Source organism: Amblyraja radiata, chromosome 24 (assembly GCF_010909765.2).
Source record: "Amblyraja radiata isolate CabotCenter1 chromosome 24, sAmbRad1.1.pri, whole genome shotgun sequence".
NCBI classification, from domain to species: domain Eukaryota; kingdom Metazoa; phylum Chordata; class Chondrichthyes; order Rajiformes; family Rajidae; genus Amblyraja; species Amblyraja radiata.
Window position 1 is genome coordinate 10,825,969 of NC_045979.1, and position 144,179 is coordinate 10,970,147.

The window sequence follows — 144,179 nt, forward strand, 5'->3', positions numbered from 1 at the left end:
TGGTGAGAAATTTTGTGATCAACGAAAATTTCAAAACTCGGATAAACTGCATGGTCCGCGGGTGTTGGAGAGCCGGGACTGCGGGAGGGATGGAAGCAGAACCAGCGGCGGGAACAGATGCGGGGAGCCAGGACTGGTGAGTTTGCGGCGCTGTCGAGTGTTTGCGCGGCCAGCGAGTCGCTCGCTGCAGCTCTGGCCATGGAGCGCTCCGGACAGTGCGAGTGTCCCGGGCCGCGGAGGCGTCGGAAGCTCTACTGCCGCGAGAGTCTCTGTGCCGAAGGGACAGACTCTCAAAGGGAGGTGGAGAGAAAGAGGGGAAGGAGACATGGAGACAGTGGGGAGAGAGAGAGGGGGGTGAGAGGAGAGAGACAGAGGGGGCGTGAATGGAGAGAGAGAAGAGGGAGAGGGGGGAGAGAGGTGGGAGAGGGGGGAAGAGAGAGAGGGAAGAGAGTGGGGTGGAGAGGGAGGAGAGGGTAGGAGAGAATAAGAGAGAGAGGAGAGAGGGGAAAAGATAGAGAGATGGGGGGGCAAAGGGAAAGAGATAGAGAGAGGAGAAAGAGAGAGGGGGGAGAGAGAGCCAGGGGGAGAGTGAGGTGGGAGGGAGAAATGGGGGAGAGAGAGATGAGAGAGAGAGAGAGGGGGGAAGAGAGAGAGGTGAGAGGAGAGACAGAGAGCGAGGGGAGAGTGTGTAGAGAGGGAGAGAGAGGGAGAGAGGGGGGAGAAGGAAAGAGAGGGAGGGAGAGAGAAGAGAGGGGGAGAGATAAGGAAGAGAGGGGGAGAGAGAGTTAGGGGAAAGAGAAGGGAGAGAGAGGGAGGGGGGGAGAGAGAAGAGAGAGGGGACGAGAGGGGGAGAGTGAGGTGGGAGGGAGAGGGGGAAGAGAGAAGGAGGCAGAGGGGAGAGAGGGGAAGAGATGAGAGAGAGAGGGGGGGGGAGCGAGGGGGGGGCAGAGAGAGTTAGGGGAGAGAGAGTTAGGGGAAATAGAAGAGAGAGGGGGGAGAGAGAGGAGAGAGGGGATGAGAGAGGGGGGGAGAGTGAGGTGGGAGGGAGAGAGGGGGAAGAGAGAGAGGGAGAGAGAGAGGGGAGAGGGGAAGGGAAGAGAGAAAGAGGGGGGAGAAAAAGGGGGGGAGAGAGAAGAGAGGGAAGGGGAGAGAGTGAGAAGGGTGAGACAGGGGAGAGAGGGAGGGGGAGAGAGGGGGGTTGAGAGGAGAGAGCGGGGGGTTGAGAGGAGAGAGAGGGATGAGAGTGAGATGGGAGGGAGAGAGAGAGAGAGAGGGAGAGAAAGAGAGGTGGAGAGAGAGAGGAGAGAGAGAGGAGGGAGAGGGGGATTGAGAGACAGGGCTGCCAACTCCCATGCATTGAGCGTGAGAATCACACATTTCACCAAATTCGCACGCTGATCACAAATTTCTCTCGCTTTGTTGTGAGAAATTCTGTGATCAACGAAAATTTCAAAACTCATATCAACTGCATGGGCCGCGGGTGTTGGAAGCCGAAGCAGCGGCGGGGACAGATGCGGACGGGGAGCGGGGCTGGCGAGTGTTTGCCGGGCTGGCGAGTCGCTCACTGCAGCTCCGGCCATGGAGCAGCCTCAGTGCAAGAGTCCCGGGCCGTTGGAGGCGTTGAAGCGTTGCGCCGCTGTCGTGAGAGTCTCTGTGCCGAATTCGCCCAGGTGACCGGCATGGATCAGACTGCGGCTTGGTGCATCCTGGAGGACAACCAGTGGCTGCTGGAAGTATGTATCAAGCACTGGGTAGATACGGTGGAAGATAGTGGACTTCAAATGGGGGTGGTTGGTGAAAGCATCCTGCTTGCCTGCTAGATTTTCGCTTACTGTAACTGCAGGAAAAATGTTCCCGATGTTGGGGGCGTTCAGAACCGTGGGTCACAGTTTAAGAATAAAGGGGGGGCCAGTTAGGACTGAGATGAGAACAAACTTTCTTCACGCAGAGAGTTGTGAATCTGTGGAATTCTCTGCCACAGAAGGCAGTGCAGGCCAATTCACTGGACGTTTTCAAGAGAGAGTTACATTTAGTTCTTGGGGCTAACGGCATCAAGGGATATGGGGAAAAAACAGGAAAGAGGTACTGATTTTAGATGAATAGCCATGATCATATTGAATGGCAGTACTGGCTCGAAGGGCCGATGGCCTATTCCTGCACCTATTTTCTATGTTTCTATGCTTGAGTATATGGCAATAAAACTCGATCACTTGACTTTGAAGCATTCATGCATGGTGGAGGTATAATGTAGTCATAGAGTGATACAGTGTGAAAACAGGCCCTTCGGTGCAACTTGCCCACACCCACCAACATGTCCCAGCTACGCCACCTGCTTTTGGTCCATACCTCCAAACCTGTCCTATCCATGTATCAGTCTAACTTTTTCTTAAATGTTGGGATGGTCCCTGCCTCAACTACTTCCTCTGGCAGCTTGTTCCGTACACCCATCACCCTTTGTGTGGATAAAGTTACCCCTTAAAAAGTTACCTCTTAAAAATACTTCATACAAAAAACATTGAAATCATACTTCTACAGTGCACTAAAATAGTAAGATTAAACGAGAACTTACCAGTTTGAAGTTTGATCTGTATTTTATGAGGAGGAACGTTGAGGGAATACGTGAAGAACCCCGCTTCCAACGCATGCATGTCATTCTTCAAAGCAGCGGTGTAAGGTCACAGAAAACTATAATGACCTAACATAGTAAGATTATCAAAGAGATACCAGTTTTTGATATGATCATAAGAGGGTGGGAGCGGAGGGCACGTATTCCCTCAACGTTCCTCCTCATAAAATACAGATCAAACTTCAAACTGGTACGTTCTCGTTTAATCTTACTATTTTACTTCGGAGTCACGTGAGTGACTACGTGAAGATTTCAAAGCTCTGTGACCTCATGCCGTGGAACGAGTCCATGCTTCACAACTGCCTTGGGTATTGGGAGAAAGTATCATTAGCAATTTTAAACACACTCATACAAAGACTTGTGTGATATAACGAAAAATAAATTTATTAAATTGAAATCATAGGCCTGTAACCTTTCGGGCAAATTATATTATTGAACGTAAAATGCTTTCAGAAAACGATGATGGCTCCAAAACTGGTTTGTTATAAAACCTTTGGAAAGTCCTTTCCGATGACCATCCTGCCATTCTGAGGATTTGGTCTGTTGGCACTTCCAGAATTTTTGCTGCGGATGTTGCTGCAGCCCTGGTGGAATGAGATTTAAAAACATTAGTGTCTATTCCTGCCATCTTTAGGACACATTTGAGCCACCTTGAGATAGTTTGGGTCGTGACCCTTTTGTGCGGTTTCTTGTAAGAAATTAACAGAGCCATTTCCTGACCTCGAATGCTCTTAGTATATTCCATGTATAATTGGATATGTCTAGCTATACACAGGCGTTCGTCATTTGGATATGCCATAAATTCAATCACTTGACCCGATGAACCTGGTCTGTTTTGTTTTATTAAATCATGTATGACAAACACCAGTTTCTCGGGTGAGATGATCAAGCAGTCCAGGCTCAGTTTGTTTAATGACTGGACTCGTTGTGCGGTAACTAACGCCATGAGCATAACCATCTTCATGATCAGTTTCCGAAGTGATAATGCTGTTATGGGCGACCAACTCCTCAGCATGTTCAAAACGACACCCACATCCCAGATTCTGGAGTACCTGGTTTTAGGGGGTTTTGCATTGAATATGCCCCTCATAAGTTTTGTTACCAGGGGGTGCGTTCCCACCGTGTGCCGCTCCGTTCCTTGCGATAGGTAATTGGAGAGTGCACTTCTGGCACTATTGATGGCACTGTAGCCTAATCGTTTATCACAATGGAGGCTTGTTAAAAATTCCAATACGGCCGGAATGTTCTTGGCCCTTTGGTCTAGGTTGTTGTCAAAGCAGTATTTGCCCCATTTCTTGATGTGTCCGAGGTACTGCTTCCGTGTTGACCGTCTTTGTGCGGATGTGATGAGATTCATAGTCCTGTCTGACAGCCCCATGCCGTGTAGTGGGTCTTTCAGATTCTACAAATCAACAAATCCATTGTCTTATGGCATGGGTGACTGCCCCCAGTCACTGGATGAATTAATAAATTTGGGCTATGTCCAATAAGGGAACATGGTTCTAACACCATCCCCTGTATGACCGGATACCACGGTTGAGTAGGCCAATCGGGTACTATGAGAATCCCAGATGCCGAATCTTGTTGAATTTTCCTTAGTACCCGATTGATGAGGCAGAACGGGGGAAATGCATAAAAAAGCCATTTCCCCCAATGCAGTGAGAAAGCATCTGTAGCTTCTGCCCCAGGGTCTGGTTCCCAGGACACATACATTGGTAATTGGTGATTCAACCTGGATGCAAAAAGATCAATATCTGGTCTACCATATTTTGCTGTAATTTCAGCAAATACATTTTTATTTAACATCCATTCCGTGTTTTCGTTAAATTTGCGTGATCTGGTGTCTGCCACTGAATTTAGCTTACCTGGTAGGTATGTTGCCGATATCCAAATGTTTCTTTGGATACACAATTGCCAAATTAAATTTGCCAATTGATCACAAGATGTCGATATATTTCCACCCATGTGATTTATATATGCCACCGCGGTGGTATTATCAATTTGTAATCGTACATGCTGGTGGTTAATTGCTGAGCAATATGACTTAAGGCCAAAAAATGCCCCTAACATCTCTAGGTAATTAATACCACGTGTGTTAAGTAATACTGCCTCCTCCGTCTTCCACCTCCCTCCACAACTAGAAACAGAATTAGTAGCTCCCCAACCAATGGCGCTGGCATCTGTTTGTAATACCATAGACGGGTTGTCAATAATGATTGGGTTGGAGCAATACCTAATGTTATGTTCCCACCGCTGTAGTTCAAGTATAGCTTCCGTAGGCAGCTCCATAGGCCTATCAAAATGACCCTTGTTAAATTTGAGTGCTCTAATTTTTGTTCTTTGCAAATTTTGATCATGTAATGGTCCAAATTGTGTGACCGGGAATGTAGCCACAATCTTCCCAATTATCCGGGCTACCCGTCTAATGGAGGGTCTGTTGGTGTTAAGAAGCTCGCTGCAATCCTCCTCTAGGGCTACGGCTTTATCTATTGGTAAAGTTACTAACATATTGACCGTGTTAATGGTGAATCCTAAATAATCCATATTAGTTGCTGGTATCAATTTAGACTTAACTGGATGGATGATAAACCCTAGTTGTTCAAACAATTGTTTTGTGGCAAGTACTGTTTGATGTGCCAATTCGTAAGTTGTGCCAACAATAAAAATGTCGTCTAAATATGCCATCGCCCTATGGCTTTGTTTACGCAACAATGCCAAAGCTGGTTTCAGAATTTTAGTAAATAATCTGGGGGCTGATGTTAGCCCATTTGGTAAGGCTCTATATTGCCAAAGTTCCCCCATCCAGTTAAATTTCAAATACCGTCTGTGTTCCCTTCTGATGGGTACTGTATAGTATGCATCTTTTAAGTCAATGCTTGCCATATGGAACCCAGCTGACACTAATTCTTTAGCAGTGATAAAGGTATCCATCTTAAAATGAACATATTGAATGAATGTGTTTAGGGTTGAAAGGTCAATGATAATCCGGCAACCCCCATCTTTTTTATTTTTAATAAATATGTTTGATACAAATTCTAATTGTTCATGAATAGTATGCTCAATTACACCTTTTGTATACAATCGTTGTAGCTCCATGTGGGCTTTAGATTGTTCGGTTTTTGTAAGGACGAAATGCCTTTCTGGTGTATGTTGTACTGGGGATTTATTGGAATGAGTAAATTCTATCAGATAACCCTGAATACTGCTTAGAACATACGAGTCTGTAGTGATTTTACACCATTCGTCACTGTAGTATTGCAACCTCCCCCCCACCGTCGTGGGTCCCTTTTTTACAAAAGAACCACACCCACCAGTGGCAGTGCCAGAACCCAATATAACCCGCAGCAGCCTTTTTTAGGGTATGGCCAGGGACACACATGGTTACTGGTGGTTGTATTATTTTCTTTGTTTTTTGAAAAAGGGGGGTTCTGTTTTTATTGATCGTGTTCGTGGTTGTACTGGAGGTTGAGGCTTCCGCATCTTCCAGGGTGGCCGTCCCTGGCCATACCCTAAAAAAGGCTGCTGCGGGTTATATTGGGTTCTGGCACTGCCACTGGTATAAGCCACAGTTTTCGGTCTTCCATGTGGCTGGTACAGTGATCCAAAATAAGCCTTTGCGCTGGCTTTGATGAGCCCCAGTGTCTTGGCTTCTTCGTCCAGTTTTTTGACCTGTTTGCACAAGTCTTGCCCAAACAAAAGGGTTGGGGTTTTAACGGCTCTTTGTTTGCAAATTGTTGCATATTTAGGATCCAGTGCTGGCTGAATAGCAGCCTTCCGCATGCTATTCAGCTCATATTGTACATTACAAAACAGGGCTAGTGCGTCTTGGTGGTCTTTAGTTAGCTCTGTTTTGTCCAGGGTGCGGGTGTAAGCTGTGATCCCTGCCGTAAGCCCCTTTAAGGCTTTCTGGATTTTGAGATCATGGTTCCTGATGTCCCTCCCCATATGCTTCCAAATGCATTGGTTGACACTGGGGACTTGTAATGCATCACAGTTACCAGGTGGCAGATGTCTGGCCAGTGTCACTGTGAATATTTGCTGTTGGAGTTGATGGCCAGACATATAATTAATACTGGCTGCCATCCTGGAATCCAAGTCTGCCCCTGTTTGACTTGGTTTGAAATAATCTGCCACCATGTGCAGCAGTGTATCTTTTTCTGCAGATTCAGGACCATGTGAAGCTGTATGATCAGGGTCTGGCCCATCAGGGTCCTGCCCACTCTCCTCCGAAGAGTTTGAGATATCAGGGGGTCCCTCACGGGGCTTGCCTGCCCACTGTGGCTAGTCTCCACATTCATGGGACTGCCACTGTGAAGGAGCTCCTCCAGCAGCTCCTTTAGACGGTCTTTATGTTGAGCTGCACTTGCCATTTTTGGCTGCTCCCATTCCTGCAGCCTTTCAGCAGTGTGCTGCTCTTTCCTGCATCCCCGCTGTTCCCGTCCCCGGTACTCACGGGTGCTGGTTTGCGGGCTTTCCTCGTCCCGCCGCTGGCCACACCGGTCCTGTCTGTAGGTCCACCGCTGTTCCCGGTCAGCTGTTGCTCCTGGCTGCTCCGTATGCAGCCACTCATAGCGGGTTTGTTCTGTCTCCCGCTACCGCTCAGCCCTGGTCCGATATTGATACGGACTGGTCGCCCGCTGCTGCTCCAAGTCGGGCTCTTCTAGATGGTGAGTTTTCTTTTGAACTTTGCCTCCCGGCCGGGAAGTAACTTTCGTCAGTGCCAGAACGATTTCTGGCACAGCTGATTCCTCTACCGAGGCATCTAGTGCCGATGGCTGCTGTCTCTGCCCTTCATCCGCGCTTTCAACGCGTTTCTCGGGCAGCTTTCTAGCAGCCCGCTTCCTTTTCACTCTGTCCATTTTGCTGTGAATAAAAATGCAGAGTGCCTTACCTGCCTTTTGCTGGCCCTTTTGTCTTCTCCCGCTACTGGGGGACGTCCTCCCCCCTCCTGTTGACTCGTGCAATGCGTGTAGCGATATGACACGCATGCGTTGGAAGCGGGGTTCTTCACGTAGTCACTCACGTGACTCCGAAGTAAAACATGACTTTAATACATCAAATTTCAAAAGGTTCCTACCCTGGGAGTGGGGCCACCCTTCTTCCACACCATCTCCCCACTCGGTTGCTCCACTCCCTCACCCCCAAGGCCAGTGATCGCACAGCCTCCCCCCTTTCAAAAACGCTCCAATCCAATTTAAAGCATATATATTGCATTCAAGTGTGTTAAAAGACTCGCTACAGTATGCACCATACTGCACAATTTCAAGCTGAAAAATGCAAATGTTCCGTACCAATGGGAGAGGGACACCCTCCTCCCTCCCCCCCTCCTCCTCCCCCCCCCCCCCCCCCCCCCCCCCCGGTCGCTATGCTCCCTCGGGCTTGGTCTTTTGCAATTTCTCACTCCCTTCTCACCCAATGTTGGCAGCCCTGCTGTTATGAATGATAACAATAACCAAGAGCTGTCCTACATTTTCCCCACTAACACTTCAGTAATGCTGGAAGTTACATTAGCCTGTATATAACAGCCATACGGTGTGCTAAGCAGCTATTCAAATCTCCTAAACAATATGTAAAATCAATTGAGTGATGATAGATTAACAACTCACACATCAGTTTCCTTACGTCCGCATTTGGTCACAGCAAGATCAATTTATTCTTGAGGCTGCCTAACAGCTGTTGTCAGTGTCTAGATTCCAGAATGCTAACCATTTCCACATGTATTTGCTGGATAGAAACCTTGTCTTACCAAACTTAAACTTTAGACCATCCCAGGGAACAGTATCACACTGCATTATCAAAAGCTAAACACATATTACTGAAATAATAAAATATTTGGCTTTACTTCTACCAATCATTTTGGTTTTACGAAGGTTAATTGGCTTACTGCATATTTCCTGCATATTTTGAATAAATGTTAATTCTGTGTCTTTATCTGCAGATGCTATCCAGCCTGCTGAGTATTTCCAATATTTTCTGCTTTGTGCAATGGATCTAAACCTGCTCATGATCCAAAGCTAAAAGAGAAAATAAGTTTTGAGGAGGTCACAAAGTATCTCTGAAGGCCAAGGACAAGTTAAGTAAGTGGGTACGATGGTGGCAGATGGTATACAATGTGAGAACATTTAAGGTTGTGCATGTACGAAGAATTTTGTCTCAGAATAATTATTAAATAATGAGAAATTAATAAATATTTGTGCAAAGTGGATGCTTGTGTTGTTGCAATATTAACAGAAAAAAATGGGAAATATGCAGGAGGTCAGGCAGCATATGTGGAGAGAGAAACAAAGTTAATGTATCAGATTGAGGGTCCCCTACCAAAATTGGAAACATTTAGAAGATGGGCAGATTTTAAATTGCAGAGAAGTGGGAAGAATGGGGAGAACAAATTGAATATATTGGTAGGATAGAGAACAGAAGAAAATGGATGCAATTTATATCATGCCAGAGATCTAAACTGGTGTGTTGGTTTAGGAGATTGAGATGCAAAATTGGCACGCTGCTTATGAGATGCAGAAGTTAAACATGCAGGTACATACAACAAGCGATTAGAAGAAAGAAAGGCTTATTGACTTTTATTACAAGGTTTTAGGAGTACAAAAGTAAGGAAGTCTTCCTTATGTTGTACCAGACTTAAGTCATCTTCCTGCCTAAGAAAGGTTCTGCTTTTCCTGGATTTACTGACTCCTGAGTGGACTGCCAAAGGTAAAGGATAGAGGAATCTTGGCCCATGCTCAATGGAGTTAGAAAATGAGAGGTGATATACAAGATTTAGGCAAGGATCAACAGAGTAGATACCAAATTGCTGCTTTACTTCAATGAGGTGTCCAGAAATGGGGAGCATAATCTGAGAGTAAGGCACTCAGGACTGGAAGGAAGAAAAATAGCTTTTTGCATAGAATTGGATGTCTTTGGAATTATTTACCTCAAAGGGCTCTGGAGGGTCCGTTGTTGAGGAAACGAAAATCAATATAAAAGGTAACAGATGGGAATGCTTTTTCTAATGTAAAACTGGCATTAGTGCAGAAATTTCTCTACTAAAATGGGACAAATAGACAAACTACAAACTTATAGCCGAAGTAGATGATGCAAAATGTAATTTATGTTGACGACTGATGGCAATTCACTAGTTATACAGATTGACACAGAAGTAGATTGTTCCATTATGGTGCAGGATTTATATGAAAAGGAGTTTAGTCACATATTGTTAGCAAAGAACATGGTCAGTCTCATAGCTTATTCAGGAGGTTATAGTTTTGAAGGTATTGGGATACCATAACAGATACCATCTCCCTGGCCCTACACATTGTTGGAACATTTAGATAATAAGGACACCTATTTCAGGCTCCTATTTATTGACTATAGCTCATGGTGTCAGCATCCCCCTCTGCCACGGGACTTTCTAACCAATAGAGCTCAAGCAGTGAGGATAGGCAACAAAACATCTTCACAATAATTCTCAACTCTGGTGCCCCACGAGAATGCTCCTTAATATACTCTCTACACACTCATGATTGTGCGGCCAAATTCTGCTCGAACTTTATAAATTTATAAATTTGCAGATGACACTACCGTGGAGGGATGGATCTGGAACAATGATGCGTCAGTATATAGGAGGGAGATTGGGAGCTTAGTGACATGGTGTCATGACAAAAGCTTTCCCTCAATGTCAGCAAGATGAAGGAGCTGGTTATTGACTTCAGGAAGTGAGGTGGAGTACATGTCCCACTTCAGGAAGTGAGGTGGAGTACATGCCCCACTTCAGGAAGTGAGGTGGAGTACATGCCCCACTTCAGGAAGTGAGGTGGAGTACATGCCCCACTTCAGGAAGTGAGGTGGAGTACATGTCCCACTTCAGGAAGTGAGGTGGAGTACATGTCCCACTTCAGGAAGTGAGGTGGAGTACATGTCCCACTTCAGGAAGTGAGGCGGAGTACATGTTCCAATCAGCATCAATGGTGTCGAAATGGCAATGGTCGAGAGCTTCAAGCTGAAAATATCACCAACAATTTGTCCTGGACCAACCACATTGAAGTTACAGCTGAAAAAGCACATCGATTCACCTAATTCTTCATGGAGAATAAAGAAATTTGACAAGATCCCAACGACTATTACCAACTTTTACAGACACATTGTAGACAGCAGTTTGGTTTGGAAACAGCTCTGCCCAAGACTGCCAAAAGTTGCAGAAAGCTGTGGCTGCAGCCCAGTCCATCTCACAGATCAGCCATCTTACCATCGACTCCCTCTACACCTCATGCTGCTTCAGGAAAGCAGCCAACATAATCAAAGACTTTTTTCAGCCCGTTCATCCCCGTTTCTCATCCAGCTTGAAAGCATGTACCACCATAATCAGCAACGGCTTCATCACAGTTGTTATCAGCCTACTGAACAATCCTCTCATAAGCTAGGGTGTAGTCCAGATATTCCAACCTACCTCATTGCAGACTTTGTACTTTTTTTCTGTAACTACAACACTACAATGCTGTAACACTCTATTCTGCTTTATAATATTTTTCTCTTTACACTATGTTGTATTTGTGTACGGCTTGATTGTACTTATGTGTTATATGGTTTCATTTGACTGGATAGCACACAAACAAAAAACTTTTCAGTGTATCTTGGTACACGTGACAATTACAAACAAATATTATAACCAACGTATGATATGCTACAATGGTATTGACTTATTTTGCTATTAGTTGTAGCAGAGCATATTGAGTGCCTTATTCTGTTCAAAAAGGATTGGCTCAGTAGTTTCAAATACTCTCTGTGTCCACATTGGATATTCAAGCATCATGAGCATTCATTATTGTGCAAATATCATTCCATTTTCAAAGATTATTGGATGCAAGGCACATAAATGGATTAAGTCCACTGCATCCAAGGCTAGTATCTTACTCCTTGTGTGACTGACGGCAAATGAAATTCCTCATATGTTGCAAAACATACTTGGCTAATCAAGTATTATTATTTTGAAGTGACAAGGGGATAAAGGAAAGGCAGCTTAAAATAAGTGGCAGGGCAACTCCAACATCAGTTATATGTAAGGCGCAAATTATGTTCTGTTTGTATATGGCTCACAAAATAACTCTAATGAGACAGTTGTTGATGAATGCTACATTTTGCAAACATCCCAAGTCCTAGTTGCACAGGCAGCAGAACCATGCTTGCCAGTAACCATAATGTGCTGCAGGGTATGTTTGGTTAATGTAGATAAGTACCTCACTATCAATTCAAATGTACTACATTAAGTTGCAATATGCAATTCAGTTCAAAGAGTTATTGCAATGTCAGAGATCAGAATGTAGCTGTAAAAGTCAAATTATTGAGGAAGCCAGACAGTAATGACAATGTACATATGTGGAGAGTGTTCACACGGTTGTTTTAAAGAGGGAATGCAACATGGTATAATAAATCATGTGGGTATGTAATGTCATTATATTATATATATAAAACATAAATATGTTGTGTTTGCTATGCCTTGTTGTTAGTGATTAAAGAAATGTAAACCTTAGTGTTCCACATTTATTATAATAGTTAGAATTTACCAGCAATTCCTGTCTCATTCACAGCCCAGTCTCAAACATGTAGCCTCAGTGACAACAAAGAGTTGGCAATATATGTCTAAATCATAACCCACCGTGTGCTAGAGGGGCTTTGTGAGGCAGTGGTATTTCCTTGTGAATCTTTGCAGCATTGCCCATTGTGGAACTGATTACATTCCTATAGTGCGGCTAACCATAACAGCTCTGTGCTGCAGAGTCTCTGGACTGGGATATCTAGAATCCATGTTGCAAGGGATTCTTCATATCTATTAGATAGATTATGAGGAAAGGAAACTGTGGCTTCTGGAAATTTGCAATGAAACGAAAAACGTGTAGGACGGAACTGCAGATGCTGGTTTACAACGAAGAGATACACAAAATGCTGGAGTTACTCAGCGAGACAGGCAACTTCTCAGGATGGAAGGAATGGGCGACATTTCGGGACGAGACCCTACTTCAGACTGAGAGTCCCCTCCTCCCTGTGTCTCAGTCTGAGGAAGGGTCTCGACCCGAAACATCACCCATTCCTTCCATTCAGAGATGCTGCCTGTATTTACCAAGTCAGTCAGGACCTGAGAGAGAAAAGTAAGTTTGGGGTGGTAATCTTTTTCCATAACAGATTCTGGGCATTTTATTCAGAAACATTAACTAAAACATAGCAACCATGCCCGAAAGGCCAGGTCAATTCTACGTGTGAAAATATAGCTTAATGGATTTGTGTAATAAAAACAGAAAATGCATAAAATTCAGAGTTCTGACAAAAGGTAATCAATCTAAAGCATTAATTTTGTTGCTCTTTCCACAGTTGATGCCTGACCTACTGTGTGTATTCAGCATTTTTTTATTTTAATTTCAGATTTCTAACATTTGTCAGGCAAACAGTTTTATGATGGTGTTGCTCAGATTAAACTCCATCTGCCATTTGTCCATCCATTCCTGTAGTTGATCTATATTTCACTTGGCTAAAGGGGCAAAAAGTAAGTTCATAGCCTATGTTTCCTCTTTCTAATTACTGATATTACAGCGATAATCATCTAGAAATTGTAATCCATATAGAAATGTTTTTTTTAAAATTACACTGTTCATGGAAACTGTTTCTTGTGGAGCCACAGGGAAGTAATTTTCTCAAGAGCAGGATATGCACATAACTGAATTCCAAGCCTTCAGCAGTTATACACAACAACTTTGCACATATTGAAACGTTACATGAGATGTGTCAGCCTACGGTTGAGTAGGATCGCCTGGAAGGGGGAGAGTTTGCAAAGAGATGTAGTGCTCAAACCAGGAGTAGTTTGAGATAAGAGCAGCCACGTTCTAAACTTCAGGTTGAGAAGGAAGATTGCCTTCTCTGGATCATTTATTCTCCATTAGAGAATGTTTCATGTTTGACTTTGATGACTGGCTCCCCAGTAGCAGCTCGGGTAACTAAAGTCCTTTTAAGCTATGATCAATTAAATTGTCTTCTTCTCAATGAGGCCTGGTTGTCTATCCAAGGCCCACATGGTCCCTTCAAAAAACATACACATTCTAGTCCCACAACAATGATGTCAAGTAATTGCCACTCAAAAACATCTGGATGTAAGCACGTCATGTCCAGACTTCACTTTCACATTGCCCACTCTGACTAACTCTAAACAGTCTCATACCACATTAAAAAAGCATCACACAACTGAATTTTTAGACCTGGATATTTTATTTTCCCCACTTGGCAGTAGGTTGTGATGTAGTCATGGTTCAAGAACCTTCAGGGCAGCAAAAGTAATAAAACATTGGGGCCATAAAATGCAGTGGTGCAGCTGGTAGAGCTGCAGCCTCACAGCGCCAGTAACCTGGGTTGGATACTGACCTTGGGTGCTGTCTGTGTGGAGTTTGCGCATTTTCTTTGAGACTTCTGGGTTTCCCCTGGATGCTCCGGTTTCCTCCTATATTGTAAAGACATGCGGGATTGTGGGTTAATTGGCCTCGGTAAATTGCCCCGAGAGTGTGAAGAGTGGATGAGAAAGTGGGATAACATAGAACTAGTGTGAACGGTTGTTTGATGGTCAGCGTGTACTCAGTGGACCGAAGGGTTTGTTTCCACGCTGTATTTCTAAACTAAACTAATACTAAACCAGTGTTCATCTTGGTAAGGTAAGTCTGGTATAAGACCACAGCTAAGAAATAGTTGGATTCTGTAGTAATTTTTTTGAGGTTGGAATTGCACTGAATCATTTCCTGTGTCACGTGCCTTTTCCACTGTCCCATCAGTGAGCAAGCCAAACAAATCTATTTTATGGCACTGCTTTTTTCCCCAGATGTTTTTGGAGCCAGTTATGGAACAGCCGAGTTCAAGCAACAGTGGAACATACAGGCAAATCGCGAAGTGCCAAAAGAAATCTGATTTACTACAAGGATCTGAGTTTAAGAAGGCCAGCAGTACAGGTGAGTTATGTTTACGTTAGTTACTGTTGCAAGCTGTTAATTGGATTGTGTGCATTGCTAACTTTAAACGAGTTTGTGGCTGAACGGGACGACTGCTGCTTTGGGACAAGTGAAGCAGATTGAAAAAGCAAACAAAAGCTTCTTATAGTCATGTCTTCAAGATGTTTCCTTCTGTCAGGGTAACACAGTGCAGATGTTTAAGTATCAATTGATAATATACTGCAAGATAAGGCCCTAATGTTAAATTTGTTTTTTAAAACTGTTTGTCCGAATGACTCAAATTTAATTCACTGTACTTCATTACCATGTTAGACTATGTGTGTGCAGCTCTGAGGTTTACCCCAGTCTCCAACCGGAATCCCAGCTGTGAAAGAACACCGTTTTAAAGTGAAAATTCTGAAGGTTTAAGACCAAAAAATAAACAGATACTTATGGGGCTTCACTGTGTGTTTGTTGAAATTTGAAATAATAATTGTGGTTACTCATGCTCCTAAAATAACACTCTTCTCAATGTGCACTGACACATCAGAATCCTCACCCATACTTCACTGTATGGCCTCATTGCACCCTCTTTCTGCAGTCTTCCTAGACATGCTAATTCAAAGGATTTTACACCATTCTTCCCTTTTCTGCCTTACAAAATGTTTTGTGCCTTTTTCTTATGTTTCTCTGTCGGCAGTCTTATTACTCAATCCGCAATACTGCAGCACTCATATACAATACACCTTCAGGCATCATATGCCTACAGACTGAAGACAGACTACATGTCTTCAGTCTGAAGAAGGGTCTTGACCTGAAACGTCACCCATTCCTTTGCTTCAGAGGTGCTGTCTGTCCCGCTGAGTTATTCCAGCATTTTGTGTCTATCTTTGGTTTGAACCAGCATCTGCAGTTCCTTCCTACACATCATATAGAAACATAGAAACATATGCCTGCATTCTGGAGTGGTCTCCCTTTTTATTCACACCTCCCTCTCTGCTTTCATCACAAACTTAAAAAAGAATCTTGAAATGATTGTTAAATCAATCTCTTCAACCATAGCAGCTCCAACAACCTTTTTTTCCCAACCAGGATTTGCCATCTGTCATCTCGTCAAATGTCTCCATATAGATGATGAAGGTTACAAAAATGTAAGTTGCAACTGTTAAATGAGGAGCTAGTAAATTGTCTTTGTTCAAAGACTCTCGTTCACGTGTTACGTTTTTAACATGGCTCATTTGTTTGGACAAAGATTACAGACGAGTAATGAGGTTAATGATCATTATTTATGTATAAATGGTACGGCAAACTCAGGTGAGGAATAGCAGTTTAGTTAAAGGCAAATTTCCAAAATTTATTACGTGAGTTGCTCTACTTTGCCATGAAGTTAAGAAAAGTAACATCTTTCTATCTGCAATGAAAAACGTTGAATGTCGTGCGTGCTACCGTGTTTGTGAATCAAAGCTGGAATAACTTTAGCCACATTTAGTAAACAAACGGTTGATACTAAGAAGTGGTAATTATTTCATGGATCAACTTTATGAGATGAGGAAGAATTTCTTCAGTCAGAGAGTGGTGAATCTATGGAATTAATTGCCACAGACAGCTGTGGAGGCTGCCAATGCATATTTTTAAGTCGAAGGTTGACAGATTCTTGATTACTACGGGTGTCAGGGGTTAGGGGGAAAAGGAAGCAGAATGGGGTTGAGAGGGAGAGATAGATCAGCCATGATTGAATAGCGGAGTAGACTTGATGGGCCGAATGGCCTAATTCTGCTTTAATTACTCATGAACCTATGAACTAATGAACTTCGACAGTATGATAATTGCAAGATACTGTCGATCAACCTTTCTTCCTTCAAAAATAACTAGCAAATGTTTCCCTTTTGAGTGAATTTAAATTAAAACATTTTAAAATGTAATTGTTTTGAAATTAATATGTGGACCAAAGGGCTCACCACAGGGTCATTTTCTGGAATGCCGGTGATTTGGTAACATTTTTGCTGCTACTCATTTGCCATTGCACTTTCCTTGCTGTGCCAAAGAGGTCATAATGGAGAATACAGCATCTGGTTCTGGGGCTGGAGGTTTGGGGATTAAAGAGAGTGCTGGTGACTAGTGGTAGATTCCTGCTCCATGGAGTGGGAAAAATAAGAGCATCAGTTGGAAAGTTTGGGACATTGGCATTTGGAGTGTATTTGCAGGGAATTTGCAGTCAGTGTAATTAGGAAGTAGGGTTTCAGGACTGATCTGAGTTGATCAGTTCAGTTTCATTTTTGTTTATTGTCATGTATATGAGGGAACTGCAGATACTGGTTTAAACAAGGTTAATTCCCGGGATGGTGGGACTGTCATATGCTGAGAGAATGGAGCAGCTGGGCTTGTACACTCTGGAGTTTAGAAGGATGAGAGAGAATCTCATTGAAACATATAAGATTGTTAAGGGGTTGGACACGCTAGAGGCAGGAAACATGTTCCCGATGTTGGGGGAGTCCAGAACCAGGGGCCACAGTTTAAGAATAAGGAGTAAGCCATTTAGAACGGAGACGAGGAAACATTTTTTCTCACAGAGAGTGGTGAGTCTGTGGAATTCTCTGCCTCAGAGGGCGGTGGAGGCAGGTTCTCTGAATGGTTTAAAGAGAGAGCTAGATAGGGCTCTTAAAAATAGCGGAGTCAGGGGATATGGGGAGAAGGCAGGAACGGGGTACTGATTGGGGATGATCAGCCATGATCACATTGAATGGCGGTGCTGGCTCGAAGGGCCGAATGGCCTACTCCTGCACCTATTGTCTATTGTCTATTGTCTAAACCGAAGATAGATGCAAAATGCTGAAGTAACTTAGCGGGACAGGCAGCATCACTGGAGAGAAGGAATGGCTGACGATTCGGGTCAAGACCCTTCTTCAGTTTAATAGTTTATCGTCACGTCTACCGAGGTACAGTGAAAAGCTTTTATTGCATGCTAACCAGTCAGCGGAAGGACAACACATGATTGCAATCGAGCCATTCGCAGTATACAGATATATGACAAGGGAATGACGTTTAGTCCAAAATAAAGCCAGTAAATTTTGATCAAAGATAGTCCGAACGTCACCAATGGTGATCAAAGTGCTAGAGAGCAGGAATATGGGATGCGAGTAGGGGGGATGGGTCAGAGTGTTGAGGAGTAGGGAATGGGTCAGATCTGAGCGAGAATGTGAGGAGGTCTGGGAATTGAGTTTGTTAGTTTGAGGCTTGTGAGAAGAGATCTAAAGAAGTGGAAACAAGCAATGAGACATACCTGAGTGACTCCCAAACTGGTAAAGTTATTAGATTTTGGTGGTCCTGAGAATGTCCAACAACGAGCTCGTCTGAACCACATGCACTAATTTGCTCAGTAGCATTCCAGAAATGGTGAATTTCTAGACGGATATGATTAAAGTCAGACATGAACAGAGAGGGTGAAGTAACCAGGTCAACTAACAGGAAATATCTGGCTATGGTAAATTCTGATCTTTCAGAGTTTCTCTTTTTTTTTGCAGATTAGCAGATTTGTTTTCTCTTTTGCCTTTTATTAACTAATGATGAATACTCTTTCAAGGCCATGAGATGTTATCAACCTATAGATTGTGTCCTGGCAGCAAGAGACAAGTAGGTTTAATTGCAATGTGAAGATCTATTAGTAAGACACCATTTCAAGCAACTGAATTGAAACAGCTCAGAAGTTAGATATTCTGCTGAATTCTGCTGAGAGCTTGCGTGTATTCCTTATCTACATGCTGTACCTCAGTAACCCTTTGGCCTTTTGGACTATTGTCTTTGGTATTGAAGTGCTGGAGTAACTCAGCAGGTCAGACAGCATCTCTAGAGAATAGGAATAAGTTTCAGATCAGAACCTTTCCTCAGAGGTTTGAATTCAGTGTCTGAAGAAAGGTTCCGACCTGAAAGGTCAGCTATTCATTTTCTCTAGAGATGCTGCCTGACCAGCTGAGTTACTTCAGCACTTCGCATCTATCTCAGTATGAACCAGCGTCTGCAGTTTCTTCCTATACGTCTTTGATATTGATATTGGTTTATGATTGTCATATGTATTAAGAAACTGTGAAAAATACCTTTGTTTTGTAAGCTATCCAAACAATCGTGCAATGTACGGCAGTGCAAAAGGGGAAATGAACAGGAATGCTGAATGTAGTGTTACATTTATAGAGAAATGCAGGTCAAAGAAATGCAAGAACCACAACAAAGTAATTTGGAAGATAGGGAATTCATCCCTATCATCTGAGAGGTTTGTTCAAGAGTCATAAAAATGGGGGGAAAGCTGTTCTCAAATCTGATGATATGTGCTTTCAAGTCTTTGTATCTTCTGCTCGATGGGAGAGGGGTGAAGAGAGAATGACCGAGGTGTGATTGGACCTTGGGTCTAATGGCTGGTTTCCCGTGGGAGTATAGTAAGGGGCTGAGAACGCAGTCTTACGGGACACCAGTGTTGAGAATTATCGTATTGGGTATTGGTTTATTATTGGTATTGGAGGATGTTTTGTCACCTATCCGTGTTGATTGCAGTCCATGTGTTGGGAAATCAAGAGTACATTTGCACAAGGCGATACCTAGTCCTGGGTCCAGATGTTTAGATAGATTTGGTTGAAATTATGATGCTGAAAGCCGAGTTATAGTCAATAAATAGGAGCCTGTGATCTCCACCTTTCCTTGGTTATCGGTGCCAGCTTTGATTTATTCTGAACCTTTTCATAACTCTAGTTTCCCTCCCCCTGACTCTGTCTGAAGAAGGGTTTTGACCTGAAACCCCACCTGATCCACTGAGTTACTCCAGTATTTTGTGTCTCTCTTAGGGGTCTGACATAGGTGTCCTTGTAATCCAAATGTTCCACAGATGAGAGAGAATGCCAGGGCGTTGCATCTGATGTGGACCCATGGGCGGCAGTAGGTGAATTGCAGTGTATGAAGGCTGTCTGGGAGGCTGATGTGTACCATGACCTTCCTCTCAAAGCATTTCATGATGGTGGATATCAGCACCATTGGGCAGTAGTCATTATGGCTATCTTGTTTTTCTTTGGCACTGGTATGATAGTGATCTTCTTAAAGCAGGTCAGAACCTCAATTTAGCATTGGAGACATAATTAAAGATGTCTACAAATATTCTTGCCAACTGATCTGCACAGGTATTGAGAACATGGCTGGAGCTCCATCTGGGTCAGTTGCTTTCTGCAGGTTCACACTCAGGAAGGCTGATCTGACGGTGGGTACCGGTGCTCCCAAGGATGTTGGGATCAGTTATGTATTTCACTGACAATAGGCAATAGATAATAGATGCAGGAGTGGGCCATTCGGCCCTTCGAGCCAGCACCGCCATTCAATGTGATCATGGCTGATCATCCACAATCAGTACCCCGTTCCTGCCTTCTCCCCATATCCCCTGACTCCGTTATTTTTAAAAGCCCTATCTAGCTCTCTCTTGAAAGCATCCAGAGAACCTGTCTCCACCGCTCTCTGAGGCAAAGAATTCCACAGACTCACCACTCTATGTTTCCTCGTCTCCGTTCTAAATGGCTTACTCCTTATTCTTAAACTGTGGCCCCTGGTTCTGGACTCCCCCAACATCGTGAACATGTTTCCTGCCTCTAGCGTGTCCAAGCCATTAACAATCTTATATGTTTCAATGAGATATCCTCTCATCCTTCTAAACTCCAGAGTGTTAAAAAGTGCCAAGAGTGCATTGAGATCATAAGGATTGAAGCATTATTGCTAGTGATTATGACTATGCTTTGTAGCCATTACAGCATGCCAGCCTTGCTATTGTTGGGTGTCCGTGTGGTTAGTCCGAGCATCTAGCTTGGCCTGGAATCGTCTCTTGGTATCCCTGATGGTTTTGCAAAGGTCATATCTAGATTTCTTGTGCAGGTCAGGATCATCCAATTTAAACATCTCAGACTTGGACTTCAACAGGGAATTCCACACACTTACTGATGAAGTCTATGACAGGACTGGTGTATTCATATAGATTGGCAGCTGAGTCTTGATTTATGACTCAAAGCAGTCATGTCGGAGTTTGTCTATTTCCTCAGACTTTCGAAACTGGATTCTCATGGTTACGTTTCTTCCTGTAAGCATGAAGTAGGAGCACAGCCTGATAGTCACATTTCCCAAAATGCAGGTGGGGAATGGAGTGGCTGGTGTATTTTTCTGTAGCAGTGGCCCAGCGGGTTTGGGCCTCTGATGGGACAGGAGAGGTGTTGACAGTATTTGGGTGACACAGTCATGAGGGAGAAGTCCCAGGCTATAATGAACAAGAACTTTGGAACATTGCCTCAGGCTGAGCTGGACAATTTACAACTCGATATGTAGTAACTGTGTGGTCTCATATCTGTTCCAAAATGATTGCATCCTCGCTATCCCTCATTGTTTCAACCTGTTTGTGAAACTCCCATTCTTACCTCGGCAACTCCTTACTTAAGAACTTTAGTGCTCTCTTCACTAACTTACAAACCATTCATAAACATAAAACATTAGTGTGTTTTCCGTTCAGCTGTTGCACCAGGTCCTTCTTGACCTTTGAAACTTGATAGTTTTAATTTAAAATCCTTGTTTTCTCGAGCGACACATGGCCTTGCTCATTTACTTTTGCAACAATGCCAGTTCATTTGTTTCCATTTTGGGCTTTGAACATAGCTTTCATTTCATCTCATTTTGTCACAGCCAGCAAGTTCCTAGACTTTAAAATTCCCTTCCTAAACAATGTTCTCTATCCACAACCCTCGCATTCTTTAAAACCATATTCAAAACATTTAAAAAACGTTCTCAAAATCCACTGCCTCAACCAAGCTTCAATCACTGGTCCTAACCCTTCACTTTCTGATTGTATTCAAGGTGTGGGTTACATCTTAAGAAGTTTATCACTTTAAATTTTAACTATTGCCATATTATTTTTTAATACAATTCTCCACTTTTAGATGTGCCTCTTTACCTTGTGATGTCAAACAAAGACCCTCTTTGTTCTCTCAAGAAAACAAAATCCTTGTTATTATTTTAAAGGAGCATTTTATTATTTGGGAGAATTATCCCCTATCTCCGGCCAAAATTTACCACTCAATTAACACTAAACAGATTACCTATCCATAGTTGCATTGATCTTTTTGTGGGACCTTGCCATGCACAAACTTCCTGCCACATTCCCCATAAATTACAATGGGTCACTGCAATAGTACATATAATAGAGTAATGTTGTTAAACTGGAAAGGGTGCAGAGAAGTTTTACGAGGATGTTGCCAGGATTCGAGATCCCGAGCTTATAGATGTTGAACAGGCTATGACTTGATTCCTTGGAGCACAGGAGGATGAGGGGTGGTCTTAGAGAGGTGTATAAGATCATGAGAGGAATAGATAGGGTAAATTTACCCAGAGTGTGGTAATCAAGAACCAGAGGCATAGTTTAAGGTAAGGGGGGAAAGATTTAATAGGAACCTGAGCGGCAACATTTTTACACAAAGGGTGATAGATATATGCAATGAGCTGCTGGAGGAGATAGTTAAGGCAGATACTATCATAATATTTAAAAAAAACATTTGGCCAGGTACATGGATAGGAAAGGTTTAGAAGTATATGGGCCAAACTCAGGCAGGTGAGACTAGTATAGATGGGGCAAATTGGTCAACATGGGCAAATTGGGCCGAATGTGCTTTTTCTACGCTGTATGACTCTATGGGTAAATTTGTTCATGCCAACCATAGTATCATCTATACTAATCCCATTTGCCAGCATTTGGTCTGAAGAAGGATCCCAACCAGAAACTTTGTCTGTCCATTCCCTCTGCAGAAGCTGCCTGATCTGCTTAGGTCCACCAGCACTTTGTTTTTTAACTATCATTAGGTCCTTAGCTCTCAAAGCCTGGGGAATTCAATACTCAATACAATAATTGCTTAGAAAGTGGTGGGTGAAGAGAAATATAAATAGAAATACTCAATAGGTTATTCACCACCAGAGGAGGGAAAAACAGAGTTTGTATTTCAGGCTAGAGATTCTTCATGGGCTCAGAAAAACGGAACACAGACACAAAAATCTAGAGTAACTCATCAGGTCAGGCAGCATCTCTGAAAAAAAAGAACAGGTGACGTTTCGGGTGGAGACCCTCCTTCACACTGTGAGTCAGAGGAAAGAGGAATGAGAGATATAAACAGTACTTAGGACAAATGATTGGAATTTATGCATAAATGCAACAATAATCAAGGAAATGCGGAGCCCACAATGGTCCATTGATGGCTGTGGGATAGGTGATAACGGCAATGAAACTCACCAGGATGACAGTAAAACTATTGTGTTTAAGAAGGAACTGCAGATGCTGGAAAATCGAAGGTAGACAAAAGTGCTGGAGAAATTCAGCGGGTGCAGCAGCATCTATGGAGCGAAGGAAATAGACAACGTTTCAGGCCAAAGAAGGGTCTGAAGAAGGGTTTCGGCCCGAAATGTTGCCTATTTTCTTCACTCCATAGATGCTGCTGCACCTGCTGAGTTTCTCCAGCACTTTTGTCAACCTGACAGTAAAACTAGTATGATGACAAAGGTGGGGGAGGAACGGAGTAAGAGGGGATGCAAGGGTTCCTTGAAGTTGGAGAAATCAATATTCTGCCCAAGTGAAATATGAGGTGTTGTTTCTCCAATTTACGTTTGGGCCTCATTCTGACAATGGAGGAGGTCCAGGACAGAAAGGTCAGTATGGAAATGGGGAGTTAAAGTGTTTGGCAACCGGGAGGTCATGTAGACCGAGGCGGAATGAGTGAATCTGTTCAGCGAAATGATTGCCGAGTCTGCGTTTGGTCTCGCTGGTATATAGGAGTCCACACCTGGAACAGTGCGTACAGTAGATGAGGCTGGAGGAGGTGCAAGTGAACCTCTGCCACACCTGAAAGGACTGTCGTGGTCCCTAGACAGAGTTGGAGGAGGTATTGGGACAGGTTTTGCATCTCCTGCGGTTGCAGGGGAAAGTACCTGGGGAGGGAAAGGATGAGTTAATCAGGGTCTCTGCGGAAAGCAGAAAGGGATGGAGATGGGAAGATGTGGCTAGTGGTAGGATCCCGTTGGAGGTGGCGAAAATGTCAGAGGATTATGTACTGTATGTGACGGCTGATGGAGTGAAAGGTGATGATTAGGGAGACTCTGTGCCTGTTGCGACTGGGGGTAGGGTGAGCTTGAGCAGAGCTGTGGGGTAATGAGGAGTCACGTGTGAGAGAAGCAAAAAACAAGATTGTTTTAAATTACAGCCAAGTCAAGTCAAGTCAAGTTTATTCGTCACATACACATACGAGATGCGCAGTGAAATGAAAAGTGGCAATGCTCGCGGAGTGAACAGTGGTCAAGGCAAAGGGAATATAGGATTACTATGACATTTAAAGGACCTGTCCCACTTGGACAACCTAATCCACGAGTTTAGAAGACCCTAGACAAGTTGAAAAAAATGTCAAGGTCGACTCGCCGAAGTAAAAGTCCTCCTACATCCTCCTACGACTATGTCTACGATCTCCTACAACCCCCCTCGACCTCAGTCTTCCACACCTAAGACCAACTACGACTAGCTACGAGTGGAAAATGATCACATGATAAAATAATGTCATGTTTGCATTTTTTTTCTCCGGCCAGTTACCGACCTACGACTACCTACGACTACCATCACAACCTACTACGACCTACCTACAACCTACCTATGAGTAAAAAGTGTCCATTTTTTCCATGCCGACCTTTTATTTACTCGGGGACATTTTTATCTGGCTGGAAAAAACGCCGCAACCTACTTGAGGCCACAAGTACGCGGAGACCACTCACGAGCATGAGGAAGAGTTAAGAAGACCTCCTACGATCTCGTTGGCGACCATGCTGCGAGTATAAGTCAAGGGCAAACTCGGCAGAGGTCGCCAAATAGGTTGTGAAAGTGTGACAGGGGCTTTATTGATGAAGCTGTTTGGTTGATAGATTAAGAGGATAGATAGAGGGAAGACTAGCAACAGAACATGTACAACAGAACAGAGATGTAAAATGCAGCTCAGGCAGGAAATACCTGAAGCCACCAGAATGAATAGAATCTTACAGTTATAGAGGGTGATAGCGTCTGCACACAGAAAAACAGGTTTTTCGACCCATTTTGTCCATGCCGACCATTCCATCTATCTATACTATTTCCATTAACCAGCACTAGTTCTGAAAAGGGTCCCGATGTGAAATGTCATCTCTGTCTATTCCCTTCACAAATACAGCCTGACTCATTAAATTCCTCCAGCGCTTTGTTTTGTTTTTTTACGAACATTAGGATCAAAACTTTCAACGTCTTGGCAATTCAAGTGCCTGACTAGATGCTTCCTTATTGTTGTGGAAAAGTTTGTGAAAGTTTTGGATGAATTAAAGTATTTCTTTTGTGACCTTAGTTTGGAACTTTATGACTACATGGAGGAAAAGGTTGATTACTCCTATACATGCAAATGTTGATTGTAGCAAAGCATTGCCAACTTATTTGGTGATTATTATCCCATCTGCTTAGTGTTTGGGATATATGGTGGCTTAAAAGCATGTGACATCAGTGATGTTAAAACTTTTACTGTGTTGTCAGCTGAAGTGCCAAGATCAGATTCCTTTGCGTGGACAACCACACCAAACGACCTTTACTGTAAGGAACAATTTAGCAAACTATGCAATTTAGTGCTGAAATGTGCATCTCCTGCCATATAATTTCAAAACTATTTCCTGCCCGGCTATTTTGTATGCATTTCTAAAACAGTTACAGATGTTAAAGTGGATGCCAGATCTTTCAACCTTCTGATGAAAAATGTATATGTTTGGAAACTCTTAGGGGAGAGAAAGGCATTCTCTGGGGTTGTGTTCATAATATTCATTGGCAAACATTCAAAGCACGCTCACATTGAAGATTATTTCTCTTAACCTGTCTGTTCCGACCTTTGAAAATATACATTTTTAACAGTGTAACAATTAGACAACTGAACACGTAATTAAGATTAGATTCTGTGATCAAAATAACTGCTGTTTATTTAAAGTAAATTATTCCTTCACCAGGAGTTTGGGTTTTAATTACAGGGTAGTGGATTTTGGCCTGCCTCTCATTTTCACACACATTTCAAGTGTTATGTGAAGCGAGAGGTGGGACCATAGGGAAGAAGAGACTGCCTCTGACCACCTTGTGTGGCAAGATTATAAATGTGTTCACAAAGATCATGTTTGTGAAGCGATTGGGAGGAATCACAGGAGTTTATCCCCATGGATTAATAGATTAGAATCATAGAATCATAGAGTGATACAGTGTAGAAGCCCAACGTCCACACCAGCCAACGTCCATCTACACTAGTCCCACCCGCCTGCGTTTGGTCCATATCCCTCCAAACCTGTCCTATCCATGTACCTGTCTAACTGTTTATTAAATGTTTGGATAGTCCCTGCCTCAAAAACCTCCTCTGGCAGCTTGTTCCATACACCCACCACCCTTTGTGTGAAAAGGTTACCTTTCAGATTCCTATTAAATCTTTTCCTCTTCCCCATAAATCGTCTCTGTACCCTTTGAAACTTGACAACATATTTTCTATAACATGGTGCCCAGAACTGAACACAATACTCTAAATCCGCCCTCACCAACGTCTTATAGAACTGCAACATGACCTCCCAACTTCTATACTCAATACTCTGACTGAAGGCCAATGTGCCAAACGTCTTTTTGACCACCCTGTCTACCTGTGACTCTACCTTCAAGTAACTATGCACCAGCACTCCTAGATCCCTCTGCTCTACAACACTCCCCAGAGCCCTACCTTTCATTGTGTAGGTGGGGTGTGAGATTGTAACCTTCACGTGGTACACCCTGTTTCGACGAATGCAATCAACCTGGTGTGCACAAACAGAAGTTCAAACAGAACAAGTTGTCTTACAACTTTAGGCTGTGCACGCCATACGCAAGAAGAAGATTCTGTAGGTCCTGCCCATGTTAGACTTCCCAAAATGCAACACCTCACATTTCTCTGTATTAAATTCCATCAACCATTCCTCAGCCCACCTGGCCTTAAATCTACTGTATGTTCTCTGGTCCTCGATTCACCTACTCTGAGTCTGGGCAAGAGACTCTGTGCATCTACCCGATCTATTCCTCTCATGATTTTATACACCTCAATAAGATCACCCCTCATCCTCCTCCGCTCCAAGGAATAGTCCCAGCCTACTCAATCTCTCCCTATAACTCGGACCCTCAGGCCCTGGTAACATCCTTGTAAATCTTCTCTGTACCCTTTCCAGCTTGATTGTTGAAGGTTTGATTTTGCAGCAAATTGTTGGCAAATATTTTGATGGAAAAGTAATTCCAAATTAGTAGGCAATAATACGCGAACTGATCCATTCTTAACTTCAATATATGACTGAGTAGACATTATATTCACTAGGGCATGTTTTCTAAGCACTACCTTGCCTTTAAACCATAAAAACCAACATTTATATGGAACATATGATGTGGTAAAAGATCACTGGAACTTTATCAAGCAAAATTGACCTAACATATAAGAATCATTGTCAGATAACCAAAAGGTTTGTCCTAGTTTTTATCTTTAAGCAGTGCCTTAGAGGAAGGGAAAATGTGGAGGAGGTAATGATTTTGGGGAGTTAACTACAAAGCCTAGGGTCTTGGTCGCTGGAAACATGGGCACAAATGATATTGTTGAGTCAAAGCTTTACATGAAGGTCATACAAATGATTGACCTGAGGAGTAGGACTCAGCACAGGCCACTGTACACAGATAATTGAGTGACCAGGATGTGGACTGAGTTGTAATTCAAACACCAAGAGTTTGGATGATCTCAGGATTATGTCGGATTTTGACTACCAGCATGGATAATGGTGAAACAGTTAATGTAATGTACACTTTCAGAAGACCTTTGATGAATTGCCACAGATAAGATTACTGAACAAAATTTGTCTCGAATGGTCTCGACCCGAAACATCACCTATTCCTTTTCTCCAGAGATGCTGTCTGACCCGCTGAGTTACTCCAGCTTTTTATGTCTATTTTAGAGCACACAGTATTGAGACTAACATATTGGCATGGATTGAGGCTTTGTTAATGGTCAAACAACAGAAATGAGAAATCATTAGGTAGTTTTCGGGTTTGGAGGCTTGTTTCTCACCATGGTTTAACCTATAATTTTAGATAGTGACCACAAGTGCTGGACATCCCATCAGGAATTTATAAGGTCCAATGAGGAACTTTCAAATTTTTCCAAATGTGAGTAAATATGAAAAATATAATTTCATCTCTTCATACATCACTCCTGCCATTTCAGGAAATAGGCTGGGGATGAAAGGATTACATGGTAGATGTCGGTGTATTGATGGCTAGTTTACTGGAGGCAGCGTGGGATGGTGCAAGGGGATACATTGAGGCTTCAGGGAGATACATACAGGCTAAGTGTATGAGTAAGATCATGGCAGATGTAACATAATGCAGAAAGATATGACGCAATCTCCTTTGTTAAAAGTAGAAGGGCAGTATATTTTTTAAATAGTGAGAGATTAAAAGATGATGGAGTTCAGAGGGAATTGGGTTCCTTTTGTTCTGGAATCATTGAAAGTTAATACAATAATAATGAAAGTACAGCAAACAATTAGGAAGACAAACACTATATTGCCGTCAATTCGCAAGATTGGAGATGTCTTGCTACAGTATATAGTATCCTGGTGAACCTGTCTGAATTATTGTGCACAAGCCTGCTTACCTATGGAAGGATATACTTGCAACTGAGAGAAATGAGAAGAAATGTATTAATCTGGAGGGTGGTAAATCTTTTGAATGCTCAGTTACTAAATATTATTTGTGAAATATTACGGGAGCAATAGAAGTGGAATTTATGTAGCAAAGTGGCAACATTAGTCATGGTCTGAATGATTGCTGGAACAAGCAGCCAAATTGCCTACTCCTGCTTCTATTTCCTGTGTTCCTATGTTCATTATCATGGAAGAGAAATCTGTAAGTAGCCTGAAAATATTCTGCCTATCATTTTTTTTAAGCAAATGCGATGACCACACATTTTTCTACATTATGTCCATCTGCCATAACTTTGCCAAGTCACGTAGTCTGTCTATTTCTCCTTGAAACCACTTTGTATCTTTCCTGCAGTGCAGACTGCCACCGGTAACCCAGCCATCAGCAGACTTGAATCCTTTCTTCCCAGTCTGACTCTTTGGATGGCAGGTCTGATGTAAGAAGAGAGATAGGGATATTTTCATAAATATAGTTATAGTGGAACTTTGAGGATTTATTGGCTCCTGTACAGCTGCCAGGTACCAAAATTTTTATGAAGTCACAAGAAACTGTGAGTGCTGGAATCTAGAGCAAAAAGCAAAGTACTGGAGGAACTTAACGGGTCAGGCAGCATCTCGGGAAGGAATGGGTAGTCAGCGTTTGGGTTCGGATCCTTCATCAGACTGATTGAGTGAGGTGGTGGAAAGAAAACTGGTAAAGAGTGGGTGGGGCAAAGCCTGACAATTGATAGTTGGTTACTGGTGATTGACAAATGGGTGCACTAAGTGTCAAAGGCTAGAGGTAAAAATTATGATGATGATACTTGATGATACTTTATTGTCACTTGTACCTAGCTAGGTGCAATGAAACTCTTTGTTTTAGCATACAAAATACACAAAAGAAGTTGCCACAAAGGAGCCGACAACATTACAAAAAGCACTCTTTGTCCCCCCCACACTGTGTCCCCCCCACACCGGGTCACCCTTTGTTCTTGGTGACATAATGGAGAGAAAACGGTGCCAGATAAGGAAAGGAGAAGTGAAATATGGAGGGAGAGATATGGGCGGAAGGGGACAGGTAGAGGGAAATAGAGGGGGAAATAAACATAAGTGTAGGATTCAAGGATTGGAGATGAGCGTATGGAGGAAGCTAAAGGACAAATTTAATTAGAAGTTTTATTTTTTAACATTATAAGAGCATTACAAATCTTCACTTGGTTTTGAGAACATATTTTGCCCATGCACCATTGGATATTGCTTGCTTAATACATAATTTACCAACTGTCCCTTCAAGTAGATACCTCTCAAGAAAAAAAAATATTGGATCACGAGTCCTGATGTCGATTTCCAACTTTTGCCTCCACAGATGCTGCTTAACCCATTGAGTCCTTCCCGTTATTCCAGTGCTCTGTTTTCTGTTCTACATTCCAGAATCTGCAGTCTTTTTTTGTGTCTGGTACTTGTCTCAAGCCGGTATCTTTTAATTGGTGTCGTTGGTTTAAAATGCCACTCAGGCATCTAAGCACCGTGGAGATCTTGGCTACCATGGTTTGTACTGGCCAATGGCCAGCAGATTTCATGTATAACCTGCACCAGGTTGAATCGGTACCGGATGCTGGTGGAGAGAAGCACAAGTGGTGGAGAATCCAGAGAAAATTCTCACTCCCGACTTTCGTATGGAAAGAAAGTCAGAGAAAAAGCAGCTGAAAATGGCTGGAACTAGGTGATTAGCAGCTGAATAGATATTGGTGAACTCAGCACATTTTTCTCATGTTATCCAGCTTAGTTCCCTAATCATTTCCTTAACATCTCTCAAACAATGACAGTTCCAGAACCTAATTGCCGACAGTCAGCAATCGTAAAACTTTTTCAGTTTCATTTTAAAGCTTTTCACTTATTAAATCCAGAACCCAACATCTTGGATAGAGAATGAGTAAGATGATCATTTTTGCGTCTGAGACATGTCAATTCGAGCCCACACAGAACGAACTCTCTACTGGCTGCAAGAATGCTACTTGAATTGACTTGGCTTTTTTTCAATTCATTTCCTAGTTTCCTTTAGTCCATGGCACAATTATATGATCTCACGTGGAAAGATACAAGAACATTAGCTGTGGAAATGGAGAACTTTGCACTGGTGTCATATAAACCATTGTATAATTGTTACTGAAAAAGGAGAATCATAAAGGCAGAAACAGAACATTTCCCCTCCATTTGGTCATGCTTTTTGTTTACATTGAGTTGAAGAGAAGTGGAACAATATTCTATTGTTCATGTAAAGCGGCTGTCCCACTGCGGCGACCTAATTGGCGAGTTTAGAAGAGTTTGCCCTTGATTCATACTCGAAGCATGGTCGTCGCGAGGTCCTAGGAGGTCTTTGTAACTCTCCTTCATGATCAAGAGTAGTCCCCGTGTACTCGAAGCCTCAGCTAGGTCGCGGCGTATTTTTCAACATGCTGAAAAATGCCCGCGAGTAAAACAAGGTCACCATGGAAAAAAATCAATATTTTTTTTACTCGTAGGTTTAATCGAAGTAGGTCGTAGTAGGTCGGCATGTTATTCATAGGTAATCAAGGGTAGTCGAAGGTAGTCGTAGAAAGTCTTCAACATAGTCGAAGGGAGGTCAAAGGAGATCGAAGGAAGTCGTCTTCACTCTCCACTATTCGGTATCCAATTTTCCTGAAGCTAGTCGAAGCTAGTCTTCTACACAGTCGAAGGAGGTTTTCAACATGACACTTTTTCAAACTCTCCTAAACTCTTCTAAACTCGCCAATTAGGTCGCCGCAGTGGGACAGCCCCTTAACGTTCTTTCCTTTGACAAATAAATGTTTCTACATTGAAAGTAACTAATTAGCAAATTGAACTTTTTTTCATTTAACATGTCTCCCTTGACAATGTGAAGTGTCATCAGTAATTTTAAAACAAGGAAAAATACTTGGATCATGGTTAATCAAGAAATCAGAATTTTAATAATCTCGATGGTAGTCTAAGCAATTACAGTAAAAATAGAAAAATGCTGGAACTATTCAACTATTTACCTGAACCATTTGGTGCAGGTAAAATTAATTTTGTGTCACATAACACTGAAAAGCAGCCTTCCACCATCAACCTCTGCTTCCTTCCATGAAACCAATTTTCTATCCATTCCTCTGTCTCTCCTTGAATCCCAAGGGGTCTAACCTTCCAGAGCAGCTTACCATGAGGAATCAAGTCGAATGCCGTACTAAAATCCATGTACACAACGTCTACAGCTCTGCCTTCATTGACCATTTTGGTCATGTGGAAGTTGTAGTATGACAAAGGTTAAGATAGTTGTACAGCACAAGGTTAATGGGTCTGTCCTACTTGGCGATTTTTTAGGCAACTGCCTGGAAACAGACCCATCGGCCCAACATTTCCATGCCAACCAAGTTGCTGACTGACTGAGTTTTGGGTTGGAGAGTGCCCTGACTCAAAAAGTCACTGATCCATGTTCTCCAGAGATGCTGCCTGAACTGCTGAGTTACTCCAGCACAATGTGTATTTTTTTCTTTATTTCTTAGTATTGCCAAGCAGAAATATTTATGCAGAAAGTGATTTAAAGAATCATGTCAGGACTCTTCTTTCTTCTTCAGACTGATTGCAGTGGGGACCGGGGGGGGGGGGGGGGGGGGGGGGGGGGGGGGGTGAAAGTTGGAAGAGAGGTGGGCTGGGACAAAGTCTGGCAAGTGGAATATGAGGTGCTGTTCCTCCATCTGCATGTGGCTTCACTCTGGCAATGGAGGAGGCTGACAGAAAGGTCAGTGTGCGAATGGGAAGGGGAGTTAAAATGGTTAACAACCAGGAGAACTTCCATTCATTTTCCAGACACACTTTATTTACTTGTGCACAATGAGAGCAATACAGTCCCAGTTATTGCACGACTCTGAAATTCCAATCAGAACGGTCAACTTTTTATACAGATTTTGACCCTTGCAATTGTGCGCACTTTCTAATTTCTTATTATCAATAACAATATGTTCTCAAAACATTAATATACAAATGCAATAACACTAATACAAGGCTGTATTCCAGGCTGTATTAAGGGCCTGCCCCACTTGGGTGACATTTGCACGTCACGCAGGTGGCACGCGACGATTTTGTGAATCCCACAATCCTGGGGCGCCGTGCACGACTGCGTGCCACTGCCTACACCACCACGCCTCACCACGCGCGTGTAATGCGCATCACGTGCGCGTCACGAGCGCGCGACGTGCGTCGTGACGCGTAAACGATGTCACGTAAATAACGCGCAAATGACGCCCAAGTGGGACAAGCCCCTTTACTCTGCATCTATGATTTTACCTGTGTCTTGGACTGGTCAAACAATAGTCTGCCATGTTTTTACACACATAACTACATCTTCAAGGCAATGTTCTAGGCTCTTCCATATCCTGTTGGAATATCATGTTGGCTCTGATTTGGCTGAATATCATCATTATGTAGAGCTATGGAGCATGGAAACAGACCTTCAGCCCAACTTGTCCATGCCGACCAAGTTGCCTAACCAAGTAAGTCCCACTTGCCTCTGCCTAGCCCATATCCCTCCAAACCTTTTGTTTGCATGTACCAGGGGGAACTTGCATGCTTAACCATGAGAGTGACTTGGTTGCACTACCACTGATGGAGCTGGCCATGTTCTGAAGCACCTGATCCTTAATTTTTAGCAGGTTGTGTGTGAATAAGCATTTTCTCATCCTCAGCAACATACATGTTGTTGATCCTTTGCTCCATGCAAGCACTAGTGGGAGTGACACAGCATAGTCCTTGTGGTGAAACAGTCTTGTCTTGTTGTATGGCACCTCTTTGTGGACGTAGGTGCTCAAAACTGAGCATCTACAGTGGGATGGGGTTTCCACAGCAGCAGTATTGTATTTTAACATGGCATGGTCTGGAACATCTAACAATCTACCATTACAGACAAGTCAAAGACATTACAGACAACTGCAGACAACTGTGGGTCAATGAACAATGTACAAGGGGTGTAGAAAAAGCAGGGGTATCTGAAAATGAGTGTCAAGCAACACATGATCTCATGCACATAGCAAGAGCAACATGGAGTAGATGGAGCTACAAGATCCTACAACCAATGGATCCGTTTAAAGCTCCTTATCCAGTGGTGAAAGATTATGGACTACTAAACAGTTTAAAGGGGGAAGGGGGCTGGAAGAACATCCCCATTGTCAACAATGGTTGAGCCTGGCATGACAGTGCTGAAACAAGGTTCAAACATTCTGAAGAAGGGGTTTGTCCCGAAACGTTGCCTATTTCCTTCGCTCCATAGATGCTGCCTCACCCGCTGAGTTTCTCCAGCACTTTTGTCTATCTTTAAACATTCAGAACCCACTTTACCCAGAAATGTGAGTTGTTGATCCAGTTTGCCTTACTGCTGAAGTCATTATCTGTAAGGGTGTCAAAGGTAACAGGGAGAAGGCAGGAGAATGGGGTTGAGATGGGGAAAATAGATCAGCCACAATTGACTGATGGGCTGAATGGACTAATTCTGTTTTATGGTCTTATCACAAAAAAAAATTAAACCAATATGAATCACTGTATATAATATAAAAAATAATTGAAATCAATGGATACAATGACTATGGGCAGGTAATATTCACGTTCACATTATAGGAGTAGAATTAGGCCATTCGGCCCATCGAATCTACTCCGCCATTCAATCATGGCTGATCACGGCCTCCTAATCCCATTTTCCTGCCTTCTTCCCATAACCCTTGGCACCCGTTCTAATCAAGAATTTGTCTATCTCTGCCTTAAAAATATCTACTGACTTGGCTTTCTGGCCATAGTGTTAAAGATACATTCCAGAAATAACCAGGGAAGAAAAATGTGCAAAATATAATAATCAAAATGAAGCAACATAAAGGAGAAATTCAATAGTGTAGGGTTTGAATACAAACTTCTGCTTGACAATGTGGAAAATGCCCATATCTGTCGTGTCCAAAATTCAGGGCAACTCAGCCAATGACCATTGTATCAGCCCACTATCAATTATCAGCACAAAATGGAAGATGTCATCCAGAGTGCCCTCAAGCAGCACTTACATCAGGGCAGCATTTGATAGATTATAGCCTGAAGGAACCCTGGTAACCTTGAAATGAATGTCTATCAAGAAAGATAATTATAGCTTTTGGTGGCCAATTATCCCAGTTGAGAATATTGCTGCAAGATGTCCTCAGGGCACTAACTCTCACACCGCCCGCTGCTGAAAGACTCATCCATGCCTTCATCTCCTCCCGACTGGACTATTGCAACTCACTTCTCCTTGGCATCAGCTCCACCTACATCAACCGACTCCAATTGGTCCAGAACGCAGCCGCCCGACTCATCACCTATACCAAATCCTGGCATCACATCACTCCAGTCCTCAAACAACTTCACTGGCTTCCCATCTCCCACCGGATCACCTACAAAATCCTGATCCTCACCTACAAAGCCCTCCACCATCTGGCCCCCCCATATCTCATTGACCTCCTCTCCCCCTACCAACCCTCACGGTCCCTCAGATCCACATCAGCCGGTCTCCTCTCCATCCACAAGTCCAACCTCCGCAGTTTTGGGGACAGAGCCTTCTCCAGGGCAGCTCCCAGGCTCTGGAACTCCCTCCCCCAACTGATCCGCAATTCCGTGTCCCTCACCATCTTCCAGTCCTGCCTCAAGACCCATCTCTTCACCTCTGCCTATCCTTAGCCCCACGTCCCCGTCCCTTTTCATCTGTGCATTAATTGCCTCATACTGTGTTTTGTATTGAATTATGTCTTTACTTTGTGTACTAGTCATGTCTCTACTATTTATTTCATTCCCCTTACATGTTTTTCCTCTACATGCTCAATTTATGTAATGTGTCCTTGAGACTCTTGAAAGGCGCCCATAAATAAAATTTATTATTATTATTAATCCCATTCCAGTCATCTTCAACTGCTTACTCAATGACCTTCCTTCCATAATTAGATCAGAAATTAAAATGTTCTCTGAACTCTTTACCCTTAATACTTCTCCATCAGCATCTGAGAAACAGGATCTTGCCCCCCTTTCATGGTTGGCTTTCACTCTCTCAAATGAATCAATTCAATTCAATGATACTTTATTGAAATACGTACCTAGGTAAATATAAAATTCTTTGTTTTTGCATACAATCTGGTAAAATCTACAGCAAACCTCACCTAATATGTACACAAAGAGTTGCCATGTTTCTAGTGCCAACAAAGTTACAAATGTTACCCGAACAGTCTTATCTTCTCGCTGTGGCGAACCGGACCTGCCCCCCCCCCCCCCCCCCCCCCACCCCCCCCACCCCACCCCCCCACCCCCCCCCCCCACCCCCACCCACCCCCCCCCCCCACCCCCCACCCCCACCCCCACCCCCACCCCCCCCCACCCAGCGGCTATGGACTGACTTCCAATTCTGCTTACAGACACAGAATCCCTCTGTTTTAAATTGGTTTGCATGTGTAAAATTATAGCCTAGTACAGGTGCTAGCTACTCCAGATTTGAGCAGCATATTTCAATGATTTAGCCAACAATAGCACAATTAGAACTGGTTGATTGCTCCAATTATACTGATCACATCTGAATATAAGTTTCCCATGCACCTCCACCAGGTCAAATGGGCACGGGCTAATTACAAATGAGAAACCCCATGCCATTTTCTAATGCGATTGAATGTCTCCCTTATGTTATTTCTTTTTGATTATTACAAGCAGTTAATATTTTGCACATTTTTACGTGAAAGAATTCAAGTTGCCTCAAATTTTCTCAAGTTGCCTTTCACAATTTAACAACAAACTATCCAACTGGAATGCACTAATCTAGACTACAGATCAACAAAGTTGAGGTGACACAGTCAAGATGACCCAGAATAGCTATCAGTTACCGCAATTATAATCAATCGCATAAATGAATCACTACAGAAGAAAAACAGTCATTTGATTGCTGAAGTGATCAGGCTACAAGTGCATCGAGTTGATGGCTTTGTAATTGCCTAAACGTTACACTGTAATGTTGACATTGAGTTTCGCTGCAGGAAGGAACAAGCGACAGAGGACTTAATGCAGCAGTTCTCTTCCAAAATGTGTTTTGAATCTTTGCTAGTGAATACTATAAAAACCCCTTGAGAATGTTTTACCTCCCTTTTTACATTTCAATCATGATTATAATAACAGTGCAAACCAGCCTAGGTTGTTGCCATAGTAACCGCATCACCTTAACATAAACAATTACAGCCACAGAATGCAATGCAGTGCACTTTTCACAACCAAGATTGGCTGAGGTGCAGTTTTCTCCCAACTTTAATGGCTCCAACCTCCTTCTCATTCGGATCCTGTTGGGGAATGGTTCCAACTTAATCTGGTTCCCATATCTTCCTCAAGTGGCTGCTATTTTGTTCTGAATTTGAATAGTGGGAGTTACCTGTCTGTTTGAGAATGAGGGTTGCAGTTATCACACGGGGAATGGAATTTTTGAGACAGTTGCGATTCCCTCTCACCATAACATCAATGGGAGATGGGCAGGAATATCAAAGAAACCACAGAAATGTCTCTTCACACTGATGGGCTGTGGAGCATTGAGCACTTCCTGGTTGTGTCCACTAGATGGCAATGATGAGCTGATAAATTGGCTCAATAGATGTGCGTCTTTTTGATCTTAATTGGTTAATTGCCATTTTTTTCTCATTTAGGAACGCTTTGACAATGGGATAATTCCTAGGTTAATCCCACCAGCTATTTGCCACTAAATTACTCTTCCCAATCCTCATCTTCATTGGGATTTTTAAAACCTCCTTTGTCAAACTCTTATCCCTTCTGAAAATTGCCACTTTAGATTCATCTGCCTCTTCTACTCACTCTCAAATTTCTTCAGTTTGAAGATTATTAAATTTCCCAACTGTGTTCAACCCTTCATTGTCTAGAGCATTCAATGTTGTTTCTATCTGTCCCAGAGCTTTAACCACCCAGCATGCCAATCACCAACAATATTCTCTCTAGCGACAGCTTCTTATTCACCTTTACCCTTTATACGTAGTCTTTAACATTTGATCCCGATTTATGATACTTCATTGTCCAAAATCAACATTGACAATTCCCAAGGCTAATCGGTTTGGTTTTGTACAATTCTCCATGCATTTAGAACCATGCAGGGATACAGCAAGATGAGCCTATACCAATCATCATAGGACATAGACCATCACAATGTACAGTGTAGGAAGGAACTGTAGATGCTGGTTTAAACTGAAGATAGACACAGAAAGCTGGAATAACTCAGCAGGTCAGACAGCATCTCTGGAGAAAAGAAAAATAATTTTTTCAGAAGAAGGGTCTCGACGCGAAACGTCACCTATTCCTTTTCTCCAGAGATACTGTCTGACCTGCTGAGTTATTCAAGATTTCTATGTCTATCAAAATGTACAGCACAGGAACAAGCCATTTGGCCCACATTGTCTGTGCCGAACATGATGGCAAGATAAACTAATCTCATCTGTCTGCATATGATCCATACCCCTCCATCCCCTGCATTTCCCGCATGCCTATCTAAAAGCCTCTTAAATGTCACTATCATATCTGTCTTCACCACTATTCCTAGCAACGCATTCCAGGAATTCACTACTCTCTATGTAAAAAAACATGCCCCATGCAATCCTTAAAACGTTGCCCCTGTCACCTTAAAGCTATGCCCTCTAGTCTTTGAGATTTCCACCGTGGGGAAAAAGGTTCTAACTATCTACCCTCTCTATGCCTCTCATAATTTTGTATACTTTATCAGAGAAAAAAATCCAAGTTTGAACAATCCAAGAAATCCAATCCAAGACCATCAGCCAGCCATTTTACACCAATCTTACATTAATCCCATTTTTCAAAATTCTTCCCACATCCCAATCATATTTTAGATGATTGTTTACAGGTTGTTATATGAAACTGTTACTTTGAGGTTGGTAAGCTCGCTATAACCATAATAACAAAGAACTGCAGATGCTGGTTTGTACCAAAGAGTCTGAAGAAAGGTCTGAAGAAAGGTCCTGACACAAAACATCACCTATCCTTTTCCTCCAGAGATGCTGCCTGACCTGCTGATTTACTCCAGCACATTGTGTCAATCTAACTGTAATAACTAGTCATGCAGTTAACATGGCATCATTATATCTACCCGAGCATTAACTTATTTAAAGAGTTAACTGCTCCAATAAAAATTTGCTGTCTTGGTGAATTTATGTCACACTCCACTATTAAAAAACAAGAGGAATCCAAACACAGCAATGCTGAGGCATCTGCCACAATCTGTATTTTTATAATGAGACGGATTGATCTAAAATGCAAAGAAAAACATGGAAAAAGGAAGGGTGAATTACTGGAAACTGAAGCATGAAGATGTAAAACGGGCTCAAGGTGAGATGGCAGAAATGGCACAAATGATGTCTGTGGGGATAGTCGTTGATGTGACTAAAAAAATGATTGATTATGTTCTTCAAAGCCAAAAACTGTTGAAGTTACAGATAAACATGTTGAAGAACAAAGTAAAGTGATCCACGAGTGAAAGGGAGAGATAACATTAACACGGTTGCATCATGAGGTGCTGTTAATGTCCAAATATGAACAGGTCAAAAAGTCAAACTTAGATTACAAACCAACATCATCTAAAATATTTCAATGTTATTAAGCAAAAATCAAACGGGGACACAAAAAAAGGCAGGCGGTGTGTAAGTCACTGTGTAACTTGTAGAAAGGGGGTTGACTTTCTTGAGGTAACAGGTTGTGAGGATGAGTCAGTTAATAAAGATACACATAAAAAGCCTAATGTCCATTTGGAATCTGTTAATTGCAAAAAGTTTCAAACATTTTTCGGGAACTAAGGAGTAAACTGAAAAAGGAAATCAGAAGGGCAAACAGGGGCCAGAAGATTGCCCTGGTGCGTAGCATTGAGGACAATCCCAAAAGATTTTATAAATACGCAAGGGGGAAAAGGGTAACTAGAGAGAGAGTGTGGGATCACTCGGGAATCAAAGTGGTCACCTCTGTGTGGAGCCAAAGGAGATGGGAAAAGGTCCTCAGAGTATTTCTGCTCTGTATTTACAAAGGAGACGGAGGATCTTGGGGCAGTCAGTGTATGAAGGTAGACAAATCTCCAGGGCCTGATCAGATATATCTGAGAATATTATGGGAAACTACAGAGGAAATTACGGGAGGCCCGGTTGAAATTTATGAGTCGTCCTTAAATACAGGAGAGGTGCCGGGAGACTGGAGGGTGACAAATGTTGTACCTCTATTCAAGTAGGGCTGCAGGGAATGCTGGGAACTATAGGCCGCCAGTGAGCTTAACATCTGTAGTTGGAAAATTACTAGAGAGTATTTTGAAGAATAGGATATACAGGCATTTAGACGAACAAGGTGTGATGTTTGGTGGACTGTGTGGGGCGGGAGGACACGTTGCTCCTCCCGTGCAGCAGGTGGCACTGCACAGGACAAAGGGAGATGTTTTGTATATAGTTTATCCTGTCTGTAGACAGTGAATGTGCTGTCAGATCCTGTGGCTGCTGCCATTTTTGACTTGTCTTGCTGCCAGCATTGAATAAAGCATTGAAGACTCTGTTGTAAATTAGAGGCTCTCAAGTTTTGTGCAGTCCTAGAAAACGAACACAAAACAAGGGCTGATTAGGGATAGTCAGGATGGGTTTGTACGTGGGAGGTCGTGTCTCACAAATCTGATTGAGTTTTTTGAAGACGTGACCAAAAAGGTAAATGAGGGCAGAGTTGTAGATGTATATATATTGATTTCAGTAAGGCTTTCGACAAGGTTTCGCATGGTAGGCTGCTCTGGAAGATTAGATCACATGGGATCCATGGAGAGATAGCTGAATGGATAGAAAATTGGCTTCATGGAAGGAAGCAGAGGGTGATGGTGGAAGGTTGCTTCTCGGACTGGAAGCCTGTGACTAGTGGTGTGCCCCAGGTTTCGGTGCTGGGCCCGTTACTGTTTGTCATCTATATCAATGATTTGGATGAGAACCTACAAGGCAAGATTAGCAAGTTTGCTGATGAAACAAAAGTGCAGATAGTGAAGATGGTTGTGAAAAATTGCAGCAGGATCTTGAGCAATCGGCCAGGTGGGCTGAGGAGTGGTTGATGGAATTTAATACAGAGAAGTGTGAGGTGTTGCATTTTGGGAAGTCTAACATGGGCAGGACATACACAATGAAAGGTAGGGCTCTGGGGAGTGTTGTAGAGCAGAGGGATCTAGGAGTACAGGTACATAGTTACTTGAAAGTGGAGTCACAGGTAGACGGGGTGGTCAAAAAGGCGTTTGGCACATTGGCCTTCAGTCAAAGTATTGAGTATAGAATGTTTAAGAAGGAACTGCAGATGCTGGAAAATCGCTTCGCTCCATAGATGCTGCTGCACACGCTGAGTTTCTCCAGCTTTTTTGTGTACCCATTGAGTATAGAAGTTGGGAGGTCATGTTGCAGTTCTATAAGACGTTGGTGAGGCCGGATTTAGAGTATTGTGTTCAGTTCTGGGCACCATTTTATAGAAAATATGTTGTCATACTTCAAAGGGTACAGAGAAGATTTATGGGGAAGGGGAAAATAATTAATAGGAATCTGAAGGGGAACTTTTTTAGACCATGAGTGGTGGGTGTATGGAACAAGCTGCCAGAGGAGGTAGTTGAGGCAGGGACTAACCCAACATTTTAAAAAACAGTTTGGCAGGTACATGATAGGACAGGTTTGGAGGGATATGGATCAAACACGGGCAGATGGGACTAGTGTAGGTGGGACATATTGGCTGGTGTGGGCAAGTTGGGCCGAAGGGCCTGTTCCACAATGTATCACTCTATGACTATGTGATTCCAATGCAGGACCACGAGGAAAGTGATGATCAGTGATCTGACAAACGGGACCATTTGTCCACAACTCTGTCATGGTACTTCTTAGAAAATTCCTCGTGAAAATTGGTGTTTAATCAATGCCATTAAGGCTGGTGCCGTTATGTTTAGTTAAGTTTAGTGATACAGGATGGAAATAGACCTGAAGCACGACTGCCTTAGAGATAGGTTTCCCTCTTATGACACCAGCCCCTAGATGGTAGCAATGCAGAAGATGCCAAGTTGACTTTGTTGTGTCTGAATCATTTGTTCTTTAATTCCCTGGCTGCAACTGAGCAATCTTTACACTTTTATTCCTTTGTTCCAACTGAGTGACGTGCTAGATGTTTGAACGGGTAAATGAATAAGGATAACGTATTTCTTTCCCTCAAGGATGCTAGTGAAACAGATGGTATTTTGACAAGGTGACAGCTTATTAATTTTCCCTGATTTAAAAAAAAAATCGCAGACTCTTCGGCGGGATTTGAACATGTCTTTAGATTATTAGCACAGAGCACTGACTGGAGAAGTACAACTATTACAATCATTTTCTTGTCCACTATATTACGATGGTTTGTGTTATTGCAGTCGTACAATTATGACAGATAAAGTCAAACACTGGTCATGTTTCCAGGGAGTGTTTCTGCGCTGTAAGACTGCTGACAATAGAAAGAAGTCTCAACCCACCGTAAATTATCCGTGATTGTTTTTACTGCACCAAGAAGGACAAATTAGTAAGATGTTTATTTTTAGAAAACAAATAAGGGTGAAATCAATTTAAAGCATTCAAAGGAGAAATATTTTTGCATACCTCTTACTGGAAATGGCAAGATCCATATAATCATAGTATGCCCCAGGAGGCTATTCAGGCAATGGAGCCTGTTCTAGCACATGCAAAGAACAATTTGTGTGTAAGTAGAACAAAGTGTGCCAAATTATTTCTGGGCATTTGGTCATGAGAAAATCATATTAAAGAACAGTTCTACTTGCTTGTCTGACAGGTCCAAATTGAAATATAGAAATTTGTTTTGCTTAAGGCACAGTAGAGAAAATTGCTACTTCCTTTTCACTGTAAGAAGCTGACAGCCAGTCGAACATCTCCTACAACGGCTGAGGAATTTACAGTGGCTGATGTTCTTGGGACTAATCCAATAGAGGCAGGCGATTTTAAAATATACCACGAAAAGGAGCTGGATTAGGATATATGGCCACACTGAATTTGCTCAGCCATTCATGATCATCTTGCCTTCTCTCCAGATCCTTTAGCCCCTTTGATGTCCAGGATTTAGAGTAACAGATTGTTCTTGGACTTATTCAATGTGTTTAAGTGAGGTTGGAAACTAAGAGCAAGAAACTTACAATGTAAAATTATATTCTTGTCCAGAGTTAAACACTCAACATAAAGGGGGGGGACAATAGAGCAGCTGGTAGAGCTGCTGCCTCACAGCACCAGAGACCCAGGCTTGATTCTGACCGTTGTGCTGCATGGGTGTGGAGTTTACACCTTCTCCCTGTCTCCCTGTGGGCTTTCCTCTGGGTGCCCCAGATTCCTCTCACATCCCAAGCATCCCGTGCTGTTTTGTAGGGTAATTGGCCTCTGTAAATTGCCCCAAGTGTGCGGGGAGTGGATGCAAAAGTGGGATAACATAGAACTAGTGTGAACGGGAGATCGACGGTCGGTATGGCCGACGGGTCTGTTTTCATGCTGTATTTCTAAACTTAAAAAAAGTCAAAGCAAATGAAGCTTCCAACTATTTTTGACACAGCAGACACATTTTAACCTTGCTGTGATTTGGATGGAATCCTGAAAACTGGTCAGCTGCAGCACCATAAATATAACTTTATAGGGATCTGCTTCAAAGATCATTCCTGTAGAACTTGACTATATTTTGCCAAAATAAACAGAGCAAACAGGAAAATATCATTAAACATGCTTCGAAGCTTGTGCCTAAAACCAACAAAGCGGGCCAAGATTTTCCATTGCATACAAAATACTCAGCACACAGGACCTGCAGCTGGTTTTCTAAAGGTTTTCTAAATGTTTGCGCGATATAACTCCTGCAATGATTGAATTATCAGGTCAGTGAATTCCACTAACTAATTACGGTTATGATTGTATTAGAGTAACTGTTCGATTTAGAGGAGTAGAAAGGAAGAACATTGTTGAAAGTTTAAGATAACTATTTTTGAGCGGGGCTAAGTCGGAATAAAATTCCTTAAGCACATTCCTTAACTTTTTGTGGGCCTGTTTTTGCAACATTTGCAAAATAATCATGCCTGTGTGACTCAACTCCTAATTATCAGCCTTTATCAATTAATGTTTTAATGCAGCCTACGCGCAAAGTGTGAATTATAGTCAGTAAAATGGTTTAAATAATTGTTGGGTTCAACATTCAATCGATAGTTATCAGCTGTAAGATGGAGAAACAAGGTCTGAGAAAGGGACCCAACCCAAAACATCACCTACCCATGTTCTCCTCGAGAAAGCCTGCCTGATTCACAGACTCGTAGGGGGATTTGAACATGTCTTTAGATCACAGAGCACTGACTGGAGAAGTACAACTATTGCAATCATTTACAAGCACTTGTGTCTTTTTTTTTTATCAGCTGTAAGATGTTTTGGGTCGTCCTGAAAGGCAACTTCATATAAATATGTCTTTTTTTAAAGAGCTTTTCATTTCATTTTGGTAACATCCTTCCTCTTGCTGACAGCATTGGCCAGTTAAAACCCCATAAGAATAACAGCATGGAGGGTCGTTAAATTCAGTCTATTATTGTAAATTCTTTGATTCTAGACTTTTAAGGGAGTTGGCTGTGTGGAGTTTATATGTTCTACCAAAGATAGGCACAAAATGCTGGAGTAACTCAGGCAGCATCCCTGGAGAGGAATGGGTGACGTTTTGGGTCGTGACCATTCTTCAGACCTACCCAAGTTTCCTCCAGATGCTCCAGTTTGCTCTCACATCCCAAAGACGAGTGGCTTTTTAGGTTAAATGGCTTCTGTGGATTGTCCCTAATGTACAGGGAATGGATGTGAAAGCGGGATAACATAGACCTAGTGTGTTTGAGTCATTGCTGGTTGGCATGGACTTGGTGGGCCGAATTTCTCTGATGTATCTTTTAATCATGAAAATGAAAGTTTGACAATCTGCCTAGAGTACTCATTTATAAACAAATGAAGGTCACACCATCACCATCACACCAATGTTACATTTCATAGTTTCAGGAGAGCTCAGTACGGTTATCAAATCTTTTGAAATTGGTGCAAAATTTCTCTGAATTGAACCAATAATTGAGAAAATTGGGGAGCGTGTTGTGTGAAATAATTCATTAGGACTAATTCATCAAGATGCTATTTGGTGTCATACATTTTTCTGGCATAATGTGTCAGGGAAATCTCGGATAGAGAATTTTGTGCAGTTATGCCAACGCTACAAATTCATGCCAATTAACTTTTAAATCAATTATTTTTATATGTAGATGGAGTCAGAGCCAACCAGAGCCAATAAGACCCATTATTTTAGATATTCATCGATTGTAAAAACTAAAAGCAATTGTACAAACCATCTCAAATGGATAAATACACAATCACCAATTATCCAATCCATTATAGATTGTGTTTACTTTGAGCAAGGTAATTGGAAATTATCCTTCTATTACCTTTCTGCTGAGTTATTTTCAAGTGGTGCTTATTGTCCTGAATAAGGACAAATAATGATTACGTTAAAAATTGATGACAGCCCAAGGTATAACTGAGGCAACGCCACAATGGACTCTTTCATTCTGTGGCCCAGACTGGGAACAAATTTTCAGAGAACACTTAATCAGTTCTCCTGAGGGAAAAGTTTCTGAACATAGAACTGTGTGAACTTTCTTTTTCACTCTCCTAGTGTAATCAACCAAAACTTCAAGTTGTCAGATTAACAGTAGAAGCAACATTATTCAACTCTGACGAGCTGAATTCACAGAGGAACTTTATATCATTGTGTTCTTGACAGTATCATTTCCATTTATATGCTTGCTCTATCCTTAATCAAATATTTTCTCAGTTTCCCATTTAAAGAAATTAAATAACACAGTATTAAACGCATGTAATGGCAATACATCCTAGATTTTTAAAACACTCATTTCATCCAAATTTCCGCTCTTTATTTTTTCAATAGAAATCAGTTCAGCTCCCACAAATCTATTTGAATTCTGGAGCAAACCTCCTTGCTTCTTTTTGAAAACTCTCCAATCAGAAAATGTTAGAATATTATGTTATACATTCTACTCCATGTACCACTGAGTAATAATGGCAACACAATGGTGAAGCTGGTAGAGTTACTATCTCACAGCTCCAGTGACCCGGGGTTTAATCTTGACCGGCTGCTGTCTCAGTGCAGTTTGCTTGTTCTTTCTGCAAACTGCCTGGGTTTTGTCTGGGTGTTCTGGCTTCCTCACACATCCCAATACGGGGGGGGGGGGGGGGGGGGGGGGGGGGGGGGGTCGGTAGGCTAAGTGGTTAGCACAGACTCAATGGGCCGTAGTACTGTGTGACTATGATGTAATAAAATGGGGCTTTGCTGAGACATCAGAAACCATTCCCACTTAAATAAATCGGAGGCTTTAAAGCATAGTTTCAATTGCCATGCATGTAAAATGCTGATGTAAACAGCACTTTGAAGGATAATAATTTATGCTTGAATTCCTGCTAAAATTAAACCATATCACCTTTCCTTTTTTATTTGCAAACTGTACCAGAATCAAATGACCATAACAGCTTTGAATAATATTTGTGTTACAAAAAGCTAGCGTTCCATTGTGCCTCAATATAAATATATCCTTTTTAAAGTATGAAAGCTAGTTTTAAAATTCATTAGGTTCACCAAACCATTAAAATAATTATTTTTTCCATTTTGCGGAAAAGCAATCTATTTGGTGATACATTTGTGAGGAGACATCTATTAATCTCCCTCCTTGCTGATGATTACCTCTATGTGCTGGTTAATTGCATCTGCTTTTCTTAGAAATATTTATTGTGATTGAACCTTGTTGAAAACGTGTGAATACTTGAGCATTCTTCTGGGGACCAAGATATTTGATATGTTGATCAAAAATCAAAGATAAACAAAGTGACGAACAACCAAAAGGAAAGTTGTTCTTCAAACACGTAATTGTAGGAGAAAAACTCTTTGATGCTGTTTTTTCTATTTTATCTTAGAGGCCCATTGGATTTGGTGGGGTTTCTGTTTCATTAATTTTTAGTAGTGTGGGAGTTGACTGTTGAACTCGTGAGCACTGCAGGACTATTGCATCAACTTAGGTAAATATATCACCTATGGAGGTTTATAAATTGATATTGAATGTTTTTACAGATTGTCAGATTGCTTGAGTAATTTCTGAAGAAAATGTGTTGTTGGTTTGAATCTCTGATGATTAATATTTTTACTGTCAGTTCGTATTAATTTAGAGTGGCACAGTGGCATAGCTGGTGGAGCTGCTGCCCCACAGTGCCAGAGACCCTGGTTCGATCCTAACCTCGGGTCCTGCTGTCTGTGTGAAGTTTGCATGTTCTCTCTATAAGCACGTGGGTTTCCTCCAGATGCTCTGCTTTCCTCCCACATTCAAAAGACATTGGTCTCTGTAAATTGCTCCTAGTGTAGGGAGTGGATGAGAGAGTAGGGTAACCGATCGATGGTCGGTTTGGACTCGGTGGGCTGAAGGGTCTGTTTCCATGCTGTCTCTTAACTCACAAAACTAAATTTATGGTTGTTTGGTCTTAATTGTGCTTCTTAAAAATACATTTTATAACTTAAATGTTGTAGTTTACACTGGCGATAGGATGCTGCTTTCCTTCCGTTGCAATAGATAAGATATAGTTAGCATTCGACTTACTTTTACAGTTTCACTAAGATTTTAATTCTTTGTGAAAGTGGCTGTTATTATGATTCCAGAAAATAATTGGGAAACAGCTTGAATGTCATGATCTCGTTCCTGATGCAATCTCACACAGATGGATAACAAGGAAAACTAAAGGGCTTATAAACGGACACCCCTACCTAGTCAGTCCTGTTCATTTATTATATGCACCCTGGGAACAGTAACTTACAACTTTGCTGATTTTCTCTGGCAACGTTATTTCACTCAGTCCCTCGGTTTCTTGGATTATCAGAATCCTCTGTTGAAAAAATCCTCCCTGAAGTTAGTGAAATAGTGAAATGCTTGGATAGAGTTGACGTGGAGTGGATGTTTCCTCAGAATTAAAGGACGTTCCTTTAAGAAGGCGTTGAGGAGGAATTTCATTAATCAGAAGGTGGTGAATCTGTGGAATTCTTTGCCATGGAAGGCTGTGGGTATTTTTAAGGCAGAGATAGATAGATTCTTAATTAGTAAGGGTGTCAAGGGTTATGGGGAGAAGGCAGGAGAATGTGATTAGGAGGTCAAGAGGGAGAGATAGATCAGCCATGAATGAATGGACGAGTAGACTTGATGGGCCGAATGGACCAATTCTCCCCCTATCACTTATGACCTTATGAAATTGTATATATCTAAAGTGGGGAAATGCTATTGATGACTATCGAGTTCTTGAAAATATGGCAATTCTTGTTACCTTTAATATGATGTATCCATTGATCAGTCTGGAAATTTGTGTAATTATTGCAACAGCATCTGTGGCTTTATAGGTTCATGCTAATTTGTATTGAAAATGTTCCTCGCTGTGTTTGAATGTGACAATGTTATTTTGTGAAAATGGCACGTTAATAATGAGGTGTGAAGTTGAAATGTGAGTGAAAAATCTAATTATAAAAGTGATAAACAGAAGTTGCTGCAAATGTGTTTTTAGACTTATAAAACTAAAAGAAGAAGCACTGAAATATATTGATGGTTAAAATCCTCTCCATTAACTGGGCATCTGGTAGCCAATTTGTCTCAGATCTTCTGCACGATGTTCTTGCACAATTTGCGATACAGTTTGTGCCATCCTCATTTTAGTGCATATTATAAGTTTGCAGAGTAGGCAGATTGTATTGTATTCAAATTTATTGTCATTGTCTCAATTAGAGTCAACAAAATGAATTTCCTTTTACCGTCAGTATCATAAAAATAAATAAATAATAAATAATAAAACATATTAAAAATAAAATAGAATTTAAAAAAAAAGCACAAACACAGAAAGTCCACGACACAACATAACACAATGGCACCAAGGTGAGGAAGGCACCATAGTCCAGCCAGCCTCCCCTCCGATCTTCCCAGATGTTCACCCGTGGTCGGGGCCTTCCGAGCACCCGCAGTCGCCACCCCGGGCGGCCCGATGCTCAGGCCCTCTCGCCGGGCTGATCGAACGCCGACGCCGAACCCCGACGGTGAAAATCCTCCTCAGCGGCCTGGGCCTCCCGATCAGCCGCCTCCCACCGGAGTCCGCAGCTCCCGAGTCCGCAGGCTGAGCCGGGCAGAGTCGCAGGACCCCACGATGTTTGTCAGCGCCGCCCGCGTTGGGAGCTCCGCGAACCACAGCTCCAGGATGTTGGTGCCGCAGGCCCAGCACTCCAGGCTCCAGACGGCGATCCCCGGTAAGGCATCGCCAGCCCCGCGATGTATCAGCGCTGTCCCGCCGCTGCTGGAGCTCTGGTCGGTCCAGGCAGGAAAGGCCGCGCCAATCCAGTAGGTAGGCCGCTGGGTCCTCTCCAGGAAGCGACTGAAGGACGGTATCCCCCTTACCGTATCCTCTTCCCCCACATTAAAAAAAAACACACTTCAACATAACAAAAAAAAACAAAAAAAAACAAAAAAGCAAAAAGATACCGGGCTGAAGGTGGAGGCAGCTGGCACCAGCGCCACCGGAAGTGCAATAGTACTTGTGATGTCAATGCTGATTTGAACAATGATACAACCATTGCTGCGTGTTCAACACACACACACGCACATACATGCACATGCATACACGCGCATACACACACATGCAAACACACCCACACACACATACATGCACGCACACACACACCCACACAAGCATGCACATGCACATACACCCACATACACATTCGCATACGCACACACACAAACACAGGCATGCACACACCTGCACGCATGCACACACACACATACACACACATGTAGGCATGCACACATACTCACACACACACAAACACAGGCCCGCTCACACACACACACAGAACACAACATTTAGCAGAAGTATAAGTTCCTATGTTGCTGTCACTAGCACAACTGAAAGACATCTCCAATGGCACTGAAGATTGCGCAAGTTACCGATTGCTATGCTTCTGAATATTTCCAGGCTGACACAAGACACATCTACCAAGGGTCTGCAGCACTCTTCTACAAGGAATAGAATTCATCTTCTCCTTTGACAATATTGTGTGCATTTTCAATGACTGTGTGCATCCTGATGGTGTAGACGCCATTATTATTGAGTTAAAGCCACCAGATTTGAATCCAGTGGTTTTATTTACTGAAATAGCAGCTGGTCTGTGACCATATCTTGTCATATCATGATGGTCACTTCCATGCCAACAGTCAGAATTCTATAATGTTGTTCATAGCGTTCCCCATCGTTCAGCCACAATGCAAAGCTACGTTTTGTAATCTGGTCCGTGACTCCAGGTTGAAACCCATGCAGAAGAACTTTAATAAGTGATAGGTGCAGAATTGGGCCATTTGGCCCACGTCTACTCTGCCATTTAATCATGGCTGATCTATCTCTCCCTCTCAACCCCATTCTCCTGCCTTCTTCCCATAACCCCTTCTGAGCAAACCATTTGCATGTGTAACAAATGCCTCCAGTACCTGAACTATTCTGCAGGCACCTTGTACTACATAGCGGAACAAATCTACACAGAGAAAACCCACGTGGTCACAGGGAGAATGTACAAACTCCGTACAGACAGTACTGGCGCTGTAAGGCAGCAACACTATCGCTGCGCCACTGAGCCACCCATACTTCTCGTCTCAGCTCCATCTCACCCTAACCCCAGTAAATGACATGCGAAAGGAGTAAGGCACATTGCTATTTTTATGGCAATAATGGGGCTGCCCCACTGTACGAGCTAATTCAAGAGTTCTCCCGAGTTTCCCCTGATTCGAACTCGGAGAATTACGGTAATAGCCGCTCATAGGTACTCGGGGCTCTCGTGGACATTTTTTAACATGTTGAAAAATCTTCACGAGTCTTCACGAGATTACCGTGTTTCCCGAGTACCTGCCATTAGCGTTACGAACCGCCAAGAGACATCCCGAGCTCCGACGTACCCGCTACGTACATTCTACGTGCTTACCACGAGTTTGATTTTTTTTTTAAACTCGGGAGAGCTCTTGAATTAGCTCGTACAGTGGGGCAGGCCTTTAAGTCTTACATTTGATTCATTAGACAGGTAATTCCTTCCTCCCATGGCTGGCATCTTGAAATACACTCTATGGTTGCAGAGGGATTTGAGAAAATAAGTAAACCCAACAGAATTTCTATTCTAAAATGCTTCGTCAAAGTGATTAACGTTGAAAGGAAAGTAGTTTGGGGTGATGATAACATATGATGTAAGTTTAATTATTTTTTAGACGTATAGATCCTCCCCGAGTTATGACAAGGTTCTGTTCCCGAGAACGTTTCTTAAAATATTTTACTGCAGACCTGCTTTTAAATGCTATTGGTGGTTTTATAAAGGACACTGCTGTTGGCTTGGACAGCATGTCTCCAGATAAGATTAGAAAAATGGACATCAACATGTTAACTAGAATGTATTCTTCTTGAGTATACATTCAATACTGTATATTGAACATTGTGTACTGTTAGCGTATAACAGTATACAGTATTGTTATATACTGTAACAGTATATTACAGTATACATTTATTGTAAATGTGAAAAAATTCCAGTTAGCGTCAACATTGGTTGCCTATAACCCACAGCAGCTGGCAAATCCATCCCATTGGTCTCCCAAACCCTTGCTCCTATGTACAAGCTGTACATAAGCCGGGCGTTCATAAGCTGGGGAGGACCTGTATGTAAGCAAGTATGTAAGATGTTGAATTTTTGAAAATGGAATGTACTGTAAATACAAAAAATAAATTCTACAGGGCGACAGTACAGTTACATTGGAAGAGGAAAGACTAAAGTAAATCTAATGGGTCACTGATCAACTCTCACTTTATCCTTGTTTATTGAGTAACGTGACATATGCAGCTGAAATTTGTTTGACATTTTATTTAAGTTATGCTTTTTTATTGGGACAGGGGTCTGAGATGACCTCCCGTGTCACCTGCTGCACTAATGTCATGGTAACAATGTTTTCTTCCATGACACCCACATTGGTTCCCTTGGAAAGGGTGGAGTAGCAATTGTAGGAAGGAACTGCAGATGCTGGTGTAAACGGAAGATAGACACAAAATGCTGGAGTATCTCAGCGGGACAGACAGCATCTCTAGATAGAAGGAATGGGTGACATTTCGGGTCGAATCCTTTCTTTGAGTATAAAGAAGGGTCTCGACTCGAATCATCACCTATTCCTTCTATCCAGAGATGCTGCCTGTCCCGCTGAGTCACTCCAGCATTTTTTGTCTATCATCGGAGTAGCAGTTATTGGTTGGGACTGTGGACCACGCAGTGCTTTGTTGTCAGCCTAGGATTGAGTTTGGTTGAGCAGACATTTCCTGCCACGACCAGAAGCTATAGTCCCAGCCACGGTTTCTGTTCCTCAGCCACCATCTCCATCACACTCCTGAGAAACTATATGGAATTGTGCCACAGCAATAAGAATTTCAATGACACTATGACATGGTTCCTGCAGCATATCCCCTCTGCTATCAGGACTATAATCTGGGGTTGCACAGTGACACAATGGTAGAGTTTCTGCCACACAGTGCCATAGACCTGGGTTCGATCCTGACTATGGGTGCTGTCTGTACGGAGTTTGTATGTTCTCGCTGCGACCATGGGGGTTTTCTCCGGGTGCTCCTCCCACACTCCAAAGATGTACAGGTTTGAAGGTTAATTGGCTTCTGTAAATTGTAAATTGTCCCTAGCGTGCAGGATAGTGCTAATGTATGGGATGATCGCTGGTCAGCTGGTCGGACCGAAGGGTCTGTTTCCACGCTGTATCTCTTAAGTAAAGTCTAAAGACCAGAGACTCTTTACTTTTCCCCCCATGACTTTAATCAATAGCATCCCTGCATCAGACAGCTGCTGAAATCCTCATTCATGCCTTAGTTAGTTCAACTGTCCCTAGTCAACCTTTCTGTATCTCATTTAAATCACTGCTGCACATTATCTACTTGCCACCAAGTTATATTCACCCATCACACTGTCCTCACTACATTGGTTCAATGCTTTGCAACATCTCAATTTTTAAACTTCCCATCCCTGTTTACCAATTCTCTTTTGACTCACCTCACTGAACCCTCTCCCTGCTGGACGATTTTAAGTGAATGCATTGCTGTTGATTCATACATCTGGATTCCAATTGGATTTCTGCTTTAGAGCAGAAAGCTAACATTACATATATTAAAGAGCTGTAACTGACCTTATTGACCTAAAGGTGAAGTTGAGAAGACGGTACCTATTCAGTTCGCTCTTGTGAAGAAACTAATATACTGTTGGTTTGAATTGTTTCAGATGGTGCATTTACTGTATGTCATGCTCTGATTCATAACTGTAGTATCAGAAACCTAACAATAGAATTCAGAAAGCATGTCTCTTTCCATAGTTCAGGATGAAGTATTTACAATAAGGACATAAATATTGGAGTAACTCAGTGGGTCAGGCAGCATCTCTGGAGAACATGGATAGGTGATGCTTCAGGTCAGGACCCTTCTTCAGACTCATTCACAGTAACATTAATTTAAGAAAGCCCCCAAACCTCTCATTCTGAAGCTCATTGTCAAGATTCAATTCAACTTAAGCATTCAAATAAATCCAAGTTGTTCAGCTGAGATTTGGAAATAACTGATTGCTTATCTTCAATATTAGTTGCATTTAAATCATTTATATCTGTATCACGATTCCTATCGCATCCACAAATATGCTTGAATAACCAGTGAAATGTTTTTCAAAGATACTTTCATGATAATAACATTAAAAGCATTTTCAAAATCTGAAACCTAGCGTTTATTTCCCTAAAGAAGAATCAAGTTCAGAGATAATTAAATTCAGAGTTAACATTTGACAGGGTAAAGTATTTGGCATTCCTGTGGAAGAACTTCATACCAAAATGCCACATTGAATTAACATTGGAAGTGAAACCTGAGGCAAATATTCAACAATCACAAATGTTTAGAGTTAACCTCATAGTGAATGAATCAATCATATGATGTTGAAAATATAAGCATGTTAATGTAACAGAAACCATCATGGTATTCAATATGTTGCATATATATTTTAATTGACAAACATTATATTTCTGTATTAATTATATCGTGTCTTTCGCATTGCGAACAATGTTTCTTGTTTTCTTTTGCTGAAAAAGTGGCAGGAGTTGACATTGTTAATCACCTGCATCACCTGGTCTGAAGAAGGGTCTCGATCCAAAACGTCACCTATTCCTTTTCTCCAGTCTGACCCGCCGAGTTACTCCAGCTTTTTGTGCCTATTTTCGGTTTAAACCTGTATCTGCAGTTCCTTCCTCCACGCTTATTAATACAGCCAGGATGTTTAGGCGCTAAAAGACTCTGAAATAGGCAGGCAAAAAGGCACAATAAAATTACAAAAAAGGCACGAAAAAGGCATTTATTGACAAAAAAAAGGCATACAAAGGCATTTATTTCCACCAGCAAAATATGGTTAAAAATGATAATATAAAGGTATACTGCATTAAATGACCAAAGCTGCCTGGTTGCACGTAATTACTGGCATTTCTTTCAAATTGTGTTAAACTATGCCTTCTGTCAGACAGAATATGCTTCAGTTGTGAAAAACCTCTTTCTTCCTCAGCTGAGGTCACTGGTGCATACCCAAAACAAGCTATAGTCTCTATATTCATGTTGATATCTTGTGCATTACAACTACCTTTGAGAACTTTAGCTATGTTTTCTATATCTTCAAGATATTTGTAAGCTAAAATCACTCTCACACATTTTCCTTGATTATCTTTACCTACATCGCCAGGAACTTTACGAATATCATCAGTTATTTTGTTGAAAACCTGCAAGTTATTCACTAATGTTTCGCCACGTTTCTCAAGGGAAATGATAGCCTGTGGGAAGTTTGCAAAATTGGAAGTAATAAACATAAGATCGCGGTGGAGGGACTTTTTCTCCATGATTTCACTGCAAATGCTGACTGCAGCAGATTCTTCTTCAAAACAGTTGACGATTTATTTTATCTTTTCAAAATTTGCAGCATAGTAGGGTACAGCAGAGATCCATGGACCCCACCTAGTCAAAACGGGCTGAGGAGGTAGCGGAATCTCGGGTGCCATTTCCTTGAACAACCGCACACGTGACGGTGCTTTGAGGAAGATTTTCTTGACATTGGAAACTAGGCGATCGACTAGAAACAAGCTACTTATGTGCTTGGCAATTCTATAAAGTCCTTGAGCTAAGCGTGTCAAATGCAACATTTTGGGGAATAAAACTTTAAGTCACAAACAGAAGAACATTCTCGTGTTTTATACCTTCTGGCCAAAGTACAGTAAGTGAAGATATAAACTGAGCAATAGTTGAGCTATTTGACTTCTCCAATACTTCTGATGTCAACAAATCCTCCTTTGATGGTTGACCTGCCTCCAGTGTACCGATGACCACATTGGCAACATATCTCCCCACATCATCGGTTGTCTCCTCTATTGAGATCCATATTTTGTTGCATGCAACTTCATCTCTAATTTTCTGCACAACAATGTTGAAGTTGCTGTCAACATAATTTTTCCGTAATGATGACTCGCTTAGTATATGTTCCTCTGTGTATTTCCCTAAAAAACCTCTGAGAGATTTGTTTTCCAATTTCCACAGTGGAATTCCAGCATCAATGAATGCCTTGCACAGATCACTCGAAAACTCAGATTTGCGACTGGAGCCAGCAGTAAATGTAGTGAGGAGACAAGCTTGGGTATTTTGCTTGGGTAATCTACACCCCAGCGGTGTCAACATTGACCTCTAATTTTAGATAGTCCTTGTCTTCTCCCTCCTCCCCCTCCCCCTCCCCCTTCCCAGCCTTTCTTCTAGTCCTACTGTCTCCGCCTCTTCCTTCCTTTTTCCTGCCTGCCCCCCCATCAGTCTGAAGAAGGTCTCGACCCAAAACGTCGCCTATTCCTTCTCTCCATAGATGCTACCTCACCCGCTGAGTTTCTCCAGCATTTTTTGTCTACCTTAGATTTTTCCAGCATCTGCAGTTCTTTCTTAAATAGATCTTGGAGAAGACTAAACCAGCGGGCAGCGGCACGAATGAATGAACGACCGACGGTGGGCGCTGCCGGTTTCGCCCCGGTGGTGGAAGTTTTCTTGTAAGTTATACTATGTTAACACGTTAATAATAACATTAATATTAACGTGTTAACATAGAAAACGTCATTGTAATCACGGTACAACTAGAGAATATAGCATGACCTTTTAGTAAAACGGCAACAAAAAGGCTGATTTAGGCACTCGATCGTGAAAAAGGCATTATCCTGGTGAAATCATGAAAAAAGGGCATGAAAAGGCACATGCATTTATGGCAAAATCCTGGCTCAAGATCACCTTTGTTCCTCTGGTCAACAGTGAATAAAACAGTGAACTCCTTTGCATTGGCGAGACCAAGTGTAGACGAGATGACCATTTTGCCAACATCTGCAGTTCCTTGTGTCTCTCTGTGGAAAAAAACCCAGTAAGGATACAGGCATCCATTGAATGCACATGGAATTTCTTCTCCATCAATAGTGCTAAATGCATTACATAGCAATCTGAGCACATTGTACTATGTCCCTGCAGATTATTCTACCGCCTTTCACTGACTCCGTCGGTTAAATACATAATAGTGGGAAAACACACATTAATGTTCTGGGATCATCTTTGAAGAAACCGAGAGTGGATCTTAATGAAATAAGTAAGGTTCTGAAGGAGGTTAACAAGGTGGTTTGCTAAGAAGGTTGTTTCACTGGTGAAGGTAGCTAGAAGGAGGGGACACCATTTCAGAATAAGAGGTCACCAATTTAAAATGGGGATATGTAGCAACTTCTCAACATTCATCTTCACAAGGTCCATCAATGTCTTACAAGTGAATCTTTGGATTTCTCTACCATTGAAAGCCATGAAGGCAGCATCATTGAATATATGTAGAGCAGAGAGTGACATACATTTAAAACACGATGAGTGAGGGGTGAATGGGGAAAGAATGGGAAAGAGATGGTGAGGCCAAGATTGGAGCAGCTGTAATCTTATTAAGCGATGAAGCAGTCTCGAGGGGCCGATTAACTTACTTGTGCATCTGATTCTTATTTCCAATCTAAACTAATCTGGATGCTAATTAAAACCAGTACAGTATGGGAGCTTTTTAAAGGATATGTGATTATTTAAAATGCTGTTCTTATTAACTAATTTTATCCAGTGTAACATGATATATAGGAAGTTCTTTAAAGTGTCACCACTTAATAATGTTGTCAAAGTACAAAATAAATTATCACATCATAAGAATAAACTATTCAGATAATAGCAGGACATTTAAAATATTAGGTAAGAAGTGACAGAAAACAGCAGTCATTAAAGTCACAGTGCTGTGAAGTATTGATTAAATTGTTTTGTAGGATGGTCATGTGCAAAATAGAATTGAATACACTACTAAAAAATAATTTAGAAAAAAAAGAAGCTTACTTAATTAAAAAATTAACCAATAAAAACAAAAGTGTAGAAACAAAGAACTGCAGATGCTGGTTATACCAAAGATAGACACAAAGTGTTGGAGTAACTCAACGGGTCAGGCAGCATCTCTGGAGAAAAAGGATGGATGACGTTTCTGGTCGGGACCCTTCTTCAGAAACAAAAGTGTACCTTGTGCACTCTGACTGTGATGGTAATTTCAGTGGGCTGAGATTGTAAAAAGAATGCTTGCATTTAAATGGCCTTTTGTATTCTCAACACATCCCAAACCCTGCACAGTCAATGAAATATGACTTAAACAGCAGCCACAGGAAAGCTGTAATATTAGACCTAGGACGAGGCCAAAACTTGTTTTGATCCAACTTCATAGTTAATGAAGCCCAACTACGGCAGTCCTGTAAGGTTCCTGAGTGATCCATTCAATTACATGGGAATTTTCAAGAACTGAACCATAAAATTTGTCTTGGCTGATGGCATAATAGAGGTAATTGTGAATTGCTTGCCTGTTTTAAAGAGCATCTGACTTTCTTTTCCGTGACTTTAATGGAAATAACTGTGCAGTGTAAAATAGATTGCCAGTTCATCATCAATGAAAACCAAAAGAAACTGCAGATGTTGAAAATCTGAAGTAAAAAACAAAAAACGCTGTAAACAATCAGCAGGTCAGGCGGCACCTGCAGAAGCATATGCAGAGTTAACCTTTCATTTTGAAGATAGATACTAAAAGCTGGAGTAATTCAGTGGGTCAGACAGCATCTCTGGTGACGTTTTGAGTCGAGACCCTTCAGACTCTGCCTCAACAGTGGAGAAGACAGAAAGCGGGGAAGAAGAGAAATAATTTTCTCTTCGTGCTATTCTTCCCTCTGCCATCTTCTCTGCAACTTTAAACTAATTGATTTTTCTTCTCAAGTCAAGTCAAGTCAAGTTTATTCATCACATAGACATACGAGATGTGCAGTGAAATGAAAAGTGGCAATGCTCGCGGACTTTGTGCAAAAAGCCAAACAACAAACAACCAAACAAACTACAAACAGAATGGAACAGAATCACATATTATTTTACGTATTAAATATTGTGGGCGGAAGGAAAAAGGGAAAAAAACAGCACTTTTTAAAAAAAGCAGTAGAGTGGTACAGTAAAAGTTAGTCCCTGGTGAGATAGGAGTTTACAGTCCTAATGGCCTCTGGGAAGAAAATGTTCAGAGATGTTCGATCTATTCTATTTCCACAGATGCTGCTGAGTGTTTCCAACATTTTCTGATCTTATTGTCAGTTCTCAGTCATCCATCTTGTGGTATTACGCAGGTGGAATTTTGCACTCTTATTATCATAGAATTATAGATTCAAGCTTATATTTCCTCTATTCTTTCAGTCCAGTTGAAGGGTCTCGACCCAAAACGTGGCCTATTGCCCTCAGTGATGCTGCTTGACCTGCTGAGTTACACCAGCTGCTTTTTTCTTTGCTTCCTGTCAGCTGATAGTTTCCAGCAGTAGGCTCTACTGTCCCTTGTCTAGTAGGAAGGAACTGCAGATGCTGGTTTAAATCGAAGGTGATACAAAATGCTGGAGTAACTCAGCTGGACAAGCAGCATCTCTGGAGTAAAGGAATGGGTGACGTTTCTGGTTGAGACCCTTCTCTCCAGAGATGCTGCCTGTCCCGATGTGTTACTCCAGCATTTTGTGTCTATCTTCAACTGTCCCTTCTCAGTGTTCTGCCTTTCTCTAGCCATTTTATTATCATATTACCTTTACTTTAAAAGTTAATATTGGGCGCTTTTCCCAATACTCTTTTATTCATTTTTTGCTTCAGAGGTATGAGTGACTATTGATTCTTTAAATTAGTTTATGCACCGGGCACTGTGGTAGAGTTGCTGCCTCACAGCACCAGAGACCCAGGTTCGATCCTGACCGCGGGTGCTGTCTGCATGGAGTTTGTACATTCATCCAGTGACCGCGTGGATTTCCTCCGGGTGCTCCGGTTTCCTCCCACATGCCAAAGACGTGCAGGTTTGTAGGTTAATTGACTTCTGTAAATTGCCCCTGGTGTGTAATTCTAAACTGGGATAACTAGTGTACGGGTGATCATTGGTCGGCACATACTCGGTGGGCTGAATGGCCTGTTTCCATGCTGTATAAACTAATCATAATTTTTTCAGCTTGGCAGTATTAAGAAATAAAGAAACAAGGAAGCAAAATACTGGAGTAGCTCAGCAGGTCAGGCAGCATCTCCGGAGAATATGGATCAACGACCTTTCGGGTCGGGACCCTTCTCCAATCTAAAACGTCACCTATACATGTGTTCCAGAAATGCTGCCTGACCCGCTGAGTTACTCCATCCCTTTTGTGTCGTTTTTGTGACGAGCAGTTCCTTGTATCTAAGAAATAAATAGGTTTCCTTACTCTAGACTCCTGTGTCTGCACAAAAGCCTGTCAGGCCTGACATTACGAGGTCAGCTTCCTCTCTGCAGTGTGAGCGTTTCAGCTGTGGCTCCCCTGACTATGGACCTGATACAAGTTATTTGTAAACTGGGGACAATCCCGAGCTGTGGACCCATAACCCACTGGAACAATTCAAACTCACATCTGATCATGTAATTAGCTGACAAGAAGATATTTCTGGAAGGAAGTAGGCCAGGTTGAAAAAACCTGGACACTCAATTTTGTGTCTCATAAAAATAGAGGCAAGGAGTATAAAAGTGAGGAAAGTGTAATGCACATTTATAACGCTCTGCTTTGGTCACACCTATAGTATTGGTTACAAAAGGGACTCCATTGATATTTGAAAGTACTATATTGCAGGGTTTAGGATAAAAGAGTGGGAGTTGTTCTATTTCCTGGTGGGCTGATTTGGATTAAAAGGGCTGAATGACTGCGTATTGTTTAGTTTAGTTTAGAGATACAGTGTGGAAACAGGCCCTTCGGCCCACCGAGTCTGGGCCGACCAACAACCCCCACACACTAACGCTATCCTACAACACATTAGGGAGAATTTACAATTATACCAAGCCAATTAATGTACAAACCCATACGTGTTTGGAGTGTGGGAGGAAGCCGGAGATCCCGGAGAAAACCCTTGCAGGTCATTGAGAGAATGTACAAACTCCGTACAGAAAAGCACCCGTAGTCAGGATCGAGCCCAAGTCACTGCCACTGTAAGGCAGCAACTCTACCGCTGCGCCACCGTGCGGCCCTGACATTCCCTGATTTCTTTTCTAACTAGATCACATGGCCCCTTGGTTGGTTTATCGTAACTGCTGTATAAATCTGATATGCATATCCGTTTTCATCCTTTCCCAAGCAGTGAGCAAACCAAAGGTGCTGCATGATCTGATTCTCAGAATCATCATAGCTCTTCAGTATTGTAGTCCAGTTCCATGACTTCATGTCAGTTCTTAATCTTACCTTGTTGTGGAAGTAATTTAGCTTTGCAGACATAGTGTAGTCAGGATGGCAGGTATGCTCTCACAGCGGGATATGGAAGATCAGACAAACCTCCAGTGGCAACGTCTGTGGGAAGTGCACTCAGCTCCTGACTGATCTCATGACTGAGCTGGAGTTGGAATAGAAACACTCAGGGTCATCTGGGATGCGGAGAGGAGGAGGTAGGAGCGAGATGGTGCAGGTAGATATGTGACCTCCAGGAAAAATAGTAGGGAGTTGGCAGAGCGCATGCTATGCTATTCCCAATTAAAACAAGTGTCCCTTTGGGATACTGTTGGGGAGGATGTCCATTCAGGACTAAGTCTCAGCAGCAGTCTGGTCTATTGCACTGGGTCCGGCTCTGGGTGAAGTCAGAAAGGGCTATAGTGATAGGAAACTCCATAGCTGGGGGGCAGTCAGGAGATTCTGTAGCCGTAAACCGGGCTCCGAGATGTTAGAAACATAGAAACATAGGCGCAGGAGTAGGCCATTCGGCCCTTCGAGCCTGCACCGCCTTTCGATATGATCATGGCTGATCATCCAACTCAGTATCCTGTACCTGCCTTCTCTCCATACCCCCTGATCCCTTTAGCCACAAGGGCCACATCTAACTCCCTCTTAAATATAGCCAATGAACTGGCCTCAACTACCATCTGTGGCAGAGAGTTCCAGAGATTCACCACTCTCTGTGTGAAAAATGTTTTTCTCATCTCAGTCCTAAAGGATTTCCCCTTTATCCTTCAGGGGGATAAGTTGTGTTGTTTCCCGGATACCAGGGTTGAGGATATCTCAGAGTAACTGCAGATCATTCTGCAGGATGAAGCGTACGGACAGGAGTTGTTGTGCGGACTGATACCAATGTTAAAGGTGAGAAAAGGGATAAGGTCCTGCGGTGTGAATATAGGCAGTTAGGAAACAGGTTAGAAGCAGGATCTTGAGGAGGGTGATCACTGAATTACTCAGTGTTACTAAGAGCAGGAATAAAAGAACAGGCCAGATGGTTATGTGGCTGCACAGCTGGTGCGAGGTTCAGGTCTTTGGTTCATTGCAATCTCTTCTGGGACAAAGGTTGCCTGTACAAGAAGGACGGGTTGCACCTGGACTGGAGGAGGACCAATATCCTGGGAGAGAGATTTGTTCGTGGAGGCTAAACTAGAGGAGGAGGGTCCCAGAGCAGAAAGAAGGCTGATGTGAAGTTGGCAGCAAACACTATAGTCAAAGACAACAGGATTAGCAGACAGGAGAGCCAAGACTAAGGCAAAGAGAGAGTGAAAGCTGATCTGAGAGTATAGGGTTCAGCTGGACGGTATGGTGAAGAGGGCGTTTGGCATGTTTGCCTTCATTAGAAAGGGTTCTGTTAAAGAAAGTTGGAACATCACGATGCAGGTATACAAGTAATTGGTGAGACTACTCTCGGAGTATTATGTGCAGTTCTGAGAGCCCAGCTATAGGAAGGATGCCATTAAGTTGGAAAAGGTGCGGAAGAGATTCACTGGGATTTAACCGGAATTTGTGGGCTTGAGTTACTGGGAGAGACTGGATAAGCTGGGACTTTTTAGTTGGAGCGCAGGAATCTGAGGCCTGATTTTATTGAAGTATGAAAAATGATGAGGGGCTTGTTATTTTTCTCCAGATCATGGATAAAATAATTGGACCTCACACAGGTGTGCAGTACTCGTTGATGGCTATTACCATTTCAGCTGCTGTCAAATAGTCATTAAAATTGTTTGCTTATTTCGGTTCTTCTCATTGCAGCTTCCTGTACTGCAGTTTGTTTGTTTGGTTTGCCATTTTCAAGCAGTTGGTCTGCCATCTGTTAATGTTGTTGTGCTTTTTGTAATTTATCACTTGGTTTTCAATTATTCACTAAACTTTCTTGACATTGTTTCATGTTTATGTTTTCTATCATTTTCTGTCAGAAAGTCTCCTACTGCCAATCCAGCAATAAGTTCTTCTCCATTTTTAATAACATCTTGCAGAGGATTAGTTTCATATGTGAGTCGTGCTCCCATTGGCGTGTGCCCCGTTATACAATTGGTATGTGGCATTGTGGAATACGTTTTCTGGCAGTGCTTTTTCCCATGTTTACAAACTGCTCCTAGTTTTCTGTGTGAGGTGTGATGTCCGTCCCTTCTTTGTTGAGGGATATTATGAAATCATTGCCAGTTTGCCTTCTTGAAATTGAACTTTGTGTCAACTGGGTGAAACCAGACTCAGATGGAGCAGTGCTGAGGATGTGAGATTGGACCCAAGAGCATCCTGTGGGTGAATACCTCAGAGCAGCTGCTAACAACGGTTCCATAGGGAGTGTAGCCTCATTTCTAATCTCCGTCATTGGAGAAACTTGGAAGCTTTGAAGTTACAATTCAGGCTTGGCTGGTTTGTCTTCACTCATGTTTCTACCAATTCTCCAGCTTCATTAATACTGTTATACCTCCAGTTACTTCTGGGACCTGCTGAAGTTAGCAATGACAATTGAGTTATATTTAGATGCGTCATTGGTCCCAAGAATTCACATTTCTCATTTGGTATACATAGGTTGATATTAATGACGGAACTCTGATTTCAGTTTAGTTTAGAGATACAGTGTGGAAACAGGCCCTACGGCCCACCGAGTCCATGCCGACCAGTGATCCCCACATACTGACACTATCCTACACACACTAGGGACAATTTACATTTATATCAAGCTAATGAACCTACAAACTTGTACGTCTTTGGAGTGTGGGAGGAAACCCGGGCACCCACGTGGTCACAGGGAGAACATAAAAACTCTGTACAGACAGCGCCCATAGTCAGGATCGAACGTGGAACTTTGGCGCTGTAAGGCAGCAACTCTACCGCTGCACCTCCGTGCTGCCCTTTTTATGCTTACTACACAGAACATCCACACCATGGTTGTTGGAGTCTTCTCAACTGCTTCAAGTTGAGAAGACTCCAAATAAGATCATCTTCCTTGACTTCTCTGGTTTCCAGTATCTATTTAATGGGATCGTTATCAGACAAACTGATGTCACACTCTACGTGGCTTATTTATTCAAGAACAAAAAATTCAAATTGTTTTGTGTTTAACAGTAATGCGTTTATAACAAGATTCAGTGATAATACTAAATGGAGTTTGATCTGCATGATCAAATGTCCTATCTGGGCATTGTCAGGTTTCGTTAATTCTAAGGCATTTAAAATAAGGTGAACTTAAACGCTGAGTTTTAAAAACAATTGTATCCCCTCAGGTTTAGAAAAGCCACAGGCTGCATCCCAATGATCAGAAGAGATTTTGAGATATTGAGTTCTGCATTAAAGATGTCGCCAAATTAATAGTGTGTGAGGGGAGGGAAGCATTAAAGGATTTTATTTAAATCTATGCTCAGATGGATTAAAATTAATTTACTCTTATTGCGGCGGGGTCCATTTGATTGAAATGAATCCCGACGTCTGCTAACAATACAACTTGTTTGCTGCCAATGCTAAGGAAGTTGGGAATACATCGTTGAATGAATACAGGGAGAGTGTGGAGGAGGAGAGGTTGCTGCTAGCCAGCTGGCTCTGGGAATGTAGACTGGCTGAATGAGGGGAAAATCATTCCTTCAGGCCCAGAGCCCGTGGTGACAAGAAGCTGACTGGGAAAATTAAGGGAGGCCCACATCAAGATTATGTGGCACATTTTCACTATTCCTCTTGTTCTCAAAGATGGTTTGGGTTAATTGAATTGAGGTAATTTTTTTAAACAACTGTCAGTTTGCTTGTTCACTTACTAACTTTAAGATAATTCATACTTGGTATTTCCACTATATTCAGTTCACATGTAGAAAATAAATATGTTTGAAAATGAATGTAATGAGAGCTAGTTGAAGCAAAAGCATAACATGTCCTTTCTTTCTGGAAGCTCTTTAATTTGAGCTGATACCAATGAGGCTGAAATTATCTGTCCCTTCCCATCTGCTGCTGGTCTGTACTGGGCAGAGGAGAGAAACAAATTGCAATCTGGTATCTGCAGTGCCTCTGCTATGGGACTCCCCTCTTGACTGATCCTGTCAGCAGTTTGTGAAATAATTTGAAAGCTTGCAATTGTGAATTTGGCACAACTAGTTTGTTTCCACCCAAGTGAAAAAAAAATGAACTGCAGATGCTGGTTAATACACGAAAGGACACAAAGTGCTGGAGTAACTCAGCAGATCAGACAGAATCTCTGGAGGAAATTTCTGAGTCTGAAGAAGGGTCTCGATCTGAAATGTTCTCCAGAGATGCTGCCTGACCTGCTGAGTTACTCCCACACATTGTGTCCTTTTTTGCTTCTGCTCATTTTCCTGCCATTTTTTCCCCCAAATATATATTTATATTATATGAAGGTTCTGTGGGCATCACAGGCTGAGCCAGCATTGAATTGTCCGTCCCTAATTGGCCTTGAGAAGGTGGTAGTGAGTTGGCTTCTTGAACCACGGCAGTATGTAAGGACTGGATATACCCACAATGCTGTGAGGGAGGGTTTTGATCCAATGATGGCGAAGGAACAATGACATATTTCCAAGTGGTGAATCGAAGGGCAACTTCAGCAGCATGGTGGCGCAACAGTAGAGTTGCTGCCTTACAGTGCCGGAGACCCGGGTTCAATCCTGACTACGGGTGCTGTCTGTGTGGAGTTTGTACTTTTTCCCCGTGACCCGCGTGGGTTTTCTCTGAGATCTTCGGTTTCTTCCCACGCTCCAAAGACGTTCAGGTTTGTAGGTTAATTGGCTTGGTATTAAAAAATGTTTTAATTGTCTCTGGTGTGTGTAGGATAGTGTTAATGAGCAGGGATTGCTGGTCGGTGTGGACTCGATGGGCCGAAGGGCCTGTTTCCGCACTGTATCTCTAAACTAAACTAAAACTTAACTGAACTTCCAAGTGGTGGTGTTTCTATGCTTTTCCTGCTCTTTTTCTTCAAATTGGTGGAGGTCGTGGGTTGGGAAGGTGCTGGTTAAGGAGTCTGGGTGAGTTACTGCAATGCATCCTATAGATGTACACATTGCTGCTCCATTGGTGGTGCAGTGAATGAATGGTTGTAGACGTGATGCCTCTCAAGCTTCCTGTCAGGTGTTGAGTTTCTTGCATGTTGTTGAAGCTATGCTCATCCAAGTAAGTGGAGAGTATTTTATTGCACTTCTGACTTGAGCCTTGTGGATGGTGGATGGGCTTTGGGGAGTTAGGAGATAAATTATTCGACGTAGACCTCCTGGCCCGTGACTTGCTCTTGTAGCCACATTGTGTATATGGATACTCCAATTCGGTTCCTGATCGTTGGTAACATGGAGGTAATGCCATTGAATCTCAGGGGCTGATGGATGATTTTCTCATGTTAGATACCATCATTCCCAGGCACTTGTAAGGTGTGAATGTTACTTGTCATTTATCATCCCAGGCCTGGATATTGACCAGGTCTTGCTGCATCTGCTTGTGGATTGCTTCAGAGTACGAAGAGTCGCAAATGGTGCTGAATATTGTGCTATCAATTTTATTGATAACATTTGAAAATATACACACAAGACATTCATTGAAAACAAAAGAGACTGCATATGCTGGAATCTGAAATAGCATACAGAAGGCATCGAGTTGAGTCCTGAAACCTGATGCAGGGTCTCGACTCAAAATGATGACTTACACCTCTTGCCTCCATGGATGCTGCATGACCTGCTTCATCTCTTCCAGCGTTCTGTTTATTTTCTACAGAACATTAATTTGTCTCCATTCACTGTTCCTAGTATGTCATTACATATACGTAGTTGCAAGATGTACATAATGTCCATATGGCATCAATATTTAGTTTAGTTTAGAGATACAGTGCGGAAACAGGCCCTTCGGCCCACCGAGTCTGCACCGACCTGCGATCCCCGCAAATTAACGCAAGCCTACACAAACTAGGAACAATTTACACTTATACCAAGTATACAAACCCAAGCCAATTAACATACAAGCCTGTACGTTTTTGGAGTGTGGGAGGAAACTGATTTCTGAGAAAACCCAAGCAGGTCATGAGGAGAACGTACAAACTCCTTACAGACAGCACCCATAGTCGGGATTGAACCCGGGTCTCTGACGCTGCGAGCACTGTAAGGCAGCAACTCTACCCCTGCGCCATGGTGCCGCCCGTTCTTTCCCAAACATTTTTTAGGTAATGAATTTGAGAGATTTTCATGTGTGTTCCAGCCTCTCGCCATCCGGTGTTGAGAGGTCCCTAAATAGTGGCCCTTTTCCCCGAGAGCGTTTGAATTTGCTGCTCTAAACTTCAGCATGAAATCCTGTCCCTTGGAATGTGTCAGAATGGAGCATTCAGTTCAGAGGACCTGCAAGTGCCAGACACTGTAAACTGTACATTCCATCAAGTCAGTGATTGTCCAGCAGCAATTAATGTTTGTCTCAGTTTGCATCCATGGAAACAGCACATGGAGCCATGGAGTCCTGTTTTGTCCAGCTGTCTGGGTTGAGCATTGACAAAGACAAATGCAATCTTTCCCAGACCTTTTTTACAAATGCGTAATCCAGAGGGAGATGGATCTCAAAGGCAGTGGTGTGGAGACTCCAGCTGTGCATGGCACTTATAATGTTGAAGAATCTCTCCGCACAGGTCAAGCAAGGTCATGGTGCTTGTTTGGAAACTTTGGTGATAGGGCTCTCTGCCAAATGATTTCGACTGCCAGGAGAAACATCTGACAGGATCTGCCATTTTCTGTTCCCTTTTCCTTCAGGACCTTAAGGTCATTTTGTTCATGCCACTGCCTGACTGACTTGTGGTCAGTGGCGTTCTTATGTATAAGCTTTTCCATAAGGGACAGGCAATATAGTACAGTCCAATAAAAATAAAAATTCCACAGTAACGTGGCCAGGCCCACCCACCCTTTAAAACACTGAGAACAGATAGAGTAGTGGTACTGAGTTTTTCCACACCCTGGGCCAACTCAATGTTTGAAGCAACCATTCACAAAGGTTGATCAGTTGATGGCCATATTAGGAATGCTTTTACCCCTTTCTCTGGAGATTTATAACGCACATCCCGCGGACATCATCCATTTTGAATCTCCAGAACAAATGGAAGATAACTCGGGTGACTGCTGCAGTTTGGAAGTGGGAAGTGGACCACACCTGCAGCATCAACAAGACCACCTTGCCCTTGATGACCAGCTTCACGAGGAAGCACCAATTTTACATTCCAGTTGCTGCTTTACCTTGGCTATATTCTTCATGTAACTCTATGTGCATCCCCCAGCTCCCATGGACCATATTCCCAATAAAGGATGTCAGCCCAATTGCCAAAGAACATATTTGGTACTCTATAATTTGAACTAATGTCTATCTAGAGCAGTTGTATTCAATATACCAAATCTCCATTTTCAATGGGAGTGTTATATGGGAGTATATTAAAGACTCTCAACCTACTGCTGTCTTTTGTCTGCCATCATTTCCTCAGGTTAGCTTACAGATAAGGTCACTTCTTCATCATATGGCCCAAACCGTGAACAGAATCATCATTCCAGTCCAAGCTGCGATGAAGTGGTGTACATTCACACGCATTTTGATTTGGATTAACCAGATTTTTCTCGTACTTTATGTGTGCATGGCCTCAGTCTTGATAAAGCAAACAAGAACTCGTCTATGAGGAGATTGTTTTTCTCTGATTATTTATTTAATTCCTCTGATGTTCCAAGAAATCCTGTATCATTGCCAAATTAGTTTTCTGAATGTACATTGTGTGCCTTAGATTAATCTCGACAAAGGTCACTGAGATAGTACTTGTGTGGTTTCTGAGCACATACCATATCCCACATTAAACTCTTAATATGCACATGGATTATAAAATTTTACTCTCCTATGCCAATTAAAAACAAAATAAATCTTTTTGTTTGTTAGACTGTCATTGCAATGAGAGCTTGTTGAAGCAAAGAGATAACATGTCCTTTCACTCTTAAAGCTGTTGAGTTACCGCTGAGACTAATTAGGCTGGAGTCCTCGGTTCCATTACCATGTGTAAATGGGAAATATCGTGAGTAGAAGAGAGAAACTGATTAGATCCCACATCTCCATTGCTCCATATGGTGTTTGTATTGTGATTATAAGCCCTGGCATCATCTGACTTCAGGGTGTGGTCAAGTCATATTTAATGCTGTAGTTTTGGTTCAAAATCATTATGACTTGGCCAGGATGCTTGGTCATTCTCCTTGCAGCGAGCAACTGCAGCAGCTTGTATAACGCAGATACCCTAATGCCACCATCTGTGACTCTTGCTCTTGCTCCCCAAAATGCATCTATCCTGACTCCAGAACCTGTGCATGGGCAAAGATCGGCCAGCTATCTAATCCTGATAAAGATTTGCCACCATTCATAAGCAGCAAGGAGAACCCTTTTTGTAGGTTATGGAATGGATGGAGTGGAATGCTATTTATTGTCATTCAAACAACTAGGTTTGAACAAAATTGCATTTACTACAGTTTTTTACATTACAAAAAAAAAAAGAAAAAGGGCTTCTGTAAATTATAAATTGCTCCTGGTGTGTAGGATAGCGCTAGTGCACGGTGATCGCTGGTCAGCGCGGACTTGGTGGGATGAAGGGCCTTGTTTCCATGCTATATCTCTAAACTAAACTAAACTAGTGTGTGAACGGGTGATTGATGGTCGGCGCAGACTCAGTGGGCTGAAAGGCCTGTTACCGTGCTGTATCTCTAAACTAAACTAAAGTAAACTAAACTAAACCCAACCCAAAACATCTTTTGTCCATTCCCTCCACAGATACTGCCTGACCTGCCGAGTTCCTCCAGCACTTTGTGTTTTGCAGTACTATTAACCTGGAATTTTCACGCAGCAAGTTCACAAGAAAAGGTCAGTGGAGAAAATGAGAGATGTCTATGTTTTACCACATTTTTCCAGGGTTCCTTACCTAAAATATCTTGTGGAGTACAGTCCTGAAAAACAATTCCACAAAGCAGTTCAAAGCAGTTCACACTGATTAGCGATGAAAACCTTCTTTTTCCCCCCGCAGTGGCAAATCTTCACTGATGAATTGGAAAGCCAAAACTGTACCCGAATCAGGATTATATTCATGATTGTTTCTGATTTGTGCTAATTTAGTTTGTATACGACCAAAGGCAGAAATCACAGGCATTTCCCTTTGCACTGAGCAAGCTGAGGGGCTTGAAAGTTAAGCCTATTTAAATCTCTTGATGCACACTAAATGTTATTGTTCTCCCTGCACTCATAACGAGTCTTATTCCCTCAGCGATCCATTTTGTTACAAACAGGAAACGTGTTCCCATTTTGGAGCATGGGCCATCTCAGTTTAGTGTTTCAAATGTTTTCATTTTCAGTCCATTCACTCAGTCCTAGCTTCCTACTCTTATTTCTGACACACCTCCTTCTGACTGTCATAGTTACTGTGCTTCCCTGGACTTGCCAGTGTTACTCATTCAGACAAGGTTAACATTACAAAAACAGTAAATATTAATTTCCCAGTTATTTCTTGCAATATTTCAGCTAAGAAAATAGATGCGTTTCATTCTGTCCAGAGTCTATTTTGAACCGTGTGTAGAATTACCATTTCCACCCTTTTTTGCATCAGTCTGGAAATTTAGCCAGGAAATTCCTGGCATGCGTCATGCTTGTTTGCTGGATTCCAGCACCAGACATGCATCGAATGAAGGAAAATGAAAGTCTTGGAAATTGAGTGCTTGCGTGAGGCATTGCTGGAGAAATTAGTCCAGGCTGTTCAAGATGCAACCATCTTTAGGCAGTATTTCACAGTACATAGCACCAGTCAGGAACCCACCAAGTCCCACTGTTACCATACATTGTTCAGGATCCCAATGATGCTACTGACCCTCCACTCAATGGTCCCTTTCTCCCATTTTCCCCAACCCCACCCAGGTGGTTGTCCATCCAAACCCCAGTCAGCCTGGTACCCTCGCCTCCTCCCGAATCCAGCAATCCCCTGGTTCTATGACCCATCCACTCTCCAACCCCTGATTAAGGTCTCATTTTCCACAATCCCTTCTCCGTTATCTTTGAGCCTGTTTCACTGGCATGTTTCATTTATCATTGTTACTTTTTTGCATATCTTTAATTCATGTGTTCTATAATTTTCTACATCATCGTCTATATCTCTCGTTTTCCTTTTACCGAGGCTTTCAGTCTGAAAAAGGGTCTCGACCTGAAACGCCACCCATTCCTTCTCTCCAGGAATGCTCCCGCTGAGTTACTCCAGCATTTTGTGTCTATCTGCCATTATCTTTGATCCTGGCCCTGGACCACAGCCACACCTGATTAATTCCACCCCCCTCACCAGCCCTTGACCCTTCATTGATTAACAACAAAAGGCACCCAAATCTCTGGACTCCAACCTGATCATTATTGCTGGTACTATGCCTATTATTTCTTGTTTCATCACCACTCCCATCCCCCCAAAACCTCATTCAATGAAACGATGATTCATTGATACTTTATTGTCATATGTACCGAGGCACAGTAAAAATCTTTGTTTTGCAGAGAATCCAGTAAAATCATACTATTGATAAGCACAATCATAGCTAAGTACAAAAGTTCAAGTTCAAGTGAGTTTATTGTCATGTGTCCCTGATAGGACAATGAAATTCTTGCTTTGCTTCAGTGCAAGGATTATAGTGAAATAGTACACAAGAGTCGCCATGTTTCTGGCAACAACAGAGTTTCAAAGTTCTTAATAGTACGGTCTTATCTTGGCCTCGAGGCACCGATCCTCTTCTCCATCCGCCACCATTTTGACATCTGCCCTTTGCCCAGCAACTGGCGCCATCGCCGACTCCCTCCACCCTCCTCACCGGGGTCGAGCAGGAGACAAGCCTAGGTTGACTCCAGGCGGATTCCCGTTCTGCGGCCGGCAATTCTGGCCTGCTGTTGTGGTGTGGCCGCGGCTTGCCGGAAGCTTCTACAGCCCTGTGTGGCTCGCCGGGAGCTTCTCCATCTTGCTACTGCCCTGGCTTTAATTCTAACCAACAGTCATCCAACCCAACCCTGGCTGACCTCTTCCAAAAGAGCCCTACTTGATCACTGACTGTATTTCTCACACCTATTCACTGATCAGCTAACCTTACCCTCCCACTCACCGGCTCCACAATAGAATATCACTCATCACTCCCATATTACACCCACCTGATCTCACACCTCAGCCCTCTCCCCATCATTGCAGCCACATCCCTTGACCTCACTCCTCCTACGGCCTTTCAGGTGGTGCTGAACATTGGAGCAGCAGGGCTATGACTGAGAGTGTCAATAGCCCAAAGTGTAATAACCACACTGCACACTTACACTGGTGCATTACAATCCTGGAATCTTCTCATTGTACTTAGGACTGTGAAGAGCTTCTTGCCACTTTCTCAGCTCTCGTTTCACTGCCATCCTCACGTATGGTGTTATCTAACCAGTCCTAGAATCATGCAGACATACAGTGTGGAAACAAGCACTTCGTCCCAACTAGACATAGAGTCACACAGCACAGATACAATCCTGTTGGCCCAACTCGTCCATGCCGACCAACTTGACCTGGTCCCATTTGCCTGCATGTGGCCATATCCCACAAAACCTTCTTTGATTTTTCTTTTCTTTTTCTCTGTTCAGCTACCATGGTTTCAAAGTGCTTGACAGAAATCAACACAGATATCTTGGCTCATGTTCCTCAGGGCTGATGGTGCAGGCTCTCTGATACAGAGGGCGCGCTGCAGCATTAGAAGGCGTGCTTTCAGTCAAAACGTTGAATCTTGGCCTTGTCTGCCCTCTCATCACATAAAGGATCATGTGACTCTATTTTCAAACAGAGGAGTTCTCATTTGTGGCCAACATTTATCCCGAAACCTAAATTATGAAAACATATTTCTTTGTTTGTAACATGTTGTTGTTCATTGACCACTTTAGTTTAGTTAACAGATACAGTGCAGAAACAGGCCCTTCAGCCCATCTGGTCTGTGCTGACCAGCAATCACCCCCTGTACTAGCATTATCCTGCACACTAGGGACAATTTCCAATTTTATCGAAGCCAATTAACTTACAAACCTGTATGTCTGGCGCTGTAAGGCAGTAACTCTATCGCTGTGTCACTGTACCCTCAATGGGCAAGAAAATCTTGTGTTCAGAAATAGGCTGTCACATTTCTTATAATAGAACAATGACCACAGTCCAGTGGGTCTGATGTGCTTTTGGGGATCCTGATATCATGTGAGGTGCTGTGTAAATCCATGTCTTTCAGCATGTTCTGCATTATCCCATTCGCTTAGCTTTTTCAATAATCACATATAGGAGCCTATAATTTTCAAAATCTAAGTTAACATCCATCCCCTTGTGGGAAATTCTTGGAATGCGACATAATTAAAGCAATTTAAAGTGGTCAATAAGTTACTGCTTAGTGGAGACTTAACAATTTAGCTCTTCTGCCTTACAGATTGAAATAAGCAGTTTCCCAAAAGTTTGAGAGACAGAAAAATCACTAACTACTGTAAGCAGAGCTTTGCCAAGGTGATAGTTTGGCAAGCCTTGTGGTTAAAGTTGCAAGAAACCAATTCCACATTTTTTCCCACAGCAAAGCATAGTTTTTCAATTCAATATTCAGCAGTTTAATTAAATTGTCAGGCCATTTTCAATTACCTTCTGGTTATAAAGGCTGTTCAGATAGATGTTTTCTATATTAAACCTAATGTGGATCAGTGCAGTAATGTAACAGATAAAACCAGTTAGCTCAACAGTAAAAACGAACGCGCAGTAATATAGCAGTTAAAAGCAATTGGATTGGAAACAAAATGAGTGCAGAACTGAGAGAATGATCATTTGATGTTGGCTAAATCAAAGCATCAATTTATTGAATCAGATTTTAAATTAGTTTTGAATCAGAATTTAAGGCTAAAGTTGATTGAAAATGCAATAGTTTATTACTGTCCATCTGCATCAAGATTATATTAAATAAAATGTAAATCACTGCATATGATCAGGTCATTTTGAGTTGGGCATGATGTGTCTGAATGAAGGTTAGTACTTTATTTTAGGAGCATAGTTGATTGAGGTGGGTGCCTTCATCCTGTAGATCCACAGCCACCAGGAATGTGCTACAGCTTTATCAAAGTTGCTTCACAGGGAGTACACAGAGTAGGTTTCTATCTACAGCTGTGGTGAACAAAGGGACATAGACTGCAGTGAGGGGTGGGGGTGTACTGGTGTTTGGTTTCTGCAATCTATCTGTGTGAGACACCAAGTTGGTACTATTCATGTGTAAATCATCGGGAAACAATCTTTCTGACGCAAATCTAAATGTCAATTGCCAATTTCAGCCAACAGAATATGGAATGGGGTTCACCCTGCTCTGTATGGAAACTGCCCTTGGTATTAAGTAACAAACCTCAATTATTTGCCAGCACAGGACACTTTGGGGACATTGAGCAATGTTTGGTAACTATTGTAGTGGCAGATCAGTAAGCCATTATGCCTATGTATGATAAAACATTGTACCAATATTGACAGCCTTCTTCTACACAAGATCTCAAAAACAAAATTTCTAATTTCAGTTAACTAACAACCCCCCCCCCCCCCTTCCCCTTCCCCTTGCTCCACTGGATTCACACCCATTTCTCCTCTTCCCCCTGTCTCCTTCCACCTATATTTCTTCCTCTGGCATAGAAATGTGCACCTCTTCTGTCCTTGTCTCACACATTTTGTCTCTTAACTTCTGGCCTTTGTCCAGCTTCTGCTAATCAAGGTCTAATCAAACCCTGAAGAAGGGTTCTGACCTGAAACGTCACCTATTTGTTTTCTCCAGATGTGCTGCTGACCCGCTGAATTACTCCGGCATTTTGTTTAATCAACTGACCCCCTACAATCGTATCCACCTATCACTTGCCAATGTTTGTCTTGGCCCCACCTCTCTTCCAACTTTCACTCCCACCCCTCACTGCAATCAGTCTGAAGAAGGGTCCCCACCCGAAACATCACAAATCCATAATCTCCAGAGATGCTACCTGTCCTTCTGAGGCACTCCCGCAGTGGAAGCAAATCTTCCCACTCTTAAGGGGCTGTCCCACTTGGGCAACCTAATTGGTGAGTTTAGAAGAGTTTAGGAGAGTTTGAAAAAAATGTCATGTTGAAGACCTCCTTCGACTATGTAGAAGACCTCCTTCGACCTCCTTCGACTATGTAGAAGACTAGCTACGACTAGCTTTGGGAAAATTGGACACTGGATAGTGGAGAGTGAAGACGATCTCCTTCGACCTCCCTACGACTATGTTGAAGACTATCTACAACTACCTTCGACTACCTTCGATTACCTTCGACTACTCTTGATTACCTACGACTAACATGCCGACCTACTACGACCTACCACGGCTAAATCTACCAGTAAAAAAAGTATCGATTTTTTCCATGGCGACCTTTTTATACTCGCGGGCATTTTTCAACATTTTGAAAAATACGCCGCGACCTAGCTGAGGCCTCGAGTACACGGATACCACTCTCGAGCATGAAGGAGAGTTACAAAGACCTCCTATGACCTTGTGTCGACCATGCTGCGAGTATGAGTCGAGAGCAAACTCGCCAGAACGCGCGGATTAGGTCGCCCAAGTGGGACAGGCCCTTTAGTAACTGACTAAGCCAAGAGAGATAAGCTCAGTTAACCACTGAAAGACTAGCTGGTGACCTCGGAGTGGACAGCAGTACGATTGCCCAGAGAATCCATCCTTTGTCCTGACTTCTGCTGACAAATGTATACACATGTGTCATTGTGTAAAGATACCTGTATGATCAGGTTTCAGCAACTTGACAGTCGCTGGCAGTCGCCTGAAAAATCACTTAAGTGGGACAGGCCCATTAGGTTGTAGTTGCCATCATGATCCTCCATAGATCTTTACAACAGTGCTATGCTATCCAGAACATCATTCTAGAAGCTTCCTTTGAGATGCTAATGGTTTGATCAATGGTTCCTCTGGTGATTATACAGTTTGCGATATATTTTTCTTGGGCTTAATTGAAAGTGTTTCTTAGGTTGTCATCAGCCAAGTTTGCAGAGAGCATTTTCCTAATATAATTATAGGCAATAGTAGTTGGGGAGAAGATAGAAGAATGAGATTGAGAGGGAAAAATAGATATCAGCCAAGATTGAATGGCGGAGCAGACAGGAAGGGCCAAATGGCCTAATTCTGCTCCTATGTCTTATGGTCATAAACTGCCAGAGTGAAAGCATTACACGCTCACTGAGAATCTGGTGCACTTCTGCATAAACCATATGTCGTGGTTAAATATCAACTGAATTTTAGTACATAGGTTATATGGCAGGGGTCTGCGGATGCGACAGATGCTGTTAAGGGTTTCGGCCCGGAACGTTGCCTATTTCCTTCGCTCCATAGATGCTGCTGCACCCGCTGAGTTTCTCCAGCATTTTTGTGTACCTTCGATTTTCCAGCATCTGCAGTTCCTTCTTAAACACATGCTGTTAATGTTGCTTACACCTGCAATGGGGGTTAAGACCATCTAGACAAATATGCTGAATTAAACTCAGAATTTGGCATGTTGAAGCTATGCAAATATATCCTAAGTCCTTTTAACTCTCCTCCCCATCCCTACGGCCATATATAAACTCATTTGATGCTTATAATTAAAAGAATCCATCGTGTCTTATTCCCCTAGCAGGAGATGTTCCACTGGGAAATGAGAAACTGGAAGTTTCCACAATTTAACTATCCATTGGTCTGCAAAAAATGCATTGCTTTGTACAAAAGAGTTCATATTGAAGAAAGGTCTCGACCTGAAACGTCACCTACCCTTTTTCTCCAGAGATGCTGCCCGACCCGCTGAGTTTCTCCAGCACTTTGTGTCTATCTTTGATATAAACCGGCATCTACAGTTCCTTCCTACACAGTTCAATTGAAAAGTATTTCAACTACAAAGTGTGCTCCTGGGTAATTGAAAGCTGCAGTCCACTTAAAAATGGCAGGATTCAAAACTTTAAAATCCACATGATAGAAATTGTTGTAATTTAGTCAGAACATACCCATCAGCTCAGACCAGTTTAAATATTGCACGCGTGGATTTAATGGCCCATCTGTCTACTAATCTAACTGTTAACATTTCTGATTAACACAATGGCTCATATTTTTAAGTTTGGAAAGATTTAAAAATCATTCAATCGGCGCTCTAGCTGTTGAATGAAACAATTCAAACCAACCGACAATTCAATAATCAATCAGCTCCACCTTTGACCTTATTTCCCAATGGATCAATGGCTTCTTTCTTTTTGTAAAGGATGCTGAAAGGAATATTATTAAATGGACTGTAAATGGATCATTAAAATCTGCATAAGTGGTCAACAGGAGTGTGCACAGCCATACATCACAGGAGAGCGGAGAGCTACAGATCTCACTCTGTCTGTGTCGTCGCCGACAATCACTCTTCAGCTGAATTCTGAACTTGCTGAAACTCAATATCTTCAGGGGTCAGGAATATATTAGCTTTTGTCTCTGTGCAGAGAAATAACCCATGTAAAAGGAAGCTTAGTTATGAAGTTAATGGTAGAAAGCTTAGACGGAAGAGAAAGAAAATCTTTGTCACCATTAGTGCTAAAGGCTCAAGAATCCACTGCCTGATAGGTTGATGGAAGCCGATAACTGTTTCCACATGATAACTAATGCGGCTGTGCACAATTTTGTTGACCAGTCATGCAGATTTTAATGATCCATTTATAATCCCTTTAATAATATTCCTTCCAGCATCTTTTACAGTGCAGATACAGATAAACCCATTTAGTTCAGCGGTAAGAATGAATGCACAGTTATATAGTAGTTAACAGCAATTGCATTGGGAAATAAAATGGATGCACCAGTGAAACAATAATCACTTTGATGAAGGGTTTCAACCCGAAAAGTTGCCAATTTCCTTTGCTCCATAGATGCTGCCTCACCCGCTGAGTTTCTCCAGCATTTTTGTCTACTTCGATTTTCTAGCATCTGCAGTTCCTTCTTAAACAATAATCACTTGCTGTTGTCTTAAATAAAGCATCAGTTTAGGTAAAATAATATTGAATCAGAATTTAAAACTGAAAGTTAATTGAAAACATCCGTTAGTTATTTTTCCCTTCTGTACAAAGACTTAATTAAGTAAAATGTAAATTACTGGATATAATCCATTTTGCTTCCAGTCATTATGGATTGAGTTAGGCATGAACCTACTGAATGAAGGTCAGAAGAGTTTACTTTAATACAGAGTTAATTGAGCAATGAGGGTGTGGAGAAAGGAACCACTGCATAATATGGAGAGAAAGTAAATAATCATTTGAGGTCGAGGGTGATTCAAGGTTTTGAAACAAAAAGAGACTTGTTTTTAATGAGTAAGATCAGACCCATGAGACTAAATGGTGCAAAATTCTAACACGCTTCATTCACTGATGTTAACTTTCAAGGTTCTTTGTAATTTCAATCACATTTTACAGTCCACAAATTAGATTTATTTTTCCCCAACTGATGGTGCTTTCATTCTATAGGCCTGCAGCTCCCAGGAATGTGTTTTAGTTTTTTAGTGTATTATTATTCTCTCATGTACTGAAGTACAGTGTAGGAAGGAACTGCAGATGCTGGTTTATACTGAAGATAGACACAAAGTGCTGGAGTAACTCAGCGGGTCAGGCAGCATCTCTGGAGAAAATGAATAGATGACATTTCGAGTCGGAAACCCTTCTTCAGATAGTGAAAAGCTTTTGTTGCGTGCTATCCAGGCAAAGAAAGAACCATACATGAATATAATCAAGCTGTCCACAATGTGCAGGTGAAGGATAAAGGCTACAACATGTAGCGCATGATAAAAGTCAGATGATAGATAGTTCAAACGTCTCCAGTGAGGTAGATGTGAAGTGAGGATCGCTCTCCAGCTGGTGACAGGACAGTTCACTTGCCTGATAATAGCTGGGAAGAAACTGCCCCTGGACCTGGAGGTGTGCGTTTTCAAACTTCTGTATGTCTTACCTGATGGGAGAGGGGAGAAGAAGGAGTGATGCGGTAATCGTCCTTGATGATGCTGGTGGCCTTACCGAGGCAGCGTGAAGTGTACATGGAGTTAATGGAAGGGAGGTTGGTTTGTGTGATGATCTTAATAATTTATCAACGTTTTCCCATGAGGAATACAGAGAGAGAAGGTTTCTATCACATCAGCCATGGTGAACAAAGGGAGGTGGGTTGTAATAACTTGATACCACTGTTTGGTCTCTGCAATAGGTTGCCTCAGCTTTTATCATTCACTTTGTCAATGTCTGTGTGCAGCTGAAGTCAATGAAATACTGAGGGACAAACCTGAATAATTTTCTTTATTATTGACTCATTGGTAGATACCATACTACCCGTGATAGACACTAAGATGGTACCATTCATGTGTTAATCATTGAGAAGCAATTGCATGGGAATATCTTTCAGAAATACTTAATTTTGTATATTATAAGTTTAAAGTTTCCTAATGCTTTTTCTTGACTATTTCTGTGGGCTCATATGGAAGCGTTTCAAACCATCTCATCCCCTTGCAGTTGAATTCTATAATTACCTTTTATTAATAACATTTTTTTTTGAGTGCCAGGTTTGTTGAGTGGTGCATTTAATTCATTTAGCTTCCTGCGGTGAATCAAATGACTATCTCATCTAAATGATGGCATAGGACAAAATGAGTAGCTGACTGCGGGTTTTGTGCTCAGGAGTTAGCCAACACCAACACAAGTAGAATCATTTGATGCAGGTTTCTGTTGAAGAGTCTCGACCCGAAAGATCGACAATTCCTTCCCTCAACAGATACTACTCAGCCCATCGAGTTTCTCTAGCAGTTTCATTGCTCCAAATTCCAGCATCTAATCTCTTCCATCTCTCGAATCTTGTGATGCTTCTACTTTTGCCAACATAAATGAATATGGGTGACACCTGTGATGGTCATACAGTAAGTTAAGGATCCTCTCTAAATATATCTTTGCCCCTGTCAATTCTACCTCTGGACCTCAGCATATACTGCTTGTTGATTTTCTATTACATCCTGAATTTTCATCCTGAATTGATAAAATCAAAAGATGGCAGCTCAGATACATAATCTTATTTCACGTTTTCCATATTTCCTTACTTCATAGAAGCATGTATTTTGGCCCTATGAGTCATTGCCAGTTGAGTAACCAATACCATCTACAACCTAATCTTTACTGTAAACAATTCGCTTCACATTGCCATTATCTTTCTCCAGATTCCACTATCACTGACACATTTTGACCTCAGGACCCATCTGTGTGGAGTTTGCAAGTTTGTCCTGTGAAGTATCATATTTCCTCTTACATCATAAAGAAGGGCAGGTTGGTGAGTTAAATGGCCACTGTAAATTGTCCCTGGTGTGTTAGTGAATGGCAGATTTGGGGGGAGCTGATGAGAATGTGGGGAGAATAAAACATGAAAATTATGTAGGATTGGAATAAATGGGTGGTTGATGGTCAGTGTGAACTTGGATTCAATGGGCTGGTACCCTTGGTAACCATGTCAATGACTATGAAACTCCCCTTTATATCTAACTTGCACCCCAGCTTGCTTTCCCCAATAATTTTGGTAAAACACTATTTTACAATTTGTACATAGTTTACAAGGCCCCTTGTATAGGTACTCCAGGGAGGTGAACTGACTAGGACGTACAAATTTATGCGCCAATCTCACAATTTCAAAAATATCGACATTTAGGAAGAGTAGAAAATTCAACATATGGAACCTGTTCTACCTGTCCTTGAATGTCTCTTAATCTAACATTCTACCTCAACAGTTCCTTATACAGTGGACGGTAATTCTCAACTTCTAGGGGCAGCACAATGGCGCAGCAGTGGGGTTGATGCCTTACAGTGCCAGAAACCCAGGTTCAATGCTGATTACTGGTGCTGTTTATACAGAGTTTGCACGTTCTCCCAGTGGCCACATGGGCTTTCTCAAGGTGCTCCAGTTTCCTCACACATTCCAAAGACGTGCATGTTTGTAGGTTAATTGGCTTCTGTAAAATTGTGCTTGAGTGACAATAAAGGAATCTAAGATCTAAGAGTGTTACTTAATTGTCTCACCCTTTCCTGGGCCACTGCAGTAGAGCCTGGAGAGTCCATCTCAGCACCTCATATATCCCTTGGGCAGCTTAAATACCTCCTCGTGTAGGAAGAAACTGCAGATGCTGGTTTAAACCGAAGACAGACACAAAAAGCTAGAGTAACTCAACGGGGCAGGCAGTATCTCCGGAGAGAAGGAATGGGTGACGTTTCGGGTCGAGACCCTTCTTCAGACCTCTAATGTTAGAGTGAGGCCACACGCAAATTGGGGGAACAGCACCTCATATTTTGCTTGGGCTTTTTACAATCTAGCAGTATGAATATTGATGACTCTAATTTCCCTGTAACCCCTGTATTCCCCCTCTCTCTGCCCCTCCCCCACCCTAGCCATCCTGCCAGTTCCATTGTTCACACCCATATATCCCTTTGCTATCAATTTCCTCATTGTTTTGAGATTGAGGAGGAAGAGTTGATTTATTTTGCAATGACTTGGGGCTCATGTGTATGGAGTGTTTGACTTCAATAAGCCAGTCCAAGTGATTTAGATATTCCTGCTCTGCGCAACTCTAAACCATTAGGGAAATGTGGGGAGTTTTTGAGTTGGAAAGGCATAATATCTGTGAGGGCTTTGTGTATTTGCTGTCCCTGAAGGAAGGTCCTGCATTAAATGTTAATGTAAAAGATACAGCTGTACAAACCAGGGAACAATTATTTAGAATATATTTCTTAAGTATTTTAAAAAAATGCAAATGGAAGAGAAAGGGCGTTGATTGGTTAAAGAGGTTGAAGGTGGGAGGTCTTGACTTGACACCTCTGACCAGAAATACATCGGCTGGAATGAAGGCTCCCACTATTAAACCCTGGCCAGTAATCAGTGCTGGAAATTCAGTACAAGTGGGTGTTGACTGAGTGTATGGCACTCATCCCGGTATCCCACCCAGCAACTTGTCTCTCTTTCTCTTCCTCTATCAGCACATATCCTCACTGTCAAGAGTCTCACATGAACAATAGTCACTTGGGTGGTCAGACAAGTAATTGTGCAACTGCGTCTAGTAAGAATTAACAACGTGAGGGAAGAAAGCAAAGATATTGTATAAAACATAAAACATTGGCCTTACTTATTTTTTCTGTTTTCTAATATTCACCTTCCTTTGTCTTTTAACTACACTCATTGAGCTTAAACTTTATATAAACTGTGCAGTTTGAATTCCAGGTTAGAGAATGGGCAGCTGGTAATAGGAGAGTGGCACTGATGTGGTAAATTACACCACCAGCAAAGAAGAACCGGTTAGGATTACTTATAGAAAACATTAGAGGATTTAAAATGTATCCTGTAGGGTCCTGTAGAAGAGAGAGTCCATTTACTGCAACTTTGACTAGTGACTAAACAAGGAGCTTGCCGATACAGGGAACTGCAGATGCTGGTCTACAGAAAAAATACACAAGATGCTGGAGTAACGCAGTAGGTCATGCAGTCAGGTAGCATAGCCCGGCAACATTGATGTGTAATGTTTTGGCTTGGGACCCTTCAGATGGATTGTGCGTGTGTGTGTGTGGGGGGGTTAAGAGGTGATACAAGTGAGGTTTTTTTTTCTGAAGAAGGTCTGAAGAAGGGTTTCGGCCCGAAACATTGCCTATTTCCCTCGCTCCATAGATGCTGCTGCACCCACTGAGCTTCTCCAGCATTTTTGTGTACCTAGGGTTTTTTTAAATAGGCAGATGGTTGGACAAAAGCTAGCAGTTAAAATACAGCAGCAGTGAGACAAAAGGAGTAAAGGGTTGCAAATTGTGAAGCTAGAGGATGGAATGTAGGTGGAAGTGGAGGAGGAGGGGATGAATATGTGTAAGGCCAGGTGGGGCACGGGGGAGAGAGGAGGGTCGGGTTGAAAAGAATGGGGGGAATTGTTGTGGGAAGAAGGGGAGGTGGAGGGGTGGTTGTAGTTAGCTAAAATTGGAGAATTAAATGTTCATATCGTTGGATTGTAAGCTACCCGAACGAAATATGAGGTGATGTTCCTCTAGTTTGCATATGGCCTCACTCTAAGCAGGTCTAGCCTAGGACCTCAGTTCAAGGAAGAACCAGAGGGTTTTGAGATCTTTTTGATGGGGGATGGCGATGTAAAAAGATTGGATGTCTCTTTGAAGATTAGGCAATGGGGGCCTAGAAATTAAAAGTGATTGAAGAGTTGCAGGATGTGTGAGGTGTCAAGGATGTAGGTTGGAAGGGGCTGGACAAGGGGGAATCGGGTGAAATCAAAGTATTTGGTGATGAGTGCAGTGAGGCAAGAGCAAGCAGAATCAATTGGTCTTCCAGGGCAGTTCTGTCTGGATTTTGGGGAGGAGGTACAAGCGGGCAGTGTGGGGCTGGGGACCAATAAAGTCAGAGCTCCGGAGGCGATCGCCAGAGGCTTGAAATTGCCAGATTGGAAAAAGGCTGAGAGATGATGGCTTGGTGTTTGACAGTGGGGTCATGGTCAAGGGGGAGGTAATAGGACATGTCCAAGAGCTGGTGCCTGGCATCAGCAAGGTTGAGGCCAGCCTGCCAGACTACATCGGCACCTCCCTTGTCAGCGGGTTTAATAACAATGTTGGGATTGTTGCTGAGGTAGCGTGGGGCTGTGCGTTCATTGGGGGTGAGATTGGAGTGGGTAAGGGGAGTGGAAAAGTCAAGACATAGAAACATAGAAAATAGGTGCAGGAGTAGGCCATTCGGCCTTTCGAGCCTGCACCGCCATTCAATATGATCATGGCTGATTATCCAACTCAGTATCCTGTACCTGCCTTCTCTCCATGATCCCTTTAGCCACAAGGGCCACATCTAACTCCCTCTTAAATATAGCCAATGAACTGGCCTCAACTACCTTCTGTGGCAGAGAGTTCCAGAGATGTACTACTCTTTGTGTGAAAATACAGTTGTTGTTGTTGTGCTGGCATTTGAAAATGAAAAGATCCAGTGAGGAGGAAGGCTGGCAGAGCGAGTCCATGAGAAACCTTGCAGTATTTCTTTATGGGAGGTGACTCAGCAGGAGGGAGATGGGAAAGAAAAGTAATCATTACCAAAAAGTGGCCGTAGAGATATAACGTAGGCATGTAACTTGAAAAATAACTTGATAGTTTATTTGCTTTTTTTTTTAAGAGCAGGATTACTCATACAAGTGAGTGGCTTGAATTCTGTGGAGAAAAATGTATTAAGTAAATCTCCTTTGGGAACTATAGAAAAGCTAACTACAGAAGGGGAAAAAAAACAATTCCTTCTCTCCAGGGATATCCATTACACACTTTAATCAACTAGGTCAGTCCCTACAATCCTTCTACATTAAGAAAAAAACAACTCGTAAATGCTGTTTCCATTATTATTCCAGTTAATGAAAGATTTTTTTTCTCACAGCAACTTGCACCTTTATCTCCTAGTATAATTCTCTCTTCAGTTCTTGGCCACAGAGTGCAGAAACGTTGAGGAACATTGCTTTCAAGAGGAACATTGCTGTCGGCTTGTCATCCTCGATGTTGCACCATGTTTTGTTCTATTATGATATGACAGATGGTTTAGCCATGTGCATGCAGTTACTGTAGTTCTTGCCCTCTCAGTGGTTGCAACTATAAGGCTCCCAGCACCAGGGACACACACTGTCAACAAGAGGTGAGTTGAACATGTAATTTAATTGAAATAATGTGCATCTTTGATGGTCTCATTTTCTTAAGTGAACTGTGGTTTACTTGACATACATAAAATGTTGAACACATGAGAGGCATTGCATAGCATAAGAGCCGAACTCCTAAATAAGAACATCTGGTATTAACTATTCTTTTATCATAATAATCCTATTCATCAAAGATTGTGGCTGTACAGGGACCTCTGGTGATGCAGATTTTGTTACAATTGTAATTAATGATGACTGATATTTTTCAGACCGCATTCTCCAGGGTTCTGGAGATTTGGCTCTGCAGTCAGTAGTTCTTTGCCTGGCAGTGATTCATATTCAGGTGGTATAGTACCAAGAAATGTTGGAGCATAACTGCAGGGACGTTTGTCCAGCTCACCAACTTAAAATGAAACAAGGGTCAAAAATAACCCATGCATTTTGGACCATCATTCTCAACATCTGAGCTGTTATCAGTGACTTACAGCGTGTGAAATCACTGCGTTATGGAGATTTGGTTTCTGATGTGATTACCAAGTGCTGCTTCCAGTACAGTGATGCCTGGGGTTCTGGCACTGTTGAGGGGATAGGCATTTATAACTGGAAATCGTATAGCTGTTTATTGCATGTAAACATAACAAAAGCTGCAAATAGTAGAAACAAGGAACTGCTTATGCTGGTTGACACAATAGGACACAAAGTGCTGGAGTAACTCAGCGGGTCAGGCAGCATCTCTGGAGAACAGGCATAGGTCAATTTAGACTTTAGAGATACAGCGGGGGGAAAGGCCCTTTGACCCTCTGAGTCCATGCAGACCAGTGAACACACTGTACACTAGCACTACCCTACACACTAGGGACAACTTACAGAAGCCAAATCAACTCGTATTTGGAGTGTGAGTGGAAACTGGAGCACCCAGAGAAAACCCAGGCGGTCACAGGGAGAACGGATAAATTCTGCACAGATCGCACCCGCAGTCAGGTTCGAAACCGGGTCTTTGGCGATGCAAGTCAGCAACCCTACCGCTGCGCACTGTGCCGTTTCAGGACGGGATCTGTCTTCAGCTACATTGAATCAGTTAAGGACACTGCTTAGTTCCTTGCTTTTTGGGTATAGGAATAGCTACTTCCCCTCAGCCATCAGGCTATTAAACCTGGCTCGGACAAAACTCTGATTATTAGCAACCACTTTCTGTTATTTACACTACCAGTTTATTTATTCATGTGTGTATATATTTATATCATGGTATATGGACACATTTATCTGTTTTGTAGTAAATGCCTACTATTTTCTGTGTGCTTAAGCAAAGCAAGAATTTCATTGTCCTATACAGGGACACATGAGAATAAACTCACTTGAACTTGAACTTGGGTGATATGTACTAAAACAGATGGATTTTAGTGAGATTAAAATAGGTCATCAACAATTGATGTCAGAAATCAAAGCTAGATCTGTGTATACTGTAAGTGAGTGAGGTTGGGGACAAACTGAGTGACCAGAAAATAAAAGATAACAGGATGTTCATTGATGTAGATTGAGCACATAAGCAAGAGCATGGCATATAATAACTAACATCATGGGTGATCTTCAAGCTTGTATATATTTTCATATCTTCACCATATTCCTGATTCCCTTTATTGTCCTAAGATTTATCGACCACAGCCTTGAAGACACTCATAGCTATTGTGGTTGAGAACTTCAAAGGCGCATTCCTCTGAGTAAAGAAATTATTTCAGTTCTAAATTACTGACTCCTGCTCTGGTGAATATGGCCCATAGTCCAGGGATATTCAGCCACATGATACAGCTCCCACCATCTATCTTGTTAATCTATCCAAGACTATTATCTATCTAAATGAAATCATCTCTCATTCTTTTAAACGTTATCCTTATTCAATTTCTCATTGCAAGGCTAGCCTAACTTCGTTAATCAACCTAATTAATCTCTGCTGCTGCAACTCAAAAGTAAGTGTAGAAGTTCCCCAGGCATGGAAGTTAAACCTGATACAGAGTATTTCAGATGTGGTTTCACTAAAGCCCCATATAATTGCAACCTCCCAAGACGTTGTCATGGAGGAGAAGTTTCCAAGTTGTTACGACCAAAAGAGCACTGGCCTTTGGTGCTCAAGGTCCATGTAGGGCCACTTTTGAGGATTAAGTTAAGGGAGAGGTTCTAGACAAAGAATGATTGAAATACTCCTCAATGGCTGAGAAAGATCCCCCCAGTGAAGATGGAAGAAGGCTGCAATGGTCTAAACGTGAGATCAATAGATTTCTATTCCTGACGCAATGCAGGAGTAACAATGAAGGCTGAATACTAAGAGATCCCAGCCAGAACTCCACACATGAACACTGGGTGGTCCTCAGGTACAACGTGTGGCAGCGGGGTCTTTTGGCAGCTTCACACATGATTGAGCAGCATCTTCAGAATCCCCTCAAACATGTTTGTCCAGAAATGGGTTCCAAAGTCATCTGAAGACCTGCCAAACATAATATATGTATGATCTAGCTTGGCCCTGATCGTCAGTGCTGTCTATGTAGAGTTTGCATGTAATCCCTGAGACTTATGTATGTCCCCCAGGTGTTCTGGTTTCCATCTCTATTCCAATAATATATAGAATTGCGTCTGAAGAAGGGTCCCGAACCAAAACGTCACCTATCCTTTTTCTCCAGAGGTGCTGCCTGATCCGCTGAGTTACTCCAGCACTTTGTGTCCATCCTTGGTATACACCAGCATCTGCAGTTCTTTACTGCTACATAATGAATGTCAACCTTAATTCCTAGGGATTACCAATAATACATTCACTAATGATTCTTTGGAATCAATCATGGGGTGACACTGTGGTGCAGCTTGCAGAGATGCTGCCTCACAGTTCCAGTGATCTGGGTTGCTAATGATCTCCAGTGCTGTCTGTGTGGAGTTTGCATGTTTATCCCTGAGACTTGTGTATGTCACCCAGGTGCTCTGGTTTCCATCTCAATCCCGAAAGTGTATAGATTGATAGGTGAACTGAATGCAGTAAATTGCCATGAGTGTATAGGTGCATGGTGGAAACTGGGGGAGTTGAGGGAAATATAGATTGATTGAAATGGGATCAATGTGGGATTTGAGTAAAATAGGTGCTTGATTGTCAGTATTGACACATTGGGCTAAAGGGTCTGTTTCCTTGCTGTATGACTCCAAGTACAACAGGACATTCTTCTTCTGTCCCAGACCGTAAATGTCAATTGTTTCTCTTTCCACAGGTACTTCCTGAGTGTTTCCAGCATTTCCTCCTTTTATTTATGATTTCCTTTAATTTTGTCTCCCTCCGTCCTTGCAATAATATCTTTCAAGCTGGTTGGTTTCCTAATCAGTTACTGTTCCTGTATACTTATTTTTGCATTTCCTCAACTACCTTACCCAGAGCATTCAGGACTCCAGCAAATGCTATTTTTATGGTTGAAAAGTTATCCTTTCTTCCTATTCCTCCTATCAAAATCAAAAATTGCATATCTTCTCACATTACACTTTGAGAGTCCTCTTCTGATAAAACCTGTCTATATCCCTTTGCAAGCTTAGAGCTCAATTCACCACATTGTTGGCCTGCTGGTTTCTAGACTCTGTGTAAAGAGTGATGCTGTTGGAATAACATCACTGGATTAATTGAGTGGTGGAATCTTTATCGGAAACTTGCTGGAAACCTGTCTGAAGAGCTCTGCTTTAAAACTCAAATTATCACTGCAATTGATAAGCTATTCATATTTCCATCCACATAAGAGCAAAGAAAATAAAAAGAAGAGGAACAGGCTATTCTATAGAAATGCTATATAAATATGAGTGTTCAATGAGGAATTTGTACAACACAGGGTTGCTATGTGAACTGGATTCCTTCTATGCTGAAATTGTTATGTTTTTTGTGTATGACACTGACTTGTTAAACACATTCATCAACTAATTTTATTTACTCTGATTGAATGGAAGGATGAATTGTAAACCCTAAATCATTGTGTCATTTAAGTTGAGGTTTATTATTGTCACGTGTACTGAGGTACAATGAAAAGCTTTGTTTTGCATGCTATACAATTAGGTCAGATAATACTATACATAAATACAATTAAATCAAACTAAAAAGCAAAGGGGTGGACAGAGTGCAGAATATAGTTCTCGGCATTGTGGCATATATTTTCCATAGACCAAAGTCCAATGTCTGCAATGGGGTTGAGTTGAACCAGATAGTACCCTAGCTTTATGGAAGAACTATTCAGAGGCCTGATGACAGAGGGGAAGAACATCTGAACATTGGCCGGAATAATGCACAGCTAGAAGAGCAGCTGTCTCATGACGCCAGTGACTCGGGTTCGATTCTGAACTCTGGTGCTGTCTATGTGGAGTATTCTATGTCTATGTGAGTATTCCCTGGGTGCTCCAGTTTTCTCTCACATCCCACAGACATCTAATTGGCCAGTTTAAATTGCCCCAGGTGTGCAGAAGTATGGCAGAAATGTTGGGAAAACTTTAGTTTAGAGGTGCAGTGCGGAAACTGGGCCTTTGGCCGACCGAGTCCGTGCCGACCAGCTGAGAGAGCTTTTAGGGTGAATATGGTGTAAAAGTGAATTGTAGCATAGAAAACAGAACAGTGCTGCACAGGAACAAGCATTTGGCCCATGATGTTTATCGCAACCATGAGGCGAATTTAAACTCAACATCTGCATAGCATGATCTGAAAGATCTGTCATTCCTTTTTTGATCTATGCTCTGGAACTGCGAGACGTCCTGCTATTTATGGTTTCTAATACACCGCTGTGTGTGTGTGTGTGGACATGAGGCAGGCAGGAGATCAAGTGCACTTGCAATACCTTCATAGTTAAATACCCTTGATGGAAGAATGCTGCCATGAGCAAGGTAAAGGTGTACAACCAGCAGTGGGGAAGCTGCACATATAAATAACATGAGGAAATAATTCAATAGTTCAATATTCCTTTATTGTCACATGTACCCTAAGGTACAGTGAAATTTGATATTACCATACAGTCACACCAAAAAAAAAGCAACAAGATACAAATTTACATAAAAATGAAACCACCGCAGTGGCGTGTGAGAATCCCAAGGCACACGGCATAAGCGGAGACCCACGATCATCAATCCAATGTCCGGGCCACACACATGCTCCACCGTGATGTGACCAGAGCTGCACCGACCGCTTGTCGCTCTCTCTGCAGTCCTTGTTCACCCGAACAGTCAGAATGCCGTCCACACTCGCTTTCGTGGGTCCAGTTGACGTTGATGTTATTAATTTGACGATCATTTGTTTGTAAACTGTCAGCATAGGCAGTCTTTGATTGTGTTAATACTCTATGTTTATGTTTATTTTTTGAATAAAAGTAGTTTCATAATAAAAAAATAAATAAATAAAATGGTGCAACATCTCCGCAACACCAAGACCACCGCACTCACGGCAATCCCTCCGAGTCCCCACCAACGCAGGCAGCATCCATCTTGCTTTCGGTGACCTCGCACTCCTCACTGTGATGGATGGCAAATAACTTTCACCTTCTTCCTCCTTTCTTCGCATGTAGTTGTCAAAATATACCCATATTAAGACTAGACTGTATTGTTAATAAAAAGCAAAATGCTCATTCTATTTCTAACTCATCATGCCAGGGGATTCGTGTTTTGGTGTCATGTCATCCAATCTCTATAAGTTTAAAATCTCCTGCTTATGATCCTTTACACAATGGTTACTGTGTTCTCTAAATTGTAGCATGAATTAGACCACAACTATTCTGTATAAACTGCGTGGTCTTGTGAAATTAGCAATGTCAGTGCGGTTTACGAAGATATTTGAAATGCTACGATTTTATGCACTATTCACAATATTGCAAAGAAAAGGCCTGTGTTCACTTGTTGGTGTAAGGAATGTTCCACCATAGGCATAGAAAATTCCAGGATGTGCTCAGAATTCAACATCCTCACTGATTCTGATCTCTAAGTGGACTTTAGTAAGACGTTCGACAAAGCCTTGCATGGTGGGCTAGTCTGGAAGATTAGAGCACATGGAATGGTGTCAAGGGTTATGGGGAGAAGGCAGGAGAATGGGGTTGAGAGGGAAAGATAGATGATATTGAATGGCGGAGTAGACTTGATGGGCCGAATGGCCGAATTCTGCTCCTAGACCTTATGAACTTATGAATTGGAGGTGAGCTAGTCAATTGGATTCAAAACTGGTGTGGAGGAAGGAGTCAAAGGGCAACTGTGTAGAGCTGTTTTTCTGATTGGAAGCCTTTGACCGGAGGAATGCTGCAGTAGCCAGGACTGGGTCCATGTTGTTCGTTATCTCTATTAACAATTTGAATGGCGATGTAGTTAATGTTGATAGTAAAGTTGCAGATAACACAAAATTGATGGTTTAATGAACAGTGAGAAAAGACGTATAAGTTTACAACAGGATCTAGATCAGTTGGGAAGGTGGGCTAAGGATTGGTAACAAGGAATTTAACTTTTGACAAGAGTGATATGCTGCACTTTGGCATGTCGAATCAGGGTAGAAATTATGCAGTGAATGGTAGAGCCCTGGAGAATGTTACAGAACGGAGAAATCGGGGACTACAGGTGCATGGTTCCCTGAAAATGACGAGTCATTTGGATAGAGTGGTGGTGAAGACTTTTGGTATGCTTGCCTTCATTGAGAAGGGCATTGAGTACAAAGGTTAGCACATTATGTTGCAGCTGTAGAAGTCATTGGTGAGTCCATGCTTTAATCAATTCTGGTTTGCCAGCTATAGGAAGGATGTCATGAAGATTAAAAGGTGCAGATAAGATTCACTAGGATGTTACCTGGGCTTGAGGGTTTGAGTTATAGGGAGAGGTTGGGTCGGCTGGGGTTTTCTTGTTTGGAGCATGAGAGTTTGAAGGGTGACTTTATTGAGGTTGTGAGGAGCATGGGTAAAGTGAACGCTCATAGTATATTTTTCCAGGGTAGATTATAAAACTAAAGTGCGTAGATTTAAGGTGAGAGGGGTGAGATTTAAGAGGGACCTCAGGAGCAACTTTTTCACTCGGAGCTTAGTCCACATCTGGAATGAGCTGCCAGAGGAAGCTATAGAAGCAGACCCAATTACAACTTTTAAAAGACATCTTGACAGATATATGGAAATGAAGGATTAAGAGGACTATAGGCCGAATGCTGCAAATAGTACTAGCCCAGTATGCCAACTTAGTCTGCATGGACAAGGGCTTGTTTGTGTGCCGTACAACTCTATGTCCGTATTATTCATGTGAACTATCCCATAAATGTTCAAAGTGGGGAACGAGAACTCTAAACGGTATTGGGAACCACTTTGTGAGCACACATGGTCGGTGAAAGGAAGGCGTCATCTCATGAACTATCCACCCACCCACCTCTTTGTCCATCTCCTGCCTCGCCTATGGCTGAATCTGTGGTATCCACACTTTACCTCGCTTGCCATCCCACAACCCAGAAAAGCAAAGTAGAAGCAAGTCATCCTCAGTCCAAATGTCTAATGGAGAAGAAGCAGTAGAACAGTAGCAGCAGTAGTAAACGGACCTGAGCTACAGGGAGAGGTTGAGCAGGCTAAGGCTCTATTCCTTGAAGCGCTGGAGGATGAGGGGTGATATTATAGAGGTGTACAAAATTGTGAGAGGAATAGATTGGGTAAATGTCCAGTCTCTTGCCCAGAATAGGGGAATCTAGAACCAGAGGACCTAGGTTTAAAGTGAGGAGGGTAGTGGGGGGGGAGATTTAATATGAACCTGAGGGGCAACTTTTTTAATACAAAGGGTGGTGGGTGTAAGGAACGAGCTGCTGGAGGGGATAGTTGAGGTGGTTACTATCACAGCGTTTAAAAAACATTTAGACAGGTACATGGGTAGGATAGGTTTAGAAGGATATGGGCCAAATGCAGCCTGGTGGGACTAGTATAGATGGGACAAGTTGGTCAGTGTGGACGTTGGGCCGAAGGGCCTGTTTCCATGCAGTATGACTATGACTCTATGACTCAAACATTGGAACCCAGGACTCTGAGCCAGACTGGTTCAGATCTGGCAATGTAGAGTTGATCCAATATGCTTCCTCAATTGGACTTTTCAGGTAGATTGCTTTTCTTTTGTTCTTTTTATAAAATGTCTCCCATATAACTGAGCTATAATGGATGAACAAAAATCGTTATTTGATATTTAAAATACCAAACTTTATCTGTTGCTAGACAAAGCGAGATTTGATATTAGAGCAAAAGGTATTGCTAAATAAAAAAATATTAAAATCGTCTTTGGTATTTCTTGATATGCTTGCTCAGGAATGGAAACATTTAAAGAGAATTGTTCTTGATATCTTGATCTGAGAATGCACATAGTTGAGGAATTAGGTTGCAGTCTCTCTGCCAAATAATAAGGATTTGATTATTTAATGCTTTTGAAATATAATACATTCAGTCTGAAAAGCAGTATACGAGTGGAATAAACTAAGATCCCCAAGCACAGTTACCAGCCTAAATAAATGGATACAACTGTCACGCATGCCAAATTCACAAAGACTTGAGCCAAAACAGTTATCCCATGCTTTTTCCCAGGCAACATGGGGGAACTTTGGGGAACAGTAAATGCAGGCAGCTGCCTTAGGCAGCAGAGCTTTGGAGAAAATGATTTCTAAACAAAGGATAATGAACCGAAATTAAAATTGGTGGGTGTGGAAACATTTTAAACAGAGACAAATAGAAACATAGAAATTACTGTAAATGCAGGAGTAGGTCATTCAGCCCTTCGAGCCAGCACCGCCATTCAATATGATCATGGCTGATCATCCAGAATCAGTACCCTGTTCCTGCTTTCTCCTATTGATTCCATTAGCCATAAGAGCTATATCTAACTCTCTCTTGAATACATCCCAGTGTGCCTGAAATGGTGTTGTATGTATTTACAATGACAATAAAGTGTTATTATTATCCAGTGAATTGGCCTCCACTGCCTTCTGTGGCAGAGAATTCCACAGATTCACAACTCTCTGGCTGAAATGTTTTTTCCTCATTTCAGTCCTAAATGGCCTACCCCTTATTCTTAAACTGTGACCCCTGGTTCTGTACTCCCCCAACATGGGGAACATTTTTTCCTGCATCTGCCTTAAGAATTTTATATGTTTCTATAAGATCTTCTCTCATCCTTCTAAATTCCAGTGAATATATGCCCAGTCGATCCATTCTTTCCAAATGAAAATATCGTAAATAAAATGGTGGGTACTGCAAGGGTATTGGTACAAGATGCATACAGGTGAAGTAGTGGAGAAGATGGGTACAAGTAATGTATTACAGAACAGCGAAACACAGAAAGGTTGGATTAACTCAACAGGTTGGGCAGTGTCTGTGAAGGAATTGGATAAACAACATTTTGGGTCAGGACCCTTCTTCAGACTGGTTGTAGTAATGGTAAGAAACCAGGAAAAGAGTGATGGGGTGCACCGAGCCTGGCAAGTGATAGGTGGATAGAGGTGGGGGGGGGGGGGTTAGTTTGCTAGATGGATGAAGTACGTGTCAAAGTCTAGAGATGGAAAGAGTGTCAGATAGGAGCGAAGAGGAATGAAATGGAAAGCAATAGAAAGGAATATAGGTGGAAGGGTACATGGAGCGGGGGCAGAGGTAAGGATGGTGGAGAAATGGATGGGAGGGAGGCTCAGGAAAGAGAGAAGAGGTACAGGTTAAAAGTGGAGAATTCAATGTTCCTACCATTGGGTTTTGTTATAGAATATTATATACCTGGGATGGTATTGCAGAGAATAATATTCCAGATAAAATGGATTCTAGATAAATGGCTGGAATAGTGACTACAAGAGTTAGTAGAGAATACCTGAGAATGGACTAGAGAGAATTGTGCATACAGGTAATGTGAAAGTGGATATCAGAAACACATCAGAGAACAGGGTGCATCTAGGAAGGTATCAGAGAATAGTAATGGGGCTTTCTCACGGGGCGACTTGACGCAAGAGGTAACCAGAGTTGAACATCGTGGGAACCTCGTACGATAACCGTACGGCATTCGTGGACCACCGTGGCGCTAATGGCAGGTACTCGTGTAACTTGTTGACTCGGGAGAAAATTCAAGCAAGCTTGAATTTCTCCAAGAGTGACTTGTACACTTGCGGTTGAACATTGAAACATTATATGGACGTAGTGGCCAGTGCGATATCCGTAATAACTCTTGCGTTTACCGTGGGAACTCCTGCGAACGGTGAACCCGGAAGCTGGACAGAGGGGACAGAAGGTGAGTAAAAAAGGTGGTCTCAATATCGCCAATGGAACATGTGTCCATCGAGGACGTCCCACCTCATTGTCATTGTTGGAGAATCTTTTTCACTGGAACACTTGCAGAGATGGCTCCCAGAAAAGCTCAAAGAAAGGGGGTAAAGCATGTCAGAAAGGTTTTTGCCATGCAGGAGAATGAGGAGGAGACGCAGCAAGAGAGACAGGTGGAGAGGCAACAGGAGATGCCACAGATAACACTGCCTGTGGGCTCCTTGGAGCAGGGAGAGGGTGAGCAAGGTGGATTTCAGATTGCCTCCCCAGTAGCTGTTGTAGGAATAGCCTCAACAGACGCGTATACAAAGGGAAGATGGCAGAAGGTATATAGATATAGGTATAAGGCCATATAACTTCACCAGGGAACAAGAGGGGGAACTTGTAGAATGGTACCAATTCAACAAAATTCTTTACGATAAATCCAGAGAGGATTACAGAAACAGGGAGAAAAAACGGAACCTGCTGGAGACGAAGCCTGCGGAGTATCCCGGGTGCTCATGTGAGTATATATAACGATATATTAGTACATAAACAGGAAAACCATTTAATGTTATCCATGATTTAAAAACATACATTGCTATTGATGTAAAAGTGCTGTTTTTGCAGTTAACTTAAACCTCTCTTATAAGTGTGTCTGTGCCCTGCAGCTGCAAACTAAAAAAGTCGCAGACAGCTTTTACACGCTCTGTGTTTGAAATTGGAATCATGTCTCCAAGAGCCATAAAATAAATTATGCATGAGGGCAGGCAATTTCCTCTTCGCACAGCACATTAAGCAGTTTATCATATTGTCCAAATAGAGGTCTCCGTTGAAAGATGGGCTTCACCCAGTGAGACTTCCTCTTAATTCTCTTTTTAATTAATCTCACCCTTCTGCCTTCACACAAGCGTCCTCGATTCACATAGAGGGCTGCTGCATACAGCGCGTCAATGAAAAACACCACCATCCAGTACTCGAAACTACTTAGTACAGGCATGTCTCCAAATGAGCCAATTCAACCAAGGGAGGATATTTATAGTGTGTGAAAAAAAAAGTGACATCATTTGTGCCACGTGATGATTTAACAACACTTCACAGTTCACAATGTTCATTCAAGATTTAACGGGAAAGCTCGGGAGACGGACAAGTCACTCGCACAAATAACAGAAATGCCGAGTACCCGTGGGAACTCTTTATCTACCCCCCGTTATATCGTGTGATATCATGCTAGACCACGACCACTTCACTCTGGTTACATCTTGCATCAAGTCGCCCCGTGAGAAAGCCCCATTAGTGCCTGGAAATGTTTAACACAAAGACAGGTTATTTTTCATTATGGGTTATACAGAAAGCCAGTCACATTTCTGAGGTCACTTGCTTGTGAATGAAAATGAAATAGGATTTAGATATCACATGGTGAATTTCCTTTCCCAATTTATAATTATTTATGTCTGGATGTCACTTTTTAATCTCTGGCACCCATTCTCCCTGTTGTCTCATTTTCTCCATCTCTCCATTGCTCTATATACAGTAGCTTTAAAATTTTCTCTATATACTTCTTGTATATTACAATAACAATTTCTCTATATACTTCTCTAATTAGGTCTAACACATTTTTTGCCCCTTTTTATAACACTTTGCCCTGACGTTTTCTTCTGTTGTACTGGGTCTTCACCTTCCACATGTGGTTTACTAACCAGTTATTGTACGTCGAGGGGCCGGCACAGCAGCACAGTGGTAGAGTTGCTGCCTTACAGCGCCCGAGATCCAGGTTTGACCCTGACATCACGTGCTATCTGTATGGAGTTTGTGCATTCTTCCTGTGACCGCATGGGTTTTCTCCGGTTTCCTCTCACACACCAAAGACGTACAGGTTTGTAGATTAATTGGCCGGCACAATTGGAAATAGTCCCTAATGTGTGGGATAGTATTACTTTGCGGGGTGATCGTCGGTCGGCGCAGTCTCGATGGGCCGAAGGGCCTGTTTCTGCACTGTATCTCTGAAGTCTGATAGACTGGACTTTGTGCCTTCCCCCACAGTGGGAATCACTGTGGGGGGATGTTTTGGTGTTGAATTCCTTTATGAATACTGTGTTGTATTTTTATTAGTGTGCTGCATGGACATCAGAATTTCCCCTGAATAAGGGGATTAATAAAGTATTTATCTATCTATCTATCTATCTATCTAAAGTCTACAGAATGAAGTACCTCAATGGGAGGGAGAACTCAACAAATCCAAACAAGGAACTGTAGATATTGGTTTACATAAAAAAGACACAAAGTGTTGGAGTAACTCAGCAGGTCAGGTGGCATCACTGGAGAGCATGGATAAGTGGGTGGCATTTCAGGCCAGGACCCATTCTTCAGATCCATCTTCAAATCCAAACACTTATGAGAGTTTAGTCTAGCAAGATGGTTTGTCCATTTAAGATTTACACGTGCATGGCTATCAACAGTTTGTCTGCTTGCCAGTCATTGAATTAGCACTTGCATGTAAGAAGCAATATAAGTAACCAATAAAAATACAATAGGGAAGAAAGATGTCTTGGAGGCAGTTGACCAGGTCGCTCTGAGAGCTGTCTTCTTTTAACACAATACCTTTGTGGAATTAATGTTCGCAGTAAAAGGAAGTTTCTATGTTCATGCATGAAAATATATTTTTTAACGAGAGGGGAAACTCAATATTGGCCAGAAGTGTCTGAAAGTTATAATAAGAGACAGTTATTCTATGGATAGACACAAAATGCTGGATTGACTTAGTGGGATACTCTATGGGCTTGACAGAGGGTAATAATAGGGGACTCGATTTTAACTAATGGTGATGAAAATGGAAAGGTGCTCAAGATCTTTGGCTAACATCAACAACACGGGTTGAATAGTTGATAGGTTTGACTGAGAATGTAATATAAGATGAAGGATGATTAATAGGTTTGAAAGATGTCGATAGTGAATGTCGTTGGTTGAGGGGCTTGACGGATGGAGAAAGTAAGGAAGGGAAGATTGTTGGTTTTATTGGACAGTGATAATGGGGAAAGGGATGGGCAATGATCTTGTCTGACGCTGGTAATGGGGAAGGAATAGTTGACTGGTGGCATTAATAGGGGAGGGATGATTGATAAGCTTGTCTGACATAAGGATAACCGATCGGTAATGTTAAATGTCCGCCGAGCTTCACAGCCATGTATCTGGCTTATTAAAAGTTGTCTCCACTCCTTCTCCCCCCTTCTCCCCTCCTCTTTTAAAGGACTTACCGTACACTGTGCTAGCTGTCTTAATTACAACGCCAACCTTCCTGTTCATCAAGGTGTGTGTCTGTATCACCTTGGCTTTGCACCGTGTGAATTTTTTAGATAGCGCTCCCCCCGCTTGTCCTGTCCCTCGCCTGCATAATGGGCTGGTGAAGGAAGTGATGTGTGTGTGTGTTCCACTCTGACAGTCGCTGTTCCAGTTGCCGGTTTTTCAGGCGACGGCTGGCAACTTTGCTGAAAAACTTCGCCGGCAGTCCGCTGAAAAATCGCCTAAGCGGGACAGGCCCAATAAACATACGCAGACACGCACACACACACACAGACGAACACGCGCACATACACACAGACACACACACAAACACACACATGCACATACAAACGCACACAGAAACACAGCCAAGGGCACACAAACACACCCAGACAGACACAAACACTATCACACACACAGAAACCTGCACAGAAACACAGACAAAGACACACATGCACACACACACACGCATGCACACACACACTTACACTTATGTGGCCTCAGGCACAGGAATCTTTGCCCAAGTTCTGACTTCTCACAGGGTTAGAGTTACCAGATAAAGTCTGAGTGCTCACCTCTGGCTGCCTCATGCTCCTGAAACCCTGCCTTGGCCACATATCAGGCCTACATTTCCACATTCCCAATCCCTGTCTCTGGCTGCCACCCTGGCTCCTGCTGTGCACTGGGCCAGGTGTTAAACCCTCAGCTCTGGTTGCACATTGGCCTCTTTGAACATCTTGATGCTGTGTATGAGTGCTTATGTATGGTGATAGTCTGGCTGATCTGTATGCAAAAAAAAGTATCATGTTGCCCATGATAATAAAACAAACAATGAACCATTAACACCACATAAATGGAAGCTGTGTTACAAACCCGATGTGGAATAGTGAAGCAATATTGGCTCTTGATAATACTCTGGCACTAGGTATGAGTGAAGGAGCTGGAAGCCTTGTAAAGTTGTGGGAGGAAGTGATTAGATGTGAGCCTGATTATTTCCTAAACAATATTTTACTCTATTTGGATAAGTGATTTATAACTATAGGGTAAGGTTTATATGGTTTAAAAATTCATGTTTTTTTATTTTGTGGAATGTCTGGAACCTCTGCAGCCAGCTTTGCAGCTGTATAGGAGAGAGGCACAGCAAGGGGCAGACATCCAAAGTGTCCCTCCACCTTTAAAAGAAACAATGTTTTTGGAAACCATGCTGAAAACCATAAAGGATAAAGGCTGCGAAGATTAGTCAAGCAATTCTCTCTGTCCCGTGTCACTATAGAACTTGCACTTAGGCGACTTTTTAGGCGAGTGCAGGAGACTGCGCTCGCCTCATGATCGCCACATGGTTGTCACATGTTCGCTGGTGGTCTCTGGTGAGTCTCCCTCATGGTCGCGAGGAGTTCCCACATTCTAGGAACTAGTCGCGGCCTCAGTATGGTCGCCGCAAATTTTTCAACATGTTGAAATATTTTCTGCGACCAAAAATTAGTCACCATGGAGAAAATCGATAATCCTGCAGTCGTAGGTGAAGTTGTAGTGGGGTCACCATGTAGTTATGGGTAGTCGTAGGTAGTTTTAGTTAATCGCCTTTGTTGACCGGGCATTTTCATTGGCTCATTGGGGAAAATTAACGTAAGCACGAGTTTTCAGAACCAAGGATAATTGACCGGTAATGTTAAATGCCCGCCAAATTTTAAAAGTTGTCTGGCTTCTTAAAAGTGTCTCCACTCCTTTTCCCTCCTTCTTCCCCCTTCTCCCCCCCTTCTCCCCTCCCCCTCTCCCCCCTCTTTTAAAGGACTGTGCTAGCCGTCTTAACCTTTCTGTTCATTGCGGTGTGTGTCTGTATCACCTGAGCTTTGCACCGTGTGAATTTCAGACAGCGCTCCCCTGCTTTCCATGGCCCCCGCCTTTGCGATGTGTTTGTGGCGAGTGCCGCAAACTTGACAGTCGCCGGCAGTCCACTGAAAAATCGCCCAAGTGGGACAGGCCCTTAAGGATCTATGCAGTCAAAAAACCTTTGCATTTCATTTCCAAAATTTATTGAGCTCGTTCAACGCATCTCAGTCAGCGATGAGAAAATGCAGTAAACTTCTGTCACTGTTTTAACCTCCTCCTGCCTGCCCAAAACCTAGACCGGTTGGGCAGTGATGCTAGTTGAACCTACACCAGGCCCTTAGTTCAGTTTAGTTTATTGTCACGTGTACTGAGGTACAGTGAAAAGCTTTTGTTACGTGCTTACCAGTCAGCAGAAAGACAATACATGATTACAATCGAGCCATTTACAGTGTGTAGATACATGATAAGGGAATAACGATTAGTGCAAGATAAAGCCTAATTATCTTTATTACCTATTACCAGATCATCATGGATCAGTACCGCTGTGTACTGATGTAACATGATCCCTCTCACAACTGATCTTTTATCTGTTGGCAGCCATTTTTGAATAGTGAACCCCCCCCCCCCCCTGCAATTCTTGCCCACAACATGACCTAACTCCACCAGGAAGACCTGGTTCTCCATTACAACCAAAACTGAAGAAGTGACAGTGTGACCCATCTACAACTTGTGAATGCAACAAATAACAAAGGATTCTACAATGCATTTCTTAAACCCAGACCACAGAGAGGCCACTACCTGCCTGTATTCTCCAAGTCACCTACTGCTCTGACTTGGAACTGTATTGCTGCAAGCTTCTTTATTGCTGGCTTAAGGTCATGCAAATTGATATCTGACAGCTCACTGCCTTGCAGCTGCTTAAGAAGGCAGCTGACTCCAACCGTATCAAGACCATTAAAGGGTTGTCGATTAATATTTGCCTGGTAGTGATGCTCACATTTTGTGAATGAATACAGGAACAAAAATCCAACGGCTTTGACCGTGTGTGCAAGTCCAAGATTGATATAGACTCTAGTTTCCCATCTCTGTTCGATGGACATGGCATTTGCTTGTTGATAGATTTCAATGATGAGCCTGTATCTCACTGCAATGTGGTTCTCTGCTGCACAGGGTCAAAGCAACAAGTTACCACTGTGGCCAAGTAGTAGGATGTGGTTGGCTTTTATCATCCATTTAGATGCAGAAAATGAAGGTCTAAGCTTGGAGATTAGAGCTCCAACCTTGACTCGTAACTCATATCTAACTTATATTTGTGTGACATACATGTGCAATGGGAGTGGATGGGTTGTGTTAGCTTTGGAAACCTCTTGCCATCCATGACTAACAACCACTGGGCCTCAGAAGGACGTCATCCTGTGGTTTGTTGGAATATTAATCTGTTTCAAGTGAAGTCGGGTTTATGCTCATGTGCACACGGACATTGAGGGGAATGTATAATGAGAATCATTCTTGCAGCAGCATCACAGGCATATAGATCCAGACTGCACACATGTGACAAACTAAACTAAACTAAATACAAAAATTAAACACATTTTAGAAGATGGTGTAAAAAAACAGCAAAACACAACACATTGGTGCAAAATACAATTAGAAAAAAGTATATGATAGTGCAAGTGGTATTTTGTAGTAACTATAGACACAAAGTGCTGGCGTAACTCAGCGGCTCAGGCAGCATCTCTGGAGAAAATGGGTTTGTGTTATGTTTAGGGTCGGGACTCTTCTACCGACTGAAGTCTGTAGTGTTCGGCTCTTCTTCTTATCGAGTCCACACACAAGATTAGAAGTTGTTCAGCCAGAGCTGAACACACTTCTCAGCATCTGCATACAATGGCGTCTGTCTTGTAGCTTCCTGTGCTTCTTGTGTGTGGTGCTGGAAAGATTGGTGGAAGCAGGGCCGCGATGTGAACGCTCTTTCCTTAACCCCAGTGTTCGGTTGCCAAGGTAGGATTAGTTTAGTGCAGGTTGGTTCAAGAACCTTACAGTCGTAGGAAAGTAGCTGTTCTTGAACCTGGTGGTGTGGGACTTCAGGTTTCTGCACCTCCTGCCCAACGGTAGCAGCATCCGTGAATCCTTCCAGTACATACATTTTCAAAAGGAAATGAGTAAAGATATGAAAGCATAATTTTCACTGACTAAATGAAAAGAGCTTACTTAATTACGGTTCAATAACGGGAAAAAAACTCAAACTTAAATTCTGGAAAAACGCCCCAACACCAACGATAAATATGTGGATTTCAAATATGTCCGAAATGTTACACCTGGAAGATATGAGATTCCTCCTAGTAGGTAAATCAGACCATTTCCAAAAGATCTGGTCTCCATTTATCGACTTATTTCAAGTACAGGGTGCAACATAACTTTGAAAATAAATGGTTTCAGGACCTGGTGAGGGGGAAGTAAAAATGAGAAGTAGGTACATCCCTTTTATCTCTCTTTTTTAAAACTTTTATATATCTTCAGTTTTCTTTTTCTCCCTTTCTTTTTCTTTGGCTTTCTCCTTACCTCTTTTTTGAGTTTTACGTTTCTAAGGGTCTCTCTTGATCACTCTTTCACGCACTCACTGTCCTATATAATTCTCTTTCCTTTTCTTCTTTTTTAAAGTTTAAAATATGCAGTGGTACAGGAAATGTATTATGTTATTTTTGGCTTAAATCACTGTAATGTACACTACTTCTAATAAATAAAAAAATAAAAAAATAATAAATGAATACCTTGGTTTGTTTATAAAATGGTTCCAAGAAAAGGCTCAGCAAAGCCATAAAGATTCAAATTTCAAGGGACATAAATTTAAATGTTAGGATGTTTGTATGGAAATATTAATCCAGTAGGGATGTTTCATCCAAGACCTGCCTGACCCGCTGAGCTTTCCCAGCACTTTGTGTTTTGCTCTAAAGTTTACACCTCAATATCCTTAATGCACAGAAGGAAAGATGAATGGGCAATTTTTGGCACCATTTCTGAGGAAGGATATGCTAGCTCTGGAGAGTGTCCAGAGGAGGTTTAATAGAATGACCCTAGGAGTGAGTAGGTTAGCCTATGATGATTGTTTGTCACTACTGGGCCTGTACTTGTTGGAATTTAGAAGAATGAGGGGGGACCTCATTGAAACATACAGAACAGTGAAAGGCTTGGATAGAGTGCATGTGGAGAGGATGTTTCCACAGTGGGGGAGTAGATTTGATGGGCCGAATGGCGTAATTCTACCCCTATTCCTTCTGACATGATCTGAATGTTTTGCGAGCACATATTTTATAAATTCAATATAAATCTAAACAGAAGCTTTTACAAAAGCCAAATGATCCGCAGTTTATTTATTCAGTTTCCTATTATAGGTTTTATGTTATTTTTATTTATTAAGCAAAATCTTTTATGCTGAGGAAAAACAGTCAATGAAACCATTGTTTGTTGGATGTGCTGTTGATCTGCCAGCTGCATAACTTTAGACTGGAGCCACTCTAATTTGCTGTGTGTACAGGGGAATCAGGCCTAAAATATGCGTTGTGGAGAGACAGCTCCCCATCAATAACATTACTGAGTAGGGCGGCATAACGGCGCTGCGGTAGAGTTGCTGCCTTACAGCGCCAGAGTCGCGGGTTCGATCCTGACTATGGGTGCTGTCTGTATGGAGTTTGGATGTTCTCCCTGTGACCACGTGGACTTTCTCCGGGAGTTCTGGTTTTATCCCACACTCCAAAGACGTACAGGTTTGTCGGGTAATTGGCTTTGGTAAAATTGTGAGTTGTCCATAGGATTGTACTGGGGATCGCTGGTCGATGTGGATTCAGTGAGCCAAAGGACTTATTTCCACGCTGTATCTCTAAAGTCTTTTGTCTAAAGAGTACTGCAGCTTGGGAGTGATAGGTTTTATCTACTGCCCGTAGGATTTTGTTTTGATTGATTGAATTGATTGAAAGACAATAGACGATATAGGTATGTTGCAAAACTTACCTTCAGCGGCGCTGCAGTTCTGCCACTGCCCGTGTGCGTGACTTTGGCGCCTTTGAGAGGGGGGCGGGTTTAAAACACGATTTTCTCTAGGCTGTTGAAATCGAGGTTGTTCAGCTACTTAGTTGCTGACGAGAAATCGCTGCGAAATTCGTTCGCTGCGGCTATTTTTAAACTAAATTGGGTTATTTAATTGTTATAGTAGATTAAAAATCATCCTCTAAAGCCGCGAACCCCGACAACGGGACGGATCTCATGTAGGGGACAAGGCAAGGTAGGTTGTTTATTTTTACATTAAAAAGGGCTTCTTCAGATCCCTTTATACAAAATTTTATGTTGCGAGTAGCTGACTTGGGGGCCCATTCAATCCCGCAGTATCTTTCATGCCGACATGGGGTACAAATTCACCGCAATGGCAGCGTTTTAAACCAGCGCGTTCCACAGAATCCTACTGGCAAGCTGATTTAAATGGCCATTAATTTACAGCAATTGAACACTAAATCCCTTCCATTTGGCCTATAAATTAATGTCAATGAGATTTAAAAATCATGTTTTATTGTGAATTCTTGTGTGAATGTTCTTTGGACACTTAGGCTATTTAAAAATGTTAATCTTTCCTTAAGAAATGGATAGATGTTTAGATCTAGTAATTGAATTTTGGAATTAGCTACAATTGGGTAACTAACTAATTATATGCTTTAATTTCAGGTCATCCAAGTAAGATTGTTTAATATTTGTTTCATAATGCTTCAATCTATAATAACTGAAAATTTCTTTCAGTTCTCTTAATTTTTAATAAAGTTATGGGCTTTTGTCCTCGATCACAGCTTTTGTGTTAAGTCAATGGAAAAGCAATAGGGAACAAGATGCTAATTTCCGAGTATGAAAATGGCTATAACTTTTTTAATACTGAAGATATGAAAGTGAGTTAGGTGTCAAATTAAACTTCTTTTTATGCTTTATTTGATGGGATAAATTGCAGACTTGATTTTTTAAATCTCAAAATTTTGTAACATTGGTAGACAATAGACAATAGGTGCAGGTGTAGGCCATTTGGCCCCGAGCCAGCACCGCCATTCAATGTGATCATGGCTGATCATCCCCAGTCAGTACCCCGTTCCTGCCTTCTCCCCATATCCCCTGACTCCGCTATTTTAAAGAGCCTTATCTAGCTCTCTCTTGAAAGCATCCAGAGAACCCGCCTGCACCGCCCTCTGAGGCAGAGAATTCCACAGACTCACCACTCTCTGTGAGAAAAAGTGTTTCCTCGTCTCCGTTCTAATACAGCAGATATAGCATGGAAGATATAGCAGACCTCTGTAAATTGCCCCTGGTGTTTTGAGAGTGGATGCTAAAGTGGGATACCATAGAACTATTGTGAAGGGGTGATCGACGGTCAGCATGGAAACAGGCTCTTCTGCCCACTGAGTCCATGATGACCTGGGTTTCTGGTGCAGTGAGGCATCAGCTCTACACCACTATGCTGCCCTGCATGCATGTAAATTACAATAATGTTTTGCATGTTTTCTTTGTGACCGCGTGGGTGCTCCAGTTTCCTCCCACACTCCAAAGACGAGCAGGTTTGTAGGTTAATTGACTTCTGCAAATTGTCCCCAGTGTGTAAGGAGTGTATACGAAAGAGGGATACCATAGAATGCGTATACGGGTGATTGATAGTCGACGTGGACTTGGTCGGCCGAAGGGCCTGTCTCCACGCTGTATCTCTAAAACTAAAAAAAACTAAAAGTAAAACAAAAAAGCAAAGTAGGGGAATCAAGAACCAGAGGACGAAGGTTTAAGATGAGAGAGGAAAGATTTAATGGGAACCTGAGGGGCAATGTTTCACCCAGACCGTGGTGGGTACATGGAATGAGTTGCTAAAGGTGGAAGTTGAGGCTGGTACAATAACAACATTTAAATGACATTTGGTAAGGTACATTGAAAGGTTTTGAAGGATATGAGCCAAATGCAGGCAGATGGCACGAGCGTAGATGGTGCTTCTTGGTCGACATGGGCAAGTTGGACCAAAGGTGGCCTGTTTTCATGCTGTATGTCTCTATGACTCTGTGACTCTAAGTTGTGTTGTTTGTTCAACTGGCAATCAACGTGTGGGGTTCTCTGCTCCAACTATAGCAATCTTATCTAATCTAATCACAAACACATTGTTAATTCAAAGCTTTAGAAATAAACACAACAACATTTAATCTATTATTATTATGTCTCTGAACGATTAAGGCAAACAGAGGCTGACATTTTCTAGCTTCAGGTTGTTTCAGGAAGTACTTTAAAATTGAAGGAAATTGTAGGATAAGAAGTTTTAAATTCGTTCACCATTCCTTTGAGATGTTTTCTATGGAACTGTGCCACCAGATAGAACTGAAGCAATCCATTTCACATTATGTTCCTGACTGCAACCTTTCCTGACTGACTTCATGGATGAAAGGCACTAACTGAACTATTATGACCAGTTTAGCCTGCTTACTATTGTGATAATCCGTACATTAGGAAGCTTCTTGTAAAGGAATTAACCCAAACTAAATTGGTAATTAAATGATAGCAAATGGTAAACTGTAATGTTCTTTTGCTTGCCTTCACAGATCAAACATTCTTTAAAACGAACACAAGTATTGGAGTCCAAATGGAAAAATCTTGGACCTGCCTCAAGTACCTAATGTTTCTGTCCAATAGTTTAATTATTGTAAGTAACTGAATGGTGACATTTTTTGAACAGCTGTGAGAGATGGGATTTTGGTAGAAAACCCGCAGAATATTAATGTGATCAGTAAATATAAGAAAGCATGTTAAATCCTGTGTCCATGGCAACGGCAATTTTAATTCAATAATTTGAATCAAATGCATACTGTGTCATTTTATTAAAGTCTAGATTGCAGCTTAATTGTATTATGAGATAACTGATACTTTATCAGAAACATTTATGAAATTTTATCCAGGGGTCATGGAGATAGTTTGCAGAATTCTCAGTGAATTGTAATGCAGGAGGTCGGACCTCAGTGTAATAACATTGCTCTGTTTGTTACAGGCAGGAGGTATTTGTTTGCTTGGAGTTGGCATTTGGGTGACAACCAACCCCAATGGCTTCAAGAACATTGTGGCTGCAAACCCATTAATATATACAGGGGCCTACATCATCCTGTCGGTCGGGGTCATTCTCTTCTTCCTAGGCTTCCTAGGCTGCTGGGGAGCAATCCGAGAGAGCAAACAACTGCTTATGACAGTATGTACAGCAACTCAACATGCTTTACATTATTTTTTTAAATTATTCAGAGGTATTTGAATGATTGCTAACCATTCAATTTGTATTTTACTCAAGCAATAGTCCAATGCCCTGGTTCATAATCAATGTTGCAAGCGTACAAATGTTATCGGGGTACATCGCAGCATGGTTTGGGAACAGCTCCATCCAAGACCGCAATAAATTGTGGACGCAGCACAGACCATCGAACAAGCCATCCTCCCTTCCATTGACTCCATTTATACCTCACGCTGCCTCGGCAAGGCCACCAGCATAATCAAGGATGAGTCGCACCCCGGTCACTCCCTCTTCTCCCCTCTCCCATCAGGCAAGAGGTATGGAAGTGTGAAAACGCACATGTCCAGATTCAGGGACAGTTTCTTCCCAGCTGTTATCAGGCAACTGAACCATCCTACCAACAATTAGAAAGAGACCTGACCTACTATCTACCTCATTGGAGACCTTCAGACTACCTTTGATCAGACTTTACAGGACTTTATCTTGCATTAAACATTATTCATGTTATTCCCTTTATCATGTGTTTGTACACTACGGATGACTCAGTTGTAATCACGTATTGTCTTTCTGCTGACTGGCTCGCACTCAACAAAAGCTTTTCACTGTACCTTGGTCCACGTGACAATAAACTAAACTCAAACACACAAACTCCTGCAAAAACAGGAGTTTCTCCTAAACTCCCCCATCTTTTTTTATTTTAATTCAAATGGTGTATGACTGGAAATTCCAAGATTTATTGGCCATTGCTTCACAGCTCTTGAGAATGTTCAGCAAATTGAGTGCTACGGAATCGTTTGTTTTGCCATTTCTGAGGGAATTTAAGCATCAACCACCATGCCACAGTCCTGTAGTCTCACGTCAAGTGTCAATTTATCTACCCCAGGTAGAATTTGTGAACCAGGTTCACTGTATGATAAACCAATACTTTCATGGTCATCATTACTAGTGTTTACCTTTGGAATGGCACAGAGCCCATTGCACCTGAATCCTGGGTTCGATCCTCACTTCGGGTGCTGTCTACGTGAATTTGTGCATTCTTCCTGTCACTGTTTGTGTTTCCTCCAGGTGCTCTGGTTTCCTCTCACATCCCGTTGACATATAGGTTCAAAGGTTGTGTCGGAAAGAACTGCAGATGCTGGTTTAAATCGAAGGTAGACACAAAATGCTGGAGTAACTCAGCAGGTCAGGCAGTATCTCAGGAGAGAAGGAATGGGCGACGTTTCGGGTCGAAACGTTTCGGGTCTGAAGAAGGGACTCGAACCTAAATATCACCCATTCCTTCTCTCCAGAGATGTCGCCTGACCCGCTGAGTTACTCCAGCATTTTGTGTCTACCTTAGGTTCATAGGTTAATTGGCCAGTGTAAAGTGTCCCTTGTGTATATGTGAGGGGTAATCTCTAGGGGGTTGTTGAAGGGAATGTTGGGAGAATAAAATGGGTCCGTGTAGAAATGGGTGGTTGATGGTTGACAAGGTCTTGGCGGCCAAAGGGCTTGTTTCTATGCTGTATAACTTTATGACATAAGTTTAACTTCCTAGCTCATTAGTTTTGGACTTTGGATTAGTAGTCCAATAACATAACTAAAGTGCCATCATTCCCATTGTGACAACCTCTAATGCTATTTATAGGCTCTGATGGTCTCCTTGTTGGTATTAACTTACCTTTAGTGGGTCCTGTAAAATATTGCCACACACCCAAGGACTTCAAAATATAGGCTCTTCCTTGGGTATTCCTGCTGAGTGGACAGATTTGATGCATTTGTTTACACTGTTGCCAGGAGGCCATAAAATTGTAAGTTCCAATCCCAGTCAAGAAATATCAAAACAAAATAAGCTGAAAATTCAGGGTGGAATTCATGGTACTACTTTGTCAGACATATATTCTTTCGGATTAGATGTTAAACTGCACTCTTTTGCTCTTTCTAGTGGGAAAAAAAACTATGATGATCTTCAACAAGCAGTTGTATCTAATAAAGGTTGTGGCTATATCATTAATATTTTCAACATCATCACAGTTGAAATGAAAAACTGCTGCAACCTTTCCGTTTTTACATTTTTGTTTCACTACCTCACAAAAAAAAAATCACTTTTATCTTTCCCTTCTACCTTCCTTGGCTCCAACAAACAAGAAGCTTTGGAATAAAGTTTCAATATCCCCAACCACCATTCCCACGTTATTTAAAAAAAATATTATTGCCACATGTACAAAGACACATTGGAATGCTTGTTTTGCAGGCTATCCTGTCAGAGCATATTATACATGAGTACAATAGATCCTCTTCTGGAACAGCATGCTGACAGGTAACATGTTCCAATGCCATCTTGCAACCTCCAAGTCTCTGAAAAGTCCGATCTTGACCCAAGGAGATTTGCAATTTCTTATTTCCTCACTTTAAAGCCCAGTGTCCTGGTGGCACTGGATCCATGAAGTAGAGATCGGCCTGTTGCAGTGTGAAGCCATCGGCACCCGTCCCAAACCCTGAGCCCTATATTGAATGGGAAGGTCAGCAGCTTTGTGGGAAGACCAACATGTGCAGGTTCCCCTGCAAGATAGCGCAGCGGTAGAGTTGGTGCATTACAGCGGCAGAGACCTGGGTTTGATCCAGACTATGGGTGCTGTCTGTACGGAGTTTGTACGTTCTCCCTGTGACCGTATGGATTTTCTCTGCGAGCTCCAGTTTCCTCCAACACTCCAAAGACGTGCAGGTTTGTAGACTAATCCCTAGTGTGTGTAGGATAGTGTTAGTGCGCGGGGATCGCTGGTCAGCTAAAAATGTAAATACACTGATTACCACATTATCTCTGGGTCTAAATTTTGGAACTCCTTTCCCAGCACCATTTGGACTGGAGAGGTTCAGGAAGGCGAATCAGCAATAAAAGCTGGCTTAGCCAGTGATTCCCATAGCCAATAAACATGAATATAAAGATAAGCTCTTTGTCTTCCTTTTTTTATTGCCGGTGTTCTTTACATTACCCCTCACCCCTTCATCGAATGTCCACCATTATTATAAACGTAACTAAGAAAGACCAAATCTGAGTTCTTTGAAAATAAGGATTTAATGCAGATGTGTCTCTCTGAAAAGCATATTCCTAGAGTCTATTTGGGGAATCTATTCTCCAGGTTATGAGCAGCCCCTACTGGTGATTCCAGTTCATCTGTATTACATCTTGCATCGTTTATACAGCATTACATCATGTACCGTGCCAAATTATTTTTGCTTCATTTTCCTAGACTCAAGTCAAAATTTTATATGTTGCATTAATAATGTCCACATGTGTTTTAAACCTTCTCTCATATAAAGTGATAGAGATTGATAACTTTGTAACTGATTGTATACGAGACAAGGTGACTAGCTTCTGAAATCACAATTGCTCAGCAGTAGAGTTGCTGACTTACAGGGCCCAGAGACCGGCTTTGATCCTGACTATGGGTGCTGACTGTCTGCTGTCTGTACGGAGTTTGCATGTTCTCCCTGTGACCGCATGGGTTTTCTCCGGGTGCTCCAGTTTCCTCACACACTCCAAAGACATACAGGTTTGGAGATTAATTCGCTTTGGTAACATTCTAAAAATTGTCCCGAGTGTGTGTAGGATAGTGTTAGTGTGCGGGGATCGCTGGTCGGCGTGGACTCAGTGGGCTGATGGGCCTGTTTCCCTACTGTATCTGTAAAGCTTAAAGTCCAACTGCAGTGGCTGAAAGTATTGAAAGCCCCAGGAAGGCAGGATAAAGAACACCCTGAAATAGGATGCTGTTCACCAGATCAATATCTCTGGTTTGAAATGCTTGATGTTACATTTCTTAAATGGGAATTGCACTTTCATGTGGACTGTTGTGACTTTGCTCTTCCTCACAACATGACTCTAATGGTAATTAAAAAATTAATTCGCTGTCTCCTGTCATTTGCAGTTTTTGCTGCTTATTTTGATCATTTTTATCCTGGAATTGGTCGCTGCCGTCCTTGCATTAGTCTTCAGAAAGCAGGTAGGTGCAATCACCAGCAACAAAAATGCTTACTTTTCTGCCATTTACTCAAGGTTGTGGAGTACCAAATACCAACACTCTCATTTATATTTAGATACAAAAGGATTACTTTTTAAAAGAATTGCAGATGAAATATAAAGGTGACAATTCTACCGATGCTTTTTCGAAGACCTGGAACGTAATTATGATGGATGTAAGTTTATTTTAATGAAGGAAATCCCTGCTTCCCATCCCCCAAAGACACTGTTCAATGCTCAATAGATGTACAATAGGTATCAGCTGCCAACTTGTGCCTCAACCATGTGTGTCTCAACAGCCAGCTTGGCCTTGTAATGCATTTCAACTGGCAACGTTCCATCTATTGGGTGAAGGTTCAAAGGACAGTTCTCTTGACCAAAGGACATTTCTTCTGCTCTAGCCTGGGAGCAATGGTGTTGGTTGTGATTCATGGACAACATTCTTAGGCAACAGCGCCTTACTCAGTCTTGACCTATGGGCTCACTAAAGCTGATAGCCACCAGGTCACAGCCAAGGCTGAAGTTAGATTAGTTTTTACGCTGTTTATGCTTTAAAACCTGTTCCACTGGGTTTGTGGAACATTATTATTATAATGTTACCACATTCTCCCCCCCCCCCCCTCCCCACCCCACCCTGCTGAAGTACACATTTGTAAATGCTGTGTGACAAGATGTTTAAGAACTCGCTGTGTTGCACTGCCTGACCTTACTGAGAGAAACAGGCCATTCTGCCCATTGAATGTGGTCATGACACTATTGGTCTAATCCCACTTGCTTCTCTGGCCCTCATACCCTTTAATATTTTTCTTTGTTAAGGTGAATTTATATCAAAGGTATAGCGTTTTGACTTGTCATTGCAGTTCTCCTGTTGTGGTGTAAATGGCCCTCGAGACTTTGGACAGAATTCCACTTTCCACTGGCTTTTCCCAAACAGACTGCTCCCCGAATCGTGCTGCAAGAGGAATAGGGCATCTCCACTGGAGCACATCCTGGATAAGAGCAAATGTGTACAAGGAGACGCTGGCTACATAAATAACAAGGTAAATGAGACTGGTATTCACTAGCTCCTCATGTACCAGATCTGTCATCCCTGGATCCGGTCTGGCTGCACTCCTTCTATAACAAGTCTATGCTTCCTCAGGAAACAACATCAAGATTGTACACAACACTCTGAGTGAAGGGTCTTGCCCAAAACATCACCTATTCCTCTTCTCTTCTCTCCAGATATGCTGCACGACCCGCTGAGTTATTCCAGCACTTTATGTCTATCTTCTGCGGTCTCACCAAGAACTTTTATAAATGTAATATGACATCTTCATTTTTCTACTCAAACCATTTTACAATGAAAATAATTTACTTTTCTATTTGCCTTCTATTCTTGCATATTAATTTGGTTTAGTTTAGAGATACAGCATGGAAACAGGCCCTTCAGCGTACCAAGTCCAAGCTAACCATTGATCATCCATTCACACCAGTTCTATGTTATTCCACTATTGCTCCCACTCCCTACGCACTAGGGGGAATTTACAGTCCAATTAACCTACAAACCCGCATGTCTTTGGGATGTGGGAGGAAACCGGAGCACCCAGAGGAAGCACATGCTGCCACAGGGAGAAGGTGCAAACTCCGCACAGACTGCACCCGGGGTCAGGATCGAACCTGGGTTTCTGGCGTTTGTCATTTAGCAACACTACCAGCTGTGCCACTGTGCCACCCAGTGAATTGTGCACAAAGACTCAGGTCCCTTGGAAAATTAATAACTCCAATCTCTCACCATTTTACAACTACAGAGTGTTTCTGCTTTGTTTCTACCAGTTAGGTTAACCTGACATGTTACTTCATTTGTTAAGTTAGAACCCAATTACTCAGCTTATCGACATCAGCTTAAACCCTTTTTGCATTCTCATCACTACTCACCTCCACATGACCATGAGTAGTTGCATCTGATGCCAAGGAGAAGGTCATAAAGTTTGCTGCCACATGCTTCCACCATAGAGAAAAGTGAATTTGGTCTAGAGATACAACGCGGAAGCAGGCCCTTTGGCCCATTGAGTCTGCACCGTTTAATGATCACCCAGTCACTAGTTCTATACTACACATCAGGGACAATTTACAGAAGCCAATTAACCTACAAACCTGCTCATCTTTGGAGTGTGGGAGGAAACCGGAGCACATGGAGAAAACCCACATGGTCAAGGAATAATGTACAAACTCCACACAGACAGCACCCCTGGTCACGTTCGAACCCAGGTCCCTGGCGCCATTAATGCCCCTGTCCCACTTAGGAAACCTGAACGGAAACCTCTGGAGACTTTGCGCCCCACCCAAGGTTTCCGTGCGGTTCCCGGAGGTTGCAGGTGGTTGCCGGAGGTTGCAGGTAGTGGAAGCAGGTAGGGAGACGGACAAAAACCTCCGGGGACCGCACGGAAACCTTGGGTGGGGCGCAAAGTCTCCAGAGGTTTCCACTCAGGTTTCCTAAGTGGGACAGGGGCATAAGGCTGAACTCCACTGCTATGCCACTGTGCCGCTAAAAATGCCACCACCTAAACCTAGCATTGATCAGTCATGTGGTTCAAATTGTTTTTTCTTTAAAAGTCTGAAACTTTGGGATGCAACAACACCATCCCACATGCTAATAACAAGCAGTCTTTCACAAAATCTCCATCTGTGTATATCTGACAAGTCTTGGATTTTAATTAAGCTACTTCCTAGTTTCCCCTTTTGATGGTTTCTGATTCTTTCTCCATTTAATGATAGAAATCTTTTCTCTGAAACATGCAACAAAAATAGAGGAATCGCTGGAGAAGCTCAGCATGTCAGGTAGCATCTGTTGGCAGGCATGCAATGTATCTAATCTGTGACATTTAGTTTTTAGTTGTAAACATACAGCAGTATCCCATGGCCACACCGACCATTGATCACCAGTTAATACTAGTTCTATGTTGTCCCGCTTTTTTATCCACTTCCTACACGTTAAGGGCAATTTGCAAAGGCTGATGAATCTACAAGCCAGCACGATTTTGGGACGTGGGGGGAATCCAGAGCACCCGGAGGAAAGACACGGGGTCACAGGGAGAACGTGCAAACTCAACACAAACAGTATCTGAAGTCAGGATCAAACCAAGTTACCTTGCTTCTCATGGTCTCTGCTATTCCTTCAGTGCTCCTTTAATGACTTTGCTGTTCCCTCGCCCCCACAGTTTCTTCTCGTACCACGGAGCTACCTCACTTCTTGCTGTATCCATCGCGCCTTTACTTATCTGTGTCTCCTTTTCTCTGCCTTAATGTCCTCCAGGGATTTTGTTTAAGATCCAAGCCCCATTCTGATTGAACAGGGTCAGTACTTGATCTGCAATGGGAAGACAAGCATGACACTCTGACACAGGCTAAAACATTGTGGCACTGGATGCAGGCCCCTGGATGTCAGGACCACAATCCTACACAGTCACGGTTATGTGGAGCAGACAAATGCACCTCGAACAGTCTTTGTTGAGAGGTTTGAGAGTCAGAGTCAAACAGCATGGACACAGGCCCTTCTAGCCCACGCCGGCCAACATGCCCCAACTACACTAATCACACATGCCCATGCTTGACACGGACTGTAACCCTCTAAACCTATCCTATCCATGTACCTGTCCAAATGTCTCTTAAACGTAATAATAGTATCTGCCTCAACTACATCCTCTGATAGGCTCGTTCCATATACCCACCTCCCTATGTGTAAAAAAGCTTCCCCTCAGACTTATTTTAAATCATTCCCCCTTCACCTTAAATTGTTCTCCCCCCCCCCACCCCCCAACCCCTTACCTGAGATTTCATCATAAATATTAGAGTCACCGGAACAGAAGTGGCGTGCAGCTCTGCCCCGCAAGGGCTGTTCTTGCTCCATCTTCCTGAACCCAATAATAACCAGATGATTAACCACATGTAGATCTCACCCCTGTAACCTGTCATAACTCTACACGATTCTTGATTAGTACATGTGTCAATGGTTATGGGGAGAAGGTAGGGGAATGGGGTTGGGCGGGAGAGATAGATCTGCCATGATTGAATGGCAGAGTGGAATTGATGGGCCGAATGGCCTAATTCTTCCCCTATAACCTATGAACGTATGAACTGTTGAACTTTTGAGGTGCGAGGGTCTGAGCTGTTGGATCTGTGTGTCAAAGTCCTTCTCTTCTTTTCTGGTAACCCAGGCCAGGTAGTGTTAGTACTTCCTGGCTATCTGAAATGAAAAGCCAAGCAAGTTATGGCGAGGCTCAGGAGAGAAACCAGTCAAATGGAGCAAGTGGACGCCATCTGAATCTTGTGTAGGAAGAAGCTGTAGATGCTGGTTTAAACTGAAGATAGACACAAAACTCAACGGGTCAGACAGCATCTCTGGAGAAAAGGAATAGGTGATGTTTGGGGTCGAGATCCTTCTTCAGACTACTTCTGAATCTTGTCAGTATAGAAGTGAATGTGAAATGAGGGAGAAGTGGGGTGTGAGAAGAATGATGAGACACGAGTGTACTTTCATCTCCAATGGTCTCCAGTTGTCTTGTGGCCGTGGCCATCATGCCATTGTCTCAGCTGCCACAGAGGGAATGACCAGCAGAGCTGGGTCATCATTGACAGCACTCAAGATGTTCATGATTTATTGCACGGGGTTGAATCCCTGTACACTATGTGAAACCTACATTTATCTTTACTTTTTTCAGGGATGTTTCTCAATGATTGCAGAGAATTTTCGGAGCTACGTTCATTTAATTGGTGCATTCAGTATAATAGTACTCTTAATAGAGGTAAGCAGGTGGACTCTTGAAGACCATGCACTGTTATAATGGGTCAAATGATCTCCCTTCGTGGCCGAATCCATTTTATTTATGATCTAAGAGCAAACGTTGTGTCACCGCATTGAGTAAAATCTGGTTCCATCTTCTTTGCAGCTTTGTGCAATGGGTTTTGCAATCTTCATATACCGGACCTATAACTAATATTGGTTATCATCAGGCCAAAGGAATGAAGCTATAGTTCCAGTCACTTTAAACAGAATACAGGCAGCATGAGAAATCCTACACTATCTGATCAACAACTGAATGGATGAGCATAGCTGGCAATGATCTACTAAAGCTACAATCAAAACATGGCTGAAATTGGCTTTGAGGAGCAACAAAGAACCACCAGGAAGATAAAAGACAACCATCTTAATACTTTTGTCCAAGTCTATATAATTTTGTTACTTCTTTTGACAATACTCTACGTAACTTTACATTCAGAATTACTGCCCTTTATTCAATGGGTTTATGGCCAGGTGTCAAAGTAAAATGAAATTAATTATTTTACAATGTAATAGATAATATTGTAAACTTAATTCTCATATTTTTTCTGTAAAAATATTGGCAATAGTGACTGTGCTTTTGAGTCTAAATCTGAATGCATGCAATGTAAATGACCCTTTTAATTTATTATCCCCATTGCACTTTGTAGTTTGCACCTCACCGCTCTTTCAATCCCCCAACAAATAGCAGTGCGCAAGTTTTGTGTTTTTGTGGTCATTTGTGAGAAGACTAAAGTAATACGTAGCACCCTTCTCAATTAAAACCTTCTATCCCACACTACATTCCCTTCTCCGCATCCAGTTGGGAATTCAACTTGGTCGCATCGCCAAGCAAGCTAGCCTGCAGAGAATGGAAATCTACCCGTCCCAAAATCCCATCAAACAACGTGCTCTCTGTCATTCTGCTGGACAGTGCATTAACATGTCAGAAACGAGTTAGTTTATGTTTCGAGCTGCCACTGTAGGAACACAGTGTTTTCCAATGGGTTTTTCTCTGAGAATGAAAGGAGATAGGTGTCTTTTTTGTAGTCATGCACTGGTTTTATCACCTTGTTCTGGTGGTACACACATGCACACACACACAGAAATTCACTTCAATGCAGAGTATGGAGAAACAGCAACAGAAGACATCACATATTTTTCACGCTAACATTTATTTATTATGCTATGCCATTAGGTCTTTGTTCACAATGCTTGTCAGTCCTCTGTGTATTGAAAACCTTTAAAATGATTCAGATCGAGACTTAATGAAGCATTCATTCCACTGGGCAATGCCTTCAGAAATGAGTCTGCATCAGCTCCCTTAAAATGATTATTTCTAATGCAAACATAAATTTACTTTTAAATTCCCACATTGATAGTTCCTTATGATGTATGAGACGGGCTGGGATCTGATACCAGAACCATAAACTGAACTTCTTATAAACTCTCAGAATAGACCGGATGATTAGATTGTGCTGCTTCTCATGGTACATTGCCTTAGACGCAGGCTAAACTACAGGGCCCAGATCTGGCTTATTACTCATGAAAGATATCACAAAAAGTCCATCTCTAGTTCTGTGGAACTATTCTAGGCTTCATTAAGTTGTTAAACGTATGAGCCAATGATGTAGAATAAACTCCCCTTATTAACGGGTATGTGGGGTATGTTGACACCAATAGCTTGGTTTGCTTCATGAATCTTAATTCCGATCTCAACATCCATTAGAGGTGTATCAGCTTTGACTTAGCATTCCTTTCACTTATGAGACCTAAAGAGAGGAACACTGCCATATCTTGATGGAGCACAAGGAACAGCCGTGTTGAATCTTGAGCAAATACAAAAGGTGCTGGAGGAACTCAGACATTCAGGCATCTCAGAGTGGCAGGGCATGGACAAGATGGCGTTTCGTGTCGGGACCTTTCTTTAGACTGGAGAAAGGTCTGAAAAAGGGTCGGGACCTGAAGCGTCGCCTATCCAGTTCCTCCACAGATGTGGTCGGACCCACTGAGTTCCTCCAGCAGTGTGTTCATATCTTAGTGATGTACTCAGGTTTAAGCTGCCCTGCCCAGTTCAAGAAGGTTATTTGAACACAGAGTTAAAATCTCACCCTTCTTTGGTATAATGAAATAAGCATTCAGCCAAAGCATACCTCCCTCCTGGAAATTGGTCCCATTTACTTTAGGGCAGAGGCCTTGAGTACACCAAGTGAGTGCAGTTTCAGAGACGAAAGATGAATTTGTACCCTCCCGAACTTAAATAGACAGAGCCTTGCAATCAACACCAAACTTATCTGCAATCCATTCTCTTTGATGTTTTAACTGAGGATAGCAGCTTTATTTGGATTTAACTGAATTATGACTCCACACTAGTTTATTTGAAAGTTGTTTTCCTTGCATCATAAAATATTATTTAGTTTTGGAAATCAACATTTAACCGTTTTCCCTTTCCCTTATATTTGATCTGCACAATAACCACTTATACAGAGTTCTCTATTCAATGTTACTAAAGATCAACATTAAAATATTACTTCTAACAAAATTGTGGCAATAGGTAATGAGGATATAAGTTGGAACTAATGAGTGTATTTTGTATGAAGTGTAAGTAATTTCTATGGTGTGGAGAGCAATACAAATTAACAATTTCTAGCTGATATTTCTTCCATCTGAGGCAGTCTCAGGATCGAGGATGTTTTGCATTGTTTTTTTGGGGGGGTCTGAGGAGCCTGATGAGGCCAAGATAGGAACCATTGGCTCGTCCACAGATGGGGTAGGACGTGCCGGATGGGATGAGTGGGCAGTAGGTAATGTGGAAGTGTGCTTCTTCAGCCATTAATGCAGAGCGACTATGAACTCCTGATGCACAGAATAACATAGCATGAGCATGTGAGTGCTGTTGCCTGCAGAATGGCGCCTACTGCTAATTAATGCCTTAATGTGACTCCTACAAGAGAAAAGATCTTCTAGCACTCCATCCCTGCTCCACAACACATCTCCTTGATGTTTCCTAATGAGTTCCTGGAAATTGTGGGGTGCTTTCTATCTCAAGGAAGCCACCTTACTGCAAAGGTAGACATCATCAGTGAAATTCACCATCACTTTCAATGCACCGACACAGTGTTTGAAGATCAGAGCTCAGAGCAGGCACAAAACATAGTTTGCTGGGCAGCATTGATCCCTGCCCTGTTTGCTTCTGAATCTGGTCTAAGTTCAGGAGGCATCTCAAGAACTGGAGACGTACGACCGATATTGTATGTATGAAATCCTCCAAATTCGTTGGAAGGATGCGAACCTTAGACTTTAGAGATACAGTGCGGAAACAGGTCCTTCGGCCCACCGGGTCTGTGCCGAACAGCGATCACCCGTGCACTAGCACCATCCTACACACTGCACAATTTTTACAATTTAATACCGAAGGCAATGTCTTTGGAGTGTGGGAGGAAACCGGAGCACCCGGAGAAAACCCACGCGGTCACAGGGAGAACGTACAAACTCTGTACAGACAGCACCTGTAGGCAGGATCGAACCCGGGTCCCTGGTGCTGTAAGGCAGCAATTCTACCACTGTGCCACCCTCAACCAACATCAATATCTGTAAAAATATATGTTTATATATATTATATCACTGGTACAAATTTACTTGTTATATTATTGTTGAATAAATCCATTAATAAGACAATAAATCAATGTATGGTGTATTATTCTAGAATCTTTCAAGCAAGTGTTGCAAACATTGGACAAATTGGGAGCTGTAATCCAACATAAGATATGGAGAATACATATGTGTTGATAAGATTATTTCTCATTCACCCCAATGAATATAGGCCCAACCTACTCAACCATTCCTCATTAGAGACCTAGTGAACCTACTGCGAACTATCTCTAATGCAAGTAAAGTAATAGCCCTGTCCCACTTTACGAGTTCATTCAAGAGTTCTCCCGAGTTTTGCCCTGATTCGAACTCGGAGATTTACGGTAATGGCCGCTCGTAAGTACTCGGGGCTCTCGTGGACATTTTTCAACATGTTGAAAAATCTTCACAAGTCTTCCCGAGCTTACCGCGTTTCCCGAGTACCTGCCGTTAGCGTTACGAGCCGCTAAGAGATGTCCCCGAGCTCCGACATACCCGCTACATTCATTCTACGTGCTTACTACAAGTTTGATTTTATTTTTTAAACTCGGGAGAGCTCTTGAATGAACTCGTACAGTGGGACAGGGCTTTAAACCAAAAATGTCAGATGTCAACAAGATTTCTCCTGCAGAGTTTATGCTGCAGGAGTCCAGCAGAGGGCAGGCTGCAACCAGCCAGCAATGTAAATCTGGACTCCCATCAATGGTTTAACCCATTTGTTATCAAGGGAGTGTGTAGGAAGGAACTGCAGATGCTGGTTTAAACCAAAGATAGACACAAAAAGCTGGAGTAATTCAGCGGGACAGGCATAATCTCTGGAGAGAATGAATGGGTGACATTTCGGGTTGAGATCCTTCTTCAGGGAGTCTTGAGTCAAGAGTGTTTAATTGTGATATGTCATAGAGTCGTAGAGTGATACAGTGTGGAAACAGGCCATCGGCCCAACTTGCCCACACCGACCAACATGTCCCAGCTACACCAGTCCCACCTGCCTACGCTTGGTCCATATCCCTCCAAACCTGTCCTATCCATGTAACTGGTTCTTAAACGTTGGCATAGTCCCAGCCTCAGCTACTTCCTCTGACAGCTTGTTCCATACACAGGCCACCCTTTGTGTGAAAAAGTTACCCCTCAGATTCCTATTACGTTTTTTCCCCTTCACCTTGAACCTATGTCCTCCTGTCCTCAATTACCCTACTCAGGGCAAGAGATTCTGTGCATCTACCCAATTTATTCCTCTCATGATTTTATCCTCTTCTATAAGATCACCGCTCATCTGCGCTCCATGGAATAGAGACCCAGCCTACTCAACCTAATGTAGCGAAATGGAACAACAAAATTCTTACTTAACCCATTTGTTTCCGCTTGACTTCCAATGACTTCCGCTATCCGCACCCCGCCTCTCTCATCTTTACCATGGACCTTCAGTTACTCTACACCTCCATCCCCCACCAGGAAGGCCTTAACTCCCTCAGTTTCTTTCTTGACCGCAGAACCATCCAATTTCCCTCTACTAATACTCTACTCCACCTAGTGGAGCTGGTCCTCACCCTCAACAACTTCTCCTTTGACTCCTCCCACTTCCTCCAAGTCCAAGGTGTAGCTATGGGCAACCGCATGGGCCCAGCTCTGCCTGCCTCCTTGTTGGGTAAGTTGAACATTCCCTGTTCCAGGGTACACTGGCCCTATCCATGAACTCTATCTCCGTTATTCTCTCTGGGTGGTGCCATCAGCTGTCTTTTTATCTTTTTTGTTATTTTTAGTGTGTTTTTAAAAATGTGTTAATAATGTTCTCTGGTTTGTTTTATGTGGGGGTGGGGGTGGGGGTCGGGGGAAACTTTTTTCTCAATCTCTTACCTTGCCGGAGATGCAATTGTTTTCCGGATCATATCTCCGGTCACTCTGCGGCCTAACATCATGGACCTGGCGGCCTTGCGCGAGATTGACTTTGAACCCCACCGCGGGGCCATGGACATACCATCGGAGATTCCTGGGATCGATGCTCCAACTGCGGCCCGCGGATTTCAACCAAGGAGCTCACAGTCTTGGGTAGAGGCCGATGTTGGGAAGCTCCAAGCTTCAATCAGTCCCGACACGGGGTCCGATCGCCCGGTGCAGGGAGCTGAGATCCCTCCGATGCGGGAGCTTGATCACCGCGACACAAGGTTTACAAGGTTAATTCCCGGGATGGTGGGACTGTCATATGCTGAGAGAATGGAGCAGCTGGGCTTGTAGACACTGGAGTTTAGAAGGATGAGAGGGATCTTATTGAAACATATAAGGTTGTTAAGGGTTTGGACACGCTGGAGGAAGGACACTTAATGTTGAGGCACCGTTACTGTAATCCGACCCTTAAAATGCCTGCGTTTTAAAATCTAAATATTTATTTGCTGTAAAATAAATAGTTACACATGGTCATAGCTGGTTACCCTATATTCTGCTAATGGTTTCATATATATTGTTTAAAAACCGCGTAAATGATAAATTGCAGGAACAGCGTGTTTTTAAAAGAGTTTACTTCAGTTGTGATTAGTTAACGGTGTAAACCATTTGAAATAGAAACCAATTATATTTTCCCAAAACAAAAATCGAGGAAAAATGTCCTGAGTGCATAAATTCCTAATTGTTAATTTTACATCTTTAATAGCCAGACGTCGCCTACTCCTACAGTGGAAATCTCCTAACCCACCCTCTGTGTCACAGTGGCTCAAAGATGTAGTGTTTTTTCTTAAACTTGAGAAAATTAAATATACATTGAAGGGATGTACTGATAAATGTTTTCACAAATGGCAACCTTTTTTAATCATAATTTACAGACTTGCATGTTCTGCCAGACTAAGGGCTGGTTTGTTAAATGTTGTTATGTGTAGGTGAACTCTTCACTTTCAATTAGCCGGGTGGGGTGGGTGGGGTGTGTGACTGATGGTATGGTTGCATTATATATATAATTTTTTTTATTAAAATTTTTTTTTTTTTAAATATGTTTCTGTATAGTTTTGTATTTTTGTTTTGTGGATGACTTGAGTGTTTCTTATTAACATGTCCTTTTTCTTTTTTGTGTTGATTTATTTAAAATGAAAAAAAAATAAAAAAATTCCTAATTCACAAACAAGAAACTGCATCAAGAAACATCGGATTATAATTTGAGTTTAGACTCCCAATAGGATCCATTATGAACCGCGACAGTTCTGTGTGCGGCACGCACTTGGGCAAATGAAATGCATCGGTCTTTAGCGATTCAGAACTGTGTTCTGCATTGCAACAATTTCATACATATTGAGCTAGGAGCTGAAGCTAGCGTCAGCAGTTTTAGAGCACGGCACAATTATAGGTAATCAAACGAAAAATGATTAACTTTATCTTACACCTGGGTGAAAAGGGTCCAGAAGAGACGCCAAGACCAAAGATCACAGATTGGAGCAGAGATGGAAGCCGGTTACAGAAATGGCGCTGAGGAGTACCCATGACCTACTATAGCTTTTTCGACGAGTGGACTATCTTGCTCCGCTCTATGATCTTTGGTGATGAGACACTGAATTCCTCCTGTAAGTTAAATTATTTATTTCTATTCATACCATTAGTCAGATCAAAATTGTCAGACGACTTATCTTTAACTAATTATTGAACAACGGAGCATTATTCCTCCTGCATAGTTTATATTGGAAGGATACCAGTTGAAATCAGAGTGAAGGATATTTTTAACAGTTTATGTGAACCAGTGTGTCTATTGTGAGTATCTATGCAAGCTACAAACCTGCTGCAATCTGCATTGTTCATTGGTCCTTGTACCTAAGAATGCCTGAAGCCAATGGTAATGGCATCAGTGATGGTGGCTGTGAGGTAAACATGTTGATCTTAGAAACAGACAGTTGGTGAACAGTGAATGTGTAGAGGGGAGAAGGAAAGGTTTGTGGGTGTTGAGGGAGGCCTTATGCATCCTTCTGAAGCTTTGAGGGAACTTTTGTTTGCCCGCTTGAGGAAATGCTGACATTAATAATAATAATAATAATAATAATAATAATAATAATAATAATAATAATAATAATAATAATAATAATAATAATAATAATAATAATAATAATAATAATAATAATAATAATAAAAATAATAATAATAAATACTTTATTGATCCCCTCAGGGAAATTCAGATGTCCAGAAGCTCCCAACCGACAAACCCACAGATTCAAAACGAACGCAGACAGAAAATACATAGAATACAATGTGGACACTACCTGAGAGCAATAAATACTTAAAAAGACCAATAATTAACAGTTAAAAATTAATAATTGCAAAATGCATCCCCCTACAGCCTAGCGGTCCGAATTATAAAATCTAATGGCTGCAGGAGTGAAGGATCTCCTGAACCGCTCCGTTCTACAGGGCAGGGAGAGGAGCCGGTTGTTGTTCCGATTGTTGTTCCGGTTGTTGTTCCGACATTAGAATTGCCTTGTCTTGCTCCGAAGTAATCTAGCAGGTTTAGTACTGGAACAATAGCAGGGCTGCCAACATTGGGTGAGAGTTGGGAGTGAGAAATTGCGAGAGACCAAGGGAGTGGCCTACTCCCCAGGAACCGCCACAACGTGGCATTAACATTGACAAGCAATTGCTTCGATTGACACTTAACTCTATTAAGCAATGTAACAAACAGCCTTAGTATTTTTAGCTTGCAGTAACAAAAATACATTTTTAGTTGTTGAAAAGAACTTTGTACACTCAGACGGTTAACGTCTTTGGAAGGGGAAACATAGATAAGGTTTAAGGTCGATGTCCTCTCACCCTGAACTACAGGCAAGCAGTTGGTTGTGGGAATCTCACTTAAAGAGGGACAGGGTTTCCTTGCCCCACTGCCCGAAAAACCCCCTGCCTCCCATTTTGTTCTCAATCTCTGATGGGGGAATCAGCTGCAGGGGCTGAGGTAATTGCCGTCCCCCAGCTGCGCTGGTCAAGGTGGTGCCGGGCGGTCATCTTGTGCCACAGCGCTCCATGTGGTGAGGAAGATCCCACTGATCCGGTGCCCGGGCACTGAGGTCAATGGGGGGGGGGAAATATCCTTAGATACACACAAAATGATGGAGTAACTCAGCGAGATAGGCAGCATCTCTGGGGAGAAGGAATGGGTAACATTTCGAGTCAAGACCCTTCTTCAGATGCAAGAAATGCAACACCTGTCCCTTCACCTCCCCCCTCGACTCCATTCAAGGTCCCAAGCAGTCGTTCCAGGTGCGACAAAGGTTCACCTGTATCTCCTCCAACCTCATCTACTGCATCCGCTGCTCTAGATGTCAGCTGATTTACATCGGTGAGACCAAGCGTAGGTTGGGCGACCGTTTCGCTGAACACCTCCGCTCAGTCCGCAATAACCTACCTGACCTCCCGGTGGCTCAGCACTTCAACTCCCCCTCCCATTCCCAGTCCGACCTCTCTGTCCTGGGTCTCCTCCATTGCCAGAGTGAGCAACAGCGGAAATTGGAGGAACAGCACCTCATATTCCGTCTGGGGTCCTTGCGTCCCCTTGGCATCAACATTGAACTCTCCCAATTTGGCTAGCCCGTGCTGTCCCCTCCCCCCCTCCCCTTCCTTCACCCTCTAGCTGTCTCCTCCCATCCGCCCGCCCTCGGGCTCCTCCTCCTCCTCCCTTTGTCCTTCTTTCTTTCCCCACCCCCTATCAGTCTGAAGAAGGGTTTCGGCCCGAAACGTCGCCTATTTCCTTCGCTCCATAGATGCTGCTGCACCCGCTGAGTTCCTCCAGCAATTTTGTGTACCTTCGATATTCCAGCATCTGCAGTTCCCTTTTGAACCCTTCTTCAGATATATTGGGGGGGGGGAGGGGGATGGAGATATATGGACAAGGAAGTGTGAAGGTGTGAAAACAGGGTAAAGGGAATGGAAATCAAGGAAAATGTAGAATAGGAAAATGAAATAATTCTTACTCAGTTATAGCGGATAATCGACAATAATGGAAATTTAGCACCCGCCCCCCCCCCCCCTCCCCCACACCATGGTCAGTTATAACAAAGATTCACTGTACAATGAAAAACATTGTTTTGCGAACTATCCAGGCAGATTATGTAATACATGAGAACAACAGTGAGTGCAAACTAGAAAATAAACAGAGTGCCGCACATTGTGTGCTTAGACACTAATAGCAATGGACAACATGAAAGAAAGCAATGGAACAACTGTCCTTATCACATCTAAAAATGTCTTGCTGGGCCCTGTAATTACCCAAAGAATGCCATCTAAATGCACAAGAAGAAATACTCTATAAATTGTTCAAATGGAATCTAGCCTGACAGACCTTCTCTCGGCGTTTGAACTTAATGGTGAGAAATGGCTAAACAAGCAGTGTTGCGGAGCATTTAAACAATCACACAAGTTCCCAGCGGAGAAAGCTCCCAGATAATTTGCCACAAAATGATAGAAGAAAGAAAACAAATGCAACAAAAGTCACCAACAAATGATCCAAGAAAATAAAATGTATATACTGTATAAAGCATTCCTTACTGCAATAAACTTTTGATACTAGTAATCAGATCCAATGTCCAACACAAACATTTTTTAGGATGAAAATACATCCAGAGGGAAATGGCCCAGAACAATTCTGTGTGTAATTTAGATTTGCAAACCAAATGTTTCTCCAGCATCAGATTCAGATTTAAACACATTGATAGTCTGTGATCGCCAATTTGCTCTCTTTTTGCATAAATTGGAGTGTTCGTGTACAACATATAAACTTTGCAATTTTCATTTCTTGCAACAAAACCAAATGAAATGGAACATTAAAGAAATTCATAACACACTTCAATGGACTAAAACGTGTTTGTTCTTTTCCTCTTCAAGCTGTGGCACAGAAATCCTTGATGAGTAAAGACACAGAGTGCCGGAGTAACCCAACGGGTCAGGCAACATTTCTGGAGAACGTGGATAGTTGTTGTTCATGCCGGGACCCTTCCTCAGACTGATTGTGGGGGAGGGGGGAGAAAGCTGGAAGCGAGGAGGAATAGGACACAAAGTCTAGCAAGTGATAGGTGGATAGATGTGAAGGGGGAGGAAGGCAGCGATCGGCAGATTGTTGGACAAAGGCCAGAGATGAAAAGATAAAAGGTGTGAGATAAGGATAGAAGAGGTGTGAAGTGAGATTTGTGGATTGTGAAGCCAGAGGAATGAATATAGGTGAAAAGGGAAGGGGTAAGGGGAGAAATGGGTGCAAGTCCAGGTGGGGCACTGGGAAATGTGGGGGCAAGGTGATGGTAAATATAGGTTATTTGTACGTCAGTTACCTAAAATTGGAGAATTCAATGTTCAGACCTTTAGGCTGTCCAAGTTCTCTCTTCCAGTCCCCCCCCCCCCACACCCACACCACACACCCCCACACCCCCCACCACACACACCCCCACCCCACACCCCACACCCACACCACACACACCCACCACACCTCATCCCCACACCCCACACCCCACACCCACACCCCACCACCCCACACCCCTCACCCCAGACCCCCCCCCCCCCCCCACCCCACACCCCACCCCACACCCCTCACCCCAGACCCCCCCCCACCCCACCACACCCCACACCTCACACCTCACACCCCCCCACCCCACACCCCACACCCCACACCACAATCAGTGTGAAGAAGGATCTTAACCCGAAACATTGCATATGCATGTTCTCCAGAGAGGCTGCCTGACCCGTTTAATTACTCTGGCACTTTGTGTCTTTTGTTGTGCACCAGCATCTGCTGTTCCTTGTATCTCCTTAATATGAATGAGTAATTAGACATATGCTATATCACTAGGTAGAATAAATGCCTGCTTTCTTTATTACCACCTCAAGATACCAGACATGCTCCGAACTACACAGTCATAACAGAAATCATGATAATAGAAACATAGAAACATAGAAATTAGGTGCAGGAGTAGGCCATTCGGCCCTTCGAGCCTGCACCGCCATTCAACATGATCATGGCTGATCATCCAACTCAGTATCCTGTACCTGCCTTCTCTCCTTACCCTCTGATCCCCTTAGCCACAAGGGCCACATCTAACTCCCTCTTAAATATAGCCAATGAACTGGCCTCAACTACCCTCTGTGGCAGAGAGTTCCAGAGCTCCACCACTCTCTGTGTGAAAAAAGTTTTTCTCATCTCGGTTTTAAAGGATTTCCCCCTTATCCTTAAGCTGTGACCCCTTGTCCTGGACTTCCCCAACATCGGGAACAATCTTCCTGCATCTAACCTGTCCAACCCCTTAAGAATTTTGTAAGTTTCTATAAGATCCCCTCTCAATCTCCTAAATTCTAGAGAGTATAAACCAAGTCTATCCAGTCTTTCTTCATAAGACAGTCCTGACATCCCAGTAATCAGTCTGGTGAACCTTCTCTGCACTCCCTCTATGGATATGAATAGGAGCAGGATTTAGCCACTTGGCATCTCAGGTTGCTCTGCCATTCCTAACAAGGGATTCCTAACCTGTCTGTGTTGTATGTTGCTTACATAGCAACAAATAACACCTTGTCACTGCCCATTTTAGCTGTACAAATGATTCTAATCCCCCCTCACAAAGACTCTCAATGGTTACTACTTTATGGTGGCTAATCCCTGTAATTTCTTGAATTAAGAATTAAGTTGCATAAAAGGAAGGTTGCTTCCTGATGCAGATCTTGACCTGAAACATCAATCATCCCTTTTCCACCACGGGTGCTGCCTGACCCCCTGAGTTCCTTCAACAGTTTGTTTTATTTTACTCTAGATTCCAGGCTCCACAGTTTCACGTCTCCTCTTGCTTACTTCTATATTTAACCTTAACATTATCCATTCCAGTATAATCGAAAGTGGATGATATTTTCACTGCTTTGAAGAATGGTGTAGTTTGCATGATGAGTTGAGAACCACAGTGATGCTTCAATTAAGGAATGTTTCTCTATACCAGCTTTCAGTGTTCATTTTGGCTTTGACACGATCGTCTGGCAATTGATTGCCTATCTCATGAGGTGCCTCTGGAGACATGTATCTAAAGGCTGTGCAAAACCAACTGGTGGTATTCTTGTCTTAATGTGGTGAGGTCACATTTAGAGTATTGTGTTCAGTTTTGGTCACCGTGTTATAGGAAAGATATTGTCAAGCTGGAAAGGGTTCAGAGAAGATTTACAACGATGTTGCCAGGACATGAGGGACTGAGCTATAGGGAGAGACTCGAGTAGGCTAGGACTTTATTCCTTGGAGCGCAGGAGGCTGACAGTTGATCTTATAGAGGTGCACAAAATCGCAAGAGAAATGCATCAGGTAAATGCAATGTCTTTTGCCCAGAATAGGGTGATAAGAACGAAAGGACATAAATTTAAGATGAGGGGGGGGAAGATTTGATGGGATCCCAAGGGGTAACACATTTACACAAAGTGTGGTGGGTGTGTGGAACAAGCTGCCGAAGGATGTAGTTGAGGCTGGTGTTATCGCAATGATTAAGAAACATTTAGACAGGTACATGGATGGGATAGGTTTGGGATATGGGTCAAAGGCAGGCAGGTGGGACTAGTGTAGATGCGGCATGTTGGTCGACGTGGGCAAGTTGGGCGGAAGGGCCTGTTTCCACACTGTATAATTCTATGACTATGACACAAAATGTGGAGTTGCTCTGTATTCTACACCAAAAGACTATAACGTTCTTGCTTTCATGCTTTCACTTCAGCATGAACAGTACACATTTTTCTTCAGCATTCACAAAAGTCTCTTTACCACACTGTTGGCCTCAAGGGCAGTGAGGTGTTATCTTGTGTGCAACGTAAATGGTTTGCTTAACCATTTGCTTGAACACAAAAGGTCTTGAAGTCATCATTGTTGAATGATGAGACTACCGGCGAGACTAAGCGGAGGTTGGGCGATCGTTTCGCCGAACACCTCCGCTCAGTCCGCAATAACCAACCTGACCTCCCGGTGGCTCAGCACTTCAACTCCCCCTCCCATTCCCAATCCGACCTCTCTGTCCTGGGTCTCCTCCATTGCCAGAATGAGCAACAGCGGAAATTGGAGGAACAGCACCTCATATTCCGTCTGGGGTCCTTGCGTCCAGATGGCATTAACATTGAATTCTCCCAATTTTGCTAGTCCTTGCTGTCTCCTCCCCTTCCTCAACCCTCTAGCTGTCTCCTCCCACCCTCCCATCCGCCCGCGGGCTCCTCCTCCTCCCCTTTTCCTTCCTCTCCCCCACCACCCCCCATCAGTCTGAAGAAGGGTTTCGGCCCGAAACGTCGCCTATTTCCTTCGCTCCATAGATGCTGCTGCACCCGCTGAGTTTCTCCAGCAATTTTGTGTACCTTATTGTTGAATGACTGTCCATTGCCTGTGCTCACTAAAGCAAACGGCACAAAGATTGAATCAAACTTTGCAATGGTGGTAAAACTGACAATTTCTACAAACAATCCGCTACACACAAAAATCATCACCAGAATAAAGATCTTCAAAATCAACACTAGTGTTAACCATGGCCCCTTGGATAACTTTGTATTGGTTCATAGAGGTTTGACATGCTGGACACACCAGATATTAATTGATTTTGTGGTCAATCAAACAATCCGTTCTTTTTCCCTTCACAACTGTTTTGCTTTAATAATTCCTTGGATGGCCATCACCAGCAATGTCCAAAATATGTCCCATTAGAGACAGCGGGATGACAATGTGATTAGCTTTTAATATAAGATCTGAAGTTGGTGCAATCCTAAATTCACCGCAAACATTATGCAGAACTTGCAATGTATATTGAACATTGCTGGAGGCTGCATCTTTTATGAGCTGTTTTCATTTAAGTGGCAATTGCTATTAAACCCGCGGATAGACCATCAACTTGCTTTGATGTAATTTCACATGCATTTAGTGTCGTTGCTTTAGGCACTGCATATGTGGTCTCCACAAGATGAAGAGCTAATCAAAACTTGCGAAGAGCATTACCCTCACCTGAGATTACATACAACATTGTGCAAACATTTGGATTTGAATATTACGTGAGATTAAAATGCTCCTAGAACTGGCAAAGATGTAATGTGACTGTAGGTGACACTTCCTTGTTGTGTTAATGTAGGACAGCAGTGAAGGTTGCTGGAGGTTTGTTCAGTCATCACATTAACAGATGTACCTGACGTTTTGATTTGTGAGTACAAACGGTTACATACTCATGGTTATCTCCAGAAAACATGAAAAGATTGTGGAAAATGAGGTGTTGGTATTCCTGTCTTAAACATGGTGCAGGCTTGTGTTCCATAACTCAAGACTATAAAGTTCTTACTTCCATTATTTCACTTCAACGAACATTGCACTAACACCTAAGTGCAGCGATAAAAGCAGTGAATAACATACATAAAATCATCACAATTGTTGCTGAGCAGAAACAATGAACTGCAGATGATGGTTTTGCAGAAGGACACAAAGTAACTCAATGGGTCAGGCAGCATCTCTGCAGAACATGGATGGGTGAAGTTTTGGGCTGGGACATTTCAATTGTTACTGACCTTTGCATTGGGTTCATTACGGCCATTTGGATTGCTGATCCCTAACATACTTGTATCCTGAACAATTAATTCTCACGATGGCTACAATCTCCACGTAACTTATAATTTTTTTACTCAGCAAAACATTCTGCTTTGTGAGGAGAATTGGCAATGAATCCCCCCTCTCTCTCCCACCATCCCTGCTGCTCCTCCCGCTCTGGTGTTCCATTCTTCTCCCTAATATAGAGGGAAGTGAAAACACGTGGCCTATCCCAATACCCTGCCAGGACAAATCTTAACACCCTTACAGTAACGGAGCAGCCCATGTGGCAACAAGGATATCTCAGGGCTGCCAACATTGGGTGAGAGTTTGGAGTGAGAAACTACGAGAGACCAAGCCAGAGGGAGTTTCGCAAGTCTTTTAACTTACACTTGAATGCAATGTATATGCTTTAAATTGGATTGGAGCATTTTTGAAAGGGGGGAGGCTGTGCGATCACTGATCACTGGCCTTGGGGGTACCGGGTGAGGGAGTGGAGCAACCGAGTGGGGAGAGAGTGTGGAAGAAGGGGGTCCCCCCTCCAAGGGTAGGAATTTTTTGAAATTTGATGTATTAAAATCATGTTTTAGTGCACTGTAGAAGTATGATTTCAATGTATTTTGTATGAAGTATTTTTAAGAGGTAACTTTTTAAGGGGTAACTTTATCCACACAAAGGGTGATGGGTGTATGGAACAAGCTGCCAGAGGAGGTAGTTGAGGCAGGGACCATCCCAACATTTAAGAAAAGGTTAGACTGATACATGGATAGGACAGGTTTGGAGGTATGGACCATAAGCAGGTGGCGTAGCTGGGACATGTTGGCAGGTGTGGGCAAGTTGCACCGAAGGGCCTGTTTTCACACTGTATCACTCTATGACTACATTATACCTCCACCATGCATGAATGCTTCAAAATCAAGAGATCGAGTTTTATTGCCATATACTCAAGCATAGAAACATAGAAAATAGGTGCAGGAATAGGTCATCGGCCCTTCGAGCCAGCACTGCCATTCAATATGATCATGGTTATTCATCTAAAATCAGTACCTCTTTCTTGTTTTTTCCCCATATCCCTTGATGTTGTTAGCCCCAAGAACTAAATGTAACTCTCTCTTGAAAACATCCAGTGAATTGGCCTGCACTGCATTCTGTGGCAGAGAATTCCACAGATTCACAACTCTCTGCGTGAAGAAAGTTTGTCCTCCATCTCAGTCCTAACTGGCCCCCCCTTTATTCTTAAACTGTGACCCATGGTTCTGAACGCCCCCAACATCGGGAACATGCAGGATGCTTTCACCAACCACCCCCATTTGAAGTCCACTATCTTCCACCGTTTCTACCCAGTGCTTGGTACTTACTTCCAGCAGCCACTGGTTGTCCTCCAGGATGCACTCTTCTCCTCTCAACCCCCTTCTCTCTCTCCCCCTCTATCTCTCCCCTCCATCTCTCTTTCCCCTCTCTCTCTCTCCTCTCACCCCTCTCCCCTGTCTCTCCCCTCTCACTCTCTCCCCTTCCCTCTCTCTTCTCTCTCCCCCTCTCTCTCTCCCCCCTCTCTCCCCCTCTCTCTCTTCCCCTCTCTCTCCCCCTCCTCTCTCTCTCCCCTCTTTCCCCTAACTCTCTCTCCCCCCTCTTTCCCCCTTTTATTCTCTCTCTCCCCTCTTCTCTCCCTCCCCCTCTCTCTCTCTTCTCTCTCCCCCTCACTTCCCCCTCTCTCCCTCCCTCTCTCTCTTTCTCCCTCCCTCTCTATCTCCCCCTCTCTCTCTCTCCCTCGCCACACACTCTCCCCTCTCTCTCTGTCTCAGCAAAACTAAAGAGATGATCGTGGACTACAGGGGACAGCAGGGGAGTGGTCACCTCCCCATCCACATCGGTGATGCTGAGGTTGAAAGGGTCAGCAGCTTCAGGTTCCTCGGTGTGCACATCACTGAGGACCTCTCTTGGACACTGCACATGGACACAATAACTAAGAAAGCCCGCCAGCGGCTCTTTTTCCTGAGAAGACTGAGGAAGTTTGGCATGAACGCCAGCATCCTCACAAACGTCTACAGTTGCACCATCGAGAGTCTGCTGACGGGCTGCATCACAGTCTGGTACGGGAACTGTTCTGCCCACAGCCGCAAATCACTATAGAGAGTGGTGAAGGCGGCACAGCACATCACTGGCAACTGTCTCCTGGCCATTCAGGACATTTTCCACTGGCGGTGTCTGCAGAAGGCACACAGCATCATCAAGGACCACAGCCACCCAGCACACAGACTGTTCTCCTCGTTACCGTCAGGCAGGCGATACAGGAGCATGGCTGCACGTACCACCAGACTTAAGAACAGTTTTTACCATCATGCCATCAGGTGTCTGAAGTCATAAACACATCGTCTGAAGAAGGGTTTCGGCCCGAAACATCGCCTATTTCCTTCGCTCCATAGATGCTGCTGCACCCGCTGAGTTTCTCCAGCATTTTTGTGTACCAACACATCATATATGTTGATTATTTTATTTATTATTGTCTTTTACTTACCAATGTCACTTTTATCTTTTTTAATCTTAATTTTATCCTTGTAATATCATTGCTGAGGTGACCCGTTGTCTTGTCAAACACATTTCATTGTATCGTTGACCCTGTGTTAACCTACATATGACAAATAAAACAGAACTGAACTGAACATAAGATCACCCCTCATCCTCCTGCACTAAGAAATATTGTAGCTTTCCCAAACTCCCTATAGTTCAGGCTCTTGCATCTTGGCAACATCCTCATGACTTTTCTCCACACTCTTAATGTTGGAGCCTTCCTATAACTGGGTGACCAAAATTGAACACAATGTTCCAAATACGGCCTCACCAACGTCTTGTACATCTGTAATATAACGTCCCAACTTCTATCCTCAAAACTCAGACTGATGAAGGCCAATGTACTAAAAGTTCTTTATAATAATAATAATAATAATAATAATACTAATACACTTTATTGTCATTGTAAATACATACACCAAAATTTCAGGCCCATTGCCTGATCAGAGCTCCAACGTATCAGATAAATAAATAACCACAATGAAAATAGCAAAAATGGCAAGAAAATGCCGTCAAGTCAGGATGTGCAATATTCCACAGTACAGTGTTATAGCAGTACACAATATTATCTATGGGGGCTGTCTATTCAGTGCAGAGTTCAGAGTGGTGATGGCCTTGGGGTAGAAACTGTTTGTTAATCTTGTGTTGTGTGATTTGATGGACCTGTAACGCTTTCCTACCCGGCAGAAGGGCAAACAAGTGATGTGCGGGATGAGATGAGTCCTTTAGGATGCGTGATGCCTTCCGCAGGCAACAAGAGCTATAGATCTCTTCCAGGGCAGGCAGATTTACTACCCTATCTACCCGTGACAACACTTTGTATTCCTAGATCCCTCTGCTCCCCGGGAACCCAACTTTTATTGTGAAGGTCTGACCTGGTTTGACTTCCCGAAATGCAACACCTCACACTTATCCGTATTAGACTCCATGAGTTATCCACCTGCCCAGCTGATTATGATCCTGCTATCATTCTTGATAACCATCTTCACTCTCTACTGTGCCACCTAATTTAAAGTCATCTGTAAACTTAGTAACCATGTCATACATTCTCATCCAAATCATTGATCTAAGCTACAAACAGCACTGTGCCCAGCATACTGAGGCAAGCCACTTGGCATAGGCCTCCAATCAAAAAAGCAATCTTCCACCACCATCCTCTTTGTTCCATAAAGTCAATTCTGTATCCAGTCAATTGCTTTTCTGGCTCCCATGAGATCTAACATCCCACAGCAGCCTACCATGCGAAATCTTATCAAAGTCCTTGCTGAGGTCCATATAATGTCTATGGCCTTGCCCTCATCAACCTTTTTGGTTATTTCCTTAAAAATCTCACTAAAATTTATAAGACACGATCTGCCATGTACAAAGCCATGCTGAGTATCTCTCAACAGCTTCTGTCTATCCAAATGCATATATATCTAATAACCTTCGGAAACTTGCCTACCACTGGTCTATAGTTCCCAGCTTATCCTTGCAACTCTTCTTAAATAGAGGCACAACATTAATCACCCTCCCTTCTATTGACTCATTTTATACCTCACCCTTCCTCGGCAGGGCCAGAAGCATAATCAAGGAAGAGTCACACCCTGGCCACTCTCTCTTCTTCCCTCTCCCTTCAGGCAAAAGGTATAGAAGTGTGAAAACGCACACCTCCAGATTCAGCTGTTAACAGGCAACTGATTCATCCTACCACAACCAGAGAGCAGTGCTGAACTATGTACCTCTTTGGTGACCCTCGGTCTATCCTTGATCGGACTTTGCTGGCTTTCCCTTGAACTAAATGGTTTTCCCATATCATGTATCTGTACTCTGCAAATGGATCGATTGTAACTATGTATTGTCTTTCCGCTGACTGGATAGCATGCAACAAAATGTTTTCACTGTACCTGCACGTGACAATTAACTAAACTGAATGTCACACCACACCTGTGTGGAACAATGTTTCATGAATCCCAGCTAGGGCCCCTGCCATTTCTCCTCTGGCTTCCCACGTTGTCCTCGGATATATCTGATCAGGCAAGGACAGGTTGGCATTGGCACAATGTCCATATGTACATTTCCCACAATGGATTTCTGCTCACACTGCTCATACTTGGGATGAGTGTAAAAGAAATGATGGGGTAGGGAAAGTCATGTTTAAAATTCATGAGCTTCCTTAACTGAATTCTAATAGTCTTCTAATTATCAGATTTGCATACAGACTAAAAAGAAGCTGAGGATTTAGGTACTTGCTGAATCTGTAATTACATAAAACAATCTTTCCACTCACATACATGAATTAACAATGAGTTCCTGGAACAATCCATTTGAACTTCAGAGGATTTGACCTCATATCACCTTGTGGGTTGAGAACTGTGGAAGATGTTTGGGGAATTTCTGAGTAAAGGGCCTGTCCCACTTTCCAGAGTTACTCACGAATTCTCCCGAGTTTTCCCCTTGATTCAAACTCGGAGAATGTCCGTAGCCAGTCCGTAGGAGGCCATAGGAGTCCGTAGATATACCGTAGCGACTCGTAATGCCAGCTGTAGGTACTCGGGGCGTCAGGTAAGTCGGGATGTTTTTTCCAGCATGACAAAAAAGTCCACGAGTAAAAAGATAGTCGGGAGGAGGAGTTCGTAGATCACAAAAATCTTGATTTTTTTTTAAGGTCCATTCAACTCGGCAGAGGACTCGGGAAAGTGGGACAGGCCCTTAACTATGCTTGGAAAATTGGAAACATTTCCCTTCACTTTTTTTGGTTTGAACTTCCTTGAATTAGTAACAGTTATAGTCAGAAAATCCACATGCAAATCAGTTTAGAGCTTTTAAGATGAGAAAACAATTCTGCTTGGTCTAATGGTTTTTGTATCTATCTGATACCCAGTTAGTTCCACCTTGCCGAGTATTATTAGCGTTACACTGCTATTGTCCATCTCATAGGAAGCTTCACTAGAGGACAGGGAGCCCAACAAGGCGAGGGACACTGGCGAGATACCCTTTTTTAGTTTAGTTTAGTTTAGAGACACAGCGTGAAAACAGGCCCTTTGGCCCAACAGAACCGCACCGATCCCAGTACATTAACACTATTCTACACACAAGGGACAATTTATAATTTTTACCAAAGCCAAATAACCTACCAACCTGTACGTCTTTGGAGTGTGGGAGGAAACCGGAGCACTTGGAGAAAACCTATGTGGTACAAACATACAAACTCCATACAGTCAGGATCAAAGCCGGGATTTTAAGGCAGCAACTGTGTCACCGTGCCGCCCCCTGTAGATACAGTGATTCAAGCACATTGATGCAACACATGGAAAGCTCATCAATGCCTCTACTTTCTTAGAAGATTGAGGAGATTCAGTATGTTCACCAATACTCTCTTGAACTTTTACACTGACTGGTTGCAACACAGCCTGGTTCAGCAACTTGAACACCGACTAATGCGGAAATTACAGAGAGCGGCTCACTGTCCAGTCCTTCACTGGTAATGACTTCCACAGCATCGAAGGGGTCTATAGGAGGCACTGTCTGAAAATGGCCGCTAATATTATTAAAAACTTACAACACAGCCCAAGCTCTGTTTGCTCTACCATTGGGAGGAAGATATAGGAACCTGTGAACTGTGACCACCATAACTTCCCAGCAACACTAACCTTAGCAACTATGAAGCTCTGCACACTGTGTATTACTCTGTGTCTACAAATGTCTGGGTTTGCACTTTTATCCTTACCTAGTATTACGGCTATTAATTCATTGAATTTTTGTGATAATTATCATTGTTTATTTTGTTTAAGGGCCTGTTCCTCTGCAGCAAATAGGAATTTCATTGTCGATTGTTGGTATATATGACAATTAAACACTCTTGATTCAGTTAAATCTGCTAGAGGAAGGAACTGGGGTGGAAGATTGCAACCTTCACGTGGCCCGCCCTGTTTCGACTAATGCAATCAACTCAACGTGCACAAACGGAAGATGAAATAGAACAAGTTGTCCAACAAACTTTAGGCTGTGCTCACCACACGAAAGAAGAAGAGGAAGGAACTGCATGAAGGAAGCCCTTGAACTTTTGCAAAGGGAGATCTACTCAATCTGGGGGCAGGAATCTGATATAACTCCCCCCCCCCCCCCCTGCTGTTGTGCGGGAACTTGGTGCAAATCCCTGTCCTTTGCTGGGACACCTGCAGCAAAGAATTACCCACAGCCCAGAACAGAGTGGCTAGCAGTGAATATAGAGAGAAAATGCTGGAGTAACAGCAGGACAGGCAGCATCTCTGGAGAGAAGGAATGGGTGATGTTTCGGGTTGAGACCCTGCTTCAAACTGGCAGTGAAGACTGGTATTGGGCAGGCTTTATTGTTAACATACGTCTAATTTATTAACTTAGAACGATAAAGTAACTGAAATTCACGTCTTGACAACAAATCTACTCTATCATGCAACAAATTGTGGAAATTTTTCATCACAAGTTACAGCTTAATAAGACTTTCTTTACAGATTTTACCCATTACATCAATGATGTTTTCTTATAAATAGGCTGAGATTACCTATATATTGTATAGAAATGTCTATGTGCCGATGTTCTCCGTGTAAGTTCCAGGAAAAATATACATGATGCATACAGATTTGTAATACTGCATTTGTATCAATGAAACTACTTCATAAAACTTCAGTGGATATTATAGTTTTGAAATCAATAATGGTGTCAAACCATATTTCTGCCTAAACATCACCGTAATGCAAAGTGTTTATTTAGTCCCAAAATTACCATATTCTCCTTTGCAAAGGCAGTTGCTGCAACTACATGATGGTAAGATAATGGGGAAGGAATGCAGTACTTTGCTGATGCAGGGTAAGTGTTGTGCAGGCTGGGGTGAGTTGTGCAGCCACAATGTGGGGTTTTGCAGTGCAGTGAGGAAGTGGCTACTGCTGAGGACAGACAGCACCTGCTCCATGTGTCAGCAGCCTGCCCACATCTTCATCACATAGAAAGGATATGAGATAGTCTCTCTCATCACATCACCTCCAGCGGATGTGGTGGAGGCTGTTGTCTCTCCCCTCTGTTTAGCTGCCCAGCTCTCTAGAGACTTGTTTCCGTGTGCTGTTCTTGTATATGTGGGAAGTTGAAGATGTTTTATGTGTGTAGAAACGCTTCCTGTTGTTACAACTGATGCTCAGAGTGCATGAAATTGTTAGGAGGCTGGAGCAGGTCACGAGAGAGGCATAAACACCTTTGATCACCTGCTTACCTGCAACAGCACAGTGTTCCGGAGTTTGTATGTGACTGGTATCGTGTAGGATATGAAACAGGGAGCAGAAAAAGAATTGCCTGGCTGTGTTGTAGTTCAATATGTTGCGGATTATGGTGTTACTCTGAGAAAGTGCAATGTAATGATGACTGTAAGCTGTTATGTTGACTGCTCATGGACAGGGAGCAGAACTAGATGAGGAACAGAGAGGTCACAAAGATTCAGCTAAATCTGGAAGAGGAAAGAATTGCAGAGAGGTGAGGTTCATTCTTCCATAATGTTGGTGCGGGCATGATGGGCTGAATGGCCTTCTTTAAATCGCTTCATAAATCTAAGATTAAATATGAGAACTGCAAAGCGTTTCAATCTAGTTGCAAATTGCAAAGGGGCTTCTTTCTAAGTGCTTCCAGTGTGATGGGATTTTAATTAATTACAAAAATCTGGAATCATTAGTGGTAATAAGTTTGGAAGCCTTTAGCACAGGGTGATGATTGGCAAATAGTGATTAATTCAGATAAATGGTAAGTAATGTTGGATGTAAAATACATTAATTGTGAGTGCAAGATTAATGATCTTCCTTTAATGGATCTATTACAGCAGCAGATTAGCAGGGTGGGTTTAAAAATATGTTGAAATTAGTTTTCCCATTTGCAAGGGGAATAAAGCAGAGTATTAGCTACACAGGGTTTAATACAGTAAAATTCCAAGGTGTACTCCAAAATGTAAGTGCTGGAAAACCCTAAGCATGGTAACATCTGCAGAGCACCAGGAACCTCATCGGTGTGGACTTTATTCTGATCTAACAAAAAGATTTTTGGTGCTGACATTGATATATATCTTGATATTTGCATTTCATACGACTTATTTACACATCATGAAAAAATACACAAGGATTTCCCTCTTTGAAAACAAGCGTATGAATAATCTTCATATGTTAACTCAATCATTACAAGTTTAGCCTGTTTCTCAATCGGTTCGATCTCTTCAGTACTTGTATTAGGTTCTTGAACTGAAGAACTTTCACCTCTTGATTTAATTCAGTTTAGAAATGTAGCCCACCAAATCCATGCCGACCATCGCTCACGCTAGTCCCAGTTATCCCACTTCCTCATCCACTCCTCAGCGCTGTAGGTGGCTGCTATTTGCAGCAAAGAATTTCACTGTGCCTAGTCACGAGACAATAAAGAATTCCATTCCACACTAGGGACAATTTTACAGAGGCCAATTGACCTACAAACCGGCACAGCTGTGGGATGTGTGAGGAAACGGGAGCACCCGGAGGAAACCCATGCGGTCACATTGAGAACGTGTAAACTCCACTCAAATGGTACCCAAGGTCAGAATTCAACCTGGATCTATGGTACTGTGAGGCAGTGGCACTACCAGCTGTGGCAACTGACTGCTTTTGTAAATTTCAATCGTACATTTCTTTATGAACATCACAATCAAGTTTTCACATCACTTCAGCATCTTCAAGCGTATCTCATGCTTTGATTATTTGGTCAATCATGGACACTTTGGCACATGCCACATGGTGGTGGCACAGTGGCGCAGCAGTAGAGTTGTTGCCTTAGAGCTCCAGAGACCTGTGTTCGATCCTGTACCATTGTAAATTGTCCCCAGTGTGTGTAGGATAGTGCTAGTGGGCCGAAGGGCCTCTTTCCGCACTGTATCTCTAAACTAAACTTTTTACTATCAGCAGTATTAAATTTATTTTTCGACCACAGATTTAGGCAACTTCACTGAAGTCTCCTTGCTTTGCCTTATACCTGCTTACTGGATGGGTACCTGTAACTCTATCATGCACATAATTGTTTTTCTTCACCTTGAAATATTGTCTTTTGATTCAGTCGAAATTCTTTAAGTGCACCAACTTCAATCCCATGTTGGCAGCTCTGATGGAGTAAAACCTGTAGTGGAATATGGCAGCTTACTGAACTTAAACCAGTAGCTAGCCAATCATCCTGATGCCAGACAAACCTTCAAATATTTGCTCTGCATCGGTTCTTTTAACAAACATATAAATCTCTCAACGACCCTTTTGGAACCAGGATAATATGGTGGTAGCATTAACTACTGGAAGCCACTAAATTGCATGAAGATCTCAAGTAAATGCAAAGTCCAGTGCTGGATGTTGAATCTGTTGTTAGACCATGCATAACAAAAATCCACATCAACTCTTCAGTGCTCTGACCAGCTGAGTATTTCCAGATTTTCTGCCTTAATTTCAAATTTCCGGCATTTGTTCCCAAGCCGCAACATAAAAGGATGAGAGAAAGGGAGAAAATAATGTCAGTGCACCACTGGACTCGTTATTGGTAGTCTGAGGAGCAAGTTTAGGATATTTCACATCCAGCCCTTAATTCTGCACCAGAAAGGGTTAGCGACCATTTTGTTGAACACTTGGCCTGAGTTCTACCAGGGCCTACTGGATCTCCCAGTCATTCACCATTTTAACTCCCCTTCCCATACTAACCTTTCCATCCTGGGCCTCCTCCATTGTTCGGATGAGGCCATATTTAAACTGGATGAACAGCACCTCATATCCCACTTGAGCAGCTTACAACCCAACGCTATGGACATTGAATTCTGAAATTATAGGTAACTACAACCCCCCCCCCCCCACCTTCTTTCCCCACCGCTTTCTTCCCCTCCCCCTCCTAACTCCCCTATGCCCAACCTGGACGTACCAATATCTCCCCTCCTCTTCTCCGTCCACCTCCATTCCTTCCTTTAACTTCACAATTTGTAACTCTTCAATCTTGTTGTCTCAAACCTTCTGTCTTTTCAGCTCTGGGCTTTGTTCAACAATCTGCCACCCCCCTCCCCCCAACCACATATCACCCCAAGCACATATCACCCCCCCCCCCAACCCACCCCCCTCCCTCTCCCACCAACCTGCATCCACATATCACCCCCCCCCCCTCCCCCCAACCTGCATCCACATATCACCCCCCCCCTCTCCCCCCAACCTGCATCCACATATCACCCCCCCCCCTCCCCCCAACCTGCATCCACATATCACCTACAAGGCTCCATCCTGTCCTTTCCCCTTACAGCTTTCTTTCCCTATCCCCCCCCCCCCGCCTCCCATCAGTCTGGAGAAGGGTCCCAGCCCGAAACATCACCATGTTCACCAGAGTTGCTGCATGACCCATCGAGTTACTCCAGCACTCTTTTTTTTGTAAACCAGCATCTGTAATTCTTTGTTCCGATAAGAATGACTTTAAGTTGCCTCCCAACTTAGCCATGGAAAGGATTACATACACAATACTAATCAAATTGATTTATTCAAACATATTACTGAGAGCAAATTCACACACACTCTTCTACACGCACACAAAAAAAAACTTTACTGGGTAATAGAAATAAAATCACTGCTCAATGTATGTTTGTAAAACTCTATGCAGAATCACAAAGATGACTACAAAACCAGAATTACTAATGAATGAAAATTGAGAACAATTTGAGATGATTTTAAACAATTACACATACTAGTTTTGCTCATCCATGGAAGAACATAGTAATAGTGCCAATACCAATGTCTCCAATACCAAACAACATTGTGTCATTGCATAATAATCTCAATCTCAATCATCTCAATGGTATTTCACAGATTTGCTCCGTTGAAAATAAAGGGCTTTACTGAATCCAGTGAAACAGTACACTGTATCTCAGTTACGTACCCAAAACCCTAATTTGTGCTGTTTCGTTTTTTTCCAACAGTATAAATGCTGACGGCTTTTTGATGGTCAATGAAGTGATGGGTTGGAGCTGTGTTACAATAGCACTTGTAGAAGCCGGTTAAAGAACATCACAGCTCATGGAAATACACGGTGAATCTACCATGATGGTGATAATTAAAAGTTGGACTGGTGACACTTAGCTATGAAAAAAGATTTTGGAAAAACAAACTCTGAAAATATAATCTATTCCCCAGTGAAGCTGCTTCACTTCGCCCCATATTTTCCAATTCAAAACCATGTATGTTGTCTTAAAACTATGGAACATCATTGTCCTATCAAACAACTAAGTCCTGTTTGTAATAATGTAAAATTCTAATAATTTGTATCAATCATGATATTCACCATTCAATCACCATTGCATTTTAAAAAGGATTCAAAACATGTATAAAACTTCTTCTATACTTTGTGTAATTTTCTGGAAATGTCAATTGATACGTAAAACAAATAAGTCCAGCGTTAGATTTATTCAATGCAGGTTCGTTGAAAGAGTTAGGATTATTAATTAAGTTGTGATGAAGCGGTTGCCCCTTGTCTGCATTCAGGAAGAAAATCTCTGATAAATCAAGAGTTTATGCTCTTGATATTAAAAAAAAATCTGTGATTGTATTAGAATAGAGGAGCCAGAAGTAAGATCAGAGCAGCTAGCCTCCTAAACAAAAGCATAAACATATTAAACAAACATTGCCACAATTCTGCTGCAGAGAGTCCATCAAGATCAGTTTTAACAATGTGAAATAATTTTAAATTCAGTGTACGGCTTACTATTCAACTTCAGGGATGAGCGACCAAAAAAAATCAATTTACCACAGGAGTTTACGTTTGTTTTTGAGGACATGCAGAGTAAACAAAAAAAAATCACAGTCAATTTTCCTGCTGAATATGATAAATTACAAAGCATCGAAGCCCAGATACCTGGTAATGTGTTACTGCAGTTGTTCAATTTCATTTTTTAATAAAAATAACTCTATCCTAACCACGTATAATTCAGTATTGGATTTAGTCCAGCAATCCTGTTTTAAGTATCTCCTGGCTGGTGAAGTGGAAATCTCGGATGGCTACAGGTAATCTGTCATTCTGTATGCTACTATCAACCAAACAGCATATAGTTTCTGGTATGCAGTTGACCTCAGAGTTTCATGATGCAATACATCTTAGTTTTCCATGAATTATGAAATAATTGTTGATGGCGATGTTGAGGATACTGCTCCTGGGTCATGGCAGTGTCCCTTTAGTCTTTCGATTAAGGCTTGACTACACGAGACACCTTTGTGATGAATTTTACACCCCATGGTTACACATATTGATAAAAGACAAAAATCTAGTAATCAAATGAAAGCCCTGGTAGGAAATTGCTGGCCTGAAGGTAATTGAGAAGCAATTATCTCCAAACATGAAGGCTGAGTGAATTATTTAACATTTGACTTCCCCTGATCTTCAATCAATATTTATCTTTTTATACATCTTCTTGTAAAGGTTTGAAATTATGATTAAAAAAGAGTAAAGAAGAATGGGGGGCGGAGCAGAAGATGAGCTGTGGCTGAAAGATGGAATGCACGTGGTGTCAAGGCAGTAGTTTTGAACGACCACAGGCACATATAGACCAGAAATTCACCCATAGACACAAAATGTTGCAGTAACTCAGCGGGTCAGGCAGCACCTCCGGAGGTCAGAACCCTTCTCCAGACTGGAAAAGGGGAGGGGCAGGAAGACTGGAGGCGAGAAAGGACCAGAATAAATCCCGGGCTGGCAACAAATGTCCTCGGGAAGGGTGGAGGTCACCCTGTCACCGGCCCTGATTTGTTCTGGTCCTTTCTTGTCTCCAGTTTTTCCTCCCCCCCCCCTCCACCTCTATCTTTCAGTCTGAAGAAGAGCTCCAACTCTAAATATTACCTATTTCTTTTCTCCAGAGATGCTGCCTGACCTGCTGAGTTACTC

At 42.5% G+C, this 144,179-nt stretch overlaps 1 protein-coding gene across 4 annotated transcripts; it reads left to right on the forward strand.

Annotated features, from left to right (window-relative positions):
* The first annotated feature begins 14,440 nt into the window (after positions 1-14,440).
* Positions 14,441-117,008, forward strand: tspan18 (tetraspanin 18). Of its 4 annotated transcripts, XM_033042422.1 has the most exons (10): positions 47,481-47,491; positions 49,398-49,408; positions 69,182-69,271; positions 106,093-106,193; positions 106,536-106,730; positions 110,672-110,746; positions 110,841-110,939; positions 111,624-111,803; positions 115,464-115,547; positions 115,692-117,008. In XM_033042422.1, exons 4-10 carry the CDS (start codon positions 106,134-106,136, stop codon positions 115,737-115,739), a joined length of 741 nt encoding a protein of 246 aa, XP_032898313.1. In that variant the 5' UTR covers positions 47,481-47,491; positions 49,398-49,408; positions 69,182-69,271; positions 106,093-106,133; the 3' UTR covers positions 115,740-117,008. The 4 variants fall into 4 exon arrangements, with proteins under 4 accessions (XP_032898310.1, XP_032898312.1, XP_032898314.1 ...); XM_033042421.1 differs by lacking the exons at positions 47,481-47,491; positions 49,398-49,408 and adding an exon at positions 14,444-14,592; XM_033042423.1 differs by lacking the exons at positions 47,481-47,491; positions 49,398-49,408 and adding an exon at positions 43,082-43,303.
* The last annotated feature ends 27,171 nt before the right edge of the window (positions 117,009-144,179 follow it).

Coding starts and splice junctions, on each gene's coding strand:
- tspan18 (XM_033042419.1), top strand. CDS start 14,466: ATGTTTTTGGAGCCAGTTATGGAACAGCCGAGTTCAAGCAACAGTGGA. Junction 110,747..110,840: donor CATTAGTCTTCAGAAAGCAG/GTAGGTGCAATC, acceptor ATTTATATTTAG/ATACAAAAGGATTACTTTTT. Junction 115,548..115,691: donor TAATAGTACTCTTAATAGAG/GTAAGCAGGTGG, acceptor TCTTCTTTGCAG/CTTTGTGCAATGGGTTTTGC.